The sequence below is a fragment of the Cygnus olor genome, chromosome Z (genome assembly GCF_009769625.2).
Source record: "Cygnus olor isolate bCygOlo1 chromosome Z, bCygOlo1.pri.v2, whole genome shotgun sequence".
In the NCBI taxonomy this organism is placed as follows: domain Eukaryota; kingdom Metazoa; phylum Chordata; class Aves; order Anseriformes; family Anatidae; genus Cygnus; species Cygnus olor.
This window is the reverse complement of record NC_049198.1, coordinates 76,598,490-76,742,668: the sequence shown is the minus strand read 5'-3', so window position 1 is coordinate 76,742,668 and position 144,179 is coordinate 76,598,490. Positions and strand designations below refer to the sequence as shown.

At 38.7% G+C, this 144,179-nt stretch overlaps 2 protein-coding genes across 3 annotated transcripts; one reads left to right on the top strand and one right to left on the bottom strand.

Moving 5' to 3' along the window:
• The first annotated feature begins 48,112 nt into the window (after positions 1-48,112).
• On the top strand, positions 48,113-58,929 carry CCNH (cyclin H). 2 transcript variants are annotated; one of them, XM_040540624.1, is made up of 9 exons: positions 48,113-48,302; positions 48,417-48,539; positions 49,759-49,832; positions 50,096-50,306; positions 50,574-50,737; positions 52,663-52,733; positions 54,436-54,547; positions 55,099-55,159; positions 58,743-58,929. In XM_040540624.1, the coding sequence occupies exons 1-9, from the start codon at positions 48,186-48,188 to the stop codon at positions 58,779-58,781; spliced, it is 972 nt and encodes a 323-aa protein (XP_040396558.1). In that variant the 5' UTR covers positions 48,113-48,185; the 3' UTR covers positions 58,782-58,929. The 2 variants fall into 2 exon arrangements, with proteins under 2 accessions (XP_040396558.1, XP_040396559.1); XM_040540625.1 differs by lacking the exons at positions 48,113-48,302; positions 48,417-48,539 and adding an exon at positions 48,572-49,538.
• Positions 58,930-60,361: 1,432 nt separating this feature from the next.
• On the bottom strand, positions 60,362-123,815 carry RASA1 (RAS p21 protein activator 1). Its single transcript, XM_040540623.1, has 25 exons — positions 123,309-123,815; positions 107,642-107,791; positions 103,747-103,882; positions 102,850-102,920; positions 100,056-100,173; positions 99,004-99,035; positions 97,219-97,271; positions 96,370-96,520; positions 88,486-88,564; positions 85,639-85,759; positions 83,793-83,949; positions 81,254-81,341; positions 80,360-80,437; positions 78,470-78,627; positions 78,092-78,168; positions 74,190-74,362; positions 73,842-74,001; positions 73,528-73,670; positions 72,619-72,734; positions 71,286-71,372; positions 68,396-68,463; positions 65,570-65,659; positions 64,282-64,358; positions 63,224-63,358; positions 60,362-61,228 (listed from the first exon to the last, which is right to left on the bottom strand). Exons 1-25 carry the CDS (start codon positions 123,677-123,679, stop codon positions 61,145-61,147), a joined length of 2,973 nt encoding a protein of 990 aa, XP_040396557.1. The 5' UTR covers positions 123,680-123,815; the 3' UTR covers positions 60,362-61,144.
• Positions 123,816-144,179: the final 20,364 nt, after the last annotated feature.

The following is a 144,179-nucleotide window of genomic DNA, read 5'->3' as shown; positions in this document are numbered from 1 at the left end:
TTACCTTTGATTTTGTAGTAGTTGGGATTATGATTCAGCCTATGTATGGGGTGCAAGGTATCATTTCCATTCAGCTGGTTATTCAGGTTAATTCTATCGGACTCAGCCTCAAAGTGGCCCATGCAACTTCCCTTTCCATCCAGTGCTGAGCAACCTGCATTATTGAGTGAAAATTAATGAACCTTCACCTGGGAAAAAAAGTCCTTGTTCCTTGATAAGGAAGAAGAGAGTTTTACACCCAGAAACTTGTCTTTATGATTCTTCATGAAGAAAGTTTGCCTTCTTAAAACCAATAAGTTTTTGGTTATCCCCCTATTGTTGCTCAAAGTAATTAAATACATAAGTATAGAGGTGTAATATTTGTATTGTGTAATGAGCAACCAGTGTATTGGTCATACATATAAACATATATTCCCAGTGTTAAAAAACAAAACAAAACAAAACAAACAAAACCACACATTTATCTCTATTTATCTCTGCCTAAACTGACTGCACACTGAAGGGGAGATGTGCACAGGTCACTGTGGTCCTGGCAGGCCCTTAGATCAGAGCAAAGGCTGAAAACACAGGCAGATGAGACCTCATTGCATGACTATGACTGGGAACAAAATGAGATTTGTTCCATCCAGCTGCTGAAATGGAGTTATGGAGGAGGAGAAGAGGAGACGAGGACATGGAGTCTGCCAGGTGCCTGGGGCATCCTTCCTGGCCAAAATCAGTGTTGGATAGCCTAGCAAAACTGAGGGCGTACAGCTGAGGACAATTCTGTCCAAGCAGCAAGCCTCATAAAATTATTTGTTTTACCTTGCTGCTGTTATTAGTTACACTGTGCCAGCAGCAATAATCGCAGTGACAGACCTAGGCCCTTCTGTGCTGAAAAAAGTACCTCCCACCCCAATTCCCTTCCTCCAAAGAGTGTATGGTAAGTCAGTGCAAGTTAGAGGTACCACCTGATCAAGGAAAAACAAAATTTACTTATGCATGGCCACATTTTCTGTAGATACCTCCAGGGTCATCTCAGGAGGCTTTAATTTCAGCGTTGGTCCCATCTACATCTCCCCCTCTCACAGGGGGAGCAGCAGGTGTACCAGGCAAGATGCTGCTGAGATGAATTGCCACTGACGGACACAAGCCTCTAGACTTTATCCCTTTGCTAATTTCCACTCCACCTCTAGCCTGTCAGTTAACATTTCAGCTGACAAGACTACCTCTCCCCACCCTTCATCTTTCCACTAGTTTAATAACTTCACCACCTGTAACAGTTTCAGGTGTCCCATTAGCTCCTTACTTTTACTTAAACAGCTACCTTCATGTGCCATCCTTCAAAAAGTCCTCACTTTGCATTTGCTTATTACTAATATTACTTGCGCTATTCCCTGCAAAATAATTTGTGTTGTCCATCTCTTTGGTCTGCAAGCTCTTCACACTTTCTTGAATAACATGGAGCATAAGGAGGTTGTTGTGCCTGCTAAGAACTTCAAACTTTATTGCAGTAGCTAAATAAAATATCAGTCTAGCTCTTTTCAGTTATTTGAAGTGGGTTTTTTTTGTTTTGTTTTGTTTGTTGTTTTTTGTTGTTGTTTGTTTGTTCGTTTTTCATTCTTCAACTTTCATATTATAAAACTAGTCAGAACCAGCACTGATTTGGTGACATTCTTGTAGCTTCAGCAATTTGTTCAGTTTTATTGCATGAACAAAACAAACAACTGAACAATATCGTTCAGTTCATGTGCTGTAAGCCAGCTGTGATTTTGGAATGGCCAAAAGCAATATTTAAATTGGACAGCTAAATATCTTATCTCGAACTCTGCTCTTTCTGCTTATTCTCACTAGTGAAGCTTGAGTGTTAAAATGTTAATGTTATGAAAAGATGAAAGAACACAGAGCAGAAATAAATCAAGGCTGACTTTCAAAGTCAAGCAAATATTTTTGAAACAGTTTTCTGCCATTTGTTCATTTTCATTAGCTGGTCAGTGATCAGGGACTTAAATCCTGAAAATGTCCTTTTATCCCTTGGCTGTCATTCAGACCTGAGTATAAGGCACCTCTACAATTTTATATTACTTCTGTGTTGTGGCCAGGGTGAGATGCCTTGGCTTTTTGGAAAGCTTTCAAGTCCTTCACAGTAGAACTAGCTTCCTTCTCCCACTTCACATTGGTCACAATGCTCAGCATCCTCAGATTTATGGAGACAGTAAAACGCTGATGCAAATTTCATCTTCTGCTCTAATCTTTTGACTACCTCTTCTATTTTATTTTTTCTCCTATGGACTCCTGCTTTATCTCTCCTTTTCAAATGCTTGTTTTACTTCCCACTTTTGAAGCCCTGCACAGACTTGGGAAGTTGGCTGCAGCTCTCGGTCAGTTCACAAAACCACCTCCCTGTGTACCAGCCAAACAAACTCCCTTGGGTTCTCGCCCCCATCAGTCCTCACTCTTGCAAGGACCTCCCAGCAGGACTTACGTCCCCACATTTAACTGTGAGGTGGGTGATGGAAGTGGAACCCCTTGTATGTGGGTGCCATTTAAAACAGTTGGAGCTCCCCAGGCTGTTAGTCATTCTCATTTTATGAAAAGGAAAGCAACAGGTTCTGTAACTCTGCAGCCTTTTAACAAAGAAGTGCAACAGAACCATCTGAAGACAGGAGATACCAGAAGAGACCAAGGTTGTCAGTAGATTTCCCTGGCTTACCGAAACTAACCTGTTCGTTTCATGTTCTGCTTGATGATTGAGGTCCTCTTCCATTCTGCAGATGGTCATCTTGTCTGAAAAAGGGAGATGGATGTACTTCCTTATCTAAATAAATCTATACCTGTTTGGTTCAGGGCTGTCAGGGTAAGAGTCAAAGAATCATTAGGGATTGATAAGACCACACATACTCATTATAACTCCTTAAGAGTAGACATCTGATACTACGGCCACTTAACACTAAGGCATGCAATTTAGCTCTGACAGCTATTAACCTTGGCGGTGGTATATCTTCTAACTAGGTTGAGTGCTTCTGAAATCCCAGGTCTGCACCTTGTAGGCATCTAAACTCCTTTGACAGTCTGGCTCTGAGTTTAGCCAGCTCAGCTGTAGGAGGAGCATTTGACACCTGCATCTTATATTTTACTGCTTTTTACACATTGAAGAGCAGAATAATTACTGCCAAGTAGTTATTTATTCTTTTTTAACAAGACGGCTCTTGCATCACAGGGCAGGATTAATCCTTCTGTCTCTTACCCCTCCGACTTCACTTTATTATCTGCAATTGAAAAGTCCAGCAAGTAGCCAGACCTTGCTGTGGGAAAAGAACAACAAAAAAAGGAAAAGTGGTGTTAAAGTACGAGTGTTAAAAGAGGGCAAATAAAATTGCAAGGATAATTACCTTGAACTATTTTAACCCACTTTAAAAAGTAATAAATAGGGCTATTCACAGGTGTCCCCAAGGACAGTGTTCTTCTGTAATGATGAAGGGTAAGCATAAACCAGTGTTGCTAATGTTGTTATGATAATCCTATGTACTTCAGCACCCAATTCCACTTAACTGTTTGTGGCATAAAACACTTTCTGTAATCAGGCTCATAGATAGAACTTTCTTCCAAGATTTTATATATATATTTTTTCATTTAAGGCACAACTAGTCCTTTCCATATATGAACTGTGTCAACGTACATCCACATTACAATTCTGCCCCAAAACCTTTCCCACACGAAAGTGCTGCACACCCATTGCCTCCACAAGGCGTCCCATTAACCCAGGCTTCTGTTTCTCAGAATCCAGAGATCAAAGTCCCAACACGCAGTTTCTGGTGTCTCCCTGTGCAAATTGCCTGTGGCCATGATTTGAGTTAATGCCCAGGACCCTTTGGGTACTGTAATGTTGCTTGTGTTCGGTGATCCTGCAGTTATCTTTGTCTAATTTTTGGTTTGCCGACTGAGCTGACAGGGTTTTATCACGCAGCAGCTCTGAAGCATGACACACTATTAATCTCACTGATGTGCCAGCATCACTCAGCCCATTTTCCTAGCAAGTATTGTTATAATATAACCCCACAATGTGTTTTATCCTACTCTTACCCGTAAAACGGACTGGGCATTTTCCTCTCTGGGACTGCAACATTGCACGTTACTGTGGCACGGCACAGACCAGCTCTCCATCCCACTTTCTGTCCTACTAAATCAGCTAAAAAAGTGCCCAAGTGCAACACTTTTCCAAGCCGTCAGAGGAACAGTGTGGTTCCTCAAATAATATTTGGTGTTTGGAGCCAGGGTTGACACAGTAAATAATGTACATAAAGTATGAGGGGTGTATATAATGGAAATATTCAGATATTTGTTGTGACATTTGACATCTTTCAGTGAAAAGCAACAAGAAGTGGACAAGCAACTTACACTGAAATGAAACAAACACGAGACAAACCTAAGAACAGGAAAAGCAGTGAGTCGTGGCTCAAAAGGCTGTTCACAGGGATGAAACACACAGAAAGCAGGGTGAGAATAAATGAGATGCATATTAAATTATTGTTACAATTACAATGTTAATAATGATGCATAGAGACAGTCATCGAATATCTGTCTAAATTTATCCTGTGGGCAAAAGTATGCTTTCTCTCACTACACAAATGTAGACTAATTAGTGATACAAATGCTTGATTTTCATTTCTCACATAGTCATATGTAAATCAAGAGTGACTTCCTATAAATAACCAGTTATGTTAATGCAAGCTGATAAAAGAACAGAAATAAGATCTAGAAACCCTTTTTTTTTTTTTTTTTTTTAAAGATATTTCTATGTTATTTTTGTCCTTGTATTGCTTATTACAAATAAATAGGACAAAACACAGACAAGAGTTCCTGATTTTTCTGCTCAAAAGAAGAACAAAAGACAAACCTGTGCATGCAAAAGGTACGCAGCAGTGAAAGAGGTCAGAGACTGGCCAGGAGTAATGCAACAACTGCACTTAAGTCTAAAATAATACCAGTGCTCTTTTCAGATTGCCCTCTGCTCTTCCGCTGTTCTTCTAATTTGTCTACAAAGAATTCAACATGAACTGGAGCCTGCAACACCATGCATTCCCAAGCCCACCCATACTTAAGCGATGCGTACTGGCTAAAATGAGATAAAACATCTGCATTTCTTGCCTAGAGAGCCAGTGCTGAGAGAGGTTGCTAAAGGAGGGCTCATTGCTCCCTCATTAAACCTGTCACCCTTTCCCTTCCTTTCCAGAAGGCCATCCCAGATGCTCCTCGCAATGCCACACCAGCTGCTGGCACTGCTGTCCAGGAGGAATGGCACCCAGAATTACAGATGTGATTGGGAAGTCAAGGCTCTTCAGCTCCAAACCTCTCCGCTCTTCAAGGTCAGCTTTTTCCAGGGCTCCGTACTTTCTAAATCTGAGGTTCCCTGAGTGATGGCTTGGGGAGTTATTTTGAGATGAGTAATTTTGAAAATGCTGCCTGGAGCACACAACTATGAATGTGCTGAATGCCTTCTGTGCCTACAAATGAGAGGTGTTTCTTAATTAAAGAACTCGGATTATTAGACAAGGATTCCCATGTTTCCTGTGTTGCTCTCTCTCTTTTTTAACCCTTTCTCTAAGTGAAACTTAGAAGATATTTTCCATAAAAATTGTCATAATCACTTGTGCTCAATAGCTACTATTATGTATAATTAGAATAAAGCTGGTTGATAATCACATCAGCCATAGTCAATTCACCCCAAGATGCAGCTGTGCGGTATCTGAAGAGGTTGGTAAATTGGTGCTGAAGAAAATAAATGTTAAAGATATAATTAAAGAGTTCACACCCATTCATTCATGCCCCATTTGAGTGGCCAAGAAGTGTCTATTCATTTGATGAGTTACTCTAGCTGTATTTCACAATAACGTTTATTACAATTTATTTATTTATTTTTATTTTTTAATGAAATAGAAATATCTGGCTGTGCAAGTCTACCCATAAATGATAGTCTGACATGGAAGACTCCTTAGCAGAAGTTTCCCTCAGGCTGTTTTGCACCTGGCTACCTGCATGGTCTTAGCCCCATTAAAACAGGTCCGACACTTCAGCACAAAATAAATTGTGCCTGAAATGGGGAATGTTAAAATTCTATGGTGCCATCAGGAAATTCACAGTGGTGATACCAAATACCTGTAAAGAGCACAAAGTAAAAACACCTGCAATGTGAGGCTCCATTCCCAGTGGTTTAGCTAACATTTTTAAGCTCCAATAATCTGGTTCCTTTTCCTTTGTCAGGTTAAAATTTACCAGCCAAGGTTGGGACATACTTGCAGCATTTCTTAGAAAACATAATTTTCCAGTGGCAAATATTGTCCTATTCTTTTTCAACCTTAAGGGCATTTACAAAACAATTTAGCAACATCAAAGGTAGTAAGAAAATCCCATTCTTCAAAACTTCCTCTCAGTTTGTTAGAAGCAATCTACAACAGTCAGGCATTTTCCAACACAGATTTCATGTCAGTCACTGCTCTGAAGCAGGGAGAATATTCCTACCCTTTCTTCTGGTAATAACGCAAAGAGAAATGTCATGTCATTGCAGAGTCTCAAGGAAGGGAAGGGAAGGGAAGGGAAGGGAAGGGAAGGGAAGGGAAGGGAAGGGAAGGGAAGGGAAGGGAAGGGAAGGGAAGGGAAGGGAAGGGAAGGGAAGGGAAGGGAAGGGAAGGGAAGGGAAGGGAAGGGAAGGGAAGGGAAGGGAAGGGAAGGGAAGGGAAGGGAAGGGAAGGGAAGGGAAGGGAAGGGAAGGGAAGGGAAGGGAAGGGAAGGGAAGGGAAGGGAAGGGAAGGGAAGGGAAGGGAAGGGAAGGGAAGGGAAGGGAAGGGAAGGGAAGGGAAGGGAAGGGAAGGAGAGGAAAGGAAAGAAAGGAGAGGAAAGGAAAGAAAGGAGAGGAAAGGAAAGAAAGGAGAGGAGAGGAGAGGAGAGGAGAGGAGAGGAGAGGAGAGGAGAGGAGAGGAGAGGAGAGGAGAGGAGAGGAGAGGAGAGGAGAGGAGAGGAGAGGAGAGGAGAGGAGAGGAGAGGAGAGGAGAGGAGAGGAGAGGAGAGGAGAGGAGAGGAGAGGAGAGGAGAGGAGAGGAGAGGAAAGAGAGGAAAGGAGAGGAGAGGAGAGGAAAGGAAAGATTGTCGCTTTCTGCCTTCCTAAATGATCCTTCTCTCACTACACCTCAGTGTGCCATTTTTAATATTAATGTTCCCTAATAAGAATGCATTCCCTTCAAATTTCATGTGATTCACAGTCCGGTGCAGACATCCTTCATAACACATCCCCCTCAAAGATGCACACACATCTGTCTTTTCAAAAAAGCTCAGCACATCACAATTGAGCCTAAACTTTCAAAAAGATTCAGTTCCCATTTAATTCCCCTGAAGGAGTGCCAGGATTTCAGAAGAGCTCAGTACCCTACAGCTCAGCTCCCGTTGTCATATGCGCAGCCCAGATTTTGATTCAAGAGACTTCAAAATGTGCTGATCTTTTCTGTAAATGTGGTTACTAATTTTGGTTCCTCACTGGAAAAAGTTCTCTCAACAGTTCATTCCCACCTGTTGTTGCCAAGGTTTTTTTCGTTTGGTTGGTTGGTTGGTTGTTTTTTTGTTAGTTTTTTTCTTTGTTTTTCCATGAAAATATAGCCTTTTGTTATTAAGCGGATATTCACAACATAAAACCAAGAATAATAAATAAATAAAGGATTAAAATTCTTCCTAATGGGGAAACAAAGTTCCATTAACACTCCATTTCTGAAGTAATTTTCATTCAGAAAGATTCTTATGAAAAGAAAGAGACAGGCTTTGCTCAGTATCTAGGAACATTTATTTGGGTTATGGGAATGCCAGCTCCCTGACTGAAATGATATCCTGTTTTCTGGTCAGCTTTGTTTATGGGCTTCCTGCAGCAGCTAAGGAGAAAACGTGCAATTTAATTTGATAGGTTTTACCTTCCCAATCCCAGACAGAATGTCATGCAAGTCAGGAGGGAATTGAAGTTTGTAATAGCCATTTTAAGCCAATAATATTTTTTAAAATCTCCTTCCTTCTGTTGATATAAACCTAAAAATTTTGAAAAAGCAGGCAGCGTTACCTAGCAGAAAATTAACTGGTGCTCTTTTCCCAGATTTGAAGTTCCACTTCTGTCATTGGCCTTTTAAATTATCTTGAAGACATAACGTCTGATTACTCCATTTTCTACATATAAAAAACCTGCAATGGTGGTGGCCTTTGTGAAGACCTTTGAGTTATTTTTATTATTATTTATTGTTTTCAAATTACTGTCTAGGAGCTGGGTACTTTTTTGTTATAGTTAGCTGTGTAAATCATAACACAGAGATATGATACAACTAGAATGCAGACTACTGAAGTACTTCAAGGATAATATATCTATATAGTATACTGTATACAGACAACATATTGCATACAGAAATAGTTCACAGATAAGATTTCATGTGCTTAATTAGAGTTTCAAATATCTATTCAAACTTGAAGAGAAAATTTACAATGACTCTCGTGGGCATACACTACTATTTTCAGTTTTCTTTTGGCTCAAAAAAATGAAAACACCGATATGGCACATTTCAGACTTAAGATCTATGGTCTTAGGAATTGCTCTCCTTGGCCACACAAACTGTCATTGTTGGCCAGCAAGACCTGACCAGGTACTAGCACATCGTGCTGAGTCAGAAATTGGAAGTGGCAGGGAGGATTGTCTGGGTAACATGTAATTAATCATCCTTCCCAGCAGCTACTGCTACATGGAGCTCTGGAGAGCTGCATTTTAAGCAGACAGTTAAGATGGGAGAAGAGAAGTGGACAGGCCATATGTACTTGAAAAGTAAATTGCACTTTTTACAACAAAACACGATCCTTTTGTTGTCACATTCTGGAAAACGGAGTCTTTGTACTAAAGAAATATTTCAATGATATATTTTAGATATTACAACTCTGATCTGCACTTAATATAGAAAACATTTTCCAAATCTTAAATAAAATAGAATAAATAAAATAAAATAAAATAAAATAAATAAAATAAAAAATATAAGACAAAATAAAATAAAATTTCTGCATGCCATAATTGCATATGTAGATTGCTATTTTTGTTACTTACATTTTGCGTGTTTCTAAATCTAACATAGCTAACACATAAGTGCATACAGTGATATGTGCATACACACACAAACATGAACAGGACACATAAGTGTGCCATGCAGAATTCACACAACCACTTCTACCATGTCAGTGTGTCTTAATTCCCTGCCACACAGCCCTGAATTAATATATCACAAAGGTTTTTCCCTATATTGCAAAATTTATTAATGTCATGTTCAGCAACCATCACAACTCTGAACTCCTGAAATATGCAGAGAAGTATATGATGGCTGATGTTTTTTCACACCTGTACTCTAATAAACTTACTGCCCAAATACAAAAGTGGCAATATTCCAATTGCTAGAAGGAGTTGACTTTGTAATGAAGGTTTTCTAATCTATATTTGTAACCATATATAATTTAGAGTAAAACAAAGTCATTTAATGTGTGTACATACATTTAACTCCTGCAGATGTGCATCAGAAAAAGAAAAAAAAAATGGAGTTGAAACAATTTCTGTTCAATTATTCTTTTTAAGCTTAAAGAATTAAAAGTAATTAGGTTATTTTAAGTAAGGAACAAGGAGAAAGGCATGTTTTTCACTAGGTTATACAGTTAATTCAACAGCAATACCCATAAAATGTTATGGCTTTCAAATTTAATGTAATTTGATGTTGCTCAAGCGTATCTACTTTGCCCTATCTGTTTCCTTTAAAAGTCCACCATTTCAAGCAGAACAATGTTTATATAGCTTAATTTTATATTATGTATAAAAATCAATGTTAATAGAGGCATACATTTTAAGCTTTAACAGATCTATTGTGATAACCAAATCTGACCTCCTCTGTATCACAGGGCACATGAACTCAACAATCAATTTCTACATTGATGCATTTCTTCTAGAAGAATGATAGCATATACTTTAGAAATATATGCTTTCATTATTTCCCATGATGGACAACTCACTTCATCCATACAGAAGTCGTTTCATTGACCAACAAGTAATAAATATTTTTGCCTTATTTTTAATTGAAGGTTTTTTTGTGTTTTTTTGTTTTGTTTTGTTTTGTTTTGTTTTTATCTTCAGCTTCTGGCCATTGCATTTTGCTGGCACAGTGTAATTAATTTGTATGCAGTGAATAACCATACTTACTTCCAGGAGCAATTAGATATTTGTAGCTGAAAACATTGCTTCTAGGTTCAGTTTATGGTACATACTATTGTTTTTCTCAAATATTTTTGAATAAAGCCTTCTCCAATTATTTTAATAACAAAGTAGACAGATCAGAGATCCCACAAAATTTATGTTTCCAATCTCTCTTTTTCACAGGTTGAAAAGGGTCATGTCCCAGTTGAATATTGCCTGATATTCCTGATATTCCTGAAATATGTTGTTAAAATCAGAACTAAAATTTTCTACTTGAATGTAAATTAAAATGATCTGATGGCATCCTTTATATCTTCTCATGTTACAATAGAAGACAAAGTCCCCTCCTTTATTAGGAAATTAACCATATTAACATGAAATTTAGGAGTTACATTTTCTAAGAGGATGCTAAAATAATTTTGTTGTTCCCCTAGACATAGGCCATCACTTAATGTTGTGACAGATCTTGGGTAAACTGTACAGGGGAAACCTGACCAGTGTCAAATCTGCAGCTAACCAACACATTTTCCTCAGTTCATTTTCTATCCTGACCTAATTTTCTAGAGGCGACAAACTTGGAAAGGGTTTAATTTGAAGTATTGGTTAGAGACGAACTCTCTGCGTCTGCAATTTCCCTGGTTTATTAGGGTGTCCAAGAGGGCTCCCAGATGAGCCCTCACCTCTCCTCTCCTGCCCATACAACTCCTACAGCCCCTGAGAACTTCCTCCATGGATATTCCGCAGCCTCCGCACTAGCGTCCATCTAAACAAACTTTTTTTTTCCCCCAGCTTCTCTCCCAGACTCTTTCCTTTGCCGTTTAGGCACACTTTTCCTATCCAGTTTTGGCATTGAGAACTCTTCATTTCTCCCAGACAGACACCTTTCATCAGTTTCAGCACTGTGGTTCCCTCTCCCTGCACTCTACTCACACCACCAGTAATACAAAGACAGTTTTGTTTCTCATAACTATTCACAGATTATCAAATACTTCTCCCCACACTTTTTTTTTTTTTTTTTTTGGTCTCACTTTTCTAGCTTGTTAGTAACAGGTAATAAATTACACTAACCTCCCTATGCTGAGTCTGTTTTGCCCATGATAGTAACTGGTAAATGATCTCCCTGTCTTTATCTCAACCCATGAGAATTTTTTACCATATTTTCTCCTCATTTTTTTAGGAAAGGGAGAGAGCGGTGTGGTGGTGCTGAGCTACCTACTGCTGTTAAACCACCACAACTGCTTGGGGATGGTCTGCAGGGTATATTAAAAGTGTGGCTTAATTTTCTTAATATGTTTACAGATATACTAGTAAAGCAAATTTTCCCCTGCATTAAAGCTTGTTCAACTTTTAACCTGGAGTGGATTTTGATATTGTGTCTTCAGATAATAAGTTCCCTGTTTTTGCTAGACAAAACATCACTGGGAATAACTCAAATATTCTCTGAGAAAATACTGTCATAACATCAAAATATTCTCTCTTCAAGAACTTCATATTTTAAGTCATGCTATTCTTGACCTAATCTGAGAGGCTGTAGAGCCTGATCCAAACCTAGTGAGCTGTACATTTCCATATCCATACATTTGCATTTGGGTGTTCATGAACTATAATATTACAGAAAAACAAACAAACAAACAAACAAACAAACACATCAAAACAATTTATATTATGAAATGGAATTTGATTAAAACAATCACTCCGAATCCCTGAAAAATCACCTGAGAGTGAGTAAGATTCAGGAACAAGTGCAATCAGTCTTCAGTTTCATCAGGATATATTTGTAGGTGTTTGTTTGCTTGTTTGTTTGTTTGTTTGTTTTTTCATTAGATCTCAGTTCTTTTCCCCTAAGAATAAAGTGAATACAGGCTTGCATTTCATGCTTTTAAACTCTGCTGGAATAAGGATGAATGAGTTGCTGAAAAGAATGGGAGCTATGTAATTAAAAACATATTTCATAATTCTAACAGAAAAAAAAAAAACTCTCATAAAGGTGTCTTTCTAAAGCAGAGCTTCTGAGAAATAGAGAAAAATACTAATAGCATTTCAAAGAAATTAAATTTTGAAAATTTAAATCATTTTTTCTCATTGCTCTTGGAACATATTCATAGTACTGATGGATGACAAATTTATATTTAGCTTTACTATCACATAGCTTTAAAAGAGACTTAGAAATATTTATGAAAGTCTAAAAGCTGCCATGCAGTAAGTCCATGGAGGTATAGTAGAAATGATTCCGAATTGCTATGTTTATTTAAGTATACAATAAATGTAAGTCTTGTACCTTTTTCATAATGTTAGTAAGGAGTGAGCGTAATTGTTTCAGTCATTTGGACCATGTTTTCAGACAGACTCACAGAATGGTATGGGTTGGAAGGCACCTTAAAGACCATCTAAATCCAACCCCCTGCCATGGGCAGGGGCACCTCCCACCAGCCCAGGCTGCCCCTAGCCCCATCCAGCCTGGCCTTGGGGACTGCCAGGGATGGGGCAGCCACAGCTCTTCTGGGCAGCCTGGGCCTGAGCCTCACCACCCTCTGAGTGAAGAATTTCCTCCTCACATCTGATCTAAACCTCCCCTCTTTTAGTTCAAAGCCATTCCCCCTTGGCCTAACCCTGCACCCCTTGACACAGAGTCCCACCCCAGGCTTCCTGCAGCCCCCTTTAGGAACTGGCAGGCCGCTGTGAGGTCTCCACTGTGAGGTTCTCCAGGCCTAACAACCCCAACTCCCTCAGCCTGTCTTCACAGGAGAGGTGCTCCAGCCCTCTGGTAATCCTCGTGGCCTCCCCTGGACCCCCTCTAATAGGTCCCTGTCCTCCCTGTGTTGGGGCCCCCAGAGCTGAGCGTGGGACTCCAGGTGGAGCCTCACGAGAGCAGAGCAGAGGGGGACAATCCCCTCCCCCGCCCTGCTGCCCATGCTGCTGTTGCTGCAGTCCAGGGTATGGGTGGCTTTCTGGACTGCAAGTACACATTGCTGGCTCATGTCGAGCTTCTCGTCAACCACCACCCCCAGGTCCTTCTCCTGAGGGCTGCTCTCAATCCATTCTCCCCCCAGCCTCTATTTGGGCTTGGGATTGCCCCAGTGCAGATGCAGGACCTTTCACGTGGCCTTGTTGAACTCCATGAGGTTCACACAGGCCCACCTCTCAGGCCTGCCCAGGTCGCTCTGGATGGCTTCCCTTCCCTGCAGTGTGTAAACCACACCACACAGCTCAGTGTCATCAGCAAACTTGCTGAGGGTGCACTCAGTCCCAGTGTTCATGTCACCAGTAAAGACAGTGACACGAACAACACTGGTCCCAGTAACAACCCATTAGGAACTCCACTCATAACTGGTCTTGACATGGACATTGAGCTGCTGACTGCAACTCTTTGAGTGCAAATAGCGAGACAATTCCTTATCCACCATGTAATCCACCCATCATATCCATGTGTCTTCAATTTAGAGACAAGGATATCATGCAGGACAGTATCAAATGTTTTGCACAAGTACAGGTAGATGACATCTGTTCCATTATCTGTCTTTGCATTTCAAAACCTCTTTTAATGCATAGAATCAGGTCTATGATCTCCCTAAGAGAAAAGGTTGCAAAAAGGCATGCATGAAAAACACAGCAAACTGTGCCCTCTTAAAGCAAGAATGCTTAAAAAACAAACAAACAAACAAATTATATAATTTTTTAAGAAAGAAAAATTTTTGGAATTCAAAAGCAGATTTTCTTCTGCTCCCTGAATACATTGAGAAAAATAAATTAATAATAATAATAATAATAATAATAATAATAATAATAATAATAATAAAACCACCTCTGATGGCATATGACAGTAATCTTGCATGGTTTTGGCCACGAATGGCTTTGCTATTCGTGTGGTATATGCCTAGGTCTATGTGTCTGAATGTACACTCTGGAAGAAATGCTGAAGCTTACTTGACTTTCTGGGAGGGAGATCAAAGTCAAAAAAATCCCTGCGAGACAGTAGGACAAAGCCCCTGGATGTGTGCTCTTTCCTTTCTTAGTTACCCTAGTAATAACACATTCCACAAAAGGCTGTTGTTAGCAATATATCTGTAAAGTGCCTTATTTCATTCTCCTCTAGTTATTATTTTCTGCATTATTTTTTGTCTATGCTCATTCTATAATAACAGTCATCATAGCATGAACTGCTGATGTTAGAGAGGTTCTCTTGCTCCCTTGCTATTACTACAGGCTGAGGGCCTAAATTTCTAGTCAACTTGATTGATATAAATCAGAAGAAGTTCCTGCACAATGAGTGGAATAGTATGGATGTAAATCCAGCTCAGATGTGAGGAAGAGCAAGCTGTACTGCCAGAAATGCATTTAGAGCTATGTGGAAAATACATGATGGATAAAGTCACACAAAGGATCAAAAATGAGTTACCAGGTGCTGATTGAACTGCCATCACTAATCAGGTGTGTACTTTTTGGCCATTCCAATCAAGAGGTAATTGAGTTAATCCTCAGTGCAAAAGATTTTGTTCAACTGTGTTCAATGTGCATCCTAACACCTTTTTAATGAACAAACCCTATTCTCAGAAAGTAGTCCAAAGAAAAGCATTTTATACAAAGTGATGAATTTAAGCCTTTTTCCCACCTTGCACTTCATCACGTTGAGTCTGAAATTGTTGCCCTCTTACTGTGTAATGGGCATGACATTAACGTTCTCACAAGCATGTTGGAATGGGTAGCACAGCTAAACCAAAGGTGGGTACAGGTGGCTGAAAAAATGTACTCAGCAGATGACTATCTGTGTATTCCTGCCAAATGAGGAAGACAAAGCCAGTGACACCCTGCAAGGTGGGCCTGGTAGCATTTGATTTTTAGTTTTCATTAAGAACCTGATTGACAGAATACAAGGTAAGCCTAATAAATCCTCAGACAGCAACAACAGGGACTGCCAGTTGTTTGGAGACAGGTTTAGAATCAAAATGACCTTAACAAATTGGACATGAGGTATGAAAGTATAGCATGTTCTTCAACACTGGCAAGTGCAGGGTGTTGTCCTTGGGAGGAAGTAGCCAGGTGCCGGATGCAGCAAAGAAGACCAGATGAAGGACCCAGTACCTTCACAGGGTTGAAGGTGTCTCAGTCTTTTACATTGACAGTGTTGCTACAGCAGGACCTCCTGGGTTTTGTTCCCTGGTCATAGTGATGGCTCCTTTCTTCTCCCTTTCCCTGACTTTTGGCTATAGCTTTATGTTAGGGCATGTAGTATGTGCATGGAGAAAGCTCAATGGCAAGTCAGCACACAACACCCACCCACTCATCATCAACACATGCTCCAATCTGCACTAATAGCAACACCAGCAGGAAAATAGCCACTGGGGAGTTAGAGCAGGACCTGATGCAAACTATATCATTACCATGGGAAAAGAGAGGATAGCTGGAGAGGAATCACCAGTAGCATGATGGAGGAAACCAAAGGTACGGCACTCATCTGGAGACCCCTGTTGCTTCTCTTCCTGGCTAGCCACCACAGAGTTTTCCCTTTTCCACTTCTCTCCATCTTCTTTTGATGTCTTTGTTTGTTGTTTTTCTTCATCTGTTTCCCCCCCCAAAATAAATTCCACTATTAGTGAACATACACTGTATTTTGGTGTGGATCCTTCTAATTAATCTTGATGTGTGTGAACTTGAAACCCTTCATGTAACATGGCATGTGGCTACTGCACACTATCTCATTTAGCACGGTAGTGACTCCCTGGTCAGTTCAAGCTGAAATAATTCACTGCTGCTGCCAGAAGGGGTAAAACTGCTTTTGCTCCTTGCTCTGTTCCCTCAGTTCTGGCATCAGAGCTTGCATGGGTCTTCAGGCTACCAGACCTAGCTGCATTTCATTCTTCAAGCTTAGTTTTTTGATTAAAACACCTCCCAAATCCTGAATTTGAGAGACAGTAGAGAGTTGTGTGTTTTGGTGGTGGGAAGCTGGAGACCACCCATGTCAGCATGACAGCAGACTAGATCATGCTCAACCACTTATGTGTCTCATCCTGAGAAAAGACAGTTAAGTGGAATGTGGTAAGAGCCTTCAGATAAATAAAAGCTGCTAAAGAAGGTCCAGGGACAGTATCTCCATGTCTCAGAAAAGGTGATTCACCATCAGCAAAAGCTCTCAAACAGTAAGGGTGATGAAACACTGAAACAAATTGCTTGGGGTGTTGTGGAGTCTCCAGCATCAGAGACCTTTACAAAAGGTTGAGAGGAGCTTGTATCACAATTGGCGTAAGTGCTGTCTTTCTGGTCTTTGGGAAAGGGGCAGGCTTTTGGTAGTGTTTTACAGCCTTTGGTTTTGCAGCTGAATGGAGATGAACTGGGATGAATTTCTCAATGTACGTGGCTCCTCCTGCCATTGATCATGAGTGTCCAAATGCCTCCTCTCCACCATCTAACCTGTTACACCGTATTTTACAACTTCCCGTCAAGGTAAATTGTGAGGTCTTAAAAACGTAGTCCCTGTACCCAAACTAACTACTCACTGTACATCCACAGAAAGAGGAAAAACACCCTCTACCCCTTCTTTCACACTGCCATTCCCAAGACATACAAAAGTCAGTACATCTGACAGCAGTCAGCCGTTCTGTAAAAGTATGCTTGAAAGGATTTTTGCTCAGCATAGTACCAGTGAGACATCTGCCCCCTGCTGAGACAGTATACATGGGCCATTTTAACAGCATTTCTCTGAGGAGCAGGCAATAATACGTGTGAAACAGGCAGTGAAGAATCTCTTTCATTGATCTCTTTTTAAAGAAAATACTAGTGGTATTAGATTCTTTCATTTATTTATTTATTATTATTATTATTTTTAACATTCATAGTCCACTGCCACCTGGAACAGAGTATCACATCTATATCTATGCATCACCCTTTACACTGAGCAGCATACAAATACTGTCTGATCCCATATACACCCCCAGTATGTACTCACCTGTAACAGCATTAGAAGTGCTTGCCTCTCTTTCCTATTCCACTGGAAAGAGTACTACAGAAGCTCAAGAAGCTCAATGAAGTACTATGATGCACAGCAGGCAAAAAGGGGGCGCTGGTTAAATCAGAAGGCAATGAGATGGGGATTGACACTAATAAATGCACTATACAATAAGTGCACTATATACTGGGCATAAATTGGTCATTTCCTGCTGCTCACTCATATACATAATTACTTGATTAAATGTAAAGAGAAGACTTCATAAGTTAATGATAAGGCAACAAGTAATTCCTGGAGGCTTGAGGGTTCTTGCCTGATTGTCCTTTCCTGTACTTACCTAGGTCAATCATTTTAGTGGAGTTAGGTTCATTGATAAACTTAAAAAAAATGTTGAAACACCAGTAAAAAGTGGTCTTAAGTAACTTGGTGAAATGTGGATACAGATGGATCAGAGATTTAAGCTCAGATGAATGTTTCCTGTTCTCATAGGAGGGAAGGGAAATGAGACATCCAAAGATGCTGGCTATTCCTAATTAACTCACAAAAGGAATAATGATGAAAATATAACTTCACTGTACATTTTGCAAAGTACTGCTATCAAAGCAAAGCATATGCACAAAATCATGGGAATTACTGGCCTTAGCTTTTACTGCTGAAAGACAAAGACAAAAAGAACAGTCTTCCATTTAATTTGAGGAAGATCTACATTCTTTCTAATTTTTATGATATTGACATATGTTCCAAATGCAGAAAATTCGCCTGGCAAACAAGCCTGACCTTTTTTTAAAGGTCATAGAAGTGATTAAACTTACAAGCCTGGGTAAGACTGATTAAAGCTAATAATGAATTTTGAAGTGTGGATTTAACCATTCTCTGTCAAACTTATGGGGTCTTCCAGAGTGATGACTGGCTTCTGGCATTCCTTTCAGGCTGACAGTCCTAAATCCACCTGAAAAAAAAGCCTACCCTTTGTGTGCACAATTTTTGTCTGTTATATAAAGCTGGCCATGCTATAGATAACTAGCCACTGAAAGGAGCAGCAGTGACAAACATATCAGGGCCATGGGCTGGAGATCACCTCATTCTTCAGCTATTCATCCTCATGCTCCTCACCAAGCTCTCCAGACTGGACATGCTGTGATGGTGAGGAAAAGAAATTGCTCACTGAACTAAGCACTGAGCAGAAAGTGAGTAAATAAACTGAGAAAGACTGTTTTCCTAAGGACACGTGCCCTGCATCTCCTAATTTTTCCTGCTGCTTGCCCACCTCCTTCTCCTACCCCCTGCTTGCCATGCTTGACGGCATATGCCACGACGGTGTGTGTGCTGATGGATCAGCCAGCGTGGGCATGCTGATTGACCAGCTGGCTGCTCCCTCTTAGGAAGGCCAGGGATCTCCATTATAGCAGCCTTTACCTCAGCGGAGGGTACCAACCTGGGCTTGCATTTCCACCCTGCCCTCATCTTGCTGGCTACCGCAGGCTGGCAGAGGATGGCCAAGTTCTTCCCCTCTCTGCTTTTGTCATGGCTGGATTCGGGTCACTTTCCATAACTAGTTGCCAATTTCCTACAGCATTCATAAGAAATAAATATCTTTGAGCCCTCTGTCTGGCTGTCAAAACTGGCCACAAAATTTATGTGAAAATTAACAGGTAGGTAATGTGGTCAAATATGTATCATGTTCCTCAAATTTGGGCTGATTGTACAACTGTTTATATGCAAAATTAATACTCGAAATACCAGATAAACATGAGTTTGAGTGACTTCATACATTACCATCTGTCAAATGAGTCACAAAAACCACCTGGGGGCACAGAGTCACCCTGTCCCAACTGTGAAAATACAGCTTTTTAGCCAAAACCTCAATATGGCTCTGTGAACCTGTACCTTTGCAAGTTTGAGTCGTTTGAGTTCTACAACAACCTTCTTCAAGCACTTAGTATTTTTATCTTTATTTTTCCATTTTGAGATGCAGATTTATTCAACCAAAACATTTTTGACAAAAGCTTAGCTTCAGGAGTGCCACCATATAATTTTACACTCCTGAATTGATTTTTTTCAATGTGGCACAGTGATGCTGCTTCACAAGACACTGTATGGTTTTAGCTAAAAGAAATGACAAATTCCAAATATGGCCTTGATGGACAAAAGAAATGCAATATGTATGTTAATTTTATTAAAGGGTTGCTCTGAAAGCCTTATTCTTCCCCCCACTTCCAACAACCAATTCATTTAACTACAGGTCTCCTAGCATTAGACCATTTTATCTTTTGGAACCTTTGCCAACACTAACTCCTCTGGACTGTTAATAGCATGGGAGCACACAACAACAACAAGATCTGAAGTAGACAAATACTGCAGGCTAGCAAAAGTACAGTAACAAGGACAGAAAGTAGATTTTAATATGCATCATGACATGTAGCCAAGCTCCTGGGCTGGCAGTTTTGTGCCCATAAAGTTAATCAGAAACTTTGAAGCCTAGAAAACCTCTAATAGTACTTTAATTCCCATTATGTTTGAGATGTTTGAGGTAGAATATGTTGCTTTCATTGCACCTAAGCCTGAATGCTTCTCTACTTTGCACCTTACCTGATCACTTCAGTGTGATAATGGAGCAGATTGACAGTTTTCCTCCATCATATGGTCTGCACAGCTGGAAATGATTACACAAGATGCTCAGAAGTACTGGGCTGTCTGTTTCTCAGATATCTCTTCTTTCTTGTTCCTCAGGCCCCATTCACTAATTTGATGCCCATCATTGCTCCAGTACTGTCAAATTCCACCAAACAGAAGACTGAATGAAGTATGGTGCTTCTTCAGTCACTACTCAGCAGCAGCTGTGACCTCCCACTGCCTTGCAAACCATGCTCATCACTTGGCTGATCTGAACCTCTACCTGGTTTTAGCACTCCACCACAAAGCTGGTGTTTCTGGAATGCCAGGTGACCAAGTCATGGCAGCAAAAGCCCTACCAGTGCCATCACCCTACTGGCCAGAAATGACAGATATAATGTCTTAAGCAGGACACTGGTATAAAATGGAAGAGACCTTTCATAGGCTTAGGTAATAAGCTTTGGTTTTTGTTAGGATATCTTTACTTGCAATGCTATGCCAAAAAATAAAAATAAAAAAATGCTAGTTCGCAGAAATCACTGTTGTTCTATCTTCTGAAGTTTTTAATAGCTGTCTTCTTGAAATCTTGCCCATCTCATACCCACTGAGGAAAGAAATATGTGCTTGCATTTTTGTAAGAGACTAGAGTCAGTAACAAGGTGGAAATGCTTTTCAGAAAGGGAGGGTTGGCAGTCAATATAGTACAGCTGTTGGCAAAGCAGGCTGTGCTCCCAGGAAATGTCCCAGTCTCTCTGACCTGCATACGACAACTCCTCACTCCAGGAACGTACCTGGAAAATGCAGCTCTCTTCTGATAACATTTTATGTGCAATGCAAAAATCCTCCATGGCTGTATTTGCAATATCATTTAAGCAACAGACAAGTAGCCAGCAGCAAAGTGTCCTGGCAGCCTGTCCCAAACAGAGGGTCAGGAGAAACACGTGCTTTTTCAGCCCTAGTCCTCTTTCTCTTCATTTACACACATATAGACCAGAGGAAAGATGCAGAAAAACAAGCAAGTGAAAAAAGGCAATGCTAGCAAGGGCAGGCAGGGAAACATATTTACTTAAAAAAAAAAAAAATGGGGCTAAATTCACAGGCAGGCTGTTGAGATTTAAGGAGAAGTAGAGTCTGTGAATAAAGGACAGTTTAAAGTATTTGGCCGTACAAGGAGAAGTTTCAGTGAAGGACAACTCCTTGGTCTGGTCTAATGAACACCAAGAATGGTGCCTGGGACACCTGCCACAAAAAGATAAAGTGGAAAGAAAATGCATTTCTCTTCCCCTTCTTGCCCAGAGTGGGGAAATAAGATACAGGTATTGGAAAGCACAGTACAGGCCAGCAGAGAGACTTGATTTAACATATAATCTTTCAGCTTTCTGCTTGGATGATGCTATTAAAGGCCTTCATAATCAACGAGTTTCACCTCTGGTGAGGAAAAGAAGGAGCCTGAACACTTCAGCAGTTTCTAAAGAATGTGCAAACAGCAAACAAATCAGTGGTTCATTAAGCAGGGGAACCTGATATTTTAAAGAGGTTCTTCCCATGTTGTGCTAGCTGTCTGCCTGAGGAGTCAGCATCACTGTGGCACTCACCATGAGAGTCTCTGCTTTGCATTTTTCAGCAGGATCAGGTGTAGCCAAAGTTCTTGTGTTACACTGGACATGACCTGCAGCAGCACAGCAGGTGACAAGCCTCCCGCATCTTCATCCCCCTTCATGCTCTATGCTAATCTCTGGTTGGAGACTCTGGGCTGTCAGATATATCTGCTGAGGTTTCCAGGGACCTGCAGCCACAAAACTTTTCTTCAAATTCTCGCTACCTTTGCTGCAGATTAGGTGCTGTGTTTTGTTTGCTCGTTACTTTGGTTTTGGTTTGGTTTGGTTAAACATGCCAAATCTGACTCTGTTTTTGTGTAATGAGACTCCTTTTCCCTGCAGCAGTCCCAGCCAACAAGGGCACCACCTGAAAACTCAATGATAAAGTGAAGTGGCTGCAGCTTTCTGCTTATCGCATGAATAGAAACAGCACTGGTCACAGGAGGCAGGGCCTTAGCAGGAGGACATAAAGGACAAACATTCACATACATCTTTGTGTCAGTGTGCTATAAGCTGTGCAGGGGCAGAATGTGAGTAATTGCACCAGATGTGTCAAAACAACAGCAAGTATGGGAACGGTGTGGATTACTCAGATTTTCTCAGCCTCACCTCCCAAGCAGATAGGGAGAACATGCTTGTTGATCTTTGATAGGTGATCTTTTGATCTTTTATCGGTGAATAGATTTTGAAACCAGAAGAAACTCCCTTACAATCATCTCCTTTTTGTGGGAGATTGCATTCAGATAAAGAAGAGGTATGTGCAGCAAAATGCATCCAGAGCCAGCAGACACAGAGCTGGCTGTTAGTGTGACAATAACTGAGCATCTGACATACAGGTATCATTCGATATTTGGGCATCCCAATTAAAATAAATAATTCCTCAGATAAACAAAGTCACAAACTTACATTCACATGCTGGGGATACTGGAAGGGAGAACAGTGTTTGAAGTTTGGATCTCTGTTTCCTGGATGGCAAGTATTATTGGTATACTCTTCAGATCTGAATGCCAACTCAAAAACTAGATGAAAGAGAGAAAAATTATAACTCCCTGGACATATGGGTTCTGGGATTGTTTTGTTAAGTTTTACACTTCTGAGGATCTTTCTTTCACCCTCACCTCCATCTCAGTCATTTATTCCTCAGGGTAATTCATCACCAAGGATTACATTTGTTAACTACTTTCCTGATAAGCTTCACCAGTATATAAAGGGGGCCTTACAGGAAAGCTGGGGAGGGACTCTGTGTCAGGAGGTGTAGGGATAGGGCAAGGGGGAATGGCTTTAAACAAAACAAAACAAAACAAAAAAAAGGGGGGGGGTAGGTTCAGATCAGAAGCTAAGAATAGGCTTTTTGCACAAGGGGCAGTGAGGCCCAGGCCCAGGCTGCCCAGAGGAGCTGTGGCTGCCCCATCCCTGGCAGTCCCCAAGGCCAGGCTGGATGGGGCTGGGGGCAGCCTGGGCTGGTGGGAAGTGTCCCGGCCCATGGCAGGGGGTTGGATTTAGATGGTCTTTAAGGTGCCTTCCAACCCATACCATTCTGTGAGTCTGTCTGAAAACGTGGTCCAAATGACTGAAACAATTACGCTCACTCCTTACTAACATTATGAAAAAGGTACAAGACTTACATTTATTGTATACTTAAATAAACATAGCAATTCAGTGGGATTAGATGGTCTTTAGGGTCTCTTCCAACCCAAACCACCTTGTGATTCTATGGTTCTATGATTCTCAATCTAATGTGTGCAACTCTGATCCTAATAAATTTTTTTAGGGATTTGATAATTCATCCATAACTTCTTTCTAAAGCAGCAGTGGCAAATGCCAGGACATCCTTGATATTTGATTGAAAATACTTCATCATCTGCCACTGGGCATACACATGGCAATGATGCGCCAACAAAGAAATAGAGGCTCTTAGAGCGGGGCTCTGAAATGATTTATAAAGTAGAGTTTATCCACAGAGACACATTCAAGGAATGATTCCCAGGAATGCCAGCTTTTTCCACTAAGGGCTGCAGGACAGCTAGCCAAGATATCTGAAAATCTGTGAGAGAAAGGGAAGAGTTGGAACAGGAGAAAGCTGAGGTAACTGGGGTTTAACAGAAGCGATTTGGGAATTTTAATTGGATGTGGAATGGATTAACCCATAAGAATAGTCTCTCTTGGTTGCAGACATAACTCCTTATCTGTTTAAGTTTTGGTTAACAAGAGAAGAGAGCACAGAGGTCCTAAAAGCCTCGGGGGGGGGGGGAGAGAGAGAAAATGAGGAGAGGGGTGTTGAAGATATGACCTCATTCCATATTAATGTAACAGTGAATCAGTAGAAAATTTCTGTTTTCTGTGATAAATCTAGGGTACTATAATCATCAGAGGTGAAAAGCATACAGGTTCATTAAAGTCAATTCCACCAAACAGATTCATAGCAGCTAAAAATCCATCTCTTAACATTGAAAAACAGCTATAAAATTTGTCTGCTAATAGACTGTACCACAATGCTATATAATACTATACTATACTTTTCCAGAAGGAAAGAAATACATATTTCCCAATAGTGGAGGAGAACAAATAGTAGAGCTGATGTTGGCAATTACTGCCATGCCATCTCTACAGATCAGGAAAATCTCTTCATCAGACAAATGCCTTCAGTGAGAGTTTTGACAGACTAAAGATTGAACAAGGACTTAAGGACTCAACCCTGGAAGACTGAAATATGAATTAATAGGAACCATTTTCAAAATATGAAAATTTTACTTCACTTCCAGTAGGGAAACGAGTCCACTAGAGATAATAATAATCAAGATGCCAGTTCTGCTCAAGCCGCAGGAGAGGAAAAGACTCAGATGGCCACAGTAACTATTGCTCTATGACTAAACTGTGTTTTTCCCCTGGTGCTTACCTCAAAAATAAGAAGTACAAGGAGAAAAAGGTGGATAAATAGATTAAGGGAGCATCAAGGTGACCCAGCGGCTTGATTTGCTCAGACATCTCAGGATCTTTCATTAAGATTTACATCACGATGCTGACCTAGGTGGCAAAGCAATTTTTTCATTGTGGGAGAGAGAAGCTGGTGCTCTCCAGCTGGGTCAGGCAACCTTTCTCGTGCTCACAGCCGGTGATGTGAGTGGGACGGTCCGAAGTGGAGCAAGTTTCCCAGGATCGCTGTGTGGCTGTTTACAGCTGGACAAGCAGCACCTTGATTTTACCCGACGTCCTTCACGAGACAGGCCAGGCACAAAGCAACACGATTTAAAAACGCTGCTCACACCAACATCGATGCTTTCAAACATCAAAAGCTTCAGAAGGCATCCCAAGAGTTGTAATATAGCTCCCAGTAAAGAACAACTTAGCCTGCAATTAAAAATGATAATATTGGACAGTTCCTGGGGCACAGCCTCAGATCAGGATTTCTGGAATATTGGCTTTTCTGAATTTCAACCAGATAACTGTTTGGCTTGATGCCAGGTGCTCAGAAAGGCACGTGTGCATGCACAATAAAGGGTATGCCATCAGTTCTGCTAACCCTGAAATTTCACAGGACAGACAGGAGGAAACTCAGGAACGAAGAACACCGCAACGTAGAGGTCAAGGGGTTTCAGTGTTAATGTGGACCAACATTTTTAATTTATTTTTTTTTCTATATTTCCTGAACTATTTCCTTTAGCTGCCTGAGCAAAGTATCTAGTTTATGCAGTGTAAAATCCCCTCTCCACATCCCTCCTCTTCCCAGCTGGTGAAGGCTGACATGAACTGCCAGCAGCATCCATTGAGGGCTCCAGGGAATTCCTCACACCCTCACTAGCACTCGTGGAAAAAACATACTGAAGGTGAGGGTCTTATTTTAGTGAATAATTTCTAATTTTCTGTCTGCATTAGTGCAAATGGAGCTTTGCTGTGTGGGGTTGGGAGAGGTCTGCTCATGAGAACGTGTTTCTGAGCAGGATGCTCTGCAGCAGCACGCGTTTCAAGGGTGGTTGTTAGCTTGTTCTGGAACTGAAGCACTGAAACAGCTCCCACCTGCAATCCCAGTCCTGAATCCCAACCCGACAAAACAAAAGGCTGCTCAGCGTTCAGATCTGCCCCAGAGCCAGTTCCTGTGTCCCCATTCTCAGCATGAAAGTTAATGGTGAGAAAACACTTTGACACCAGAGCAATGCACTGATGATGGGAATAATTGCACAGCTGCTGAAATAACACATGCTGAATAGTCTACTCAGAATGGAAAAGACCCCAGGAATCAGAATCCTCATTATTATACAAAAAGAGGAAAAGCAGTTTTGGGTACTCAACATTGGAATGAGATGTTTTTTTTTCTTTATGTTTGGTGACTGGTGTGTATCTTGACAGGATGGAGATGAAGCATGACAGATCAGTATGAAAAGTACAAACAGTAGATGTGGTAGGATGATGTTATCACCCACTTCTGTTGGGAGCAAAAGGTTTTGTAGGATGCTGAGCACTTCTTGAGTCATTAGGACTTGAAAGTCTTTGGCACATCATAGTTGTTGAATGTTAGCCAAGAAAAGGTGGTTTTGTTTAAAGGAAAACTGTTTTGTGAAGATGGTTTACTGCACACCTTGGGTACCAGGAAAGGGATCTCACGGCCATACCGATGACCTGACCTGGCCCAACCAAAGCCACCTGTAACCACATTACAGATACAGACCCAGCAGTGGGGCTGTACCTGAACCAGGCACATGGGTTTCCAGCTTTGGGAAGCACGGCCGCAGCCTTGAGAGCCTCTCAGCCATCTGATGGGCACTCTATCTTCCCAAGGAAATTATTATTCAGGCAACGTCTTTGGTTAATCAAGTATTCTTCTTAATGGAGACAAAGGGCCATCTGCCAGGGCATCTTGATTAGGATTCCACTGTATTAAATTTACAGTGGTTAAGGAAGATCAGAGCAGAGTGAACCAAAACAGGTTTTTTTCCTTCCATCTTTTTGTTTAGAATCATTCTTCTTGTCACTGTCATTTGCCTTCCCTTGCTGCTCACAACTTTCTGTCTTTCAGCCCAGTTTAATCACAAAACAATCTCATCAAGAGCTGGTTTAGTCCAAGGTTTGTTAGGAGGGACTGAGTTTGTGAACATAAAAGAAAAATGATCTGGATGTTTTGTTTGTAATGAGACATGCGACCTCGCAGCCTCACTGGCCCAGAATTTCTTTTCGGGCATGTCTCTGGAATAACGCTTCTGTTTGGTGGTGATTAGCAACATGAAGGGTGTTTTGCATGTTAGCATCTGGCTAAGAAGCTGCTACAGACATTTGTGCATGTTTTTATGGCAGAACTGAGAGTATCACAGTATCCAAACAGAACCATGCACACTAGGATTTTGCAAGGAAAACGAAAGAAGCGCTTCCTTCTAAATATTTTTAACCATTTATTAGCAACATGCCAGAATTTGTTTTCAAAATAGTAAAACGCACATGCAGCAAACACTTGTTGCAGCCAGAGCCTGGCTTGCAGACTTTCTCACCTCCTGCAGGGGAAGTGCTCCCCACCCTTCCTATGAGGGGCAGCGCCGCGCCCTTCTGTGCATTATGGAAACCTCAGCATTTCTTTATTTATTTGTTTGTTCATTTATTATTCAGGTCTGGAGTATGAAAAGAAAAGCTCAGGTAACCTGTCAGCAACAGGACTTGGGATACTGACTGCCTGACAAAGTTCTGCCATTGTTAAAAGAAAAGAGGGAAAAACAGACAAAGTTTTAGCATTGTGTTGTGTGTGCTTAGATGTGATGTGCTATGGGTAGCTAATTTTCTGAATGATTAATGTAAGCAGCAGATGGTGAAACGACAGTATCCTCAGCTATTAAAAATATTAATCAAAGCTAACAGTGAGCACTTGTATACGACCTAAACATCTACAGGGACAGTTAAACACTGTGTGAAACTGTTTGCTATAGTAACCTCAGATACTTCCACATAATATATGCAGAAATCAGAAAAAGTTTTTCTCAAGTCATTTATTTATTTAAAATTTTCTAAAACAAACCTTTACTTATGTATCTGGATGACACTGGAGGATAATAACAGGTGCACAATCAGGCTGGCAGACTGACCTTCATTTTATTTCACAAGAAATAGCCTTAATTTCCAACAGCATGCTTGAAAAACTTGGAAAAATACTGGTCAAAACACAATCGTGAGCCGCATCAATTTTTAGGATCTCAACGTTTTTAATAAGCGATGTGTTTTTTGTTTGTTTTGTTTTGTTTTTGTTTTTTGGTGGGGAGAGGAGTATAACGAATTTTTCTTTCTGCATAAACATAATGACATAACTAAGGCATTGCTGAGATATAAGTGGACCCTTTGTGCAACTTGCTTAATTAATGCAACATCTTTGTTTTCTATTAAAAATCCATTTGACTGTTTAAGGTAATGGTAACCTTTATGCTCTAACAACACCAATGACCCAGATGCAACAGATGAATGTGTATTGTAGAAGCCTTTTCATTTTTCTTGGGGAAAAAAAAAAAAATATATATATATATATATATTAAAAACTAACAACTTTATACTTTAATTTATTTTAATTTTTTTATGTTAAGATATTTCAGCTTCATCTTCAGATGTTCTTTAGGATTACCTTGTTACCTTAATTGATAGACCTCAAGAAATCTGATGGTTCTTTATTTTTTTGCTTGTGCTCATGTTTATGCAAATGAATAAATCCAGCAATATCCTTGTAAAATAACAATAATAATCACAGATCTGACTGAATCTTCAAAAGAACAATCACAGACCTTTTAACGCATTCTTCTCAGGGAAAAAAAATAAAATAAAATAAAAAATCAAGGAACAATAATTGTATTGCAAAACTTTGCAATACAATTGCCTTGAAAAGGCTACAAATATTTCTCACAAAATAAATATTGTTCATTTCTGTCAGCCTTTTCAATCTCTTTTGTGTTCCCAGAAATTGCAAGTAATGAAAACAGAGCAGGGCCAATCAAATTGTTGTGTACACTACTGTATGGTGGGAGCTGGAAGCCCTGCATTTAAAATAAGTCTTATGCATTATTCATGGCTGTGTATGTTTATGTAAATCACCAAAGGCAGAAGTGTGTACTAAAGCAGAATGAGAGGTAAAATGGTGATATTAAAAATCCCCTAATTAAACTGTACCTTAGCAGGTGAGATACATGCCCTTTCTACACCTGCTAATTAAAAGAAAAAGAAAAAAAAAAAAAAGTGTGCATCACATGCTTCATCCTATATGGAAATCAAATATACTTTCTGGTTTCTAGGAAAGACACATTTTTCAATATTTATATTGGAACAAGTGTACTAATATAAATCAAAGCATGTGAGCTGTTTAGCCATTCAGAAATGAAGTGGGGAGATTTGGTTGTGCCACTGTCAGGGAAGTTTAAAATTATGGGATAGATATTTGTCAGAATAGAAACATGAAAACTTACTAAAATAAAGAAAGGATGACGAGCTTGCAAAGGAGAAAAAAAAATCCAACAAAACCTAGACATTTCTAGGTTAAGGATATTCTTTCTACACATCTATAACATTTATTATCAAGGACAGATACCATCTGCAAGGAAGAATTTTGGAGGAGATCATATTCATTATTCATTGACACATAGGGAAGGGTTAAAATGCTAATTCCATTCAGACATTATGAGTGACAAGAGGAGGAGGAGCATTTATGGAAAAAGAGCTTTCTACCTCATGGTTGACTCTGCAGCCCTCTGCAGTTTAGTATTGCACATAGCGCAGACACATTTACTGTTCCTGGATTCATATATTTGCGTAGAAAAAATAGAAACTTCATTCTAATTTGTTTATATTTTGGTATACTATTTTGAAATTATATATCTGATATAATACATGCTGTACAAAACATGGTATATTACACGACTATTACATTAGGTGAAATCGTTTTACAGTTTTCATGCTTTACATAAAAACTGTTACTTGGCCTAAGCTCAGAGCATAATTTACTGAGTGACTGTGTAATTACATAGCTGCATAATTACATACTTAGTCTGAGCTGGAAATCGCTTTCCCGATCTTTGTTGTAATTTTCCTGGAATGCACTAAAACAACACCAACACCTTTTGAAATATTTCAGATTTACATCTTGCACCACAAAGGATCCGTGTTCCTTTAAAAATATGGGTATTTTGAGTAAGTTATGAGGTACCCCACACAAAAACAGAGGAAACTCAGATGTAATCTGGCTGATAGGAAAGAATGGTTTTGAAAGGCATTTTCCCACTCTATTGCGGCACGGATTTTTGAACAGTTAACACCATGACTGTAGATGAATGCATCATTAAGGTGCTCAGAGGGTGTTCAAAATTCTGTGGGAGGACTTGGACCCTACAGTGACAAACACAGAATTAGCAACTGACTCCAGACACTAGATATCTCCCAGCCAGAACATGCATACATAACATGTCTTTCCTATGCATATTTATAGATCAAGTGTCTCTCCATCACTGCCTTTCTACGCGTGTAGTACAGAGATCACTCTAGAATGCCCATGATGGGAAGTGTAGGCAAGGGCTTGGATTGTTGTATCTCAGCAACACTGCTGATAATGTCAGATCCCTCGTGGCAAGGAGCTGCGGACCTATATTACTTTGTCAGTTCTCATCTCACAGTGCTTCCACATTGTGAAGATTGAGAATAAAGCACTGCAATGAGTTTATTTTGTTAACTTGATGACAACAAGAATACACTCAAAGACTTTTCCAGAGAAGATTATCCTTCATTCAGGCCCGTCTGAAAACGCTTTCCATCTTTGAGAAATATCTTGTACCAAACAAGTCTGGCAGCCTCAGGCACCAGCTGTTTTATGCAGGCACCTTATGACATTTCACTGATACAGTACTCATCATCTTTGATATCATGCAGTGGAACAGTTGGCTACAGACTTTGCCTAATATTTCCTGTAGATATCTGTATGTGTGTGAGTGTATATATATATATATATATGTATAAATGTGTATATATATATATTTCAGATCTATACATAGTTTACATAGAGAGATAGATCAAAAAGATAAGTCACATATATAGAGATCAGATATGTAAAGATCAGATATATGCATATCAGAAAGATAACATTTAACTTCCCAATAATATTGTGACTGTGAAAGGATGGAGCGAGATACTGTTAAGTCTGGAGATCTAAGAACATTACACAGTTTTAGGAAGCAACTTCAATATTTAGCTCCCTGCTGAGGCTGAACAAAGGGAACAGAAATGTAGTAAGGGTTTTGTTTTGACTGCAGTGCATGTAGACTTTTTTGAGAGAAATTACCAGTGTAACCCTTGGCAGGCTTAAAATCCAGGCTGATATTCTAGAGTGTGAGTCCCAGCATGTGGTTTTTTTGTGGCACAGGATGCTGGATGATATTTGTTGTTCCATGTTTGAAAGCAAACACCAAGCCAGAGAAGTGTTAGCATGACTTCTTGTTAGCATTGGCCTATACAGCTGAGACTAAGAAGATCACTGATTTTGCTTCTAGCAGCAGTCAAAGAGGATGGGAGAACAATGAAATAAATTTTAAAATTGCCTCCAGATTTTGCCAATGCCAAGTCTTCCTAGCTTTCCAAGTAAATGAAACAGTTCCTCACAGTTGCTAAATGTTCACAGTCCCATAACATATCAACACGCACAAAAGCAGTAAGGATGAAGTGAGAAGATTGCCTGTGGTCCATTGAGAAGCAAAGACCATGGCACCCATGGTCAAGCCCTTCTAGCTGCTGCCACCTTTGCCATTGCTGCTGCAGAAGATAAGATTTAGACAGTGTGGTGAAGTAGGACCACAGGAAGAATTAGGGAACATAGTTGTTTTCAGCCTGAGGGTCCCAACAGCACCAAGGGGACACATGCCTTCATCTCCAGGATAAGGTCAGCATACCTATGATGATTAAAATGTATTCCTTCTGGATTATCGAGAATGATACCAGTTTTGGCAGTGAGCCTTACCAGTTTCGCATTTTAGGGGCTAATTTGAACACAGATATCCAAAATTGCTGCTTTGGCATCTATCACAATCTCCATCAAAGACTGTTACTCCTTGCAATATCTCCTGAATATTGCAAACTGATTAACAAGCACATAACTCTGCATTGAGGAAGGATGAGCAATGACATTGGAGCCCTGCCTTTCAACCGGTAAAGATACTAAAGCACAAATACCCCTGTGCTTTTATTTGGGATAAGTTTGTTTTAATTTCTTAGAATAAAAATGAGTAGCTACAATAAAAAAACAGCCTCTCATGTAATAAACACAATTCAAACAATGTCAATTCTGCCCAAGGGGAAATAAGGTCTTCCTCTTTTGTGTTTTACAGATTTTGAGGGATATTTTGCTTGTTTATTTTTTAAACGGTCTTGTCGGAGAGATGTGACATTGACTAATGGTATCAATATTGCTGACTGCAATCACACCAAATTCAAAAGTCAATCTACAGCAAGATCAGCAGAGGTTTAGAAGTTTTGACATACCTTTTCCAAATGGAGGAGCTTTTAATGCTTGCATTATTAACTATTACTATTGCTATTGCTATTACTATTACTATGTTACTATTACTATTGCTATTACTAGAACACTTATATCAGAAGTTATATCAGTCACTTAAAAATATAGATTAATAGCATGACAGCAGAAAACACAGCTTTCAGTTGATTTGAAGCAGATTTGTATCAGGGTTAGTTTTGTTATACAGACTTTAAATTTCATTATATTATGCTCAGAGAACCAGAGAAATAACTGCAAATTACATGGCAAAAACCCTTGCAAAATGCAGCTTTTAAAAATCTTCCATGTGAAAGATACCTACCTGTAAGAAACAGACTGTCCCTTGCCCATTTTTCTTGTGAAATGAGATCATAAAAAGAACAGAAGGAATTTTAATCAAATGAGAAAGAGTTAAGGGACTTTTTATGAAACACATTTTGTAAGGTAACTGTCTGCCCCCAAACACTGCTAATTATGACTTTTGATAACACACAGCTGCTGAAAGCTACTTGGGTGTCCAGCAGCTCAGCAGGCATTAACAGTCCACAGACCTCTCTGCAGTGAGTGTGTCCTGCAGATAGTAGGGTCGCCATAATCAGTAAGAGGTACCAAAGCCTTTTAAATCCTTATGAAAACTACTTTTCAGAAGACAGGGTGTGACTACAATGAAATCCCATTTGGCTTCCAGGTCCTTGCAACTGTGTACAGGTACTTTTCCTACAAAAACAAAAGAAACTGCCTGGGAAGAAAGGTAACAGTTTCTTTAAGTAAGAAACTTTGACGTTCAACAAAATTGTTTTAAAGCATTCTACTGTATCCTCCTCTTCTTAACTTTCTTTGTGCTCTCAGTCTCTCTGTGTCCTGAATGAGGTTTTCCGGAGGAGGATCACAGTTTACAGATGGAGGTTCCTAAGATATGAGTAACGAGTGCCACCTATCCACAGACCTCACCACATCACCTTCTCTCTGTTCAAAGGCAAAAAATACTAGCTGCTGCATTTTTTTTTCTTTCTTTTTTTTTTTTTTCCTGCCTGAGCTGCAGACTGTACAATAGAGATCAGTTGTGAAACATTCGATAAAGTGAAAAGATAAAAAAAAAAAAAATCTGTGGAAGTTCCAAGGTTGCAAACAGCTATATATTACGTACTGGCATTAACCTTCATAGAGTAAAGCTGTCTCCTGTTCTTTCAAGGGGAAAACAGGAAGAAATTCCTCACTCAGATGGTGAGGCCCTGGCACAGACTGCTCAGAGAAGCTGTAGATGCCCACGTCCCTCATAGTAAAAAGGGGGAGTGCCTCATCACCCTTATAGGAAAGAATTTCCTCCTTATAGGTAAGGTAATTCCACCCTCTTTTGGTTTAAAACCATTACTGCTTGTGTTATCACTACATGTCCTTGCAACAAGTTTCTCACCATCTTTCTTATAAGTCCCCTCGAAATATTGAAAGGCTGCAGTGAGGTCCCCTCAGATATTAGACTATTCCCAACAAAAGCCGAGCAACCCCATCTCTCTCAGCCTTAATTTAAGAGGTTCTCTAAAAAGCATACATAAAAACATACAGTTTTAGAAAGACATTACTCCACAAGTTTTTCTTTTATTGGGGAAATAAAGCAGATCTTGACAGCCTAGATCTCACTAGTAGCATGACCTCATATAGATGCATATGCACCCCTGTTCACGGTCCCCCAAAATTCTTAAGATTTCTGCATTCTACATGAAAGTAAAAACAAGCTTGAAATTGGAAAAAGATGGAAGGCTGTTGAAGTATGGCAGAAAAAAATCTAAACAAATCTTGATTTTTCAGTAAGACTGATATGGTGTAGCATGAGAACAAAGACAAGAAGGCAGTTTCTATGTACAGTGTAGAAGTAAAACAAATAATTCTATGCGCTAAAATATGCATGCATTTCCATCCCAGATGAACTGGTATATAAAACTTAAATTCCTTTCTGACACCCTTTTGTTATTAATCTATTGCTAATTCACTATCTTGTTTTTAATCCTCATCCTTTCCATGTTAAGTTCTCATTGAACATATTGAATGTTTCACTGAATAAGATATTCTTCACAGGAATCCATACTGACATAAGAACTACTGTTATTATCTGCTCTGGGTAGCCAGTTGTTAAAGAAAGAGTTTACTTCACTGTAATATATAGTAGATAATCTCACTTACCTTTCTGCTTTAAATTTTGAGTGAGGATATAATACATGAAGATTTATTTTCATAAGTATTTTTTTCTAGCCTTCCTTTCCTCTTGCCAGGAACTCTCAAGTTTCTGTCCTTGTCTCCATAGATTCATTCAAAGAAATCTTTGCAACTGAATTTTATTAGTAGACTTTGTTGGGACTAATCTGGTATTTCCACTGCTGACTTTGACATAATGAATAAAAATAAATAAATAAATATAATCCGAATATGTCAAATGCATTTCCTAAGGACACGGGTTTAAAGTGTGAAGAGGAATATTTGCTTCATTCCGTATAACAATCACAATGATTGAACATCCCTCCATAGACAATGGAGGGAATCAAAAGGGATTTTTAAAAAGATGGTACAGAGGGAGGTTTCACTTTATATATTCAGAAACATCTCCTAGAGAGAGATTTCTAGAAACATGATTTCTCTGAGAAAATCAAGCTTCTAGAACAATCATCTAGGTTGGATGACGTTGCATTGTTGAGGTTGAAGAGGGTCAGAATATCATACAGGAATAACAAGATGACATTGGGAGAGGGAGTAAGAAAGAAGATAGTGTGTTGATGAATACAGACTCATGTGTTCAGACACTAAGCAGAATTTCTACCAGGAATTTTGAGTCCACGCTGAAACCGATGAAGCAAAAGCAAAATCCAAAACCAACATTTGAGGACTTTCGTGTTCCTAAGAAGACTGTGATCTTAGGAAGACATGACAAAAAAAAAAAAAAAAAAAAAAAAAAAAAAAACTAAGAATAATCTAATTACATATCAGGAGCACTTCTTCCAGCACTGTCAGGGAAATATTATCTACAGCAATGATGTTTCTCTGGGCCTCACATACAGTTCTGATCAAAGAAAAATCAAACTGGACTTTTTCAAACAGAAAGTACATTTGCATGATGGGAGAAATGGAAAGTCTAAGGGTAAGGGAGAAGACCTGCTTAAACTAAAGAACTATGCTTGTACAAAACCCAATACACTTAAGGTGCCTATAAATAAAAGTAGGTTAAAAAGTAGGTTTCTTACTTTTAGGACAATATATTCTATGGCAACCTTCCACTCAGAGTACCAGGTCTGAACAAACAACCAAGTTCAGGATGGAGAAACTTATGAATGAGCTTTATAAGTGGCAACTATAAAGCTCTCAGGATATGGTGCAGGGCTGTGATGGAACCACAAAAAAAAATTAGAGAGGCATTCTGAAATCATCAAATAGAAGGTGATACATAGTGTGTAAAGAACTGTTTATAATTAAGTATAGCTACTTTTTCATTATTTAAAAATAGCATCAAAGCAAACAACCACACAACACTTTAAGCATTGATATTAAGATGATGAAAATGAACACAGAATGACACCATAAGAATCAGAATCGCGGAATGGATCCACGTGGGCAGTAGAAGTCAGATAGCCAGAAAATTTAGGTAGTATCTGTAGTGATATTCCATAGGATCTACATTACAGAAGTCTTATTTCTTTGACTTCTATAAAAAGCACGGGCAGATGCTTGCCAGGCTACAGTTAGACATTGTGTTATTGGGTGCTTTCAGTATGCAGTGCACACCAAGTTCTGTATTTCAGCTAATAAAATAACTGTTCCTAATGACATCTTATGTGCTCTAAATGACAGTTATGGACAGAGAAGATGCTCCCAGCACTCAGAGACTAAGTATTTTTGTGGTATAATTTTATAGCCACCCCTGGTAACAAGCACTGATACTGTTCTGCTTTCTGATGTTCTGTTTTACTTATGTGCAGTGCCTGAGCAGCATTTAAAAAGAACTATTAGGCTTCAGGAACAAAACTAGTTAGGGTCCCTGCCTGTTTGCCTCTCTTTATCCATATAATCTGTTCACACTATGGTCACTTAGAAAATATCTATACAGCTAAACTACTCTAACTTGGCTGGTTTGTATCGTTAACAGAATGGCCCACTTTTTTGTCATAATCTTGACTTTACAGACTTAAATTGGGAGAATGCGAGGGGAAGAAAATCAGTTAGTTGCCATTCTTCTGCTTTAATTATTGAATTCACTATTTGATGAGAGGAAAAGTAAACTTTGAAATATATGTCTGGATACACCTTAGAATAGCAATGCCTTTCTGCTTAAAATAAGAGGAACTTCAAGAGGGTTAATTTGGAGACTTCTATTTGCTCTGTGCTTATGATTTCCGGTAGAGTCAACAACTTAAAGCCGGTTTAATTGAAACACAGTACCTAATAAGCTGAAAAATATTTCAGAATATGAATCTTGAAGTTAACAACCAAAAGCATTTGAGGAATAATGGGCTCAGAGGGGCTTCTATGAGCATAAATTCATCTTCAAATCTTTTCTTGAATTTGATAACACTACTCACCTCTCAAAAGTATTTATTACTTTAGAAGTACTACAGAGCAAGAATAAACTCAATAGTGTTTTATATTTTAATTTATTGAAAATAATATAGCTAGCAGCAGATTGAAAAATGATGGAATCTTGTGCATGTTTTTCTTCAGAGAAAAGAACAACCTATTAGTGTGAGAATAAAAAGGTTTTCAACAGTGTGAGTTCTCTGTCATCAACATTTTTCCTTTTACTGCTTTGCGCTCGTACCACGGTGGTTTACAGTAGTAACAATAAGACTGTCAAGATGTTGTAAATCTACAAAAAAAAAAAAACCTGCCATTTCTAGCCTTTGATTCAGAAACATGACTTTCCATTTTATTTTATTTTATTTCAAATAAAAATGAGGACTGGTTCTGACCCACAACTGAGATGAAGTACAACTTGCTCTGCCAATTATGTTCTCTCATATAAAGAATGGGTCATATTCTTTACAGTTTTGGGGGTGACTTCTGTATGATGCCTGCAATATTTTCTCCCCAAGAACCGTTTTTATGATCTCTTTCCTGTCACTTTCCTGTGAGTCCACTGACCTCACAATTTGAAACATAACCGTAGCATTCTGATAAATGAGGCTCTGCAGACACAAGAATTGTGTCCTACCAGATGTGATAACTCACACCCAGAACTTACTGATCAGATCTGGTATTATTTTTGAAGTAACAGAAGAAAGCTGCTTTTATTGGCCTGACACTTATTTTTATTGGGAAATGCTTTTATGTAGGTGATACTTTTCCTCCCGTAAATAGGTAACTATATAATACATGCTTAGAGTTAATATGTGACTGTCAGCTATTACTGGGAGAATCTGTCAGCCCATTTTCTACCAAGTGTTTTGAACCACAGACATGCAAGTGACATCCTGTGTATTCCATCAATATCTCCCATGACATTTTAAAGGAATATTGTACCCAACTTCAACTTGTTTATCTACAGGAAACAGTACCGTGTTTTATTTTTTTCCCACAGGTAAACTTTGAAACAGGAAATCCTCTCGTGCCCAGAACACAGTAAAAGTTTCCTTAGATCCATCCTTCCCCTTTGGCATACACATAAAAGAACTCTGATTTTTAACATGGTATGTATATTGTGAGCTTCAAGATCAATTACGTTTAATACATGCTCGCTTCTAAATTTCTGAATAAGATATATTTTGATGATGTTTCTAGATGCATCACTTCAAAATTAGTTCAGAATTTTGGGAATATGACAGAAGTAAATCATGACCCTTGAATTACAATCTCACATAATCCAAGCTTGAATTATGTTTGAAAATGTATCATTAAGCATCCCAGAACACTCAGAGCCTGAGGTATAACACAAAATTAAATGACTGTGATTGTCACCATCAAGAGAAAAGTAGACTATACCTATGAATGAAATGTATAATATATTCCAATGATGTAAGGTATCTCGTTTCATAACTTGAAAAAATTACTAGAATAAAATCAAGAATATTGCATTCATACAGCACATGCTTGGATGCAAAGTAAGAATAAAAACATTTCTAAACTCTAATTTTAGTAAAAATTATCTTTCTACTGTATACACAATGTACTAGCATTTGACTTCAGTTTGCATGGCAAGTAGTATGACCACAGCACTATGGGACTGAAAAAAAATTTTAGAGTTCATAACATACCCCACTGGCCAAGTAACAATCACCTCTTATCTGTGGTATTTCTGACAGGCACCCAGTGAGGAAACATCTCTTCTACAGCAAGCCTACGTTTCTACTAACACCTGAACTGTGTCCTCCTTTCCTGTTTCAGCCTATTCTCCTGTCCTCCAAAGACATGGAAGGCTTTCTGACTGGGCATTTTCCTGCCCAGACTTCTATTCTCTTTAATTCAGATAACTCCCATCTTTGCAACACTATCTGAATTTTCACTTTTTTTTTTTTTTCTTTTAGACTCTTAAAGTAGACCATGTTTTTCTTTGGTTTGGTTTCGTTTCGTTTCGTTTCGTTTGGTTCGGGTTGGGTTGGGTTGGGTTGGATTGGTTTGGGTTGGGTTGGGTTGGATTGGTTTGGAAAAGCCCCAGACTGTGAACTGCTCCAGCCTTACATGCATTGGGCAGAAAAATATAATAATATTCAGAATGCCACATCCATTTGCAGCAGCATGACATTGGTTCATATTCAGGTCTTCCAAGGGATAACTGCCTAGCAAGGAATAACTACCTTTCCAGATGCTTTGCATCTTTTATGTGTACAGTTGACTCTGTATTTTGCACTTTAACACGTTTTTTCTTAAAATTCCTTTAAAACAACTCCTCTTTTGCAATGTACTTGCAGAGCACCCCAAGCTGCAGTTTCATGGGAATGTAATATTTTTACACATACTACATTGTCCAGGTGAAGAAGGACAATGCAGAAGATGCATCTAGATGCAGAAGAGACTGTTATGGAAGCTTACTCAAACCCATTGATAGATTATTCACCTTTTTCATCATAAATCATTATTGCACTAATTAAAATAATCTTATTGTTCCTGCTTTAAAAATAAATCAGGAATGAACACACTCAACTCCAGGTTCTGAACTGGCTTTCCAGAACTCAAGAAGCATTCCTATCCCACTTTGTAGGGCATATGTCCAAGGAAAAATGGGACAACAAATTTGACACTGACATTTCAGAACTTATGAAACATAATAGAATTTTTTTGTAGAAAGAAGTCCAGAACTGTTAATTACTTAATGTCAAGGAGACAAAACACATACAAGAATAATGTCCATGATAATTGGAATATCCTACTAGCAATTCAAGGCCATTTAGACTTACAGAGCCACAGCCAACTTATTTATTTTTTTGTTCTGCAGGGAAAAGAGAAAATTGTATATCCACTTGTGAACAACTTATACTTCTAATAATATTTCCTAAGATAAGGATTTCCTATGAAAAGCCTAGTTTAAGAAGAATCTATTCCAAAATATCCATTGCAACTCAAGTGTTATTAATGCATGTCAGGGGGCAGACAGTCAAAGCCCTCTGCTCTGTTTTCTCCCCATATATCTCATAAGGCAGCATAGTGAAATTTCAATGTTTGCAAAGCCAATTGCAGATGACAAGTACCTTACCTCTACAGCTTAAGCCCTTTTTCAGCCTGGAAGTTGCTTTTGTGTAGCAACAAGGAAGATCTATAACATTTCTTGCAACCTTCTACATTTTCATGTCAGTGATTATGAAATCAGGAAATCTCATATGTGCTGTTAGTAGTTCTTTAGCCCTCAGAAACTTACCCCCTAATGGACTTAAGTTGATAGCATATTTTGGCTAACGGGTCAGAACAGTACTTTGTACATGAAGTTTTGTATCATCTGATTTGCCTGACAATTTTGACGCATGTATTTCTCAAATCCCTCGTTCATTTTCTTTATATCTTTGCAATGAAGCTCTAAAAACATTTGCCAGCCTCCATCAGCTTCCTTTATGTTACAGTTATTTCAGGTACTTTAGCTTCACTGGGATCCAGTTATTTCATTTTAACTTATCCTACAGACTAGAAAGAAGAAAATGTTTTCTTGCCAAATCTAATGCAATAAAGAAGTGAGATGGAAGAGAAAATACACCTAAAGCCACTTACACAATGCTGAACTCAGTGAAGAATTACCTCCATAAGTCCAGCAAAGAACAACTTTCAGAACAGCATAGGTCACGCCGAGCTGAATGGCAATAGAGATGACATGAGGCAGTGGCATGCAGGACTCTTTGCTGCTCAGAACAGCATTCTCTCCTAAGGCCCTGTGAGCAAGCCAGGCAGGGAGGGTATCCCAGCACTAATGGCAAAGTTGGAGAACAGGAGGAATGAGTTGATCCCTGGTAGCTGAAAGGCCAGGAGCTGCTGCAAGTGAAACAATTCTTTCTTCTGAATTTCATAAACATTCCTTTATTTTCTATTCCTCTTTCTTCTTCTTTAGGGAAAAAAAAAAAAAAAAAAAAAAAAAAAAAAAAAAAAAGGTAAATGGTTGATATGTGCCCTATTTCTAAAGAAAGAGTGGTGTGGAAAAAGTCATTTCTCTCCGTTCTTACTCAGGGAAGCATCTGTTCTTTAACAAAGACGAGGCAAAAGGGGGAAGGAGAAGGTAGCAAGACAAATAAGCAAGTAACACCACTCATTTCTAAGGTAGCAGAAGAAAATTACTGCAGTTGTTGGAAATGGGCATCCTGACCAGGACACATCAAGAATAGTCTTTCAGTAAAGGATGTTGGGTAAGGTGAGATAAAAAGCACAAATATGAGAAAAGATTTTAATTTCAAAGTTTGTTTCCTGTTATGAGCTCAGCTGTGGATGGACATTATGAGATTCTCACATAACATACAGATTATATATTTTATAAAAAACGCAGTAAAATGAGTAAATATCACAAAATATGGAAGTATTATCTGCTGACAGCTTTAACTGCATGCATTTGAGAAAAAAGTTTAGATTCTCTTGAGCTTGTCCACTGTCAGCTTTGAAAGGTTTCTCATTTCTCCACATGGTTTAATTTCATTTATTCAAAGATATAAAGAATTGCTTTCCTTCATGATAATTTATAAAATACTTCTGGTCATGTCCCTGTCATGATCACGGAATCATGGAATCATCTCAGTTGGAAAGACCTTCAACATCATCAAGTCAACCACCAACCTGACCCACCAAATCCACTAAAATCCACTAAACCACGTCCCTTAGTGCCATAGATACCCAGAAGAGGTTATAAATTCTCAGTCCTGTCTCTCAATCCACTTTGTCTCAAACATATAGCAAAAGCAGCACTCCTTCAAGGGAAAAAGAGAATTTTTCCAAGCAGCCTTATTAATATATTACAGTCTCAAACTCATTTGCCAATTTTCAAGTGTTTCTAGCTCTTCTGGTTTGCTGTAATTCTGGAAAGTGCTAAAGGTTCACAGCCAGATGCAGGGCATCCAACTCCTTTATCTGTGGCATTTACACCAGAGGGTAAAAGCTCACAGTGAGTACAGAATTAGTTTTGTCTGCTTTCACGTGGTCATTGCTGCTAGGTTAATCACCTCTTCAATTATCCCTGTGTGCAGCACTTCCAGCTCACCTTCTGCTGCCACTGGTTTGTGGGGAGACAACACTGCACCATGTCATAAGCATGGGAAAAAGGAGGAAACTGGCATACTGCACCTTCATACATGAGGTGCTCAAATACAGAGGTTACTTAGTAAGCCATAACAAGAAGCATATCAAGTAATCACATAAAGTAACTTTAATTTTCAGTGTTTTCATGCCTTAGGACAGGAAAGAAAGCTTTTGGATCTCTGCAGGCTGTACCCACAGGGTCAACAAAGTCTACACAAATACTACAAATGTCAGATTTATGGTAAAAGCTGCCTGTCTTTATCCTTTCCAGTCACATCCTAGAACATTGTGCAATCATATAACAATTTGAAATAAGATCTCAGAAGGAACTTCAGAAACAAATATCCCTGAAATTTAGGGTAGTTTGCATCAAATCTTACCTTTGCAACAGAACTTTTTCATCTGTATTAAAATGAACTAAAACCCCAGCTCTGAATACTACATTCTAGCAAAATTCAGGTCCAGAACTGAATCTGGTGTTGTAGCTCAGATATACCCACAAAAGTGGTATCTGCCTGTGCTAAACAAACACAGAATTACTGATCCACATTCAATCTTGGCTGTCCATGATAACAAACCTTAAAGAAAATATTTGAAAAGTTGGAAAAAAAAAAAAAAAAGTGGTGTCCAACACATCCTCTAGGCTGGAAGTGGCCTACTTGTCCTGTTGATGTGGTCTTCAGGAGATTTTCTTATTCTGCAGTGCCTAAGAGCTCTCATTTTTAAACCACATTTCAAGCACACTTGGTTCCTAATAAATCTTTGCAAACAGACCGTAATGGTGCTTTCTGAATATGAAGGCAGTTGCAGTGAATGACTCAGAGGTCTGTGTCCTCAGTTCCTTCTTAATTTCAGTTCAGAAATCCAGTGATGATTTTTCAGCATCAATAATTTAATTATAGGCATCTGAGATGATATACTTGGAGTGAACTGAGTGGGAGGAAAGGAACTGTGAAGAAATTGAAAAGAAAGGTCAAGAATGCCCAGGCAAGGTCAGGAAGGGTAACAGAGAGAAAGCAACAGCAAAGCAAGAAACAAGGGATGGAAGCAGCAGTACTCACTCAATCAATGATTCAGGGCACGTCAGTGAAGAAAAGCAAAAAATACTAACTACTCTCCTACATAAAAGCCAGCTTCAGCTTTTGGTCCTTAGGCAAATCTTCCACTGACTTCAACAGATGTTCTCTGCTGTATCAAAGGCAGTATGTAATTCTGATTGCCCGGAAGGGATTCAGTTCTCACTACTGAATGAATGTGATGCCTTTAATTTAAGAATAAACAAACACTTCTACCTTAGCACATTTAATTTTTGCTCTCATGATTTCTGATTTCTTTGAGGCCACACACTTAGTGTGCACTTCAGGCTGTACAGTATTAAATGCAAAAGGCTTTCTTTGAGATTTAAAAAATGTGAAGGTCAGGAATTCCCAGATGCCATTTCTGGTCCCTTTTTCCTTGTTTAAAGTTTGAAGTTTTGCTAAGACTTCTAATCTTTATGTAGGGCATACCCAAACTAAATGACTTATAGCCGTGTGCAACACAGTTTTTTGCACTGGTTTGAATGACCAGTACATCTTACTAACACAGACTAGCACTCCTTCTACAAAAAAAAAAATCTCACAGATATCAATAAGACCATACAGAAAGTAAAATACTACCTAGCAAAAGCAAGAAAGGTGAGAATATGGTTCTAACTAGTATTTCAGTGTTAGGACCATTGATAATCAGTCATTGTAAAGTCAAATAGAAGTCAGTCTGATATTGTATTCATATATACAGCAGACTAAGGACTAAAACATGGCATTTCAAACACTAAATTTAGGACTACTGAAAAATTCTCAGCAGTATTAAATATGGCTAATATTAAAATCATATGGAGCTAATATTAAAATCATATGGTAACAAAGCGATGTGCTTTTCCCCCTCTTAGGCTTTTTAATGCTCTCCCAGAACATCAGCAAGGTTAACTCTTTATTTCTGTGGATGTATTGCCACCATCTTTTAGGCTAAATAAAAAAAAAGCTATCTTAGTTTAGACTTAATAGGAAATCAATTATCCTTAGACTCAGCTGAATTAAGGGAAAAAATAATTTTCTCTCACTGAAATTACGAGGAGTTGGGCTACTGATTTGAATGGCAACAGAATTAGCTTCTTGGATTCAAATCTGCTAGGGACCTATAGCGAACATGAAATGAGGAAAATACAATCACCAACAACAGTCTGAAAATATTTCTGTCTGAAAACAATTTTCCTTGGCAGTGGCTTCACAAAATTCCAGTTCTTTGACCTTAGTAATATTTAGATAGAGTGTTTTTTAAAGACTAGGCAAATAATTTTATCATTATATCATAGACCTGCTCTGTTTTTTTACCATTCACATAATCCCAGGTACATTTTCCTCCATCATTTGGTGAAATGCAGCTCCGTTGAGCTCCTCCATAGTTCTAGAATACACGTGACATTGACTTGACTGCATGTTTCCTATCTTTACTGTAAAAACATTGCATGCTAAATTCAGCATATATCTCCTTTAGAGTATCAGCACGGTTCTTTAACACTCAGAGGCCACTGTACAGCACTTTTAATTTACAGTTGCTAAAAAAAATAAATAAATACAAGGTTAATTAGCAGCAGCCTTAACAGGAATATGGGAAAACTGAAGATAAATGACATGTCCTGTGTAAGATGGTGAGTCAGAAAAAGAGGTCCTGGTTCCAAATTCCAAATCAATTTGATTGTACCACAGGAAACTTTATTTTTTCCTTCATGGAAGCTGACAGAAACATAATTCTCAACGATTTTTCAGGTTTATGTTCCACCTCTTCCAGATGTGGTGTTATGCTTCGTTACAGTTTGAACAAAGAAACAACATCCCCTGTCTGGATGGTTTTTTCCTACATCACTGTAGGACCACCCTTAGAACCACTTCAGAAATCTCACTATAATGATTTTACGTGAAGTGAGCACATGGTGATGCATTCTGTAAAAAAAATGAATAGGGTGCTCTCCCTATGCCCACAGCTACTGAACATATTTTTCAGTAGATCCACACCTGCATTTCTTGTAGTGATTTTCATACATGTAATTTGTAAATGAAGCTTACAATTCAACTGGCTGCTGTATGCTTATGTTAACTATTCCCCCCCATTTTTTTTTGTCCTCACACATTTCTGGAAAAAAATGCTCCTGTTCAGGCCATATCTATGTCGACAACAGTACCAACCATAGTTACATGTGAATCCATGTAATGAAGGCTTGAAAAACATACACAGGCAGTTTTCAAGATCTTAAGACCTTGGTGTTACAAAGGATTATAAAGAGACAGTAAGAACCTCAGCTGGCTCACACTGAAGGCAATAGAAATTTTATTCTAAATTTAAGTAGTATGTTACTCACTTACCTCTAGCTTATAGGAGGGACAGAACATTTTCAGGATCTTGGAAAGTTACCAGCTATTTTCATACGAGAGTCCCATGCCACAGGTCCATCTCACCCAAACTCCCTTGAGGCAAAGGATGCAACAAACAGAAAATCCAGGCAGACTTGTCTTGTGACTGGGGAATGGGTGACGCAGGGAGTCACAGCAAGAGCACTTAGAAGAAGACTTCATACATGCAAATATGACTGAAATCAACCCTCTGCTGTTTGGAAGGGCAGATAAAATAAAAATAAATAAATAAATAATAATAATAAATAATAATAATAATAATAATAATAGTAATAATAATAAGGAAGCAAAAAGCAAGAAGAAAAAAAAAAAAGAAAAAAAAAAAAAGAGAATTGCAAAGTTGTATAAAGCCAGAGAAAGAAAGAAGAAGAAATGCTATTCAAAGGATGCCAGTGTGCCTCAGTTTGACCTGAGGATTACCATTTGTCTCTCAGCAATTCTCCATGCATTATAACTGAGTTCTGGAAGCCTTGCAGAAGATTGTCCTTCAAAGAAGAAAGCACAAGACATACAGTTCACCATACACTTACACTCTATACCAAATACAGGTTTTAGCTCAGCAAGTGGTATCCACATTTGTGCACCCGCCCTATCATTAAATCACCCTACACTCCTGTGCAAGCATCAAACCCTTTACCTCCCCTCATTCACTTCTTATCAGAATTGTTCTCAAGAAAATGCTACATTTCAATGCATAGATATGGAAGAAACTTTTTCCTTAAAGAGCACTGTGGCTCTGCTCAGATATGACATTAGGAGGGATAACTCCGTGGTATGTGTTGATAACAAGCAGATAAATTGAGCTCTGTTTCCAGCCAAGTATTCTAGCTCAAGTTCAGAAATGGATTCCTGAACCAAAACAACATTTAGCCGTAGGTGGGGGACCTTATTTATGCTTCAAGGTAATTTTTCTGAGAAATTGCTGAGCACATTTTCAAATGACTGAGCAATTGGATAAGTTTCATTATCCCACAAGTTTTGCTCTGCTACTTCACAATTTGCATAACTCTGAACAAATAGTCCTGTGCACGTGATGCTTAAAATCAGAATAACAGATACACTGCAAGCTTTTACACTTGAGGAGGTAGAGTAATGGATTAATAACTCATACAGTTACTTATGAAAATTCACTGAATTTCTCTTTCCATAACTGGAAACTAGAAAAAATAAAATAAAATGGGCTACTTTGTCCAACATATTTCCACATTTCATAATTAAGTTGCTCTGTTTTAAAACATTACATTTCAGTTTCTGAAACAAATTTCTGTTGTTGTTATCTTTCTGATTTTAATAACAAACTATTTATGCCTACTCTGCACTTTATTAGTGTATTTTAAACAACTCTCCATAGATTTGGTTACTTGTGCAAGGAATTGGACTACAGCATTTCTATTTTTATTAAGTTTTTGCATTAAGAGATAACACATTAAAATTTTATGCACATTAAAACATAATACATTAAAATTTTAAAATAACACATTAAAACTTTCTTCATAGCAGCCTGTATGGTGCTATGATTTGAATTTGTGGGTAAAATCTTGTTGATTACACAGCAGCGTTTTGGATAATGCTGAACAGTGCCTGAACAGTGCTGAGGCTTCTTCTCTTTCTCTCTCAGCCCTGTCCTCCTCCTCAACTCAGTTCTGCATCTCAATGTGAATGGCTCAACAATGAATAGCTTAATAAAATAGCTATTTTAATATGCCAAAATGAAAAAAAAATATACAGATAGTGTCCCTTCAGGTGCTGGGGACCCCATATTCATGTAGCATTGAGTAGACCCTAGATGGATTTTCCCAGGGCATGCTGCGCCAATCTGCTGTGTGGAGAGGTTCCTCCCCCCTCATGCACCTGGCTGCCTTCTATTTTGCGTAACAAATGAAACCACACATCTCCTCCTGATGGACTGGGATATCCTTTTTGAGACCACTCATGCTAACATAAGGGCTTTTGAAGCCTCATGTACAAAGCCCCAGCAGAGCAAACATGGCTATCCAAAACCACTAACTGCCATACATCTTCTGCAAGGCTCCCAGTACACCTTCAGCAGAGCAGTAGAAAGGAAGCAAGTTCTGGTAAGCAGGTATGTGCTATCTAGAAAAAAAAGACCAAATAGAAACTTAAGTAACCAAATGTCAGTGTCATTGGCTTGCCTATGTACACCAAGCCACATAATTATCTAAAATGAAAGCACCAACAGGGAAAATATACAAAGTTCTGGAAAGAACCATGTGATGGGTGAAATGATGGGACCAGCTAACACAGCGTGTTGTTAAGTCACCTTCACTGAGACACTCATGAAGACTATACATCAACTTACAGGATACAGTTTAGCAATTATGAAATCAATCCTGACTTTACATAGGAGAAAAGACTAGAAGAACCACTAGAGGACCCTTTGTTTTCAAATGTTTCACTGAAAACTCATGGAGATTGATTTCAATTGGCATAACATATATTATTCCCTGTTTTTGTTTGTTTGTTTGTTTTGTTTTCCCTGAATGTATTATTATTTGATATTGATGGATTATATGGTTTTATAGGTACATGGATGAAAACAAAACAGTGAAATGCATTGGAACAAGGAGAGTTTATTTTTTGATGTCAGCGCACTTCACAATTTTTTGAGAAGCTTGAGAAAAAACAGGAATTTGCATTTTATAGCTATGCATTACTGTAACGAAAAATGTAAATGTAAGGCTGACCACCGCAAGAGGCAGGGCAGCAAGTCCTCTTGCTACATTATCACAAGAAAAAAGGGATTCTTCGTTTTCAGGGTTTCCTGTACCAGCAGGTATTTCATGCCATGCTGACTCTGGCCCAGACCACAGTTCCCTTCCTTGTCAAAGTTCACATTTCATTATGTGAAAAGACCCAGGAAAAGACTAATGACTGTGGTTAGTTTTGTATTATCGTAGAGGTGTAGGCTGTGTTGGCAGCCACACACCCGAACATGGCCTGTTTTCTCTCTTTCCACACATATTCCTCTGGTTAACTTTAACTACTTTTTGTGAGGTTTTATTTCACTTCTTTCCGTGGCCGTGTCTAGAACACCAGCGGGTCGGCGCATTTTCCGCTGACTGAGCTCACCCACGTCCATCTTCCCGCCCCGCCCCGCCCCGCGGCCGCCATCTTCCCTCCCCGCCCCAAAGGGCCCAGCCGCGAAGGTGATGGTTGGCGGCTGGTCGACGCGGCCATGTTCCACAGCAGCACGCAGCGGCGGCACTGGACCTTCGGCAGCGAGGAGGAGCTGGCTCGGAGCCGCGCCGAGGCCAACCGCAAGTTCCGCAGCAGGGTGGTGGCGAACGGGAAGGTGCGGGGCAGGCTGGAGGGGGGAAGGTGGCGGCGGGGCCCCGGGCTGTGAGGGGAGAGGGGCACCCCCCCCCCCCCCCAGCCCCTTGTCCCATCCGGCCGTGTCCCCTCACAGGTGCCGCCGAGCGAGCCGTGCCTGCTGGAGCCCCACGAGGAGCTGGCGATCTGCAAGTACTACGAGAAGCGGCTGCTGGATTTCTGCGCCGTCTTTAAGCCCGCTATGCCGCGGTCGGTGGTGGTAAGCAGGCGCCGTGACCCCGTGCTTTGTGGTCCCCGACGCGTTTCGTGTGCCTTGGCATTGCTCGTCTGACTCCTGGGAGCACGAATATCCCTTTATTTTCCACCTCGCCGGTGCTGCACATCGCGTTTCAGGCTGCTTTCTCTCTCCCTTTGTTTTCTGGATAGTGCACCAGTCTTAGAAACAGTAATTTCTCAGCTTCGTTTGTTTCCTGTGGCTGTAATGCTTGCATTGGGTAACATTTTCCTTTCCCCTTCCATCATCAAGGAATAGAAACAAATCTAGAGCTTTTCAATGATACAGTTCATGATACAAATGTTTCAATTCATTGAAATTGATTTCAGTGAGTTAGTGAGACAATAAAACAGCCTCGATGCTGCAGGGGGAGCTGGAGAGGTCCCAAAGCTGAGGTGTAGTTTTTTTTCCGGCACTGGTGTGCATCTGAGCAAAGTGTGCTAGTTCAGGCACCTGTACTAGCTTGGAACAAAGGACCTCTGAGGTGACTTACCTTGAAGGCAGAAGAGTGCAGTAAGGGGGAGGGAGCTGAAGCAGGGACTTAAACCGTGCTCCTTCTGCCAGCTAGTCATTCAGAAGTATCCCCATCAGTCATCTCCCTTTCTGGCCACTGTGGTGAATAACGAAAATAGTATCTTGCTTAAAAATGCATTTACTATGCATCATTAGGCTGCCACTATATGCTGTATGAAACCTGGCCTTATATTTGAGAATTGGCTGCCTTAAGTCAGTGTGCTGAGTCAGACTTCCCAAGTAACAGGTTTGAAGTACCTGATTTCATGCTGGTGGGTTTCAGATCAGTGGGAAATTCAGTGTTGACAGGCTGAGGTACTTACAGACACCCAGAGAAGTGTCACTTTTAAACACGCGGGAAAATTGACCTTCACTGTCTTTTAAATTTCATGTCAATGTCAGATTCTCATGAAGATGCCATCAACTTTTTGCACAGTCTTCTTACATGTATGTCTAAAAATGGCAGAAAAGATAACCAAACCACAATCTTGTAAGCTTATTACACCCGCAAATGTACTAGATATGAGAATGTTTAATGGCATGGCGTTTGTGCCTGTATTGTGTCCTGTATGCCTGTGGTATATATTCACACTTGTTACTGTTGTGTGATTTTATTTTAATTTTTCTCAATCTATTTTTGCTTCTATACTTTTCCCTCCCTCCCTTTTCTTTTTTTTTTTTTTTAATGAAGGGAACAGCTTGCATGTATTTCAAACGCTTTTACCTCAACAACTCAGTGATGGAGTATCATCCTCGGATAATAATGTGAGTTATCAACACACCTTGACTTACCGTATTGATTAGAACATTAGAAGTATACTTGGCATTTGTTAAGATATTTAAAAAAAAAAATAAAAGATTAAATGTATGTGAAGACCTAGTCTGGTCACCTTCTGTTTCTACTTGGAAAAGTTTGTGTTCTAAACATGGTACTTTGAAGATTAAAAAAATAATTCTGCACAGAAGTTCTCATGAAAACATGGATGCTGCAGACATGATTTTTTTTTTTTCCTTTTAACCTCCTCAAGGCTAACATGTGCGTTTTTGGCCTGTAAAGTAGATGAATTTAATGTGTCCAGTGCACAGTTTGTTGGTAACCTTCGGGAAAGCCCTCTTGGACAAGAAAAAGCTCTTGAACAGATACTGGAATATGAACTGCTACTTATTCAGCAGCTGAACTTCCATCTTATCGTGCACAATCCATACAGGCCGTTTGAGGGATTTCTAATTGATTTGAAGGTAATAACATTTTATGTGCTGCATACTTCATATGCTAATGTTAGACAAATGTCATGGCTTGTTAGAAAAATTAAGTGTGCTCTTAATGATGTTGATTGTAGAATGATAGGTGTTTGAAAGGAGTTTTGTTGTGCTCTTTACACGTTATTTATTTTGAATAAAATGGCCAGCTACTCTTTTGCTTTACAGTACATTATTGAGTTTGGCATTCTGAGCTGACGAGTGGAAGATCAGGAACAGCTACTTACTTTCCTGTTTATTTTCTAGACTCGTTATCCAATGCTGGAGAATCCTGAAGTGTTGAGGAAAACGGCTGATGACTTTCTCAATCGAGTGGCTCTGACAGATGCATATCTACTCTTTACTCCCTCACAGATAGCTCTCACTGCTATCCTATCTAGTGCTTCAAGAGCGGGAATTAATATGGAGAGGTAGTGTTTTCATTTCTTTGGAGGGATTTATTTGGTACTTGTATAAAACTTTACTGTAGATGTTCTTGACTAGTAGAAGTATGCATTTACTTGGTAGTTAACAGTCTGCTGCATTAAGTGTGTTTCAAAACTAAAGCTGTAGTGATTTTTTTTTCTACTTTTGAAAAGCCCGAGCTATGCAGTTAGTTGGTGTCTGTTTATTATATTCCTTTGAAATGTTTTTTTGCTTCTTCCAAAGTGACAGCTTTGCCCTAATTAGAACAGAATAGGATTTTCAGACTGATAGTGAAGATCAGAGTGAAGAGACTGGAAGTGCAGTAGAAAGTGAGGGTATGAAACACCTAAAGAATCACTGAAACAAAAAAGTAAGATTGTTAAGAATTTAAGATACCTAAGATTTTGGAGTTAAATAGTATTTCTCTGAACTGATGGCTACTAGCCGTGCAGAAACAGTAAGTGCTGCACTTGGTTGGTACAACCATTAGTGTGCACAGAAATGTACTAATAATAAAGTGCTCTTTAAGTAACTCCATTTCTTTTCTGTGGCCCATCCACTTCTGTTTCTAAAGGCATCATGAAAGGCTTTGATATCAATGTGGAAAGACAATTTATTAAAGCCATTCTGTTTAAAGAATCTTCCGCAGCATGGGAGGATGCTCTTCAGGATTCACTGTCTTCTCAAAAGAGTGTGCCAGTGTTCAAGTGCTTATTACAACTTGTCGATCTCATTCCTGAACTTATTTTCTGTACTCCATACATCAAAACTCAGAAAGCTTGGATATAAAAGGAACTAGAATAGTTTGTAGGTAGCATGTGATTCAAGTTATGTGAGCTTTGTCTACTCATAAAAAAACAAATTCTTTGTCATCCATCAGCACCTACAGTTGCTACAACCTTGTCAGTCACTCTTTCACATCAGCTTCAGCTGCTGCATGTGACAGAAGCTGCAGCACAGGTCTTGAGGGCCTGTGAGTAGGGGTCCCTGCATTGGCAGGACAGAGCTGGGTTAGAACACAGAGGCTTGAAAATCTGTTGGTCCCAGATGTCATTGTGTATAAATCAGTCTTCAGGAAGTTACAGTTTCAGGAAAAACAACAGCAACCAGTCTCTGGCAAATAATGGCTACTAGTTAGTCTCCAGTTACAGTGTCAGCAAAGCGCTCTTAAGGTTGTATGAGCAGTGGCACAAAGTGAGCAGCTGCTAGCTTGTAGCAATTAACGGTGGCTGGGGCCTCAGACTGTGAGCTGCAACTGACACAGCTGAGTATATCTATCTTATAAATAAGTTTTCTGTTCACACAGACTGATAATATCACACTTTAAGAGTCCTTGGATTTTACATGCAAGTTCTCTTCCCAGCAAGGGATAAAGTATTTTTTTTTTTGTAGATCTTGACAAGGATTGTTGCTTATGTATCTTGTGGTTTTAACCTGCTGGTGTGTGCATTTTTTTTTCCTTTTTTTTTGTTTGTTTTAAGATTTGGAAGCATAAATGAGAAAGCAAGTGCTGAAGCTGAAAGTGAGATTAGTCTCTAAACTTTTCATATTCTTACTCAGAGGTCTTGTACCATGTGTTCAATATTCTGTTTAATAGATTAAGTTTTCATCTAAATTCACTTAAATCTTAAGTTCCTTTTTTTTTTTAAACACTGGAATGTGATAAATACCTGTGTAATGGTGTTCCTCGGGTGTGCTGTGTTTATGTTGTTACTAAAAGGAACTTTGAATCTGAGAAACAGAAGAATGCTGGAAGTGAAGGACTTGCTTTTCTGTCACTTTATAGCACTTCTGCAACAGAAGTGTTCTTACTAAGTCTAATCATAACACTTTAGCAGATGGAAATAGGTGTTTTATTAACTAATGATAGCTGTCACAAGTAATTATGGCACTTTATTTTAGGAAATTATTCTTTCATTTCTCTTTACAGTTACTTATCAGAAAGCCTTATGCTGAAAGAAAACAGAAAATTCTTGGCCAAGTTACTAGATAGCATGAAATGTAAGTAAACATTGGAAAAAAATATTAAAAACTGTCTCTCTGGAGGAAAAAAAAAAGTTTTTTCAACAACAAAAGTTTTAAGCAGAAAAGTGTGCTTCCGATGGTTTTCTTCACCTCAGGGCTTGCATAGGGTACGTAAAATGTTGGCAGTACAATGAACTACTGACTAGGTATATGCAGGGGGGAGAAAACACTCAGACTTACCTTTGTTATTAAATCAAAATGGTAATGAGCCTGATGCTTTACGGATGATATATGTTGTACTGATTTTTTTAGTAACTGATTTGTATTCAAAAGTGAGAAATCTGTTTTGGGCACTAGCTAACGTTTTTGTGTGAGTTTGGATGAGTAACTTTTCAGTCACTATGACTTGAGAGTACAGCTTCTGACAAAAACTGCACATAACTACTTCTACCGCCAGAGGGTGACTTTTGTAAGCTAAATAAGTGATCTGCCAGCATTTGTACCTCACTTTTACTTTGCAGCTATAAAGGTCTTTCAAAAGATGTTTAGGTTTGCTAGTACAAAACAACTACATATATAAGAAACAAAACAAAACACGAATGCTAGCATGGTTTAGCTGTGACTGTGGGGAGTACAGTACGCTGATCATTACAGTAAATGACGGTCGAGGTATGGAATTTTAAGAAGGCATTCTGTTCTTTAATATTCTAAGCTAGTGCATGCATTTAAAATGGAGAGTGCTAGCATCGAAAAGAAAAAATCCAGTCTGTTGACTAAGCAGACTTCGGTGGTGATTATATCATACGAGTCAGCAGGGTCTACAAATTCAATTTAAATTGAATTTATAAAGTTTGAGGTACTCTTACCTCTCTCTTATCCTAACAAACCTAGTCGTCAGGTTTCTCTTAGTGAAATGCAGAAGGAGCTCTGGGATCACATATTCACTTGCAGTTTTGTGGAAGATAGCATTACCCTAAAGGCAGCTTTTCATAAATGTGGCTGGCAGAAAATTTTGAAGCCGCTGAGGTGCTAAATCTGTAAATGGTTTGTTTTGCATAGAATTGGTGGTAAAGAAGGTCTTCTTTCTTGTAGGGTACTTGTAAATTTAATTTGCATTCATACAAGACAGAAACCAATTTTTTAAGACCAAGGAACAATGCTGAATACAAAAAATACCCATCTATTTTGAAAGTTGCTGGCAGAGTAATGTGAACTCTGTAATTTGCGTTGATGAAAACCAAAAAATGTGGTGCTGGCAACTTATTTCAGTGTAGTTCTTTGTGCTGAACTTCTGCTGTTCATTGATGCTATTTAGAATTAATCCTCTGTTTTTAAGATGATAGTCAAGCCTCGTGTATGTAATCTTGGATGCTCCAAAGTTAGTGTGCTGCATGTGATGGGAAGTTTTGTAAGCAAATGGTTTGGGAGTTGGAGAAGGTCAGAACTTGTAACATCTAATGGTTTGACAAATAAAAGTAAGGATTTTAGTTATGAAGTTTTCTGTTAAGTTGGTAAAACTTGCCTTGCAGTGTCTTGAAGTCTGTTTGGAAAATAGATGTGATATTTTCGAAACCTAGCAGAGATGTGAGGGAAAGGAGATGGACTGTTGGCTCAAACTTAAATAAAAGGGATAAGCAGTAACAGGAGCCATACTACTGATTGATACTGACCTTGTGTAATTCACAGGGTGGAGCAGAAATTACTTAGTTTGCTTAGAGCTGTGTTGTTGCCACTGTAGGCATGAAAAATCTTATAAAGAAATATGAACTGCCAAGGCCTGAAGAGGTTGCTGCTCTAAAACAGAAATTAGAGAAGTGTCACAGTCCGGAGTTTTCACTTAATACCAACCTGTAAGTAGATACTACTCTGTAATTTGTTAAATTTCAATCTTTTTTAATGCTATGGAAACACTGACTGATCTGTGAGTGAATGAAAATGAAAACGTCAATGCAAACATAAAGGTGTCTGTTCGAAGTCTTGGTTCTCAAGTTCACCCAGTTCTTCTGTAACACCTAGATGTTGTTCCTCTATGCTGATTTGTACAGCAGGCCCCAACAATGGTTATTTTGTAACATGGAAGTAGAATCCTGAGTGGCTTCTAAATCTAACCACTTGATCTCATCTCATGAGACTCATGGGCTTTGAAAAATGTGATTAAAGCAAATTGTGTAAAGGGTTAATGCTTTCTTAAGAATTGTGTGAGTGGTGAAGGACTTGCTAATTCTTTCTGCCCTTTCAATTTAGTACGTATTGTGAACTTGTAGTAAGCTGTCAGCTGGGACTCGGTGCTTTTTATATGACACGTTTTCTCATGATATAATCTTAAATACTGTAGTCAAATAAGGAGACTGAGTCTGGAAAAAAATAACTAAACCTACTTTTTTTCCTGGATGGTGGTTAGGAAGAAGAGGAAAGGTTGTGAAGATGGTGACTATAATGCAAAAAAGCCTAAAATGGATGAGGTTGGTAAATGTATGGTACAAATACTTGTTTTTCCACTCTTAATGGTTGATGAAAATGACACAGCCACTGACAAACTTCTGCCTCTGATATTCTTCCACATATTGCTCAGAGTGTTTTCAACTCATTTTTAATAATGAGCCAGAGTTACTACAGACCTGCATTTGGGAGTGTTTTTAAATACTCATATTTTCTGTGGGGAGTGGGAAGAACGTGCAGACCATCCTTCCTGCTCTTCCTTGTGCTTTTGGAAGTCTCTTGACAAACTATAGTACCACATGAAGCTTAGTACTTCAACTCCACTGTCTGAAACTCTGTGATATCACTGAGGGAAAACAGCTGTTAAACTGACTTGGAATACCGTGATGAAAGTCCTGGTTTTAGAAGGCCAGGAACTGAAATCCTAACTGTACAGGTAGAAATTCACTGCTCAGGATTCGGCGAAAGGAATATGATGAAAAATGCATCAGGCTGGCATATCCACGTAAGCTTTAGGTAGTGTTTTTCAGCCGGCCAGTGTTTGTGAAATTGTTTTCATTTACTTTTCGCTTCTTGAACAAGGCAGAAGTAGCTGGTTTGCTAGCAAGAATTGCAAACAGTGCAGATGAGTAGCTTGTACCTCAGGTTGTGAGCCCAAGTATAAATACCATGGGGACGGTAACTTAACAAATGAAAACAGGAGTAGAGTAGTCCTTCAGGATCTAATCTGAACACCTTTCATAACTTTCAGTTGTAATATTGTCTGAAAATTGTAGACAGTACTGCTACATTCAGGTGGAGGAATAGCTTTGTAAGGAGCCCTTTTTAATGGAACTTTTATTGATACTGAAGACCTTGTACATACAGAGAGTGATCTGTCAATCTTACCATAAAGTGCAGGGTTTTTTTTGTGTTTTTTTTTTTTTTTTTTTTTTAATAGCAAGACTACTTGAATTGGGTTGGCAGTGTGTCCTCTGTGCAAAGAAAGCTAACAGTATTCTTGGCTGCAGTAGACAAAGTATCACCAGCAGGTCAGGAGAGGTGATTCTTCCCCTCCAGTCTGCAGCACTCATGGGACTGGCTGTACCTGGAGTCGTGTGTCCAGCTCAGGGTCCACCATTACACGAGGACATGCTGGAAGAAGCCCAACAGCGGGACACTGAGATGATCAAGGGACAGGAGGAGAGGCTGAGAGAGCTGGGACTGCTCGGCCTGGAGAAGGGGAGGCTCAGGGGGATCTCATCAGTGTCCATAAATACCTGAAGGGAGGGTGCTGGGAAGACATTGCCAGGACTAAAGGCAATGGGCACAAACTGGAACACGTGTGGCTCCTCCTGAGCACCAGGCAGCACTTTTGTGCTGTGCGGGTGTCTGAGCACTGGCACAGGCTGCCCAGAGGCTGTGTGGTCTCCTCCTGGGGGATCTTCAAAAATCACCTGGACACGGGCCTGGGCACCCTGCTCTGGGTGGCCCTGCTGGGGCAGGGGTGGGACCAGATGAGCTCCTGAGGGCCCTGCCAGCCTCAACCATTCTGTGATTCTGTGAATTACATAAATTATCACAGTGGATTCTAGTTAGTCATTACAGCACCAACATGAAAAACAATCTTACTATGGTAAAACCGTAAAATCGTAGAATGGTTTCAGTTGGAAGGGCCCTTAAAGATCATATAGTTTTACCTTACTTGACCAGTGAAATGTGGAACCTCAAGCACATTTTATGGTAACTCTTTAATGCTGTAAAACTTTATGTCCACTAGCTGATAGTCTTTAAGGAACATACAGTAACTGGCAACTCTGTTAAATTGTCATTTTCATGACTTTTTCACGTTCTTGCAAAGTGACTTACAAGATAGTTCCAAATAAGCTGTGAAGACTTACTCCCCACTTACTCCCCAGTTTAATTTGAAGGGATCTTACTTTAGCTTACTTTAGTTATGCTGATTACCTGTGTTTTGAGGCAGTTCTGATTTGTGGGGTTTCTTATGGAGTAATTTATATTTACAGTACTTTTTCCAAATGAATATACTTGATTGGATAAATTGGCATAGTGTGCAGCATTTCATGATCCCTTCTTAAACAACCCTAACAGCTCTTGAAACTTTAAATACTGATGTATCTGAACTGCCAAGGGTTTGTACTTCTTCATTTGTGAGTAATTACCACGCGCAGGCACATACTTGAAATAGCCAGGACACAAAGGAAAAAGTAATCTTTTCAAAGTCTCTTGTATGTGCATACTTTTCAAATCTTGAGGTTTCAGTAATGTGCAGCCAGCTGATATTGTATTTATAGCTGTGAGCAATTAGGCTATAATAGACAAATGCACATTCCATAAAGATTTTTTCCCCTCAATTATTAGTTTGTAACTGAAGTTAATACCAATACTGAAGCCATGAGTGGTATGGTGAGCCCATCAATTTGCAATGACAGAAGAAATACACAGGCTACTGATTGACTGCTGATGACTCAACTGCAAAAGTAATGAAGCCATAAAGAGGGCACCTTATTAGTAAAAGGCTGCAGGATGAGCTCCCATGGAGATCTCTGAAAAGGTGCTTGTAATAAACAAGGATGAGCTAAACCTCAAATAGGCAGTGAAAATGGGCTGCTGAAATGACCTTCATGACTCTGAGGCTGGGAATGGTTAACTAGGTTTAACGTTAAACGGCTTAGTCACCACTAGTTAACATATTTCTTAGTCTGTAGTCTGTTAGTCTGTTCATGTAACGGTGCTGTTATGTGCTAAATCCTGGTCATAAAAAATCTAAGGGTTTTTGTTTTTCTCCTTCTTTGATAAGCATTAGAGCATGCTTACAGAAACAAGTTGAGGTCTATCTCTTGAGGCTTTCAGTTGTGTTTTCTGGGATAAGGCAGCACTAGCTGAAAACAAAATCTTTCCTCTGATGTCTTTATGTGACTGAGTTATCTCTGGTTTCAGCATCCCTGCAGAAGATAGCACAGTGGGTGGGTGTAAAGGGAAAGTGACAATAGTTTTAATGAACTCAGGAATCACAGTTTAAATGGAGTCTTACAATAAAATAAGGGAAACATCTTAAACTGTTCTCACACTTAGCACCATGGGAAGTTTGAGCAGAAATCTGAGATCATTGGGAGTTGTCAGGAAATAAAATATCCTTTCATCTTTTTCACCAACTGTTATCTATAGTCTTAGGTCAAGCACATCATGACAATCTGGGAGGGAGCCTAATGAATGTGCTTCTGTGTAGGACTTGCATGAATTTGTATTCAGCTTTTACATGTTGACTGACATTCTTACTGGTTGTCAGAAGTAGAACAGTCCCTGGCTTGTGTATTTTCTTCCACCAGTCCTGGCAGAAATACATGGATTTCAAGTAAGGTGGACAGACAAACTAAGTTTTAAAATCACTTTTTAAAGTTACTGTTTACATCTTTTACTGATAGTAGGCACTGTCTAAGAGATCAAAGTGAAGTTATTTGTATTACCTGAACTCTCTTCAGCTGGCCTATCTATGTAAAGGATGTTAGCCTGATACCATGTGCAGCAGTACCAGCTGGTCCATGTTCCTGCAAAGCTTACCCTCCGGCCGTGCTGCTGAAGGCATTGCTTTTTTCCTTCCCTTAGGAAGAATGGACGGATGATGAGCTTGTGGATTTGATGTAACCCTGAGGATGGAATCCTACCACTGCAGTATCCACTGTCCTGTGATGTGTAAACCTGTCTGCCAAAGGTTTATGAAGCCTGTAGCATGAGGTATTTGTTCTGTTGCTATTTAATATCTTTGCAATAAAGCATTTTATACTGTTCAATTTTAATTAATTGTAGCTCTGTTATAAAACCCTCATTCATTTAAGGTCAAACATCAGTAAGAAATGCTCACTTAGAGAAATCTGTCAGGCACAGAAGCGTGACAAAGTGACGTTAAGAAATGCGTTGCAGCATGGCAGTAGCTGAAGTCAAACCTGGTATTTAGCAAAGTGGTTAAATATAAGCAGAAAGCAAATCTGATAATAGATCCTTTTAAGTGCTTTAGAGCAAAACATGCATGCCCTCTTCCCAAGTTTGTCACTGACACTGTTGAAAGAATATAACCTTGCCCCTAACATTTTCTATATTTGAGACGAGTTTCTCAAATGTACTGAGAGGCTGCAGCAACCGCTTTACAGTACGGAAAGTAATATTCACAATTTTGTGACTTACTTGTTACTGTATTTCCTGTTCCTGCAGGCATGATTTCAGATTAGTGGCTGTGATAAACCTACCCGAGGGCATCAGAGGAGAACAATTTAAAATCTACCTAACTACTTACACAGCTTCTAAATGTAGGGCAAGCTCTATTTCCTTTTCATACATTGTTTTAGAACACACGCAATTTTAGTATATGTTCACCTAAAATGCAGCTTTAGGAACTTTTACTAGGCTGTATTAAGAGCATCTGTTCTACCTACTAAGTTCCCTTACTAGTATAATATAAATATACTACTTGTGGCACTTGAGAGCTCTTTTTACAGCAGAAGGTTCAGCACTGGGCACCTACCTTCCAGAAATAACTGGCCCAACTGGAGTGCAATGGCAAGCCTAAAGACATGTAAGGAAGGATGTACTAGAGTACATCAAAGACCCAAAGATAAAGTCCATACAAATTAGAGTGAAAGTAAATGCAAAATGCAGTCGAATAGACAGGAGATACTGCATGATGTTGTAACAGCTCTGTTCATGTCGCACAAGACTTATTTATGTGGAATCTCATACATCTTGCCAGTGAATCTCAGCATCCTTTCATTCTTTACCAGATCACTCCCAAGAATTGTCATGAATGGGGATGCAGAACCTCCCCCCCCAAATCAACTGCATATTTTAAGTTAAAATTCTGATACTGTTAACAGCCATTTCCTTGGCTCATGAGAGAGCAGCACAAATTAAGTTTTTTTTCCTCCCCTCTCCTTCTTATTCAACCTCTTAGCTCCGGCCTGTTAGACTGCATTTAGACATGGTAATGCTATTCTGGGGACTTATGCTTAAAACCGAAGTGACACTGCACGAACACTTCAAAGGACATCATTCATATATGCAGACACTAGGAAAAAATCTCCACAGCAACCAAAGTTAGCAAGTTTCCATAATGTTGAGCTGTAGCTTGATTTATTTTAAAAACTTAACTTTTTATTTTAAAAACTTAACTTTCCATGTATAAAAATAAGATTCATGGTAGACTTACAGTACACAAAAGACCAACCAATACCTATTTTATAAAATGGTTTAATGAATGCATGCATGTCTGATACAATGATCAATAAATTTACTTAATTCAAATTATTTACTGTTGTAAACATTTTACAAAAGCATTGTGATTTATCTGGATATACAGTCCTTGATGGAAGAACTATTCAGACTGAATCAGTGACACATCAAAAAATAAAGCTGACAATACCCATTCTGCATATTCTCTTTCAACATGATTCCAGCAAGAGAAACAGCATGGTATAAAAGTGTACAGTAAAGATTGTTCCTACCATAACATCAAATTCTGAAAACTGTAAATACAAGTTAAAGTGGATGAAACAGTCAGAAGTCATAATTATTGTAACCAGTCAGAAATTACAGTAAGAAATGTTATCCAGTTATATGTAGCTGTCAAAACAACACATTTCTTTCTTTGTCAGTTGATAATTCCTTTCCAACAAGACAGCAAAACTTTGGCAATTAGAGGTGCTGAAAATAATTTTAAAGTTCAAGACACAGTCACAGCATTTTCTTTGTGGAAGGTGAACTGTACACCAAGGCTCAGAGGTTGTGAAAACTGTTTCCACATGGAAAAAAGTGCAAATGTCCTGCACAGATAGCTTAAAAAGCTGCTGGTACAATCATTCACCAACAGAATCTTTGTTTTTCTTTTTGCATAGTTCACACATTACTGGGAATGTGACAGGGTGTGCTATTTTTGGCAAGAGCAAGAAGAAAGTGATACTGGTGTGAATTGCCATGTTGGGCATGCTGGATCCATGCAGAATTCAGGTAGAGGGCTGCTACCTGATGTTGTTGGACACTGAATACTGATTTTGTTTTTGCTGAAGGAGTTCTGTAATAGCCAACAGCTTCTTAAGAACATGCTGTAGAAAAAAGAGTCAGTACAACCATAGGTTAGCAACTAGTAAAAAACAAAGAAGTTTTACTTGAGATACATTTTCAACATTACTCTAGCAGACTTACAGTTATGTAGTTTAGACTATAAAGAAAAGAGGGAGGGGAACACGACACAACAGCTCTGATTTCCTAGTCAGTAGGACACTACTTGAAAAGGGAACTCTAAAACAACATTGTGAAATTTGCTACTGCACCCATGGATCTTCTTGTTTCTTGCTTCTTTAGCACAGGTAGGCTAAGAAAGTATACTGCTAACACACGGCTGGGAGTTCAATCATTTCTGTCATTATGGAAGTACAGTTCTAATTAAAATAGGTGATCCTGAACTATTAGGGCATAATTAGGAAGAAAAGGTGAAAAAAATACAAGAGAATTTTGTCCTTAGAAACCTATACTGAGAATCTCTCCTGTGACATACAAAGTTAAGTATATCAAGGAAACAGAATCACATCCCTCATCATTATCTGTATCAGGATTTTCTAAAGATGCACTTTTTTTTTTTTTTTTAAAGAGAGAAGAAAACCATAACCCATTTGTTCGAGCGCACGTATTTAATACTGAAAGCTTCTGTCCTGCCTTGCCAGTCTGGCCACTGCTTGTGGTGTTTGTCATGACTATCAGCCACAATGACTCAATTATGAACTCAAACGTGCCTTTTTTCTCTCATGCCAATGAAGAGGTAGATTGCTGTTATTAAGCTGGATTAGATTTCAGGTGCTGTACCAAAAAACACCTATTTTATTTTCAATTCCTTGAGCTTTTTTCTTCCAAAGTTAAGTGAGTTAAATACAAATGTATTTCCTTGTTCTATTAAACCATCTCTAGTTTGGAAAAAAAATAGTGCTGAAATATGCATTATTCAAGTAAACGGGCACTTGCTCTTCTGCTGCCAAAGGACCTGCCATACAGATTTATGGTCTACCTGGGATTAAGTTAAGGCCTTATAAATAGAATAATAAAAGTGATTATGAGAGGTATTTGAAAACAGTAAAATTAACTATCAATAAATATCCAAAACTTAACCTCTTTGAAAGTGAGTCATTCCAAAACAAAACCAACTCCCCCAGAAAGCCCCACAACCAAAACAACCAAGGGTAAGCCTCAATAACCAAAATCTAAACGAAACAAAAAACAACTCAGAAAATCCTCTGTGGGAGTCCCCTACTGGTTTCACTGAACATGTATCAATGGTTTCAGCTGATACTAATCAAATTTAAGAAAGACTGTTGCTAATAAAAGGTTTTTTAAGTGCAACTGTCCCTGCCCTGGAAGCAGTAGCATCAAACGGTAGCTTACTCAAATCGCTATTGCCTGCACAGCACAATACACAGAAATGTTACTGTGCAGTAAGTTTAATTCCTTCTTGAGGTTCACTATTATTAGCAGACCAAAAGGAGGTATATTACTTCTATAGAACTTCGAGGTAACGTGTTAAGTAATTTGAAGTTGTTCCTTTTTAAGTTTTTATAAAGCCATTTGGAAGTTTAATAGAATGGAGTAATCATTTACAGTTGGCTGCTTAACAGCTGGAACAAACTAATCACTTACAGTGGGTTTGCTAGAAAAGCTTGCCATGTTTGTTTATAAATGTACTACAAAATTAGGAAGCAGAAATAAGATAGCAATAGAAAGCTAGGGGAAGTAAATTTAGTACAGCTGAAAAAAAACAGATCCTTAAAATACTGACCAAGAGAAACTGTCAGTAGTTTCACAGATTGAGGCTTCCTCTAGAAACTAAAGTCTTACTCTCTAAACCTGAAAAATCTTGGTTTTATTGTACAAATCTTGCAACTATGGACTAAGTATTTACAACTAACAGCCTTCTTGTGATATGCACATTTTAAGTTTTTTTAATCAAACATAATGCTAGCCAGAAATACTTAAAAGAATCCTGGCATGATGGATTCACTCAAGACATACTATCTGCACCTGTGATTTGATGGTTAATCTTTGTAGTTTACCTGCATTACACCTCGCTCATTACTGAGTGTCCGAAGTTCATCTGAATGTGCCACACAAATCTCGTGCAAGGCTGCCAGATCACGGGATAGGTCAGTTCTAGAGTGCTCTGTAGTGTCTGGAAGCTCAGGAACATTCTTGAACAAAAATGATGAGAGCAGATTTACGGACAGTGAGTACCCAGGTAAACCCTGTACAGCTAAAGTTACAGCTCTAAGTAACTCATTAAACTACTTATAAAAACCAATACTGTGATTAAAACAGATTAATCCATTATTTTCAGGACAATGGTTTTCAGAGACCTTGTATAAAATTTCTCATTTCAAGAAAACTGATGCGTCATCATCATATACAGAAATTGCAGTTCAGCCAGAAGAGGTGACCTACCTGGATGCCACACGAAAATACTCGTTTCTGTATCTTATCAAAATATTCTGAGATGTCTTTTAGGTCACTTTAAAGAATCAACTGAGGAAGCTAGGCTCATTTTTCCTTTATCTTCATTTTTAATACAAATTCTTGGGATAAATACACACATACATGAGCTCCTAACTTCTGTTACAGCTACCATACGCAAAACAGTAAGAGTTTAAATATAATAAAGCAATTGTTCAATTTCAAACTACAGTATGTACAACACATTTGGGATATTCTGGGGAATGCGGGCTGAAATCTATTTTTTAAAACAATGTCAATGTCTGGTCAAAGCTATATGAAATTATACATAGGATTTTTTCATTTCAGAATATATTTTTAAAGACTTTTTTGGCCAAGATTTCTAATTCTCATGCAGATTAGGTATATTTTAGCTTCTCACATCTACAGAGTTGCTAAATGAACAAAATGTATGATGTTTGATGGTTTCAGTTTTGTGTGACAGGCCAGACAGCAATCTGCATTTTTTAAAGATGCAAGAGAAAAATTTATTCAGTAACAAGCATTCAAAATCATGTGGAAGCTGATGCATTTTTAAGCTAGTCAATAAAAAGTGTAAAGAATTTTCATTTACAATATTGCATATTTGCATTTAATTTCTAGAAAAGAATTTTTAATCACTTACCCCAAGTTCATCTAAAAACATGATCATGCGATGTTTGTTGCTCTTGATGAATGGATTTACCCCTTCCATATATGGCTCCTAGTAATTTTAAGAAGTATTCATTTTAAAAAGTGTTCATTAAAACAAATCAATACCAAGTGAATTGTCATATCTGATGTGAATGCAATGCTGTCAGACAAATGAGATTACAAAAGTGGCTTTACTTTCTCAAGTGTATTTCTGAGCACCTGAATAATGTACACAGGTCAAAAGACTTCACTTCTTGTTTCCCAGGTGGATTCAAAAATAGTTTCTTATAGGCATACTAGCATGAAATTTAAAATTTCTCAAATATTTCGGCTGATTTCCCCCACACATACTAGCTTTAGTAAACAAACGCTGTACAACTTTCAAAAGGGATTATCAGAGGCGGGCACCCTTTTCTTTCATTAACACTTGCACTACAAGTAGTGTGTGTCAGAAGTCACTTTCATGATGCTGAAGTCCATGTGTACTTTTCAACCATGTTGCTTGCTGCTTGGGAACTGAGACAGACCACTTGTTGCTTGCCTCTCTTAGTGACACAGCAGAAACTTCATTAAAAGCTAGAGCTTTTTAGTGCAAATTGTCAAGCTGATTTACAACATTCACTAAGTCTAACAACAGGAAAATGAATTCAAATAGAAGAGGTGTTTGGAAGCTCTACAAGAGAAAACACTAGTGTAAGGAGCAAGTAAACGCAAGGTAAACCAGCAGGTGGCGAGAGTCACTAAAAGAGGTTAGTGGTTCTTCATTTGTTTCAGTATTGGATACTCTATATCCGGCTCTGAGTTGAAGTCTGATTGCTCTCAGTTTGAACGTGAATTATTATATACAGATAGATGCCTGCTGAGTTTATCTGTGTTCTCATAGCATCAATACATAGTGGCATCACATTCTGTAATGCCTACTGTAATGCCATTCATTCATCAATTGTTTTAACAGCCCCTTGCTGATACTACCAGGTTCAAAATCTTCATGGGATGCACCAAGTCAGCTTTCTAGATCAATTTGTCCCGAAACAGTGGGCCTCCTCTTCACAGTTTGGCCAGACTGCTATTGCTCTGGTTCAGATCAACACCCTGTTTAGTTCCAAATGAAGAAGACACAAAAAGTGCAGGAACAAAGCCTCTACGCTGATGATGACAAACATGTCAGGTTTCAGACTTTGCATAAGAAAACAAAAACAGATTTTTGCCGGTATTCAACAGGAACATTGAAACGTATCAGAAAAACAATTCCAGGCTGTTCTGTGCACATATAATATTTACCTTAGCTCCAAATTCAACCAAATTTGCTAAATTCTGCACAGACTTGGCGACCAGCGTCAGCGTTCTTGCAGCAGTAGGGGAAGGAGAATCTGACAGGAATACAAAGTAGAGTTATTGGCCATTGCATTTAAGACTACCAGCAGTCACATGAAAGTAAACTCTTCTCCAATTTGTATTTGCGGATTTAAATGCTTTCAATGTTATAACAGATGAGCATGCGGAAAATATCACTTGGTGAAGTAATTACTAAAGCAATGTACATTTTATGTCCAAAAAAATAAGAATATCTGATTTTGCTACTAGCTGTACACAGAAGTAGGCAAAATTAAGTGTTGTTTAATAAGAATTATGTGAAGTAGCGAGAACCATTTTCACAAATATTAAACAGTTCTGGTGAAAGGAAGATTACTTGCAAAAGTAAAATACTAAAAAAGGTTTACCTTTCTCCATATTTGTTTATACCCACCTAAGTGGGCTCTTAAGTGTTTTAACCAGTTATACTTTGAGTTACTAGCACCAGGAATATAGAATAACCATGACATGCAATCCTGGCTTGTATTTCCATAGAAATATAGTCACTTCCTGTGCTTAACACTGCGCTTAGCACTTTACATTAACCTCACAGTCAGTTAAAACTTCCTTTTCCAACAAGTGACAGTAGCAGGACTGTTAATTTCCCCCAAATTACAGTAAATGGCCTGGTCAAAAGCCAGTTTTGAATTTTTCCAAAATTGACATAGTTACTAGATAGACTATAAATTTTATAGTACTTTGTAAGAATGCTCTATACTGTTTATTGTCTATCTGCGCCTTTTGTTCTCTGTCCTCCCCCTAACCCCTGCAATCCACTGAAACCCAGTTCTAGACCAGCAGAACTGGTCAAAAGAAGTGTTTTATTTCACGCAACTCAAATATGTTTGAAACAAAGGAGTTGAATTTTGAAACAAATTTTTTTTGAGCAGTTACTGAGGTAACATGATTTCTGCTGAAATTGAACCATGCCCAATACACACAGCCTTCAGGATATTTTTTTCTCATTATGGGAAAAATGGAAGCCTTGCTCCAAAAGGAGTGTCAACCTTTCTATTATTATTTTCTGAACAGCACTAAAAGCCCTACACAGGGTCTGTGAATTTACCTTGGCAATAATCAAGAATATTAGCAGAACTTATGCACAGGACTGTAGCAAGGTGAGCTTAATTGGGATTGCATAAATTGAAAGATAACTTTTTACACATATAGACGCAGTGGTCTCATTATAGTCCAGGTCAGGAGGGACCTAACTTGCAAATTATCTTAAGATAATAAAATACCAAGGATCACTGTGTGTGAAAACAGGCCACGTTTTGTAAATGCTTTCTCCAAAGCACATGTGGAAATGATTACAGAGTGAGAAAGGAACTTTCAGTTTGACACAGACCTTCTCATTTAGTATAAAACAGGAAACATGCTACATGGTCTGAAAAACTGTTTACAAAAGAAAAAAAGGAGTTTTTCTGAATCAGACTTCCGATTTTGTGTTTCCAAATCAGCATTTTAGTAGTAAAATCAGGAAACTGTTAAGGAGGGAAGGAGGAAGAGCAATGGCTAGTGCTAACCAAGTAACCTCTAGTTTGGTGTGATCTTTGGCAAAAAATTATGGGTAACAAAGATGGGGTATATCATACTTGAACTTTTAAAAACTATACAAGTCAGACGTCTGAATTTAAATTTTAATAATAGTGTTTTCCCTTTAGTAGTTTATGCCTTTCCTTTCTTCCTCCCACACAAGAAGTATAGTAAAACTTCAATCTTTAGTTCCCCTCAACATACCCTTTTGTCGAAAAGATACACACACTTGCTGTTCCATCTTTAAGTTAAAAATGCCCACAAGCATGCCTTGGTGCTTAAGGCAACTGGCATGGAACAGTCCATACTCTCAGCAGTGAGGCTTCACGACAGGAAAGCCCCATGCCACCAGCTGTGTCAGATGTGATTCCTGATGGGTGCCAGTATCCCCTGAGAGACGTCTGGAAGAACGCTATCGGTACTGAGCAGCACTGTGCCACAGACCAGTTCTGCAAACAGGAATGTTCCCCGTCACTGCTTTTGTTACTGCTATAAACGCACTCTACCAAAAGTGCAGCAAAAAAAAAAACAGTTAACTACACAGGGAGAACATTCACTTGGGCACATCCATGGGAACCCTTACACGTGGCCTTTATGTCAAACAAGATTACTGTCTCGAGTCCACACCAACCCACCCTTTATAAATGTTACCCCTCTCTCTCATGTTTAAAATTCCTGATTTGAGATTACTTTGACTCGTTAAGTACAGTCAAAGACTTGTACAACGTCTGGAAGCTATCTAAGCAGCAGGTTCAAACGGGTTATTCAAGAACGATTTTCTAGTTGCCTAAATATATTCCAGGCTCTGCAGACACACTTTCAACTCTACAGATCTTATTCATTGAAGAGATACCACGGAAGTTCAGACATAAACTTTGACATTGCATTCAAAACGAGATGTGAAGATCACATGCTTGGCTTTTCCACACTCATAAAATACATTGCACACTGCTAGACTATAACTCTACACTGTATCATTGAATACAACAGCACACATTCTGGAGTTTTCTCACAAAAAAAAATCACAAAAAAAACTTTTTCTTCACAAGCACCTTGTAACCTTCGAGGGTGAAAGGCTCACTGTTAGGGAGAACTCATAAATGATGTGGATAACACAAGTTTGGACACTGTTCAAAAAGCTTCATTTTCTACATTAGACACTAAACTCATGCCTACTACTATACAAGGTATGAATTTCATCTGAAGCATATAGTCACCTGAGATGATATTAAACATCCTTGGGTTCAGGATAGCAGGACAAATCAGTCGAAGAAAAACAAAGCCACTGAAATGGGAAGAAAAATTTATTTTGTTCAATAATAAAATTAGAGAAGTAATGTAAAACTGTGTAGTCTTTAAGGATTCAAGTTAGTGTGAAAATCTTCTTAAGACAGACAACAACCAACTAGCCTGCACTCTGTGAACGTGTTTGTTAGTTAGGAACCTTGATATGACTTCAACTATGATAAAAACCGAAAGAACAGGCATATTGATTTCCCAATTAAGGTGAACGGTTGAAACTGCCTGGGAAGAACTTAACTGCAAAGTCATACTGAAGCTGGTCGAAGTCCACGCTGACTTCAGAAAGGAAAGGCCCCTGCTCTCCTACCTTCCGGAGGTTTTCTGCTGTGCATTACAGAGGGCGTTCATCCTGCAGCCGCCCACTACGCCAACCAATGTAAAGAGTGCAGGGCTGCGTGGGCGGAAGGGAACCTCTCTTTTGGCAGCAACACAGCCTTAGATCAGCTTAGGCCAACCCATATCCTGATGACAGCATGTTGCAGCAGCAGAATAAATAGTAAGCGATCTACCTTCCTTCCAGAAGTAATTGCTGCCATCTAGAAAGCTGGAAAAAGCATTCTGTTTGCAGAGCTAGGAACTCATTCAACAGAAGGTCAAAACAACCTTCAGTAGCATGACAAAAATCTAACTTTCTTAATAGCAGAAGTAGGAAACACCCAGCTCATGGCAACCTCAATCCTGCCTAACTGCTGTACAAGGAAGAGACATACAGACCAGCTAAGACAGTCTAAGCCATCCTTCATTTTGTTTGGACTGCTTAGACATTACCACCAGACTGTTCTTCACTACAGCAGTAACAAAGCCTTAACTTACAAAGGAAGGAATGGGATGTTGCACTGCTTTGCTTATTGTTAAGTCCACAGTGACTGTAATATTCGTATTACTTGGGTGTATGCATGTAGCATCACCTGTTACATACACCGATAAAGAAGCTTCTTTCTTCTCCAAGAACAACAAATTATGGATTGATAAAACACTAATCTTGACCCTTCATGACAAAATAAGATTCTATCACGTGAATTTAAACCTATTAAGAAGTACATAATTTTGAAGTCATGGCATACACACCGACCTTTTTTTTTTTTTTTTTTTTTTGTAAAACTGTCTGAAGCTGAAGACCACTGAGGTACAATCAGAAAGGATGGACCTTGCTGATCCAAAAGATTTGGTGCTTCTTACCTTGCCTAAATTAATGAGTCAGTATCTATATGTGATTTTTACAATCAGAGAGAAATGACAGCAGTGTCTGAGTAACAGGGAAGCTACCCAGACATCTAAAAACTGTCCACGTGTCTCTGAATACTCCAAGCATTTGTTCACCATAATTAGTGCAATAAAACATGACAGTCTTCACCAAAAGCTGCAAAACTGTAGTGATAAGTCACAAGTACCACTTGTAAAGACTAAGGTCACACCAGAAAGTGACCCGATATTTATAGCACTGGGTGGAGACCTCTAGAAAACTCTAAATGTGAGCTGTGTCCACATAAGGAAAGCCACATGTTTCTCTGGAGCTGGGCTGGAACAAAAAGATGTTATATATCCACTGCTGAGCTCTACAGCCCTGCATTACAGCCTGCAATGTGTTAGCCCCTCAAAAGAAGAGGGGCTCATAATATGGGCAGCCTTAATTTCAAGGGTAAGATCCAGCACGGCACCCTGGATGACATAAACTGTGGCTTTTAATGTTGAAATGATAAACAAGGCCCAAAGACAAATCCTCTGAAAATCTCCCACTGGAGGGAATCTAACCTCAGCAACTGGTACAACTGCCAGATGTTGGGAGGAAATAAATAAATAAATAGATGTGTCTGATAACCTCAAGCCTGTAACATTTAGAAAAACATTGTCAAGATCACATCTTTGTCAGGCATTTTTGTTGGACCGGCACTGGCAATGGAAGGTGTTTGAGGAAGAACTTGAATATTGCTTTGGATTATAAATGTAGATTGGAGTTTTTGTGCACAGTGTGAGATCAGAGGAGCCAGGTTGAGCGTCCTCTTGCATCATTTTTACAGGAGCTTGGGAATGTTCCAACATGGCCGGATGGGAGCAGAGAAATGGACATAAACTGTCACAATATAGAATTATTTGTTTTCAGAAAACAACATAGAGTGTTGATAAGAGTGATTAGCACTAGCAACACAGCACTAGCAACTGGGAGCCTTCTCTGATGCAGAGAACTATATATTCCAGACTGTACTTCACTGAAATCTAATGACAGTTCAATGGGCTTTATGAGAAGGTGTTAGATTCCTTACCATGTTGGGTCTGCATTTTAAGGAGTATTTATCTTAACCTGTGTAAGATTTCTCCAGCAATCAACACACACTATGTAAGAATTAGGCAGTAAAGCATGGTCTTCCCAGATGGCATGAGACCAGAATGCAATCTTCAGAGGTCACTGCTCTCTACAGGTATTTGTGAGTTATCCTCACAAAAGTCAACTACTGCTTTAAGAGAAGTTTTTCTTTCACAGAAAGAAAAAGGGAATCATTATTTTAGTTGTAAAGCTTAACAAAATGCAAGTAAGTTTGAAGTTAAAACTATTAAGTAAAGCTATCCTGGCCTCTGTACTACATCATCTTACTCTGGCAAAGTTCTATGAACATGATTAAGAATCTAGCAAGCTCTTAATCCTTAATTGGGATATCATGCCTCAGTATCATAAATTACATAGATAGCAATATTTAAAGTAGTATTATAAAGTTTTGTCACTGAAAGAAAAATAGATAAGCACACTGAAGCATATCATTAACAAGACTTTAGAAGATTACTTTCAACATAGAGCGTCAAGTAACTTACCTAACAACTCTGGTTCTCATGGTGGTATTAGCTGGCCACTTGCTTTGAACAGACTTCTGCAAGCACCCATAAATATATCTCAATGTCCTGCAAAAATAATAGCTAATTACTCATTCCATTAAACACAGAAAATCAAAAAAGTTGCTGAGAAAGGATATAATCCAACCTCCTACTTGACGCAGAGTTATTATCAGCTCTAATTTTATAATTTAGATATAAGTTTTAAATTTAAGGGTTAACTTATAAGTTCATACATTTGTAAAAAGTCCATTTGTAATTGTATGTTGAAAAGGCTTACAAATCAGGGAAAGGCCTTCATTAATATATAATTCCATTCATGCAGATAAGATTCTGGGATAATTTAGATGAGCATTAAACATTTTATAACCATTTATGACCTGTTGTTTAAGCAGGTATTTAAAATCTTTAGTATCTTTTAAAAAGACCAAATTTGATGGTTTGATTTTTTATTTTTAAAACTTTGCTCTTTTTAACTGAGTAACAACTTTTCTTTCCATAAATAAGGGTTAGGTTTTTAGAAGTGTCTAAGCAACCACAGCAATACTCCTCTTCCATCAAAAACTCGGAAAACTGTGTCATTTTTCACCAGTGTTGGGAGCCGCACAATATAATTAAAAGGAGTGCAACTTTTAACCTTGTCAGCGCTACCACAAACTAAACACTTCTGTGCTACTCTGCCAGCTCAAATTCAAGGATTTTGTTTACTTTAAAAGCTAATGATACAGTGAAAGAAAACAGTAATATCCACTCTTTATTAGATGGTTCAAGTCTAAAATATGAGCACAAGTTATTTTAGCATTTTGAAAAAGAGAAATAAAATTAATCTCTCCATATCCCTGTTAGACAGAAGTAATCATAACAGGTATCACTCTACTACTACCCACTTGTATTTTGAGTATGGTGTAAATAGTTGCATTTTTCTTTCCCAGCGGAAGAGGACTAGGAAGAATTTGTAATCAACAACATACAACTGTCTCCTAACTTGTACTGTCTTCTACCTCTTTGAGGAAATATGATACTGATTATTTTTATTCTTCTTCTTTCCCTGTCCTCTTGGATCTAGTAGCTTCTCCGTCAAAGAAGAGCACATACGTGTTAGCCAAAGGCTTTTGCTAAAAAAAGTACTATTTATTTCAGAAAGGGTTATTTTTTAATTCATCTATATTCCTCTGTACATACAACAACCCTAAAGACATTAGTCTCGTGACTGATCGGCAGAAGAGGAACCAGTAAGAAAACAATTTTAATGTGCAACATAAATCACCAAACAGGAATTTTCAAATGCAAATCTGAACAGAAAACTGCAACTTACGGAGGCAGTATCTCTGCAGCCATGAATATTTTCTCCACCAATTCTGAAAGTATGCTGAGTAAATGTGCCAGATTAGTGTTTACATCTTCATTTTTTTCTAGTTTTGAAGGATTTAACTAAAACCAAAAAAGAAAAAGATTAAGCTTCCTCTCCTAACTAGAGCTACCTATATAAGTTTTATAATATTACACTTAATACTACCTCAAAATAAATTAAATATTCTGCTGCTGTACAAATGTCAAGACTCCTACAGAACTCAAAAATCTGATTCAATGGCTAGCAAGCACATGAGAAGAAGCAATAATTCTACTATGCTATGCTTTTAATAGCTCATTCAACACTATCCATCTACATGACCTTTTGCATCTTTTAATTCAAATTACTGAGGACTCCCATCCTTTCCCACAATTCAGCTAGAGTAAAACACAGAACTTAGGAGAGTCATTTAAAAAAAAAACTGTAAGATCAGTAACAAGCTGTTAACATCAGGGAGTTGAAAGTCATAATAGAATCACAGAATGTTAGGGATTGGAAGGGACCTTGAAAGATCGTCTAGTTCAATCCCGCAAGTTCTGACTTCTACAACATCTTGAGCTTACTAGAAGTTATTTAGGACAGGCCATTGAGTAACTGCTGCAGAACAACCTACATTTTTGTTCTGTAGAAAATGTAACTTAAATAAATGTGAATTAAAAAACTTAAAAATTAGTACTATGAATATTGCTCAAGCTAACATCTAGAAAAACTTAATGAATTCAGTCCCTGTGTTAATCATGTAAATTAAATTTAGTTTGGAGAGATCGATAAATGTCTCTAAAGCTAATATTTAATGCAAACATAATGTCTAACAGTCCGTAGATAATTGTGTCAATAAAACAAGATGTTTAAAAACATAGTTCAAGGTATCACCTCACAGGACTGCTTGCTCTCCATTATCTTTAATATAGAGTCTTTCAGTGCATGGTGAACGAAACGTGTTGCTGTGGCTTTCATGTACTGCTCCATAAGTGTACTTGCTAAAGTGGTGGCACGAAACAAGGTAGTAGCTTCATCTGAAAGAAAAAAAAAGTGAAATGCTGAGAAAAGGAGATAAAGAACGGTGAAAATAATTGGTGTTTACATTTCTGTGTGTTGTAAATAAAGAAGAAAAAAGAAGGCACCAGAGCCCTTCCCTCCCTACCCGCCCACAGTTTCAGTAAACTTTAGTGTAATAAGTACAATACCTTCCATGCTTATTTCCCTGTCATTTAGTGTTCGTAACAACAAGGACTCAAGCTTTTCATGAAGAAAAATCTTCAATAAAATGCCAGCCAACAGTGTTCTGTCCTGTCCACAAACATGTGATAAGGCATAGACTACATGAAGCTCTTTCTGGAGTATAAGCTGAAAGAAAAACAGAATTTTATAATATTCATAAACTTCTAACAGTTTTGGAGAAATTGGCATCATATATCTATAGCGAAATAGATGTCACTATAAATATAATGATGTCAGCCCGTGTTACTGAAATCTGTCTTAAATAACAAAGTGAGTTTTGACTGGTGGTCTAAGGAAAGTTAAACAATTTATACCTCTTTAAACTCACTGTACTCCTCCTCTGGCATGATCTTCTCCATAGAATACCGTGCTCGAACACGTAAAGATCCTGGCTCAATACCCTTTAATGGTACATGGGAACTGAGTTGAAACCACTCATCTGTTGCATGTCCTTTTTGCAATCGGCTTAGCTGGCAACGCATAAACACTTAAGGAAAAAAGCATTTTTCAGTTAAGTTATCACCAGCAAAAAAGTGTTAGTATAGAATAAAAAACAGTATTTTTGTCACATGCCATCTCATTTCAGCAAGAGTATTAATAATAGTAACCAAGGCTTTTGCCATCAATACATTAGCAAGTTCTCTCTATTCATTGGTTTAAAAGATTCCTGCAAACTGAAGTGGAAGTAATACAAGGCGTTCTGTAAGTAATGTATAAATATACAATCAAAAATGACACTCAGATATTGACATAATTTTCTTTTTTAACACCCATGTAGAGGGTAAAGAAAGTGCTACCCTGTAATTCCTGGTAGCAGTCTCAAAATAAAAGCTTATAAAGTGTTCAGAATTTACTGTGTTGTTGTTGTTTTTCCAGCTTTGGGCCGGTATCACCATCAGGCCTGCTCCCTGACCACTCTGTTACTTTTTGTTATTTATTATTATAGTGACACTACTTAAGTTCCTCGCATTAAAATACCGCCAAGCAAACAGTCTTTGATTTTTCACATTTCTGCAAAGCCTATACACAACATGGCCTTGCAGGAATTGTCAACAATTCCAGCAGACTTTCTACTACCTCAGTGTTGCAACAGGTGCAAGCAGGTTATCATTTGATACTGGATCAGAATAACATCATATTTATAATGCTGAATTCAGGACATTCCAGTTGCCTATTTCACATTCTTTGGAGCTGATAAACTGATATAAGATAATGCATTCAGGTCAGTTGAGCAGTGTCAAAAACAATTCATCATCTGTCACTTATCACCAGTGTGGATGGGACCACAATCATATCAATCAACTTTCCTAGAATATTTCTTCCCAGCAAAGCTCCTATACACCCACAAATAAGCAATGTGTTTTCTTGCTTGGCTCACAAATGTATGGCACGAACTTCTCACCGATGGGGACAGTAAAATACAAGATTTAGAATAATCTGATTGTTTCTTTCTATCCTGTTACTATAGTAGCATTCATAACTGTAATATTGCCTGGAAATTAGGGAGGGAAGGCAGCAAATCTCTAGCCAGCATTAGTAGGCTGACTTCCCAGTGCCACAGAACTGACAAGTGTGCACCACAGTGACTCTTTTTCTTCTGCCAGTTGCACAATCTGAACTACTAGCTTCAAAAACAATCTGTGGCACTACTGCAAATAAAAACTCTGCCTGAAAGGAAAAACATAAGCTAATATTTTGCTCTACAGATTCGCCTGCCTGTGTTGACCCCCTCCATTACAAAAATGTTTCTTTTTCACCATTAACTAATTTGAAATGAACCAACTACCTAATACAAACACCAAACCAGAGCTCTCACTCCAGTTCAATCCTATGTGGAGCCCTGAGAGTCTGCTTCAGCTTTCTAATCAAACCCAAGCATTCCAGTTCTCAGTAGCAGCAGATGGAGTCCACTAATGCAGTCTATGGCTTTGTTGTGTTTTCTCTTTTTCTTTTTTAAGACATTTATATGTATTCACTTGAACAAATCCTTATGCAAATTACCATTTTCTCTTTCTTAAGAGAAATAAAGCGAAAATGAACAGAATTAATAATAAATTGCTTAGTATCATTCCTGTATGCTTGAAATAATTTTTAAAAGCAAAAATACTAAAATAATTATGGATTATTTGTAACAGATAAACATCAAAGTCAAAGACTTGAGAGCTCAGGAATCATTTTAAAGTACTGAAGAAATAGCCTTCGTGCTCTTATTTTAGTATTTATTTCTGTGCGTTATGATGGAAGAAATAAAGTAGTGAGACCCATACCAGATTTTCAGGACTTCAATCTGCTTTATATGGCAGAAGCAGCAAGCAGAAAAGCTGACTTAAACAAATACTGGGGAAGATTACAGTACCAGCCTCACATGACTCCCATTTCAAAGCAATCCACATTTAGTAACTGGTTGAAAAGCTGAATGTTCATGAAAGCAACTAGTTATCTTGCTGTTGGAAAGTTCAGGAGTTATTCAGGCAAGATATCTAGGTCTGTTAGGTGAGGTCTGTTTTAGCTTATTTTTTCCCTCCATTTATTTCAAATATTTAATAAGGCTGAGATACATGTTAATTCAACTTGAGTTGAATTTTTCCTTTTTCCTCAAAATGAAATTACGGTTGAGTTATGCACTAAGAGTGCACCTAAGAGCAGTCAAGCGACTCTGTCAATAAGGCACCCATCACCTCCCTGGCAGCTGGATGCATACAAAGTCAACACAATCTTCCCAATCTGGACTGAGAGAAGCAAACTCCAAAAACAGTTTAAAAAAAATTACTTAAGTATTCCATTCACAAACTACCCTTATAAAGGTTCTTGTTTTACTAACCAAATCATTCAGGTAGCTAGATAATTTCTTTTCTAGCTCAAATGAATACAGTAACAGTGCAAGCACATGCTCAAAACTGCAACTAAAACCCTTTTGCCTGTCAGAAGAAAGAAATGTATCTTTTTCCTCCAGGTATGCAAGAATTTTTAGCATCAAAGGAAGGGCAAAGTTTTGGAATTGAATGAGGTTCTGCAAGAGCATTCAATCTGAGTAGTAATTCTCCTACTTTGGTCACAGCTACAATCTCTTCTCTACAAATCTCTTCTCTGAAAAAATCACAAAATTAACACCAAGGCATAAATAACAGGCCAGTAACACAATGTACTTAAACTGAAAACAATTGCAATAGACTACAAATACTCTGCCAGGCTTTCAGACAGACAGGTCTGAACACAGTGGAAAGGAAAAATTCTTGAAACAGGCTGAGGATGTGTGAACATCGAGGAGGAGGTGGGGGCTGATGCTGCTACAGAATGAGTACATCAGCAAACAAGATACTTTGAATGGAAGAAAAAGCCTAAAACACACTGTGGGAAGGGAACTAAACTTGAACTATATATATATATATTTTTTTTTATATATATTTATATATATATATAGAAGAGCTCAGAATACATATTCTTCAGATTGAGCCCTTTCTTTTCTGGGCTTACCAGCTTCCTATTAAATTGCTGGAATAGAAACAAAACAACTGCTGAAAAAGCAGCTGTCTAGGTAACAGAAAAAAAGGAGTAAATTCTTGTGAACTCCTGCAGAAGGTGGAAGAAAATATAAATTCTTTCCCATTCAAAGTGATACAGAGTTAACTTCAGGTTTAAGCCCAGGGGCGGTACAATGAAAGTATGTAGATAAGGTAAAACAAAGAATACAAAGCAAATTTTATTCCAGAGACTCTGAAGGTGGTGATTTTTTTTAAAATTATTATTCCTTTTTAATTGATCAAAGTACCATTCTTCCTCCGTTTCTTTTTTCATTAGAAGCAAACAAAAAAAAAAAAGTAAAATGAGAAAGAATTCCGTACACTCATACTTCAAACAGATCACAGAAATTAACTCAGTGAAACAGTACTTAAAAAGCAGACTTTTTCCTATTGCTTTTTGGTAGGCACAGTCATCGTGTAACACAATAGCTATTCTAGACAAGAACTATGAAAGCCACAAAATACATAGGATTGGATTACTGTGCATTTTATTACTAAAAACATGGGAGTTTTCGCTGTAAAAAACATTAATGCAAACCCAGTAACAGACATCCAAAACATACAAATACAGTCATGTGATGTGGTTAAGTGTAAAAATGTACGTAATTCTCTTGTGACAATTACAAGAGTAATGAAAACTGCACAAAGAATCCATTGCTGCAATACATATGCAACTTTTACAGAAAAATACTTACATATATCTGGATCTTTACTTTTCTTTGTTTTGTTACTAAGACTTATCTCAAATCTATTAATATCAGATGAAAGATCACTAGGAGAAAAGACAGAAAGCCTCAATTAATACTATACTTCGCTGGCATTTAATCTTATTCTAAACTCATTCCAATCCTGAATTCTCTTTTACAGCCAAAGACACACACTTACATTAACAAAGATATTTAGATGCCTACACAAAATTCTGTCCATGCATTTATGGCTAAAATCTCACAGTTGTATAACCACACATACAGCTTTTTTAAGAAGCATACACAATAGAAGATAGAGTGTTAAGAATCTTAAATGCAATGCAACTTACAAGTGAAATTCAGTAATTCAAGAAGAGTGAGACTTACTCAAAAACAAATTCTTCCGACCACACAGGGTTCTGCCCTTCCCTGATGTGTGTTTTTGCTACCTGGACACTGTTCAGGTAGATGTTGCAATATGGATTAGTAAAATGCTTTACTGGGAGGGTATGAGCTTCTTCTACATGCAAAATAAGACTGCTGACCTAAAGAAAATACAAAGGATTTACTTATTTTTGCTAAAACAGAAATACGTAACAAATGAATATAAATTTTCTTCCTCCATGGGGAAGCGTAACATTAATGTATAAATACTGAATACAAACTATAATTTCCTGACAGAGAGCAAAGAACATATGTAGTGGAACAACATTTTGAGAGGTACCAGTGACAAAGTAACAGTAACATCAAATAATTACTGAAAACGAATCTCTGGCACCATATGTTTTAACACATCCCACAAGACATTAGGATTTGCAAATACTAGCTGTTGTATGCAGAGAAAATTTTACTGAAATCAAGAACCGGCACTTTGAGTAACAGCCATGGATGGATGATTCCAAACACAATAGCATATTTGGTGCTTTCCTAACAGATTATGTAAAATTACTTTGAAGAATATTTTGAACTGCCTCCTACCATACAAACTTCTGAAACAGATGTAATTCATATCTGACTCAAACAACTACTGATATCAGCTGATGTCAAATAAATATAATAAATACAGGAATCACCATATTTGATCAGGTCAACATTCTACGTAAATTCAAATATTCAGCACCACAAACTTCAAATGACAGTACAAGAAAATTATGTAACAATTCACGTTAGTTTCTTTACATTCTCTTAGAAGACAGCTTACACCATAAAAGTCACCAGCAGGCTTTTATTTTCCATTACACTCTGCAGAACATGCAGATACAAACTAATTGATCTGTTTTCTCTTCACATTTTTAAGTTTAAGTTCCCTGACATGATTTCTCTAGGATAGAAATAGAAGTGTGTGATTTTTTTATCTTTCATCTTGATTTCTCTAGGATAGAAATAGAAGTGTGTGATTTTTTATCTTTCATCTTCATGACTCACGCATATTTTTACCTATTTCCTATTCTATTCCTGTATGGAGACAAACATTTTGTTTTTTGAAGAACAGAATTAGTTCAGATTGCCACTCTTTGTTTGGCTTTTGCAAACTGCAAAAACTAAAAACTAAACAAGCCCCCAGTTTTCACCTGCCAGTTCATCTGTGAACTCAATTAGTTCTTTACTTCAGAAACATTTAATCTTCCTTAATGTTAACTACAGAGTAATTCTGTGTGTGCTGAAAAACATTGTATTCTAATTCTTTTTCCACGGCCTGCTAAAATAATTACTTTTGGTGTTTCTAGCATTCAAAACTATCAGGCATTCTTGAATTATTTTCCTGTTATTCTCCAATCGTTACAGACTTAGTCATTTATGACTATTTGTCATCTACATCTGTAAGAAATTCTGGCCATGACAGCACTTTCATGTCAGATACTAAGCCACAAGAACAGATCAGCATGCATTTGCTACTAAAAATGAATAGTTAAACAAGCATTTTGTTTATACGTGACGTAAGTCTGCCAATTTCTTGTAAGCTCCTCGAATGCGGAGAATCTAAAGAATTAAGGTGATATGAATGCTGACTTCTTTACACTTTTACTCAAATGAGGTCAGACAGTAATACTTAGCATAGCATCTGCAGATTCCTTAAAAACACTTTGTCTTTACATATACATGTATTATAGCAAAGTTGAAATGATTATGGTTCTGCATAACTCCAAAAAGAAAAGCAAGTACATGCAGAATTTGTCAAAAGGAAAATTCTCAGATTTATCAGTTTCGTTTCACAAGGAGACAAAACACTCCCCCTCCCTTTTCCCTAAAAACCCCATAGTATCTATACAGCTTCACCTGACGTAGACGTTTATTTGATGTTCCTGGACTGGTTTTTCTTAAACTGCAAAACATCTGCAGAGCTTTCATCCAGTCCTAAGAGAGAAGGATGTAGAATAGTGTAATGAAACAAAGTCAGACAGAGATTCTTGCAATGGACTAGACATCTAAAAAGATATGTTGAATATCTTAAGTATTCCCCTAGCTTAACGTTTTACGTAATTCCAAAGTATTCAAATTTGTTAAAGCAAAATTCTTATCTTTAAAGAGCAAATCCAAAAAGAATTTGCAAATCTAAACCATTTTGTCTTTTGGAAATATCAAGCATTGCTAATGAGATGTATACAGCGTGACTTTTACAAATTTTCCAGGCTAGTAGTATTACATTAGATTACAAAGGGCATATAAAATGAAGCAAAACTTGTTTGCTTCAGAGAAAATAACAGTTAACAAGACAAATAGTTCTGATATTTCTCTCCAGTATTTCTGTATTCCAGTCATAGCACTTGTATACTTCAACCAAAAACTACAAAAGCATTAAACAACAAGAAGTATACCATACATATTTTTCTGTACTGAATTATACCAGAAGAAATGTTCTCCAAAAAACATTAAACAACATAATGGAAGTTCAGTCCATGGCACCTGAACCCGTACGAACTAAAAACAAACAAACAAAAAAACAAAACAAAACAAACAAACAAACAAAAAAAAAAACAGGCAGGTGCTGGATTCTAAGCAGTAGTTTCCTTCATGTATCTCCTACTACTGCATTGTAACACCTGCTAATATAGACTTAACCACTATCTATTTGTGGTATACTTGCTTCCTACTACAGAAGGGTGGTATCATTGAACACTGCAAGGCAAACAAATCACTTTTAAAATTGTATTTACCAACAAAAGCTCTCACCTGTGCTTGTTCTGGAGTTTCGCCTGCAAAGTAAAAGATGTAATGCTCTTCACTAAAGTGCTGAACTACTATCTGAAAACAGTTTGGCCTTAAAGATAAACAAAACAAAAAATGTTTTATTAATCTTCATAATATTGACAGACACCTTATTAATCTCAGACTGGACATCGGAAGCATTTCTTTACACTGAGGGTGGCCAGACACCGCAACAGGCTTCCTAGCGAAGTGCTGGGTGCCCCGAGCCTGTCGGTGTCCAAGAGGCATTTGGACAATGCCCTCAGTACTGTGCTTTAGCTTCTGGTCAGCCCTGAACTGGTCAGGCAGATGGATTGGATGATCTCTGAAGGTCCCTTCCAGCTGACCCATTCTAATATACCAAAATTACATTTACACTGGACTAATATTTTTCTGCTGATTGTCTGAAAGGAGCATTGAACATGGCATCAATTCGGGGGCGGGGGCACAACTCTAGCAACAGCACCCATGGAGGCAGGATGGACTGCAACAACAAAACTTCTCCCATGTTTCAAAACTGCATTTTGGTTTGAACACATCATGTCATTTTAAGAAAATCATGTTTCAGTACAGCTAGTTTGGTTTTGAGCATTAAGAAATTTCTAAAATGTTTCATATTGAATATGCATGTCTACTGACTTTTAGTCTAGGCAAAAAACAAGCATCTGGGAACTATCTGGGATGAGGACTATTCCCACAGGCTTTTTAAAACAAGCAGAAGTTCAGCATTAGTTCCCACAATTAATGACAAGTTCAGGATTTGTTCTTTTGGGAGTTCAGAAAACAATACTAACATAAGGAATCCTCTATATCCTGTGTCCCACAGGTCTCAAAACTAATAAAATGTGTATTGGATCACACACTACTCATCTGATGTACGTGATACAAACCTCTAAAGCCTTAAATAATCATGGTTTCTCTTCTGCTTTTTATACCTCCATTAATTTGTCAAAAATCTTTTATGTTGTTAAATTATAAGCTATTTCAAGCGCACGCTTCATTTACAACCTTCCACGTTATGTTCAAACAAATTTAGCTGTCCATAAACACGGCATTACGGGAGGATCTTACTTCATTTGCAATGGAATGTCAGTCTTCAGTTCCTCCATCCACTTCAGTGCCTGGAGAAATGCCGACATGGCATTTTGTCTCCATGCCACAGAAGGATGGGGGAGAGCAGGAAGTAACCAGACCTAGGGCTACTTAACTCACTGTCCCCAAAGAAACAAACAAAACTACAGACTTCAGTGTACTTCTGAGAAAATGATAAAAGAAGGGTTTGTATTATTTTTCTTCTTTTATTTTTTTCCTTCTCCTAATACCAGCTACTTAAAGTATAGGAGGAACTTTATCTCAGCTACAGTTCCTTATTATCAGCTTCCTGAGGTGATGCAACCATGCATCTTCTTCTACCCACATTTAGTACCACTGACTCTCCAACTTCATTTTAAAACAGCACAAGGCTTTTTGCAAGCTGCTTAAGAAAAGGTCATCATTAAACAAACTTCCCTTTCTTTAAAATGTACAACAAAGCTTCCTTCGTAATTGCCAACTCGCATGAGGAACATTTCAGTAGTAGTGTTTTTTTGTTTTGTTTTGTTTTTTTAATGTCTATTCTGGTACACTTCATAAATATCTATGCTCCTCATTCCATTAGTTTCATGGGTTTTTAGAATTTAAGAGTGAAAAAGTCTGGTGGAGCAAAATCTTTGCAGCTTAAGAAACACCACTAATTTTAAACATATATGTTCAAGGGTGTTTTTTTTGTTGTTGTTGTTTTTGCAAAAAATCACATTAAATTGGCTACAAATCACTTTGATTAAATAGTAACACAAGGGTTTACCAGAATTTCTATTTATTTATTTTTAATCTGACACTTCTAGGAGTAAGCGTTCATGCTTCTTGTATATAGCTCTAAATAGAGGTCAGTGGACTTATATCTAAGTATTACAGTAAATAAGACTTGATGTGAAAATTATCTCTGAGGATAATTTTTTGAAAAAATAATTTATAAGGATGTTGACTTATATGAAGTAACTTACTTTCAGAGTTGGTCTGATCTAACAGAAGTACTCATTCTCAAATACAAAATCACTTACAAACTCTACTTAACCAAGTTAGCTTTTGACTGCCTATCAAAGAAATGTAGATCTTTTGGAATTGACAAAAATTCTTGACCTTGTCAATTCTTGGTTCAAAAGGATTAAAACCCTAAGCATTCACTCACAATTTCTAATGCACAGAAGATGAAACACTGAGCAATTATTACACTCAATATTCAATAATGCAAAAGCTTGAATCATTATCACACCTCATTTCACAATACAGCTTTAATACTTAATACTGAAGTTTTAACTACAAGTTGTTTATAAACTCTTGCTAGCAACTGAGTATGAACCAAAAGTCACAAGGCAAGCCAGAGCGATCTGCTCCCTGGCAACATATTGCACATACATTGTACATGCTTCAAATGAGCAGTCATTTCTCCTGCTGCACATACAAGAACCAAAAGCCAGCATCCCACCTGCCAAACAAACTGTCATGTACTCCATAGACAGAACACACACTAAGGTCTATTAGTCCTTTGGGTTTCGTGGCTCGCTTTTCACTTTCAAAATAAATAAGCTGGGCATCGTTTCCCTCTAATATAAAGTACAAGTTTTTCCATCTTTTTCCTTTACCTGTAGAAAAGTAAAGCAAAAAGTTAATATAGTATTCTAAAGAAAATGGAAATTTTGTAAATTAAGATAATGGAACAGCGTGGTAAGCTTTTGTCAAACTCCAAACAGAATAACAATATATAGCTAATCACACCAGGTATATTATCAGTATATATACTCAATTTTATGCAACATGTAGCTAAATCTAGACCCCTGTCATAATTCAGGTGCAATTGCAAAAGGGTCTCTAAACATTTTCACTGGTTTCAACAGGATTAAGGAAGTGCATATGAGCTGCCTGGACAATGGGTTTGTATCAGCAGGAAAGTCTGTATGTATATAGCTTACAAATAATATCCTGATGCTGTGATCTCATTTATTACAACAATTTTAATTAAGAAACAGACTCTTGACATGAGAAAATTATTCATGAACTTTGACCAATTTGTAATAGTATCTTAACACACCTATCTGCAATAATTTGGCTAGTTCCCCTTGTTTCAAAGAAAACATTCTCTGAACTTCAATAGATAAGAACTTTCTGGAACTAATTCTTATGAGTCACACATAAGTTTGTGTTTTACCAAAAATATTCAGCTTTAACATTATGCTTTGATCATCACAAATCCACCACAGGCTTTGATGAATGAGTACTAGTATTGTGTTTGAAAAGATGACTAACATCCAGTTACCACACACTGTCTGCTGGATGAAGAGTGATTTCATTACATTTGTTCTACACCTGCTCAGTAATCCTGTTTGCACTTTTAAAGTGTATCATTATCCCATTTAACTAAACTTCTTCTCTTCATTCCCATCCAATTCCTCACTCTGCCACATCCCTGTATAGCTTCCCTCAGAATTAAACTTCTCAATAGATGTTTTCCTTGTTCTGTTTTTAAGATTTATGATTTTGTGCTTTTTTCTTTTATTTGGCAATATTTAACTTCATACTTTTTTCTCACTTTTTGCTTGCTATCTACATTACTATCTATAAATTATCCTTTTAGCTACAGTCTCCATCATCTGCAAAAATTTTTGTTACTGTTTTTTTTGTTTCCATTACAGTTGATTAAAAAAAAAAAAAGTAGAAATAAACACTTTGCAAGGTAGTAGCTGCTCCAGAACTTTGAAGACTTGCCCAGCGGCAATTCCTCAGGCATATAAAATAACATGAATCAGTCTACTTCTAATCCTTTAATTGTACATTATGGTGGTGGTATCACTGTTGGATACCCAAAAATGTTGCTATATATCTTGTAAGTTTAAAATATTTTTTTTTAATTTAAAATATATAACCTAACTCGGAATAACGGAACAGCTGTAGAATTGAATTGATTTGTACTATTCTAGCTCTTATGTCTGCAAGAATTTTTTGAGCTCTGTATAAAATATGAATATTTTTCATGAAAATGCATCTTATTTAACAAGTCTGAAAGCTAACTTTGACAAAGGTGCCTAGTTTTAGTACTGTATTCTGATATTTTTTTTTTACAACAAAAAACTCCCAATCAATATTTTCACACTGCCTATAGTTTTGTGTATTATCTATTTCCATGCATATGCAAGTCAAGGAAAGAAACTTTAACACTGTTTACACGCATTCTACAACATTTTGCCCACTTCAATTTTCTTTCTAGCACCAGTATTATATACTAAATTCTAATGTGTACCCAGGTCTGTTTAAAAAAAAAAGTATACAGAACTCACTTTTTTTCAAAAGATAGCCTTTTTTGACAATATTTTTATAAAAAGCATCCTTTGTTTTGCGACGAATTGTGTTGTAGATTTCTTTTCCATCCACCGTATCATTAAGCACTTGCTCTTGATGCTAGTAAACAAGGAAGAAAATATTTTAGGCTCAGAATCAACCATTAAAAAAAAATCACATACTGAGGCTGCAACCAATATCGTCTTATTACCAAATCTTTAATACTGTTCTCTACATTGCTTTATTAAAATGCATTAATTTTTAATAATATACCCTTGCTGGAAATGTGATACAACTATTTTCTGTGGAATTATTAGACCAGAGTCATGATAAAAGTTATCAATACAGACCAGCTTTTATAAGGTAACATCTGTGTATATTTCCCATTAAGTAGAAAGCAGCATGTTTCACAGTGATTTCTGTAAAATTTATGGAAGTCGTAAGAGATTTATCTAGCACCTGTCTTCTATCAAGGCTTTTTAGACAGAGTAATCAGGGACAAACTCTGAAGCAACATCTCAGTTAAAACTGACATGCCCACAGAGTTGCACAGAGCCTCATTTACCTCATTTACCTCATTAAAATTCACGTGTTCTAACTGGATAGAACTCTAATAGAATACAACAGAAGAAAGCAGAAACATGAGACAGAAAAAGGATAAATCACACTGAAAATTGTAAGATCTGGAAAAGTTAACAAATGGGAATGGCCAAAAGCCAAGCTAAGTTTGACCTTACCTAGTAAGCTGATCAGCAAAAAGCCTTGCACCATAAGAAAATATGAAAAACAAGACTGTCAAGCAGTGAGAACAGCGTTGAGATAAAAAGCGATAAATGAACTGGCTCGATATTGAATTTCTACTTTTCTTCCTGCCTATCTGTAAAATTATGGTTCTGAACAGCATAACAAAGGCAAGATGAAAAATATTTTGGTAATACTAACAGGAATTACAGGACCTGTAATGGAAACAACATCCAGATGCTTATGAACAAGATAGTCTCTGTAACATAACTATTCAAGGAACAGAGCACAAAACAGATCTAGTGACCAAGGCTTTTTAGAGACCTCCGTATTGAGGAAGTCCCATGAGATTCACACTAACAGTAATCAAAACTTCCCAACTTTTTTTCTTCAAAAACACAGAGCACGGCAGCATGTGGAAGGGAGGTAATACATGGCCGAACCTAAAAATTAACTACCAGTCACTAAATTTTTAAACAAAGAAAACTCACAAACATTACTTTATGTTATTTTAAATTATTCAGAAGTCTTACGCAGAAGATTAGTCAGAGCAGAGAAAATTATTAGTAAAGGAACTCTAAGTGCATATGCAAAAAACTAAAATGAATACAATTACTACCATGGTCCAAAAGGAGTTATGGAGCATGAGGAAAGTTACTAGCAAAGCCTTCAAGGATCAGTCTCCAAATTCACATTTGCATTGGGGAGTATCAGTGACACAAGACAATCAGCAACACAGGGAAGATGGAAATAATAAGATGTAAGGCTACTAATGCAACATAAAAGTTGCATTTGTTGATACTTACCACTAGAAGATGAGAAATAGATGAGAAATCTGAATGCCTGAGTCATTTACAGGATGACTGAGCTATAAACAGAACGTAGCTATGACAATGTATTGGCTTTGGTGGGGACAGTTCTTTATTTTCATAGCAGTTCATATGGTACAGTTTTGCATTTGTGGCTAAAACAGCTCTGATGATGCACCAGTGTTTTGTCTATTGCTAAGCAGTGTTTGCACAGCACCAAGGACTTCTCTGTTTTTCACTCTGCTCAAGCAGCAAACAGACTGGGAAACAGCACGAAGCTGGGAGTGGGCATAGCTAGAACAGAACGCCTCAGCTAACCAAAGGGACGCTGCATGCCATATAATAAAGATTTAAGTCGCATTAAAACTAGGGTGGTTTGTCTTCCAGGGTGACCAGTGCTCAGATACTGCAAGCAATTGCCTTTACACTGCAGTTACTGTTTTTTGTTTGGTTTTGGTTTTGTTTTGTTTGTTTTCCCACCTTGTTCCTTCATTAATAAGTTCTCTCAACCCAGGAGGGTTTTTTTTTTGTCTGTGTACTTTCTAGTTGTGTCTTCCTAGTCTTTTCCCCCATCTCGTAGGAGAGAAAGTGAATAACAGCACTGAGGGTGCTTATCTGCACCCCAGAGCCAATCTACCACAGCAAATGATACATAATATTCAATGATATTTCTGTTAAGTACTTCTCACAGAAAAAGGGCATTTCTAATGACATGGCTGTTCTGGCCCATCACATTCAAGAAAGATAATCTTGCACCAGAATTAGTAACAGCAGGGCAACTATGAGAATGAATGGTATGAGACAATATTGGCTTTGATATGCTTGGCTTAGTGAGAATACAGGAAAGGATGAACTTCTGTGATGGGGCAAGAGTGTTCCAGAATAAACCCTGCAACTCAAGATTTTCTGCACATACAAGTTTCTTCCAGCAGAAGAAAAACCCCAGGCACAAAAGACTGGAGAGTGCTGTGGTTTCCTCCTAACACAAGGGGTTAAAGCACAGCACTGCTCAGCCAGGAACCAGAGCTGGGGCACAAAGCAGAGGATGAACACCTTGGAGCACTGATGGATCCTACTATTACTCTCTGCTGACTGCAAGCCTGCCTTTGATAAGTGAATGCACATGAGGAAAAAAACAAAAGAAACATACCAGCTGAAAAAAACAAAATCAGAGATGATGCTGTTTAAATATCATTGATATCTCTGCTTTAATTCAGTTCCTGTATTATAAACAGACTTGATGATGAGGAGGAGGAGGTCAGTATCTTCACCAAATGCTCAGAAACGAAATCTTACCTGCATTGGAACAGGATCTTTAAGGTAATATCCTTCAACAATCTGTTCTTTTCTGTAGTGCTCAATGATGTCAGCAATACTGTTCCAGAAAGAAAAACAGCATTTAAATGTTAAACTGGTTAGTTTTTCCTGTCTGAGAACTGCTTTTCCATACAAATCACAGCAATTCATCAACATTTTTTAATAAAATCAAGTGCTAAACATCAAAATCTCATTTGCAGCAATGAGAATTTGCTAACATTGAGGAAAAAAATCACAAAATTGAATTCATAATGTCTTAAGTATAAACTCTGCAGATTTGTTTAGTTGCTTAAAATGCCAAACAAGGATATTTTTTTCCATACTCAAATAGCACATGTGCTTTACTAGCTCTCCAACTAAGCTGAAAATTGCTAGTTCATTGATAATAGCTTTCAAAGTCCTAGAGTAAACAGGCAAGGGGGAATGGTTGATAATATACTCTGTAAAGCAATTTCTTCCTAGGAAGGGAAGAACAGAAAATAGAAAAGGGTTGTAACAGATCATGCAGATTATATTTGGAAATCACTAAGTTTTCATGTTAAATTAAATACACAATCAGTAGCACTCCTCTACAGGGAAGCCTGCATCTTAATTATTAGGTTCAGATTACATTTTGGAAGGCTCAGGAGACAAACTGACATACACAAGCTGAAATTCGAGGTAAATGAGTTGCTTAAACTTATTTTTAAATTAACTGAAATTTACACTGTAATAAAGAACAGTAACATGAACACCAATACAAATGAATCATTCATACACAAAATATCAACCTGAAAAAAAAAACTAAGTAGAAATAAACTGAATGTGATTTCTCACTTCATAGTTTGCAATTTGTGCAAATATAACCAAAGCACAGTGAAGAGATTTTTGACCTATTACAATTGGATACAGCTATGTCCAAAACAGAAAAGATATGATACAGTATAAATAAACTCAAAAACATTTAAATAAAACAGTAAGACATCTTAACGCACCTTCCTTTCTTCTAAAGCAATGAATTAGTGCACACTTGATAAAATAATGAATTGTTCCACACAAAATTTTAGTTTTCAGCCTTGCAAAATGACTTCAATTTCTCTGAGTATTATTCAAATGAAATAATTGTAATTTTTATTGAGATACAACTGGTGTATCATTTTCTCCATAAAAATTTAAAGTTTACCACACTGCATAAAATGATTTGGTATCTGTCATGTAAAATAGCTGCTGCCAACATCTTGGTATAAATAAAACAGCATTCAATATTTTTTCTTATTCATCAGATCAAGAATACCTTGACTATCAATGTCTTCTCTCCTTCCTTGGTTAAAAATGCTGCCAGGAGTTCCTCAACATAGAAAGCAAGTGCCTAATTTCTTCCAATTTCATAAAATGGGCTGAAGAATAAATTCAGCTGTATTTGAGAACTCATTCTGTAGTTAGTGTGCCATATACACTAGTATTTTATGCCTTAATGGAGTGATTAAGGACTTCATTCCTAGCCCTCTGCTCCCTGGAGTGAACTCAATTCAGGTGGTCATCAGTATATTGCTTCAACACTAGTGCAGCTCAAACGGCTGAACATACTGAACACTGCAAACACACAAAGATACCAGGTATCTCCAGGCAAGACTAGAAGCATGACTTAACAAATGATCAGAGCTATCTAATGTGTGAGAAGTCAAGCTTGAAATCAGACTGACCACAAAACTAATCTAAGGGACAGGAAAAAAGGAATCATAACCCTTCTCAATGTCTAAGAGCAACAAAAACCTTACACAAAACACATGAAGGAAGGTATAAATAAGCAAGGATTAAAAAATATCCTTAAACTTGGTTTAATATACAGAAATAAAGATGATTTCAATAATACATTACAGTTACTTTAGTGATTTTTAGAACACAGAGCATAGGGCTTGTCAGGTTCCTCAGATCTTGGCTACCTGGATAATTTTAAAAGCATCTGACCACCATGAGCAATATCTTATTTATTTATTTATTTAAAGGGTGAATTGACTCAAGATTTTCCAACCACAGACATTTCAAATAATAAAGAATCCAGAAAGCAGAAGCAACAGCATTCTACACATTGTTAAATTATAAAGAAAAAGAATGAACATGTTAGAGCCATATTGTTTAGCCTATCAAAATGCAGATTTAATTCCTCAATTGGAAACAAAAACGTCTTCCAATCAGCTATTAAATTTTCAAATAATCTTGTCTGTTATATTAAAGATAACTTGAAAACTAAATTCCCTCTATAAACTGCTGGGTTAACACTTCTTTGCAGTACAATCACTAGAAACAAACAAAACCTTAGTATCACTTTTTTTTTTTATTTGTCTGCCTTTGAAAGCTGTTATGTAGGCTGAATTTAGCAAAGAAGGCAGATGGAGAGGACAGAAGAAATGGCCTGGTATGCATCTCCTACCACAGGTTCTAAAATCAGAACTGAAACATCAGTGTCTTTTAAAACAAACAAACCCACAAAAACTGTGAGGCATATGCAAGTTTTCCACAGAATTGCTGCACACAGAAGGCACTTCTGGAGATCACCCAGTTGAACCCCCCTAGATCACAGCAGGGTCAATTACGGCAGGTTGCTCTGGACCTTGGGTAGCATCTCCAAGAGTGCAGACTCCACAACTTTCTGGGCAACATGTCCCTGTGTTCAATCACCCTTGCAGTAAAAGAACCTCTTCATACATTTAAACAGAATTTCCTGTATTTCCTTTTGTGCCCACTGCCTCTTGTCCTGTCACCAGGCATTTCTAAGAAGTGCCTGGCTCTGCCTTCTTAGCTCCCTCCCCAGCTACTTTTGCACTCAGGTAAGATGCTTTCTCTTCTCAAGGTTAAAGTAAGCCCAAGCTTCCTCAGTTTCTCCTGATACACATCAGATGCTCCAGCCCCCTGGACCTCTGATGGCAGGCTACAGTACCTGCACACAGTATTCCCCCCAAGGTCTCCAACCCCAAGAAACAACTGACCTGCCTCTGCCCAGCTTCTGAGGTAAGATCAGGCAAATTCAGGACGGCGTTGCTGTATGCCGATAATTGCAGATTTTACAGTTGAGAGCTCACGACACTCAGTAAGATCACCACTGTGCTAGGTCTGGCTGGGACAGATTCACTTTTTTCTTCACTGCAGCCTGAACGGTGTGGTGTTTCGGATTTGCGACTATAAAGCCATGGTGATAACAAAACAATGTTTTGGCTATTGCTGACCAATAGCTGCCGTGTTGAGGTTTTACTTGTTTCCAACTCTACCCACCCCCTCACCAAGTGGGCCGGGGCGGTCGAGAAGCTGGGAGAGGACACAGCCAGGACAGCTGACCCAAATGGACCAGAAGGATATTCCGCACCATCTGATGTTGTGCTCAGCAAGAAAAACTCAAGAGGAGGAAGAGAGGGATGCTAAAAGGACTGTGGAGGGCTGAACACAGCCAGCAGCTAGACACCAAACAGTACCTGCTCATTCCCTGCCCTCCACAGGACAGCAGAGAATGTGAGAAACATGAAATGCAAACTTTAGAAAACTTGTGGGTCGATACAAAGAGATTTTATTAAGTGAAAAGGTGGAGAGGGAAGGGGCAGGTGGAGGGAAAGGCGCAATGATGCAAGGGCCATCACTCACCACCTTTCACAAAGCAGGCAGATGCCCACACAGACTCTGACCAACAGCCACCATGGAAGAGCAAACACCCCTTCCAGTTTTTATTGCTGAGCATCTCTTTGATCAATTTGTGTCTCTGGGAAACAGAGAAAGCCTCAATGCAGTGCAAGCACCACCCAGCAAAAGCCTAAATGGTGGTGGTCTTACCGACACGGTTTTAATTACAAATCCCAATCACAGCACCATACTGGCTCCTGTGAAGAAAATTAACTTCATCCCAGCCAAACTCAGTACAGGCACAAAGAATTGTCTTTGCCAGTTTTTCCATCAAAATGTAAAAAGGTGACTAACAGAGAAACTTGGTATCCATGGAATAAACATGAAGATCACAAATGCTACATTGTTTCCTAAGTTCATGGGAAAATATGATTTCATTATATAGTCAAAATAATTCCTCCAATACAAACACCATACATATGCTATATATTTTGAGCCTCAAGTGGCCAGGTAAAAGACTCCAGATTGGCTATTACGTAGAGCTGACATTAAGATAATGAAATAATGAAAGCCACCTCTTCACAACAGACTGCAACTACAGGCTATTAATCATATTAACTTATAAAAAATCTGAGAAATTTACCTACAGAGTAGTGGGAGCACATGGAAAAGAATAAGGTTAATGGAAGAAACAGTCTACCTATGCAGCACAGTACTAGATTACTGAGATGCACACAGCACCATTTTCCCCACGATCACCCAGAACAACTTTGTCTCGCATCTGAAATACAAGGAGAAATACTATTGCATGTGGAGGGCATCAGACTTCCAGTCCCATGTCTGGACATTTAAACTACCTGAGAAATAAAACTTACTTTGTTTTAAGTTTCCTTAGTATTCTTTAGACCATATCTTTTGTACGAAAAATCTTGGACTATAATTTGAGAACTGAAGTGTAAACAATCCTGTGCAAATTAACAGCAGATTGGTTTTATTCTACCTAATTTTTTCACGCTGGTTACAATTACCAAAACTGCAAGAGAATAATATTTAAAAACAACTTTACTGCCAAGGATTTTTTTTTAAAGATGTAGTGTAATAGTAGCATCAGAATTTAAAAGAGATACCTTGCAAACACCTAATGAAACAGCTTAATATAGAAAAGGTTCGACTACTGGAACCAAACATGCATTTAAACAAAGAACAGCACTTCCTTAAGCCAAAATTTTCAACTTGAGGACAAACACCAAATTTTTAGATAAGCCACAAAAGATATTCTGGGGGAAAGAATCCTCCTTTGATAAATGTATTTTATATACACACTTTAAGTGAATTCAGCATTGGGAAATTAATTTTCTGAAGTAATAACTTAATGCTGTAAAACTTTCTGAAGGTGTACTATCTAATGCTGCAAAACCATTTGAGACTAATTTGACTTCCACTAATTTGCGAACTAGTTTTACATCACCAATGGCAAGGGCTTCTGGCCTACCATCATCCTAATAAGCCATGTAACTAGAGAATGGGCAGAAGCATTTACCTTCATGAAAAGCTGACACTGCAACTAGCTCGGTTTTCAATGAGAACGTCTGGAGGCCAGACTGATTAATGTAGAAGGTACTCAAGCAGTCTGGGTGTGGGATATGCATAGATTCATAGGTTCCAATTGCTTAGCCTCACACCTCTGTCCATTACAAGATGTGAAAAGAGTCCACAGTACTTAGTTAGGAGACCTCGACATTTTCCTCACACCAGCTGCTGGACCTCTACCCACTCAGAAACAAAGCTGGAAGTGGGAGAAATTCTCCAGTGGGATGAAGAATGCCCTGGTTCTAGGTGAACAAGACTAGAAAAGTTCTGATTGTGTGAAAAGATGGAGGTGAGCTCTTACTACTGAGAATTTTTGTATCTACAAAAACTCTAAAAATATGATTATCATGGATGGAGCTGCACGGCCAGGATAGCTTTTCCCATAAAAATGGGAAGTATCTCTTGTCGTTTATTCTTCTTTTTGTGGAGATTACTGTATTGTTGTACTACTGGCAAAACAAACACATTCTTCGCCTCGGTCTTTAACAGCAAGACCACTTGATCTCTAAATAACCAGTACCCTAAGCTGGTGGAAGGGGATGGGGAGCAGAATGTGGCCCTCACAATCCAAGAGGAAATGGCTGCCGACTTGCTACAGCACTTAGATGTACGCAAGTCGATGGGGCCGGATGGGCCCGAGGGTGCTGAGAGACCTGGCAGCCAAGGTCTCTCAAGGTCTCTCTGGCTGGCCAAGCCGCTTTCCATCATTTATCAGCAGTCCTGGCTATCAGGGGAGGGCCCAGTCGACTGGCGGCTAGCAAACGTGATGCCCATCTACAAGAAGGGCCAGAAGGTAGACCCGGGGAACTATAGGCCTGTTAGTTTGACCTCGCTGCCAGGGAAGCTCATGGAGCAGATTATCTGGAGTGTCACTACGCAGCACTTGCAGGGCAACCAGGCGATCAGGCCCAGTCAGCATGGGTTTATGAAAGGCAGGTCCTGCTTGACGAACCTGATCTCCTCCTGTGACAAAGTGACACACTTAGCGGATGAGGGAAAGGCTGTGGACGTGGTCTGTCTTGATTTCAGTAAGGCTTTTGACACCAATTCCAACAGCATTCTCCTCAAGAAACTGGCTGCTCTTGGCTTGGACTGGTGTACGCTTCGTTGGGTTAGAAACTGACTGGATAGCCAGGCCCAAAGACTTGTGGTGAATGGAGTTATATCCAGTTGGAGGCCGGTCACTAGCAGAGTCCCCCAGGACTCAGTATTATGGCCAGTTCTCTTTAACATCTTTATTGATGATCTGGACGAGGGGATCGAGTGCACCCTCAGTAAGTTTGCAGATGACACCAAGGTAGGTGCCTGTGTTGATCTGCCCGAGGGAAGGAAGGCTCTGCAGGAGGATCTGGATAGGCTGGACCGATTGGCTGAGGCCAACTGTATGAAGTTCAACAAGGCCAAGTGCCGGGTCCTGCACCTGGGCGCAACAACCCCAAGCAGCGCTACAGGCTGGGAGATGAGTGGCTGGAAAGCTGCCTGGCAGAGAAGGACCTGGGAATACTGGTTGATAGTCAGCTGAATAATGAGCCAGCAGTGTGCTCAGGTGGCCAAGAAGGCCAACAGCATCCTGGCTTGTAGAAGAAACAGTGTGGCCAGCAGGTCTAGGTAGGTGATTGTCCCCCTGTACTTGGCTCTGGTGAGGCCGCACCTTGAGTACTGTGTTCAGTTTTGGGCCCCTCGCTACAAGAAGGACATGGAGGTGCTCGAGAGAGTCCAGAGAAAGGCAATGAAGCTGGTGAGGGGTCTGGAGACCAAGTCTTATGAGGAGCGGCTGAGGGAGCTGGGATTGTTCAGCCTGGAGAAGAGGAGGCTCAGGGGCGACCTCATCGCTCTCTACAGGTACCTTAAAGGAGGCTGTAGCGAGGTGGGGGTTGGTCTGTTTTCCCACGTGCCTGGTGACAGGACAAGGGGGAAGGGGCTAAAGTTGCGCCAGGGGAGGTTTAGGTTGGATATTAGGAAGAACTTCTTTACTGAAAGGGTTGTTAGGCATTGGAATAGGCTGCCCAGGGAAGTGGTTCAGTCACCATCCCTGGAGGTTTTTAAAAGATGTTTAGATGTAGAGGTTAGTGATATGCTTTAGTGGAGGACTTGTTAGTGTTAGGTCAGAGGTTGGACTACGTGATCTGGGAGGTCTCTTCCAATCTAGATATCTAGTAAGTTTAGTTTGATTTAGTAAGTTTATTCTCTCTAAATGAAGTCATCCGCAATTCTTACCAAAGTATCACTCAGACATTATAATACAATTTAATATTTTCTTCCAACAATTAAGGTATTTTTTTCCCTTACTGGCAAATATCCTTTTCTATTACTTACACTTTGAAATCTCTGCTGAATGTTTCATACAAAACTAACATTTTTATTTTCCTCTTTCAAATGGAGAAGAATCAACATTACAAATAGGAGCTTCCAAGACAATACAATATTTTCTTAATTACACCTCCACATATGATCCACAACTTAGCATGAAGGAACTCATTTGCAGAAGAACAATTCAAAAAAAACCACTAAGGTTTCAAGAACTTTCTCAGTTACAAGTAACTGTTAAGCAAGTTAGGTGAAATGCTTAGCATGCTATAGAGAAAACTGAAGTCTTATACCAGTAAGTAAGTATCAGGAACAAATTATGCAATTCTTTTACACAAGCATAAAGTACACACACATCATCTTACCACTAAAACTTACCTATTATAATATCTGCCTCCCATCATAAACTGATTGTTTGCAGTTGGACATATTTTAAATCGCTGAATATTTTCACTGGTCCGAAAATAAAGTGAATAATCACCAGGTGTATTGTCTGAAGGTCTCACAAGAAAACTGCACACTTGACCGACTGAAAAGATACCATAATCGTGTTATTTACTGCTACTTTTCTTACAGTATTATTTATGAGCCCTCATCAAATCTCTTTCTGCATAAAGTAGCAAGAAGTGCACACTTAAAGGAGAGAGACAAAGCTTATGAGGTAAGTTCCAACACTGATTCCAAATCAGACGAAGTAATACTAAACTGCCAGAGTTAATGCAAATTGATTTAGCTGCAGCTGGCAACCTACTGACACAAGAACATTAAAAAATTGAGATGTTTTCAACAATTAATGGTGTTTGTTCTTATATTTTAAGTATTCTGTTTAACAGTATGGGTCAAAAATTTTCATGTTTTCATTTAAAAAAGTACTTCCTCTATGAAGACATTTTTAGAAAGTCTGTAGTATATTTTCCTTTAGGTCTATAACAGTATTTTTTTCTTGGGAAAGCCCATAATATTTTTAGTACATGTATTAATCAAAAAGTATTTCACTATTTCACTCAAAATTATTAAATAAACTGTACTTGAGAATTTAAATACACTTGATACTCATAGTCGTAAGTTTTATTTCGATGTAGTATTCTATTGCAATAACAACCAGAGTCTGGTTGACACAGTCTTGAGAGTGTAAGACACTCCTACGTTCAAACATAAAAGCAAATTTTGCCAGCAATAGGATTGCTTTGTGCTATCTGACTACCACTATATCAGAAGTACGAGTACCTGTCATCAGCAAATTGTAAGCCTCTTGTTTGGAGATCTTCCCATGGAACCATCTTAACAAAGATGAAGAGAAAAATTAGAAAGCAAGACTACCAGCTCTCTTTTTTCGGTTGTGATGGCATCCAAGGCTCTGGCACCTATGAACTGATCTTTCTTTAAAAAGACCTAATACATAGATAGGTAAGACTATGCTACTTAATGCTGCTGTTCTACCAACAGCATGAAGAAGCTAAGATTAACAGACATATAAACAAATTTCAATAAAAATATCCAACATGTAGAGTTCACATTCAAACTCAACTGTGTTTAGCGATGAAAAACATTTAAGTGTTAGGTAACTTGACAGGCATTATTTAAAGTCAATCTCATAGAGCTATTTCCTTGAATCATGAAATCCAAAGCTAAAACAAAATTAAATACAGTAAAGAAAAAAAATCAAACCAATTTTGGCAGAAGCAGTGGGAATAAAACTTAGTTCTGATGAACACAAACTGCTTTAATCTCACACCTTTTATGTTCTGCAGAGCCCTGTGTCAGAGGAATGCCCTAAGGAAGTTCAGCAGCCTCCGTGAGTCTCAGCCTGACGCTTGTGATTGTACAGTACTGACATTACAGGGCTGTTCAGTTTACATGTGGCACACCACATGCTACAACTTAAGAGCTCATTCTGTCCTTTAACGGAAACCTAAAAAATATGGCCTGAACTTCATTACATTTCATGTCGAGTAGGGGGAAAAAATGCAGAAGCCCATCTTATGCATCTAAAATGAGCTCTATTTCTAACTTTTTTTCTGTACTACATTTAGAAGGTCATTTCTGGCTACCAAACATTGAAGGATTTGTTGTCTCCCTGGAATTCTTCGGAGTAGCAGACTGTGGACACTGTAGCATAACTGTGGACAAAGCATCGAAACTCCAAATATCTGCTACAAACTGCTTTGTAAATTAAAAAAAGTAATCCTATATTTGAAAGAATTCTTACTGCTAAACTGACCAGCAGAATATTAGGGAACAGTGAGAAAACAACCCAGCAGTGATGTTTCTTCTCCCGTTAAGATAATAAGAAATGTCTTCTTCAGCCATCAGCCTTTTGGAGAAAGCAAACAAGGCAACAGCTGCAGGAAGCAGCAGCTGCCATTATCGCAAGCAAATGCAGGACAGACAAAATAATCAAGCTACTTGCGGTTTTCTGAACCTTATTTTGGCCACTCTTCTGTACTACTCAAAGCAATGTAACTATCAACAGTTTGCCATATCAATACATTGTTAAACCTGAAATGTATTCACTCTTGAAAATTTTTCAAGTATTCCAAGCAAATACAACAGCCACCACATGGCCCTCTGTCTTTCATCTTCAAAGTTTAAGTGTGGTTACACGAAACTAATGGAGAGAAAGTGTAATTATTACACTGTCATTCTTGTAATGGTACTTTGCTCTCTCCAGCATTTACAGTTAAGCAGATCTGAAAAAGGTTACCTCTAAAGTAAACACAATCCTAATGAAATACTCCAATGTGCATATTTTGGCTGAAAGTGATTATACAGGGATTCATTGATGATTTTAACAGTGAAAAATCCCTGAATTATAGGCTTTTGAGACTTACAAGACTTTCATGTCAATTATCTGTGCACCTTTAGCAGCTAATATAGAAATATTCTTTTGTCCTAAGTCAAAAAATCATTATCTTCTGTTCATCTTCCCAAAAGTCAGGAAACCTCATAGCTGAAGTTTACAATCAGTTATTTTATGATTTGTTATTAATTAAAAAAATAAAAAATCCTTACATTTTGCCTTCATGTGGATCTTCTTCTCTTCCCTAATGAGAAAATTAACACAGTAAGTGCATGAAAACAGTAGAAGTTAACCTATGAATTTTATTTTCTGAACTAAGACCTTCTGTAGAAAAAAACAAGTAGCCTAAGATATTTTGAACTAAAGGGCTTATTGCAACTCAATGAAAAGTTTTCCTCTTCATTCACTAAGTGAATATTCAGCCAAAATACAATATTTCAAATGATTTTATTTGTCATGTTTCAAACCTTTCTTTAGAGATGGTACATTTTAAAACTCAGCTTTCCTAAGGTTAACTTCACCACTGATATAGAAGTCTCCCGTTTAACATTCTAGTACTACCAGTTCAATTTAGCCATTCACATCGTCACTTGGATCTGTGAGAAGCAGCTGCAAGTAATTCCACTAATAGCAAAATACATATGCCGCACAGGAAAACATCCAAAGCAATGCTGAGCTTTAAGAAAAAATAAAATAAAAACCTCCTGTTTAGTAAGTCCTTTAAACCATCTCTTCTCTTGCAGTAAACTCTGTTACCTGCAGGTCATCTGGTTAACTTCTCGAGTTAGCATACTAGGTACAACTAGTAGCATTCCAGGTACAACTAATTCACTAACACTTTTTATGTATTGACCTTAAAAGAAAGGCCTGCCACAACGTAAAACTATACCCTGCACAGTTTGCCACGAAACTTTCACAAATGTAAATCACAAATGCAATTATATGACCAGCAGATTCTTTACAAAGACAGATGAGTTTATGGAACTGCTTAGCAAATTGGCAGTACCATTCATTTGTAGTTCTTTGGACAACATGTGCGTTAAGTGCTTTTTTGATACTGAATTGGGCTTAAATGTTTTTCATACTTTTTTTAAAACCAAACTTTTTTAGATCCAATTACTAGGCTGAGAAAAAAAATCACGTAATTGAAAATGAGGCAGTTAAGTGTCACTGATTTTGGTTTATTTCAGTATTTTACACGTATTTATTTATATGCACACACAAAAAGATATATACAAAAAGATTTGAATATAAAATTACTTACCACTTCTTCTACCAGGTCTTCTACAATAAGACCTTGTTCATCTGTACGTAGGTTTGTAACCCACATCCAGCCATCTTCCAATTCATTATGGACAATAAACATGTCTCCTTTAAGGAAACTAAAGAAAATTACAGTAATAACAAAGTTAGAAATACAATCACAATACAAGCTTTAATGAACACAATGAATTCTTCAGCAGAATTTCAGCAAAACATTTGAGATAATCTGCTTATGAAAATACATTGATATTCCAAGCATACCATGTGTATTTTTCTCACGGTTTAAGTGGCTATCATATATGAATATTTATATTTCTTTAATTTACATTCAAAATGTAATACATATTTCAATTCTGTCAACTTTGAAGTGTACTAAAAATGCATAAAACAGAAATAACACGACAGTATTAGAAGATAGTAATACTTTTCTTTTTTCAAGATGGATCAAATATAAAACACCAGTAAAGCAATCAAAATGCCATTAATAGTCTGGAGGAAAATAATACTCCTTTCATTGAAATCTAATCTGGTGTAACAGAAGCCCGTGAAACATCTGTTATTTATGTTCTCACATAGGAAAACATGTGCTACAAAGAGAGTACAGAATAGTTACTGGAAAAGCCATGCAATCAGCTACAAGAAAAGCATAAATAAGAAGCATTAACATGCCTAATGAAGCTTCATTACTTGAAGGTTTGGGTAAGTTATTCCTTAAGTTATCCCAAACTCAGGTCACATGTAAGCCTTTCACTGTAGCATAGCAGGACTTCTCAATCAAGTTAGATGATGCATCAAGGGTACAGGAAGTATCTATAAGACACTGAAGCTCATTAACTACAAATCCAGTCCAAAATTACACAGCAAATTTCAAAGAACATTTCTCTCATTTGAGATGGCTAACAAAAAAGGCATTAAAATCATGCATAAAGCCAACAGCAAAAATAAAAAAAGCCTAATGGAACATGGAATTAACTCATCTGCTAATGAACCTAAACTGTAAGAATGGGTGGCAGCCAGCAAGAGCACCCTACATCAGCTCTATTATGAAGAACTACACAATAAGTTGCTGCATGGATGACATGCTGAAATTAATCCTGCAATACTATTAACTTTAATATCCTCATCAGTATTTACAAAGTTTTCACTCAAGATTCACTGAATCACAGAGTATATTCATTTAACCCAGAACAAACTGAGAACTTTGTTCCGGGCAATGCCAGGAAAAGAATTATTTTAACCATGATCTCATAAGCCTATCTCAAAGCTCTGCATTTCAGCTGTATCCTGGAACAGAGAGAAAAGGTATCATTTGCTATCACAATAAAAATTGTAGAAAAGTAACAAAATGTTTTTCTCCTGTAAGTTAAGTGCAGTAAGCACGTACTGGACTTGATTGATATTTTTATTCTTATGCATAGTAAGAAGTCTTACTTGAAATGTGTAATTAGAGTTCCCTCCTTGCCTTACCACCCTTTCTTCTACCCTGCTTAGAAAGTCATCACCTCAATGATAACTATCATCACATCATTCCTTAAAGAGGTCAGACTGGATTAGGCTGCAAGCTATGGGATGAATTTCCATTCTAATGAGGATAGAAGGCTCTCATATCTTTTTCTGTATTGCTGGAAATTAGAATAGTTCAGTTGAAAAGGACCTACAAAGACCATCGAGCCCAGATGTATCTTAGATCAATACTCCTAAAAGCAAGCCAATTCCCAATTCACTTGGAATGTTAAATCAACTTGTGAAACCAAGACGGTCTCATTAGACTAAAAATCATTGCAAACCTCTTTGAAACCCTCTTTTCCATTTGAAAAAAAATATCTGGTATCTCAGGAAAGCATTTTCACTCCAAGTAACTAGCATATGATGTTCTATTGGAGATGGGACTGTTGGATTTGTTTCCTTCCCACATATGCAGATCATCATGAAAATTCAAGAGAAGCACAACACACAGAGAATCCTTAAGAAATTCTTGAGGCATCAATGTTAGAAAGGAAATGAGTAACAGCGTAACAAAGTTATGATAAACCAGCATACTTCAGTAACCTTTTAAAATCTTAAATTACTGGAGATTACACATTGAAATAACATTCGTTCAATACAGACTTTTTGAAAGGAGGAGGGGATGAGAAGGGAAGCAAGAATCATTCTTGCTTTATTTGAAGAATAGACAAGCAATGAGAACTTCAAGTAACGGTCACAGCAAATGAAAGTTTCTAAGCACAGACAACAAAATACATACTAGAACGTCAGAAGCCTTTTTGAAATAGCATAGCAAGTGCCTTTTTTTGAACTAAGAAAAAAGGAGCAACATTAAAAAAACAAAATTTTTAGGCAGTCAATGCTCACATTCTCTTTCTGGTGGGCAGGATTAGTTTGCCTTGAACTATTTATCTGCTACTAGCTACTCCCTATAGGCAATTAAGGGAAAAAAGCCTAAAACATTTATTTCAAATATTTGTGAGACACTTTTGCACAGAATTTTTTCATATACAAATTTATCCTCTTTAAGAAAAATATAGGCCTTTATAAAACTTACCTGAGAAACGTAATTAATTTTAGTTCTAACAATCTAATGCAACTTCCCGTACAACACAAAGTAGTATACAGAGGGAAAAAAGTGTTATTGTTATGCCCCACAACGACAAAAACAGAAGCATCATCCTTTAAGCTAACAATATTCTACTGGAAAAAGATGTTCATATTGCACATGAATGCATACTTAAATCCTTATTAGTACCTATACGTACTCTGAGAATCTCAGAACTGCTACTACCTATATTAAAACGTACCTTATTTCATCAGTTTCTGGCACTTTGGTGTAAGGCAGAATTGCTCGAACTCTCCTTCTGTCCTCCACAGGCTACAATTTAAAAGAAGAGAGCAAAAATAACACTTCTCACTTGCTTGTGAGTGCAGAACTCCTCTCCCCAACACTGTGCTATTCTGAAGAAAAGGATTTGTAATAGTCACCTATATCCCTCTTGACAGCATTAGATTTTCCAAGCTTAAAACCACTAAAAATACAATTCACACACTTAAGAGTTACGGAGATCTCACTTTGTTTCTTTTTGTAGCATGACAGATAGCTTATGTTCTCATCTTGAAAATACATTACTAATAAGCTAATTCTCATGGAAGTATACTTCTGAAATGTCTTTCAATTACAATGGAAATTTAAAGAATTTTAACTATCAGGAACATTTTTAGGTTTTGTTTGCATGGTTTTAGCAATGAGAAATTGAAAGATGCCCCATTTTCAGAAACCTTGATTATCCACAGTATGAATATTTGGAAATCTTTGTTAGATACACAAATATCACAAAACAATAAAGGTTGTCTATACTACAGTGGTAGTCTTTACTAGCCAAGAACTGCATATTTTCTTGTTTATGTCTGTTCACTTGCAATGCTATTGCTACTTTTGGAGGTAACAGCAATACCCAGTACCTAGCTTTCATTAAAAAAAAATCATTAAACAGCAATTTTTTTCATTATTTTCCATCAGTAAGAATGCATTTTTAATATATTCCTTATACCTCATGATATGCTGAGCCTATGTAGGATGCTGGGGAGCTTTTTGCAGTGATTTTTCTTCTCTACAGAAAACTATGAGTACTGATTAATGATACCAATATATTTAAGTAAATGGCTCTTAGAAATATTACTGTAAAAATGTTACTACTTGCCTCTGGAGGTGCTACTGGAAATAATAGCTTTTCCCCCTTCAACAAACAAGACACATGACTGTAATAACCAATTAAGTCTGAGAGTGAAGCAAAGCGACGTCCACCAATATAATAGTCTCCACACATGGCAATAATCCTGTTAATAAAAAAAAAGGAAGCTTGAGATAGGGAATTTTTTCTACAGATAGTTCTTTTTACCTTTTTTTTAATGCAAAAGGAAATTAGATAATTTCAAGTTTTAAAGCAGAGTGTCTACATTCAATAAAATACAGTATTACAAGCTCTGCACATAGATGTGCAAACCTTAACTAGTGGATATTTCACCTAAAATTACTGATGTCTGTAAAGGAAGAGGAAAAAAGCCATAAAATTTGCTAGAACTAAATGAAATAAACTGAACAGAAAAATGTAATCAGTGTCCTGGAAAACTGACAGAGTGCTCTAGTAGATGCAACAATGCTACCATGTGTATCATGCAGGACATACATGTATGTATTTAATAAAGTATCATATTATTTTAACAATAAAAAACTGCACTTGATTATAGAATGCAGAAAACTAAAACATCTTCAAAAATAGTCACTTTCTTGCAGTTAGCTTGGTATCCATATTAAAAATTAAGAAATTATTTGGAATAATTAAAATATCTCCTTTTACTTCAAATTTAAAAAAACAGCAGTATTTGCTAATTGACAGGGAAAAGCTTACGGAACATTTTCAGTATTTTAATACAACAAAGAATTCTTACAAAACTGTTTTATTATTTCAAGGACGTGTTTTTCTTAAAATACAGATTCATGAAAACACTGTCATAAAAAATTGAAGGTACCACATCTGTTCTCACTGCTATTCAATACAAATTCTAAAAGCAGTCAGAAATAATTGATCTAGGCAAAAGGATTAACAGTATTAAAAGCATTCCTGCTATAATCAAGAATCATTTGCAAATGTAAAGAAGTACTTAATTTGAAACAACTAGCACTTTTGACCAGACAATCCAAAGAAACAACAGGAAGTATGTAAATTGGTGGCATCAAGTGGACCTGAGTTTTTCCAGCAATACAGATGTGACAGCAGCCCTTTGTAACAGCTCACATTCTTAAAGGGTTATCTGGAAAGCAGCTGGGAGCAGGGAGTAGATGCTGGCACAGGGACTGAACTGCTTATTTAGTTACACAAAGTGAAAAGGTGAAGAGACGCTCATCTGTACAAAAATTATTATTTCTGGTACAACCATAAAACATCATCATCTGTTTTCAGAAAACCTGCAGCTGCAGTTTCCAATAAGTTGTGTCATAAATAGAAAAGTCCTCCTATTTTTCTCCGGAATTCTTGTTGCAGTGTTGGAATCATTTTAAAAACATCTGATGGTGCACCTTTACAAACGGAAGTCTAAGTGTATATATACTGCTTTTGATCAGTTGAGAAAATATATGCAATAAAGTATAAGAAATAGAGAAACAGATTATCAACAAACTAAGCATATTTTGCTTATTAAGGAAAAACTTAAAATCTAAGAACTCATGTTAATTCTCTCTCCAGTCTCCAGAAGAGAGAAAAATTATCTCAAGGATATTTCAAAATAAATAATACTACAAAGAATAAACATATCTGAATCTTCTCAGCATTCCACTGCTTAATCCCTTTATAATGATTGGGCACAATTCAGAAACAAAAGGAAAAAAATTCAACTGCCACGAAACTTATCTCTCATCCAAAATGAGCATACTACTTATCTGCAGCTGCTTTCTTCTGTTTTTACTCCCATTTTCTTTAACAGGTCAGTAATCTCATACGTTAAAATTATTTCTTCTCAGGCTGTTCTTTGAACTGAATTATTTCTCCAAAACAACAGTGTAAAATCTAAATAAAGGTGTTATTTTCAGAGATGAAATCTGAAGTTTATGCATATAGCATTGGAAGGGGAGTCAACAATGTAACTTTAAGGATTTACACTAGATCTTTTGGCATATTTTCGGCAAGATCCTTCATGAATTACTCAATAGAGATTAGGTTCTAATTGAAATATAGTGTTTCAGATTATTATTTCAAGCTTAAACAAAAACTTCCTTGGAACACAGAGCCAATATATATAAAAAGACTTTTGTAATCCCAGACAATCCTGAAGGGCAAGATTAGAAGATAAATATTTTCCTTTACAATAATTGGTATCATGCAGTAACTCACTAAAAAAATGTATCACTTCTGTGAAAATAGATTGTTTTAATAGATCCATATGCTAGCCATCAATCAAATGGTACACAAGCATTTTTACCCAAAATGCTGGAATTTTTAAGGAAATAACTGGGGAAATAATACTTTTCGGAAACAAAATATGAGGAAGATTGTTTAGCAATGACAGTTTCACCCATTTCTGGTAGACTGCGAATGGCAAAGATCAAGCTCTGGCAGAGAGAGCACTTTTACCCTGTGGGACACAGGAGATCGATTCCTGTATTTGTTTGAAATTACCTTGACTAACATTGTTAAGTTTGAAAATATTCTTGAGCGTAGGACTTGCCTTTTTATTAAGAAAGAAAAATACATGTTCAGCAAATGAGATTAAAATTTGTCCAATCTCTGAAGAACAGTATCAACAAAACACAAATTGATTTCCTTGGTGCATTTTATGGATCTTGGAATGCAAGATTATTTAAGGTTGGGAAATATAGTAAGGGCCCTTTCCTTAAGGAATTGGAAACTGTTGGAGAACATTTTCTACCTGAGATGCCAGCAACACTTCTGTGGTGGGCATGAACCAATATTCAAGTGCCCTGAGGTTGGCTTCAAGAACCTAAAATTATTAAAAGATAATGCAAGACTGTAGAGCAGTACTAGAAAGAAACCATAAATATAGTTTAATTTTCTGCTACTGCTAGACCGGTACCAGTTCCCAAGTGAGTATCAATACAGCTGAAAAGTTGAAATTGTTAGCTCAGATGGCAAGATGCAAACATGAGATACTATTTGTGTGCTACATTGCCTGCATTTAGTGGAATTAGGAGCTCATGTCAATGCTAGATCAGGACCTCTGAACTACATTTAATCTCACAGCAGATGAATCCAAAAACTCCCTATATTTGTAAACCACCCACATAGTGGCTCACCTGTTGGTATCCTGGATAATTCCTGCTTTCAGAAGTTGAAGAGTTTAGTTTGTATTTGTTTCTATCAAGACCACTGAGAAAGGTTTCTTCTACTGACAAAGAATCTTGCCTTCCTATTTTGCCTATATTTTTCCTACTTGCTCTCCTATTTGGTGAAGGTGAACATTACACTGCAACACAATACTTACTAACTAACATTCATACTTTTCTCAGAATGCATCTCATTTACACTAATGAATAAACGAACTTACTAATTTACACAGCTTGCCAATGGTGAAATAATCCTAGTTACAGTTTTGTATAAAGGGCTATTTGTATTTAGAACAATTAATTCTAACATGTACTGAAAGCTGTTTCAAGCAAACCCTTTGATTATTAAATACATAATCTCTTAATTTCTTCTCGCTATTTTCTTAAAAATAAGGAAGCGATCATATTTGATGGCACTTTAACATTGAAGTCTGTCCTGTGAGCTAAAAATCAGTACTGAGAAACAGACCGAAAACAGTCTCTGTGGCTGACTAATGAAACCTGCACGTTACTTTAAGTCTATTAACAACAACTTCAGACGAGCCTCTCTCCTGTGAGGGTTTCCTCATATTTTTGTTCTTTAACCTATAAAGTGATTCTTAAGTAGTGTATTTTAAAACAACTAAGCACAAGTTAAAAGCGGTACCATAAAAGAATAAAAAGCCAAAAATATTATAATAGTGGTTATTGCTGTCTGTACTGTGTTCTAAAAAAAAAAAAACATTACAGGATTTTAAAAGAAAACATTTAATTCTCACCTAAAGTGATTGACATTTGTTTTACTAAGGAATGAAAGCACAAATGAACCTGGTCTCCGATCACTCTCTCGAATAAGGTAACTTCCAGGTTTTCCCGCCTGTCGAAGACGTTCTTCTGCAATTGTTCTGTCAAGTTTTCCATGATACCACCTGAAAAAAAATTACAGTGGGTGTCCTTAGAACTTAACATTTTCATTTATTCTTACAGAATACATCTGTGAGACCAGAGAAAGCTTTCAGTTGGAACTGATATAATTGTTATCTTTTCCTTCAAAGTTACTACATATTTACATGTGCAACCTCCCAGTAAGTGCTTTTAAGACAGCACAGATTTCAGATAACCAAATAACTCACATTTTGAACCATCCCATGGGGCAGAAGCTCTACATATCATCTTTTCCCCCTTCCCCAGTTTGCTTGTTTTAAATAAACAGAACTAGAGGTGACGTCTGACTTGAAGACTGTTGTATTTTAAGCCTGCCTGGGCTTCAGTTCAGGCTGGAGTTTGCTAAAACACAAATTGTAGAAGTGATTTGTAACAGCCTTTCCTCAGCTCACACACACAGATATCCTGGTAGCAAAGCCTGCATCAAACTGGAGTGACAGCAGTCACCAGACCACGATCCAGTCCCAAAAGAGCCCTTCCTAAACACAATTCATACCCTATAAATTAAAAGCAACTACAGATGCGTGGCAAATCACAGACTGCAGAAAATGACAAAAGAGCACTTCCATCTGTAAAGTAAAGGTAAGGCTTAGCAGCGAAGCATTAATTAGCATTACCTCGATTCTTTTATTTACATTGCTTTTGTCAGAATTCTCTTTCGATCCCAAATGATTAAGCATTAGGTTTAGCACTAAAAAGAAAAAAAGAGCAGCAACGGAGACAGTAATTAAAATGCAAAGTCAAGTGGTGTTCTCATCACCTTTTACAAGGAAAAACACCCATGCCATTTACAAAGCTGCAGCACATTCTGGAGCTACATAATGTAATTTATTAGGTCTGCATCTATCAACTCACTATGCTTGGAATTAATCTTTAATCTCCACATTCAAGGAAACATCCATTTTCATACTATCACTGTTTTATAGTATTTACTACTTCAGTCACCTATTGATTCTACCTGTTTGCGTGTATCTCTCATGCTATAAAAAATGCATTTTGGAACAGATATAAAAATTACCTTTTAAAAAAATACAGCTGGGCTGTTGATAAGATCTGGCCAGATACACTTTTTCTATGAAATGGAAGCAAAATCAAAAGTTTTCTTTGAGGGCTTGCCTCAGAACGAAAACCAGATAGGCTGTACAGATAAGCATTACGTGCACCAGCGTAGATACTGTTTACCCTGGCAAAGCTGTATTCTTGCTGGTGTAGCTCTCCTTGCTTCTCTTCCTCATCCTGCTGGAAACAAGCTAAACCAGAAGAAGTGCCGCTTTGTCTGTACAGCCGTACCAGCCAGGTTAGAGAGATGTGTCTCACCACATTCCAGAGCAACACAGCCTCCTCGCTGCTGGCAGAAACAGCCAGCTCGCATACAGTCTGCACTGCCCCATTCGGAGAGTTCAATGGGAAACAAAACAAAAATCAGTAGTCTGTTTTGAACTCTCTAGGATGAAATATCCTGCTTGTCGATGGGCATGTCAGTGGCTTGAACCCAAGGCTGTTCATTATGAGCACACATCACAACTGGGCTTTGGTCTTCTGGACAGACTGGCTTTCTTGAAGCAGAAAAACTCCCCTGAGACTGAAGAAACCTTCCTGATCAAGAAATTCTTTGAAACCAGCATTCCACGGAGCCTATTTTAAACTAACAATAGGCTCACTACGCTTTTATTTGTTCCTATTTATCACCCACTCAAGAAAAATAATCTGGGCTCTGTTGAGCAACACATCATGTTTCAATGCCAGACTTAAAGGCATACCTTCAAAATGGGGAAGGTGGGAGTGCTAATAAGAATGCAAATTACTAATAAAAATATACTAGGAAAACAAAAAAGCAAAATTACTAGAAGAAAAAAAAAGTTCAATGTTTTTGAAGGGGACTGTGATTTCTTACAATTGTAGTCAGTAATACACTACAAACCTGGATGTCAAAATTTTAAGACCTGAAGCTCTAAATAAAGAGAACACCCTCCCTGCTGGTGACACAGATGTTGGTGTATCAAACACAGTGGAGATTACTTCCCCTAAAGTAAAACACAACATACTTACTCTCTCCCATTCAACAGTTTTGTACCAAGCATAACTGAAGATATACATTATTAGTTAAGGGATAAGCAAGGCTCAACAATGTTTGTCCCCTTATCTCAGAAGAGGGTTGTTTTCTAAAATAAAACTGTCTGTTCAATGCCACTGAGCACATACTTGAAATACTTGCAGCTGACACAAAGTATGTTGTATTCTGCAGTTCACTATGCATTAGTGTAATGAATAAACTACTCTACACCACGAGCTACAAAAACACGTGTTAACCCTGAACTTCACTAGCAGCTGATGGGAAGGTGAGATACAAATGTCAGTAGAGCAGAGTCAATACTCAGCAACGATAGCAGAAAACAGCTCAAGTGATATCCTCAGGAAGCCTCTGTAGATAGCACACATCTTTAGAAAACAGGATACACACTGAAGTACAAGCTTTCAAGATACCATTAGAGTAAGCAAAATGCTTGTCGGGAAATAACTGTATTTTTCCAGAGACTCGAGTTTCATCACTAGAGAACCACTTTAGTCAAGCAATACAGTGCAGAAGAGTGCAAGAAGGCTTTATTGTTAAAAGTGTACATCTTATACTTCACCCAGCTCTCACCTGACTTCAGTATTATACGAAGATGTGCTCTGCAAATTTTCAGCTTTACCTTAAAGCAGTTTAACAGTAAATAGCAAATAATAGTTTATAAAATTGCCATACTTTATTGCATTTATAGATATCAAGTGCTCAATGAAGCATTAATTATAAGAATTATCTTTTTCAATACTTGCTAAGACTTTTTTTTTTGATTTGAAATACATCCACAGATCAACTTTTCTTTCAATACTGACCGGGTTACTGATCACAAATTCACACTACTGAAAAATACTAAGATCATTTACAGTGTGTTATCAGTTATAAAGGAATATCCATCCAATAATCAATGCTAGCCAAAAAAGTGCATCAGAAATGACTAAACTACAGAAGCAGTCCTAATCACTGTAAATTCATCAGACAATAAAGAGCACAGAGCGCTCTGAAGGATGGGACCAGTCTGAAACAAACTCCAGATTCTATGCCTTTAGCCCTCAATCAGGCATCTCTGTGAAGCCTGAGTTCAGCGTTTCTGCAAAACATGTAAGTAAAATCTACCTTTTCCTCTTAGAAGGCTCTGCAACATTGTGAGCTCTATAGGTCAAGGTCAACAGCTTCAGCATTTCTGCAGCCAGAACAGCTTCAGGTTTAATGTGTGCGCAATTAAAAGCAACATTTAACATGACGTCTTAACTTTTTATCAAATATAGCCTCCTCACAGAGGTAAAATGGGGTCCTAGCTGCAGAGCACTACATGTATCAAGGTTTGGATAGGAAGGTATCACACCCAACAACCTGCCTAGCTGTTCGTTAAGTAGAAAGTTGCCCCTCTGGCTGTGACTCTTACCATGTGTGCACTCAGAAGAGTAACTCAAAACTACTTACACGTACATCCTTCATCACTGACAATGACAAGATCCCTATCGTTCCTAGGGAGCCACCTCTATTTCCTTGCCTAGTCCCATCTAGGAACACATCTGTATTTCCAACATGCACTTTGCAAAATTTTATATGCTGATAATCCACTATTTTCACAGTGTTGTGGGCAAACATAATTAAATGACATTCTGAACCAAACAGCTAGTGTCCTAACAACACAAGAGCTGTTATGAAAGGTATGAAAAGAGAAAATTGTCACAGAAGGTTATGGAGTGATTCAACTACAAAACGTCTAACTATGAATCACAACTTAGGTTGTTGTTTCCATGACCAGCAGTTTAACCACTGCTGTAACAAGCTCATTATCCATTCGGTGACCTTCATTTTAATTCCAAGAGAATCAATAACAGACTTCCACATTTCACAAACCAACATGATAATGTGCAAGAAAATCCTTCCACCAGTTTAAATCCAAAGCAGCCTATTCAAACCTGTACCATAATCTTAATTACAGCAAACAGAGAGGATGCAAACTCAATGTCATGGCTTACTGTTTCCACAAGCACACGAGCACCACGCAGCCGCACGGGAGGATGCTCCTGGTGACAGAGAGCCCTACAGCAGGTTGTGCACCCCATGGAGTGAGCAGCGGCAGAGCTGCTACCATGGGCCAGCAGAGAAGAGTCCATAGATAGCAGCACCCTGGTCTCACCTGCCTCGTTAGAGCCAGGCAGCACGTCCTCCTGGGAGCAGGAAGGTGGTTAGACCGCACACATCCCTCCAGCGAGCTCACGGTACGCTGCTAACAGGACTCTCTGCCCCCACCAGGGGCACTCCACAAGGTCCACACCAGACACAGGCTGTTGGCAGCAAGGCAGCAGATGGTGGACTTACCATCTGGAAGGAGGCAGCTGCCACTGTGTGGAAGCATGTCACAAGGGTCAAACAAATCCTTTCATATTTATGTTATTTCCTTTTTGCATGGGAGAAAGGCACAGATACGAAGACATGCTGTTCCATCAAACATCTCACCATTTCAGTACCCTGTAACTTTCACTTGGACACACAGCAGGTCAAGGAGAGGGAACACAGAAGAGCAATGAAGGACTGCCTAAGTGTTTTTGAGCAACCTAGCAGAAATGAAGATACTGTTAATAACGGGATACCTAGAACACACGTTACAGTGCAGAGGAGAATTCATCATCAAACGCCTTATCCACTTCACTCAAAGCACCTCTTAGCCATACCCTGCTGCTCCAACAAAACATATCAGAAGAAGCAGAGAACTTCCAGGAGACGTGGTCAGAGCTCCCTCCCTATTAATTCAGCCACTGCCTTTCACAGTACCTCTCACACATTACAGATTCTTGTTATCACTTCCTGAGACTACACGAGCTCTCGTTACTTACCATTCCATAATTAGCAATTTTTTGACAGGGTCTTTGCAGTTCTCAACATCGCTTCCTGCCAGAAAAAACTTCCTGCCAGAAAAAAGCTCTGCAAATACGCGTCATTTGCTGTACTGTACTCACCTGTAAGATACTGAAACAAGCTGAAAATAACCTGAAGCATTGTAGGTGTTCTTTGTCCAGCACGTATGAAATTAGAGACTGTTTCATACTCTTCTTCTAAGTGTGTTCGTGTTTTTTAATCTGTTTTGTATGCATTTTTTTATGCGGAGACAGAGCGCATGTAAACCTAATACAATTATCTTATACCGTTTTTCTGTTCTAAAACCCCTTAAAAACAGCAAGTAGAAAACAGGGCCATGTAGGAAGAGTAGGAAGCAACTGACAGACTTCGGTCCCACAGGGAATCCCACCCTGGTACTTGCTCATGCCTCTGAAAGCCACTAAAATGCTTTCAGCAGAGAATAACACAACCGTGGATTTGAGGAAAAATTAAAAAAAAACATCTCAAACAAAAACCTCAGTACATCTTAAAAAAAGACCAAGCTAGGATGAAAAAAATGAGGTAATCCAAAAGGCAATACATTTAAATAACTTTAAGGAAAGTGAGGTTCTAAACATTTCCATTATTTCAAGGATACGAGGTGTAGTAAACTTTACAAAAGATCTGACAACAGCACAATAGACAACAAAGGAAAGCCAAAGAGTTCTTTCAGTCTTATCTAATATACATTTACTAAAAAGAACACTGACTGCTATCTCCTTTTTGCAAAAGCCACCAATAAACAAGATAAATACAGATAAATAAACCAAAAAACAGCTCTTGAAACTCTCATTTTCTTACTGAAAGGTCAACTTCGGAAGTAAATTCTGGAACTCACTACAGTTCTTAGCAAGACATTTCCCATTTTTAGCAAAAGTTTCCTATTCATGCATGCTTCCTACATGTGCCTTCTGGTGAAAGATAGGCCTTTTCTAATTATGCCAAGAGTGATGAAGAAGCTACAAAAGCGATGTCAACATCGCTATGCAAGTCAGCATATAATCTTTAGCAACAATTAAGGAATTTCTGGGATTTTTAGCTGTCTCGTCTGCCACTAATTTCAGGAAATGTACCAGTGGCTCCTTAACCTTCCTCCTCCATCTGCCTCACCTCCTACTTCCAACCTTCTTGGGCTTTCTCATTGTCCTTTTATCGCTCGACCTGCTACGGTGGCTCTGCTCATCAGAAGCCCCACAGAACTGAGATAGAAACAGAAATTCTCTGCCTCTTCTTCTGCTGAGCCCTTGCCTTCAGCTCCCTGCCAGCAGCACAGCTCTGGGTTACATCCCAAACTAATCAAGCACAGTTTTTTGTTTCATGCTTCACTCTCACCTTGCTCTGCATGCTAGAACGCTTCCCTGCCTCTCACCCATGGAGAACTGCTGCTGTAATGAGAAAAACCTGACAGTTATACAGTATAAATAAAATGAGGAACAGTGCATAAATAAAAGGTGTCCACTGCTTCCCAGATGCAACAGAACAGTGATGGGATGTACCCTATGCTACACAATCCATATACCACTGAATCCAATAGCATGACACAAAAGAACTGTGTGTAGAGCTAAGTAAAATAAAAACTCCTGATCCTATACTTGAATTAAGAGACAATTACTACAGAGGCTTTGTTACATTTTGGTTTTGGAAGACATTTCCCTAGCACCCCTTCGGTTGCCAAACAGTATTAAAAAAAAAAAAAAAACCCTCCCGAGATGCTCAGAAAGCACAAAAAGCCCTCCAAGAAAAAAAATCTAGGGAAAAGGTACAGAGAACCGGCTGTGGCTTGAACAAGACAATGCAAGTAATTCCCAGTCCTCTGAATTCACAAAATATCCAAACATGAATTTTGTAAAGTCTTTGCCACTGCTTACTAATAAATGGAGATACAGAAAAGGAATTAATTGATCAATGGTTGGTTAAGTTTTATATGTAGAAAAGGTTGATGCAATTTATCTATGAAATAACCACACAAAATCCAGTAAGCAAGCCACGGGCAGAATATCCTTTTGTGTGTGTAGAAGTATGGGAGAATATTTGCATACATCTGCATAATTTTACAAAAAACAGGAGGACTGGATAACAGACCAAATGTTTCAGAAAAAAATCATTCACAACTCTACGCAGAAGTACAATATGATTCCTGAGCTGATTAGCAAAGATTGGATAAATGTACATTGTTTCTTGAAACTACTGCAGAAAAGAAAGCTGTGCGCTCTGTAACTGGAAGTCCACAGAAGAAACCCTTGCCCATACATCTGTTAAGTAACTACAAATGAGAAAAATTATATATATGCTCCTGCTTGGGCAATGCCAGTAACCTTTAACAGAAAAGGGTAAAATTTTAAATATTCTCTGTGTAGAGACTACACAGTCAACTTCTTAAAATACATGCAACTGTAACATCTCCACATCAGCATCAATATTCCAACCTAAGGAAAGTATAAACCTATAAAAGCCCAACTACTACTTGAGGATGAACAAGAGTTACTATTTCAGTTCAACAACAAAAGAAAAGGAAACACTAACAAAACATACAAAAATAAATAGGTTATTGAAACTTGAAGATGAGAATCACTTTTCTTAGGGTTTGATCATCTGTGGCTGTTTCACAGTGATGGCAGCTCAGCACTACCACGCTGCTCTCTCATTCCCTCTCCTCAAAAGATCACTGGGAAACAATAGGATGAAAAAGGGCTCGAGGGTTGAAGTAAAGACAGGGAGGATCACTCACCAGCTACCATCACACGCAAAACAGACTCAGCACAGGGAAATTAATGTAATTTATTACCTATCACTAGAAGACTAAGAAACTAAAAGCAAACTAAAACCATCTTCTCAGCACCCACTCTCTTCCACTTTCTCCCCCCAAAGCAAGTGGGGACTGGCAGCTGCTGTCAGTCCCTGACGCTTTGTCTCCACCGCTCCTTTACGGTCCCTCTCTGCCCCTGCTCCACGCGGGGTCCCTCCCACGGGATGCCGTCCTTCCCAAACTGAGCGTGCGGGGGCTGTCCACAGGCAGCAGCTCTTCAGGATCTCCAGCGGCGGGTCCCTTTTGGAGCAGCTGGAGCTGGCTCCTCTCTGACATGGGGCAGCTGCTGGGCTCTGACCACAGAGGCCACCCTTGCAGCCCCCTGCTACCAAAACCTTGCCACAAAAACCCTGTACCATCATCAGAAGAATCAGGCCTTTAACTGAGCAGAACCCTGTCTGGGTACATTGAGTGTCCTTCTTCCCTCAAATGGGCCTGTAGCTTTCAAGTTTACTTAGCAGCACTGGTTTGTATACAATTATTAACATATACAAATTAATGTAATAGAGAGATAACTTCAAAAGGAAAGTGTACACGTTGCGAGCAAACTGATTAAATATTTAAGCAGCACTATTAGATATGCTAGAATTTTTAAAAGGCAAGTTCTTGAGCTTTTGCTACAGAAATTAGGAGATCTGCCTACATGGAAAGTAGTGAAATATTCTATTTTACCCACTTAAGGATTTCTTGTGCTTTCCTTTAAAACCTTTGCTATTAGCTACTGCCACTGATGTGACTCCATAGTACTTCAAGTAACAATTTTCAGCAAGTCCCATAACACTCACCCTCAACTATACCATCAGCATATTTACACACATACAGAATCATTTTTGTTGGAAATGACCATGGGGTTTGTAGCTGCCATGCCCCCCAGTGCTCCTCAAGCAGGGTCAGCTACAGCAGGCTGCTCCCAGCCACATGCAGCTGGGTTACAAGTACCTGCAAGGATGGGGACTCCACAATCTCTCAGGGCAATCTGTTACAGTGTGTCCTGGTTTCTGTTAGGACAGAGTTAATTTTCCTCCTAGTAGCTGGCAGGGTGCTATGTTTTGGATTAGGATGAGAAGAGCGCTGATAACATGCTGATGTTTTAATTGTTGCAGAGCAGTGCTTACACCAAGCCAAGGACTTTTCAGCTTCTCACTCTGTCCTGCCAGCGGGCAGGCTGGGGGTGCAGCAGGAGCTGGGAGGGGACAGACCCAGGACAGCTGACCCAAACTGGCCAAAGGGGTATTCCATACCATCTGACGTCATGCTGAACAATGTATAGGGGTGGCTAGCCAGGGTGGGGGGGGCCGGCTGCTCGGGGATAGGCTGGGCATCGGTCAGCAGGTGGTGAGCAATTGCATTGTGCTTCACTTGTTTCGTACACATTATTATTAGTAATACTATTATCATTGTTATTATTATTTTCCTGTCTTAATAAACTGTCTTCATCTCAACTCACAGGCTTCACTTTCCCATTTCTCTCCCCCATCCCAGAGAGGGAGGGGGAGGGTGAGCAAACAGCTGTGTGGTATTTAGCTGCCAGCCGGGTTAAACCACAACACAGTGTTTGACTACCCTCACAACTAAAAAAAAAAGTGTTTTTTTTTTTCTGTATTTAAATGGATTTTCAAGTTTTTTCATTCATTCCCACTGAGTCTTGTCCTGTGAGTGGGCAGCGCTGAGGAGAGCCTTGCTCCCCCATCCTCATCCCTTCCCCATCAGGTACTCATACACATGGATAAGATCCCTCTGAGCCTCCTCTTCTCCAGCCCAACCCATCACCTTGGTGTCCCTGGACTGGCCTCACTGCTCTAAGCCCAAGTCTCTCCCACTGGGAGCCCAGCACTACACGCAGCACCTTAGATGTGTCTGAGCAGCACTGAGCAGAGGAAGAAATCACCTCCGATGCGCCTCACAGTGCCACCCAGGACACTGCTGTTCACCTGTTTTGCTGCCAACATGCACTTCTTGCTCCTGGTCAGCTCGCTGTCCGTCAGGCCCACTCGGTCCCAGTGTGGCTCTGCAGAGCTGCTTGCCAGGCAGTCAGCCCCCAGCATGTAACGATGTCAGTCAGTCCTCTACGGGGCTAGTAGCTTTGTGCTGCCTCTGCTGAACTTCAAGAGGTCCCATGGAGCCCAGTTCTCCAGCCTGTCCAGGTCTCTCCAAATGGCAGCCCACCCACCTGGTGCATCAGACATCTCTCCGGGTCCGTATCGGTTGGGAACTTGCTGATGAGGGCTCACCCTGTCCCATCACTGAGGTTGTGTGTGTTCAAATGCTACAGGCCCTGGGAATCACCACCAGTGCCTGGCCTCCAACCCAACCCATCACCACCACCCTCTGGGCCCAGCCTCCCAGCTGGTTTCCAACCCACCGCACTGCCCCTGTAGCTAACTCGCACACCACCAGCTTGTCTGCAATGATGTTACGTGAGACAGCGTGAAAAAGTCACATTAAAGATGAGATAAACAATATTCACTCATCTTCCCCCGTCACCATGCCAGGGACCTCACTATAAAAGGCCACCAGTATAATCTCCCCCTCAGCAATCAGCGCTGACCTCTCCCCATCACCTTCAATACAAAACATAATACAAAGACAGATTCAGCTTAAAAAAAAAAAAAAAAAAAAACTTTTCTTCCATTCCAGAACAACAGAGCAGGTATTTTAGATAACAAATAAAGACTACTGAAGACTGTCTGCAAGTATACAGAACAGTATTAGGACCCTGACAAGCATCTGAGTGACAGTAACATCTTACTGGTGCTGAGCGTACTCTGGCAGAAGGCAGAGGAATGCAGAATTGTTCCACAGGGATACTTCTACAAAGCACAAGGGCCACATTAAAACACCTTCTCCTCCCTCCAGCTGCACCCTCCAGTGAGATACATACCAAGACTTCACTGTTTTTATTAAATGAGAAAGGAAGATACAGGCAAAGTGGAAAACTACTGTATGAGCCCTAAGAATTTATGGCTGAACCTACAGATGGGGCCCATCGCCGAAGAGACCCATGCCCCACTGGTAAGTTGGTGTTTCCCCCCACTGCCACCAGACATTAAAACAAAAGGTGAGGAGAACATGGTGCAATACTGTGCTCCTCAAAAGGGCAGGACAGTAGATGGAGCGCACAAGTCCCACACTGGTATTCTCGGAGTCAGTATGTGACAAACAAAAACTAGATAAAGTGCTGGTCAAGAAAGCATTCACTCCTTAGATGAAAGGACAGCATCCGATGTTAGCTAGAAGTACTGAAAATCCCTCCTCAGACTTTCACTAGCACCAAATGCTTTCCCACTTCTGTTTTTCTTCATCTGAAGATTCCTTCAATATACGTACCTATCATGTCAGTGCACTTACTGCTTTGCTTCCTATATATGGTTAGGTGCAATTTTGTTCTGCTGCTCTTCACCGTGTATTTCTAACGCCACATACTCAGCCAGAGATAAAGCCAGACTTCTCTTCAAGTCTATTTTGTAAGCGACCCAATCAGTACGCTAACCAGCTTCTTTATGTAATTAATTTCTTTATCGACTTCTGCTCCCTGTGGAAGGGGAACACCTTGTTTTCTGAGAGAGGAAAAGTTTACCTGCTAACAGCATTAACTGCTAAACAGAAAAGAACTTCATATGCTAAAATCAAGTTTCATCCCATTTCATTTTTTATTGCTTATATAGAACCTAACTGCATATGCCAATGTTATTTCCCCTCAGCTCTCACTGCAATAGACTTATTCACTGGAATGGAAAATGATCCTCAACCATTATTCAGGGAAAGAAAAAATCTTTTCTTATTAGTTACTCAAATAAACAAATATTGCACAACTCTGGGCTTGCCACCTTTGACAGACTTACCTCAAGAAACTATAATTCACACCACGTTCAGACAAAAATATTCTTTCATGCAGTCTTTGCTTGCAATGCTATTTCTCTACCCATCTCTCTGTTTGCAGCTTTTTCTCCCTAATATATTGCCTCAACAGATACCACGAGCTACTCTAAGAATACATCTGCTTTGGGTAAGATTTTGTTTTAACCAGACAGTATTTTGACAGCCTGTTTCATTTTGTTAGGTTGATGGCTTTCAATTTCAACTTGTTTCCATTTAAAACTGCTAATCGCTGCTTTAAAAACACCATATGAAAATGTGAATTTTGTTGAAACATCCAAGAACTGCTTCTGCTACCTTAATGGAACACTAAGATCCCAAATAATCCTGCCGACTAAATATTCAGTCAAATGCCTGAATAACTATAAAGTATTTCACATACTTGTGGTTTTTTTTTTTACTAAATTAAGCAGCATTCACTCATTAGTTTTGAAGGCCATTTCCTTGCACCATTTCAGATCGCCATCAGTCTGTCGGTGAGCTTTGCAGATGGGGAAGAAAGCGCAGAAAAAAAAAAAAGAACAAAAACACAGAATTGCCCATTTTATTCCCTAGCATCCTGTGCTTCCCACCCAGCATTAAACTACAATATAAACACGCGACTGCCATACTCCAGAAAAATGAACACCCCCCCACACACACACACACTGAACAGACAAGTCTCGAATCAACTCCAATCGGGATCAAAGAAGATAAATATCAACCCTACTTGGGAATTTTGAGCTTCTGAATACAGTGAACCTGTTACGTGCTGACAATCTCCTCCCAGTGCTAGAAAATTAAGGAAAACACATTAAGAGAAGACATATTCCCCTTCTCCTTAGGTATGTGGAAGAGAAAAGAGGAAATTAAGTGTATTAGGTGCTTGCTAGCAAAGACGAACACATCCTGACTGCTCTGAACAAACTATATTTACAGCATCCTGATGGGAAGTGCAGAACTTGCATCTGCTTCATTTCCCATCTCTTCAGGTTAGCTACTGTAAAAACCAGCATGACAAGTATACGGTGTTTAAAAACCTAATCTACAAAAAATATCTGGTCTGTAACAACTTTATGGCCTAAAACTTGCAAACTGGGAATTCACTCAGATTTTTTTTTTTTTAATTTGCTAAACAAATTAGGAGATAATGTTATAAAGTTCTGTGTAAGTTCACACAAAAAGCTTCATTTCATTTTATGCATGAAGACCCAATTTCAGACCAGAGTACAAACTAGGAAACACTAGAAGCGACTTTTACCAGATTTTTTTGTTTCGAGTCAGTAACCAACAATTCAGTAAATCCTGAAATGTGATGCATGTCCAAGGGAGGGCAAAGCGGACTAGTTAGTGGTTATTGTTGTGAAATAAAAAGAAAATGTCTTTTTGTTCTTGTACAGGAGATAATGCTACACAATGCAAAGCTAGGACTGAAGAGCACTCCCCATTTTCTGATGTACACACATTATCCTGTAAGCAAACAGGACAAAGAAACAAAATTGTTTGACAGAATCACAGAATCATCCATCAGGCCAACCATGTATGCCTCCCATAAAAGCTGAATGAATTAGGAGGAAGTGGGAAAGGGTGGAGCTGGTAGTCGTATTTAAACAAATGGAACAGCAGCTTTGCAATCGTATCCAACTGGAGAAATTTAATCTACGTTACAAATTCGATCGTTGTTCTTAAAAATTTGTACTGGACTTTTCCTTACATAAGATTGTAGATAATGCTGAGCTCTGTTTTGGTAATACACTAAGTGTTCAACTCCACAGAAGCAAACAGTCTGGCTACAAACACAGGGCCCTTCCAAAATAAAACAGCACTGAGAGGATGCATTTTACTAGCAACATATTGCCAATGTAAATGGCTTACCAAAGAGTGGTAAAAACTAACAACTGCAGACAAGATGAATGAAAAAGGCCAACTATATTAAATCAACCCACTTCAGATTTTGTTTACTGAGAAGTCACATACCAAAGATAAAGTTACAAAGAAAAAAACAGTTTATTACAGCAGTAAGTGCTTCCAATTAATCTTTAAGTACTTTATTTCTTAGATTTCCTCTCTGTTAAGGATTCTCCTAGGGCAGAACGCTCAGCTACTGAATGCCTGGCGCTGCAGAGATTTCAGTGCCCCTTTTGTGTCAGCAAGGTAAGCAGTGCTGTTAACGAAAACAAAATCAGGGTCTCTGCAGTCCTCCCCGAGCATGCACTTGTCAGAATGCTAACATCCTCTTTTACACAAGTTCACCATCACACCAGCACGTGAGTCACACGGCAATATTCCGACAGCAAAACCTGCTCAAATTTGTCCAGGTCATAGCAGCTATTCAGCATCAAACGGGTGATTACTTATAAATAATTACCCCACTCTCTAAAGTTACTTCCAAAATAGCCTGCTTTCTCTCTGGAACACAGACGGGTCAAACAGTAGCAGCAGCCTGATCTTTCAGAGAGAAAACCAGAAGCGCAGAATTCTGTCTCTCGCTGACTTGATAGACAAAGTAACTTCACTTTTATGCGCTTCTATTTCCCTCCTTACCCTTTGTCAAAACTGCCTAATCGTATTCTAGCCCATTAGTGAGGCCCGCAAGTTAAAGACTATTCAAACACTGTCTTCACAAAACAAGGCCTTACGTTTGCAAACTTCCATAAAAAAATGAAGGAATTAAAAGAACAAAGGAAGTCTGTCAAGGTTAGAGAAAGAAATTTAAAAGGAATCCTTTAATATTACATTTTATGCCCTCCTCACGACTGCAACGGCTCCTGAAATCTCGGAAATACCCGAAAGTACAAAAGTTAACTCCCTGATAGTGGGGTCACAAGAGAAGGTAAAAAAAGAACCCAAATTCACATTGGTTTTCAGATTACCCTTCTGACCTGTATCCTGAATCCATCTGCCAGCCACCACCTTGCAATCCTAAATCGTCTGCTACAGTTACTGAAACTTCAGGAATAATATATTTCTAGGCACCACTGAATGCTTTTAAGCTTCCAAAGCAATTTCATTTTTTAAATAACAAGATACCTGCTAAGAGGACCATTTTCTGTTCGAACACAGGGCTTGCAGTGCTTTACAAAAACTTGCAGACTTCCTACACTTAAAGCCAGAGGTTGTGCTTAGAATACTCACTAATTACATGAGCTCTACATAACATTATCGAATCCTGTATTTCACACAGTATAAACACAGAACCGCTCTAAGTGCGAAATTCCCTGTGTTACTGCTCTGCAGGATCCTGGTTAGCCCTAATGGAAGGATGAGGGTAATGAAACCTAACCAGAGATTTACCTGATTTTCTTCTTAACCTGCCTCTCCTCTCCGAACACAACCTTACTAGGAACAACTTCGAGTTGGCTGAGCAGCAAAGTAAGCTGGGTTTATAGAAACACACGGTCCAGTAGTACTTTAAAACAGTGGAAGGCTCATTTCAAAAACATGTTTCGACGGTGAATTTACACCCCTCCAGAGGAAGGACAAAAAAGGCTAACACGTGCACACCACTTTGGAGGTGCTTGTGTATGAGGGGGGAAAGCTGGATGTTAGGAACTGTGCTTTAGGGGGGGGGGGGGGGGGGGGGGGGGGGGGGGGAGAGGGATATGGCATGCTAAATGATTACAGGGTGGAAGAATTACTTCGCACCACGTGTTGAGATTTGGTTTAAAGAAAAAAAAAAAAAGTATTGGTTGATGGTGTTCTGAGGAAGATCGCCGTGCTCTCTGCCTGGAAAAACAAAGGTGTTGCTGCTGGATGCTGTCCTGGGGGAGCCCTTAGAGCCCGGCCGGGGGCCCCGCGCCCTCGGAGGGACAGAAAAAGGGGCCGGGGGGGCGCAGAACCGGGCCGGGCCGCCGTGGGGGCGGCTTTCCGCCGGGTCGCAGCTACTCACTGGTTGGTGGGGGGCGCGTTGAGCGGGATGGCCACCTCCTCCTCCTCGTACTCCGGGCCGTCCAGCGAGTCGCCTTCGTCCACCGCCCCCAGAGCCCCGGCCAGGGGCGGCGGCGGCAGCGGGGGGAAGGCGGCGGCGGCTGCGGCACCGGGCTCGGCCGGCTCCGTGCCGGGTGCGGGCGCTGCCGGAGGGGCGGCAGGCCCCGAGCCCACCGCCATCAGCCCCAGCGCCGAGCACAGAGGGGGCACGGCGCCCGGGAAGGGGCCCTGCGGGCACGGACCCTTGGCCCGGCACGGCCCCGCTTCGGCGGCGGCGGCAGCGGCCGAGGAAACCGAACCGCCCTCCTCAGCCCCGGCCTCGGCCGCCATCATCGTGAGCCTCGCCCCCCTCCGGCCGGGGGGAGGCGGCGACAAAAGGGGCCCCGCAGCCGGGACCAGCCCCGCCCCGGCGGGGCGAGGCGAGCCGAAACTTCCCCGGCGGAGCCGAGCCGGGAGCAGGAGCGGGGATGGGGCAGGCAGGCAGGGAGGGCTGCTCAGGGAAGCTCCCCAGAGCTGCGCCACCGCCGCCGCTTCATTCCCCCCAACAGCCCCAGCTCCCTCCCCTTCCACAAGCCCTCACCCCGCCCCCCCCCCCCCCCGACGGACGGACGGACGGACGGACGGACGGACAGCGAGAGCGAGCGCGGGGCGGGGGAGGGAAGGAGGGAGGCGGGCATGGGCATGGGCGCGGTGCGCATGCGCCCCCCTCCCTCAGCGAGCGCGTGCGCGGGGTGTGCGTGTGTGTGTGTGTGTGAGGGACGCTTCGCACAACAATAAAAATCCTCCGAAACGGCTGAAATTAATAAATTATAAAATAAAAATATTATGTAGTTATTATTTTTTTGGGAGGGGGAAAGGTAGGTTCTGCTGCTGACCGGGTTGGAGCGGCCCGACCCGCCCCTCCGCGCCGTGAGGAGGCGGCGGGTAGGCGCTGAGGGCGGCCCGCCGGGGAGGGGGTGAAAGAGGCGGAAAACAATAAAGGATTTAACCGAAATGATAAAAAAAAAAAATAAAGGGCCCGACCGCGGGGAGGGGGCGGCAGGTAGTGCTGGGGAGCTGGGGTCCGCCGTGAGGGGCGGCGGGGTGAGTGGGGGGCTGCCCGCCGGGGGGCCTGCTCGCAGAGGTTGGTTTTCACAGAAAAGAAAAAAAAAATCCTCTTGGATCCTCTACAGAGATCGGGATTTCCAGCAATACGAACAAAAAGTGCTTAGTAGAGTCTGCAAGGCACTGCACACGTTGTAGGAGTTGCAGCACCGTTGATACTAAAAGGTATTTACTCAGCACTTTCCTGAAGTTATACTTTATTTATTTTTTTTCCTTGCCACCCAAGCCCACAGCCTCTCACACCCACAAGCCTATCTATCTTCGTCATTAATGGTGCTGCTAACTGCGGTGGGCTTACTTGGCGCTTCAGATTCACAGCACAGGAAAGTACCTCTGTGATCAAGAGGACGTTGTGCGACAAACATTACCAGGCACTGTAATGTGTAGATATCTTTTGATTTTTTTTTCTTTGATTTTTTTTTTCTCCCCAGTAATAGAAGAGCTGACAAATAGCAGCACGTTGACACTTGTATGTCTCTCAAGAGTTCTCAGAAGGCATCTAAACATTCAGGTTTTCAAAGCTTTGCGTTACCCAAAAGTATTAAGTGAATTTCTCCTGAGGCCACTAAAACAAACTACTGCTCCCACTTTCACAGCTCTCCCGCCAACCTCTTTTTATCTGCTGAAATGAAGTTTTGTATCTTGCCTTCTAAAGGCAAAATTTGCTTCCAGTTAGACCACTAATATCAGTGGAATTATGCTGGGTTTGTGCCCAGTGTCAGCACAGGAGCTGGCTCTAGCCCTCATTTTACAGAATTGTAGCACATTTATACCCTGCTGTTTCCCTGTTTAAGAAATTGCAGTTTCAACACCAATCTCTTACAATTTTGATTTTTGCATTGCAGCGTTTCACTATTGTGTATGTAATTCCAAATAGTCTTGAAGCCTACTGTCTCTGCGGGCTTCCATTCTGTTTGCTTTCCCTCGCAGATCTTTAAATAAAATGATTTTAGCACAGTCTTGTTGCTGTTGTGAAGTGATATTCCTAAATATAGAACTGCAGTGTAAATATTTATAAGATTGCCTTAATGAGGCTGGCTTTTCTGGGTGCCATAAAGGGCAACAGCATGTGTGCATGGGTGTGTGGGGACTAGGACAGCTGTCCTAGGAATTTCCTGCAGGAGGGGGTAATCTAACTGTAGCACTCCTTCAAGAGATTTATTTTGGGGAGAGCAGTTTTGAACTTGGCAAGGATTCCACAGAAGGAGAACTTCATGTAAGATCAGCCGAGTTGTTGCATCTCTGCCGCTGACAAACTGCTGCTTTTCACTTCGCAGGCGAGGTTGTCTGTCCCAGGTCGCTTGGTGCTGCAGTAACACACACAGCTTCCTGCATTTGCTTGTAAGGAAAGTTGATTTCCAGGCTTTGGTGCGGCGTTATTTAAATATATTTGGGTGAGGGAATGAGTGTAATAGTATTTTTCCTAATGCTTCTTGTGCATTTACAAACCTGTTGTTCTGAAGCTCTGGTATAAATGATGCTAGGATGGTTACTTCTTCCTGCTGAGAACGGTGTCAGGCTGGATTCTCTGAGTAGTGTATTTGCATACACCCTAGAGTCAGTTTGTAAGATGGCAAATCTGGAAATACACACAATTTTTTTTCTCTGCTGGTTGTTGGGTCTGGTATCCCTTAACCCTGGTCTAGTCTTGAAGTAGCAGAGCACAGGTCTATTAGGGCTTTTCTGGTCTAAAGACCAGTATGTAGAAAGGCCAAAACTGACACATAGCAAAATGCATTGCTGCACACATGTTGATGCTGCCATTCATTATTGGGGATGCTCCCCGGTAGTACTCCCTCTCCCTGTTCACTTACTTTTTTGTTTACAGTAGATAAAATTATTAGCAGAGGATCCTGCCTGTGAAGAACATACACAGTGTCTGCCTGTGCTCCTAAATAAAACAGAGTATTGCCGAGTGCTGAGATGAGATGTCTGTACAGCGTAGCCTCCTCTTCTGTCACACCTCCAAGCATGCCACTAGGCAGTCCCAGGAGCTGGTCAGCATCCGAGGTGCTGCAGGGACCTTTCCCAGCTGGCAGCTTGCATGCAGCCCCCCTGGCATTGAGACCAAGAAAGTTCCTCTGCAGCATCAGTGGCATGCCACCCTGTGCCAGCTGGCTTGAGAGCCCACGAATGTGCGCAGAGCCACTTAATTTGCTAGCGTTGTGTAGATACAGACATACATTGCTGTTTTTTTATTCATGGTAAGAGGTGCTCAAAGTCTTTCATAGATCCAGTTTATACTGCAAAGATTGTGGGATACAAAGCCCTATCTTCAGATGCAGTAACAGATGAATTCCAGTGGCATCAAGGACCTCCTTTGAATTATGTTACCTAATCTGCATCCCATGTTTATAAAAGCTGCTTGTGCACTACCACGCATACACAAGTGTGGCTTGTTGTGGTAACACGTACACAGGAGTAGTGGCAATGGTGTCACGTTGTGGTCAGCTGAACACATGGTTAAATCCTCAAGAGTTTTCAGGCTGGATTTGTTGCTGATCTAAATGCACGGCCCTGTAATGTGTACAAGGTTACACTTTCTTCGTCAGTAAAGAGAGAAGTCATCTCACAGATGTGTCAGAGGATTAACTTATTTGTTGGTGGTGGTGGGTTTTTTTTCAACATTTGAAAAATAATGAGAATTAACACTTATTAAGATGAAAAGTCACATAAAGTAAATGACCCAGTATTTCAGTCACATTATTTATAGAGATGTTACTTGGATCATTGATATAAGCAAGCACTTTGTAACTTTCACCTTTACTCCTTACTCCAGCACAAAACCTGCTCCTGTCCTCTACCAGAGCACAAATTATTTCCACTTTTACAAAGATATTATCCTGTCTCAGAAATTAATATCAACAGGAGAACCTTCAATTTTTCTGTTCAATGATGCAGTGATAAGGAAACAGCCTCACCATAAAGAACCCAGAACGCTCCAGCTGTTCCAGATCTTCCCCTCGTACTCCTACAGAGAAATAATACACAGTCAAAGAGTCGGTGCTGGCTCTTCCAACCTACGTAGCTGTTACAACTCCATAGGAGGCCGTATATGTTGCTGGGGAGTTGGAAAGGAGGGCAGAATCTGGAATAAAACAACCTGAATACTGATATTTTTATGTCCTGTGACTTAAATACTTTTCTTTCATGTTTACATTTTCTTTTATTTCTATCAGATAAAGCCGACTGTATTCCCAGAATAATTGTCATAAGGTTATCATTGAGCTGTCGTCATCACTATCTGCATATTTAATTTTGGGGTTTGTCAGCTCTTCCATTTTCATGGTACAAATCAGAAGCTTCTGTTTGCATTGAATATTTAATTTGTATTGAATCTCTGAGTAGATTACTAACGATAAGCTTATTTTAAAATTCTTTCCCTTCACTTTAAAAGCGCAACTATCCTTAAATGTTATTTTTGTTTGATGACTTCCAGATTATTATTGATTTGTGCAAGAATATTTTTGTCACATGGGAAATGATCTCTTTCAAAGTCCAAACTCTTCCATAACCTTTCGTCCCTCCTCACTTTGTTCTTGTATAGTTTGATGTGCTTTCAAAAAAGTGTTTAAGCTGGAGTTCAGATGCACTAAGCCGAAATAAAAACTATAATCAGAGCAGTAGAAATTGCATCCTATTTTAAGAGTCAGTACCTATTAGAACTGATTAGAACCTTATCAGAACTGATAAAGAAATTACTACTTGATCAGTACCTTTTTTTTGTCTCTTAAGCGAAGGCAAAAAGACATGAACAGCTATATATTGAGGTAATAATTTTTATTAGTACTTGATACTTTTTTTTTTGTGTCTTTCAAAATGTCTTTAAAAGGTATAGTTGTCTGTAATTTTTCACTTTCTCTTTTCCATTTTAGAACAGCACCATAGGGGACATAGGTTTTTTCTTGTCTCACTTCACTTCATGCTGCATCTGGAAGAGAAGTATTTTCTTTTTTTCCTTCTAACTTTGCATATTTCATGGTTTTGATGTTGTAAGTAGGAGTGTGGTATTTCAGTCCCTTTTTTATGAGCCCTCAGTGCATGCAGCAAATCTTTTTCCTTTTAGAAACAAACTGATATCACAGTTTGATACTCAGCCTCAGCACAACATGTTTTTGAGCCTTAAACCTTATGTTAATTAGAACACTGAGGCTCACAGTCTTCCTGTCAAATCTTGTTCCTTGCTGTACTGTGTGGCAGTACTTCTACTCAATTGTCCCAGTCATGAACATTGATACTTTTGCTATGTTTTATTATTTGCACATCCTGACAGATTTTCTCAGAACATGTGTTGTGGGTTTTTTTTTGAGAATTAGCTTTGGAAAACATAAAATTTCTGTGCTGTACTATTTAAATGTTGTACAGAACTTAATAATTTAATCAAAGAGTTATTTTGCTGTTAACTTCTTTAAATCAATTTATTTTGTTTGAGTATGGTGTGAGTATGTTTGAGTATGGTGCCACTACATATATTTTTACCCTAATTATTCCTATATTATCAATGAATTTTCAAAACAACATGTATTTGTACTGTATTTTTCTGTTTCTTAGATTTCTAGTTTTGGAGCACTTGCTGTCTTCCTAATATGTAAAATGGTTGTTTGTGACATGCTTGTGGAAACATACACAATTCATCTTGGGTGATATAGAGTACCAGCAACTGAATTATTCAAAACCAACCATTTTAAGCAAGAGTTATACTGTTAGTAGCACTCTGGAGGCATTTCACAGCCTCCTGGGCACACCTTGGCCTGCACTAACAGTCTGAAGCTCTTACTTCAGTAAGTCACTGCCCAACTTTTTGCTCTTTCAGACCTTCTACAGCAACGAACCAGATGATATTTTTTTCTCCCTGAATCCTAACAAAGTGCTGTGATCATAAGAACTGTAAAGGCTATAACTTTTTTAGTATACGTCGCATAAGAGAGTGGGGAAAAAATCAGGTTGTGTAAAATAAAAACAGTAAAGTAGTATATCAGACTACTCAAATTGTCCTAATTTCAGCCTTTTCCTGTGGCCAAATACTTTACTGCACTTTCCTCTGCATCTGAGAAAATACATATTCACTGATGTTCCTTGCTACAGTTTTTTAGCACTTTGCAGGATTTTACTTTCAGAAAAGCCACCATGGTTTGACTTGAAGGTGCGTTTTGACTGCTAAGTTTAGATTGATATGCTAGCACTTCACATATACCTCCTGCAGTAGGTGCTTTAAAAATATGCACAGATAATGAAAACTTCCCTGGTTCTTATTGTATCTCCAAGATGCAATTGTTAATCCTCGATAACTGTTAGCTTGCATCTGGCAAAATGTTTTGACAAAAGCAGTATGTTTGAGAGATCAGGCTCATCAGTTCAAGACAGAGCACAGTCAAATACAATTACACCTGCACTGGCTTGTTCTCAGAGCATTGTACTGTGTTTTCCACAGTCTCGTGTCAGTACAAATTTTGAATTCTGAGTTTTGTGTTTTAATTTACTGACATCTGAAAATATATGAGCTACTCTAGAGATTGAAACTGATCGGTAAGGAGAACGTGAATGGCAGGCCACATATCTGACATTAACAAGGTAGGCATTTGCTACCTATAAACTTTAAGTGTGTTAGAAGTGGAAAAAATGATTAAAAAATGATTAAAAACGAGGTTAAATTTCAGTCACAGAGGTGGTGGCATGTTATCTTTGCACACCGGAGGCAGCAGGGAGTGTACTTTTCGTATAATAGCATGACTGTTGCCTCTTTCTATCTGAAAGAGATCGGCAGCTGCAAGGGTGTAAGTGGACATGGGGCTGGGAAAACAGACCAGCCATGCAAATAGTCTATTTTTCCAAAGGAAATGTTGTTGCAAGAGTCAAATCACAGTAACAAACTACAAAACAAATAAAAAACTTAAGAACATCTATTTTATTTGCTCTGAAGAACTGCTTGTGATTTTCTGTGTTATTTTTCATGTCTTTTTCCTCATCAAGATGCTATCTGATATATTGTCTTTTATAGTGTAAAATAGTTATGCAGAACCAGTATTGTTCCCCTTTCTGAGGGCTAAAGTTTATGTCCCTGAAAGAACATGGCAAAATACACTCTTAACTTCAGTAGCACAGGAATGAGCATTACATGAATACTTTGTGTCTTACTTCATGGTTCTTTAATTTTAATTCCATACTGCTGTGCATATTTAAGTGCGAGAGACCTGTGGTTTTTTTACTTGTCTATATTTGTAATTTATGCCTTCACATAAAGACAGTATAGATTCTCTCCTGAGCCAATAGGCATTGAACTACTCAATTTATAGACTTACTGAACAGCTATGCTATTTTTTATGCCACACTAACAGTTGTCTTCATTTTCAGAAGCTGATTTGTTAGTTATTAACTTTTTCCATGAGAAGAGACAAAGACTGAGTTTCAAAGGACAAAAAACGTATTTTTTTTCCATTTTGCATTTGAAAATATTTTGCATGTAATAATTGTCTCTGCTTTGTTAATTACGGTTCACATCCATAACAGTTCTCAGTAATGAATGACCTTGGGTTTATGCAGCATATCTCTGACTGTTGATAGACAAAAATTTACACATTCACAAACATCTTTGTATTTTTGCAGCTGTTTAGGTATCCTTTGGATGTTTGTATAGGTGCTTTTACAGGAGCTGGAGAAAGGAAAAAAGTCTGATAAGAATGAACAAACAGGAAAATGTGATTATACTCATAATACCTACAGAACTTCCTCTCAGACCCATTATGTAACCTGTGCAGGATAATTCCAGCCATTGCGTGGGGGACAGTCTTTCATTTCAAGCTGGGGCAATTTTTCATGCTGTTTACCCTGGAACTGTTAAACAAACATTTAATCACAGTATTGAAGAATGTATCTTTTACATTAATTTCAATAGCTTAACTACTCAGTTTGTGACTGTTGGTTGCAATGACTTAATATAAGATACCTACCTATATATTGTATTTAAATAAAGGATTTTTCTGTCAAATACAGGTAACAGGTATTCATGCAAATTGAATTTTATGTATCTATAAAATCAATAAATATATGTACATATTACTCAGCAAGGCTCATAATCTGTATTTACAATAGGAAAATGTATTCTCACTTAATAGAATAATTCAAGTGTAAAAAGAGTATCTGCTTCTAGATGCAGCTTTAATAAAGACAACAAATAGCTATATTTTGGTCTTTTCAAAGAGTATTTATGTCATAGAACTAATAAAATAACACAACAGTGGAAAGTATTTATCTTCTGTTTCAAATTTTCACTTCAATTTCCAGTTACCAAAAAATTATAATCAACTCTTTTGACCTGATATTTTTAAAAGAATATCTTCATGAACAGTGCTGTTGAAAACTGAAAAAAAAAATCAGGAAAGGAAGTACTATTTCATGCAAGATACATTAATTTAGTCATTATATAGCTAGATCTAATTTCATGGACATCAGATCTGCAGTAATTTTTTTAAAATGGCTGCTCACACAGTGCTAACAAAATGTGTGTATACATTTACTGACTGTATTAAAAACAGTATTTGCATGTAAGGCATATGAAATATATTTGCAAAATGGGTAACGGTGTTTGAGGTCATATTTGCACATCTAAAGTATCCATTCTGTACATGGAGATTTCTTCTTCCTTATGAAATACATGCTGACATGAAACAAGTTTCTTCAAGTATTACACTGGGTTAGTTTAGTTGTACTGTTCATCTGCCTACAGCTTAGTTCATATATGTTCTCCATCCTAGGTTATGTTTTTCAGTTGTGAAATCTTTATAAATTAGAACGAAGAAAAGTTAACATCCACTGTGGTAAAATGAACTTTTAGCTATTTTTCTTGTGGGTTATATGGAGGTAGGTATGCTTAACTAAGACACGCTGTATTAATCACAGAAGTTACTAAGTGAAATTCTATGGCCTGCATTAGGTAGTTGCCCAGCCTGTTAACCTTCCTGACTTTATAATTTATTAATCCACATATATAATTTTTAAATAGTACATTTGTTATTCTTTCTGTTCTACTTATTGCTTATGATAGTATTTGTTTGTATGAAAGCTATTTGTTTAAGTTATCTGCTTGTCTGTTATTGAGTTTGAAATAAGTTCCACAGTCAGAAACTGAAGAACAGGAACATAAATATTCTATCGGTTTACTGTGTATTCTAGAGTACATATAGCCTATACTTATTCCAGAGTATACATAGTATACTGGCATATGCTTATTCCAGAGTATACATAGCCTATACAAATTGCAAGGTATGTATAAGGCTGTAACTCATTCCAGAGTAGCATAAATATAATGACAAAGCATTATTTTTTTTTTCCCCATAGATTTTAACTAGTGGTGGATAAAATGCTAAAAAGTGTTAAAAAGATTTTAATAGCTGTCATCCCACTGTTCTGTTTAATTTTAAGTCAGAGGTATCTGAGAATCTAATGGTAATAGTGAAATCATCAGTGAAGCTAATTACTTTAAAAGGGGCAGAAGTCTAATATACATATGATTCAATATGACATTTTTGATGATTAGGAGGATGGAATGCACAAATAGCATCTGAGGTACCGCATCTGCTACATAAGCACAATTATTTTAGCAGCAGTTAGCAGTTAGTCATAAATAATATTAATTAAAGTTGACATTTAAATGGTAACTTATACACATTGATTATATTTAACCTAAGATTTTGCTAAGATGTGCTGGTATACAGTTAGTTCATCTGCTGCTTTTGCAGTCTCCTCTGAATGTCTTTAAAACTTTCATTGACACAGTGCAGTTTGCAAGGATATCCGTATCCTTGTATTCAGCAATTATAAATTGATTTTTCCATTTGCATATATTTAGAAATGTGAAGGTGCAAATGCTTAGAGAATATGCCAGACAGAGTGTACAACAGGAAGACACAAAGCTTTCGTTATATTCTGAAAATTTTACCTTTGTAAACAGCAGTACATGCATAGCATTTGCATTGCAACAGGAGCAGAGACTTGAACAGTAAGTTAGGGGAGGCTAAATGTTAGAATTCTTATATTCCGACTAATTAGAATTTGCAGTGTACAAAATTAGGAGGAGTTTGTAAAACCAGGACCCTCCTTAACACACTGTGGTGGTTTTACTCAGCTGGGCAGCCAACTTCCACCACAACCGCTCTCTCACTTCCCCTCCTCAAAGGGAAAGGGGAGAAAATACAATGCAAAGGGCTCAAGGGTTGAGATAAGGACAGGGAGATCACTCAACAATTATCACCACGGGCAAAACGGACTCGGCACAGGTCCCCCGCGGGCGGCAGCTCCCCCCAGACCCCCTGCTCCTGCGTGGGCTCCTCTCCACGGGCTGGAGCTCCAGCCTGGGGCCTGCTCCTGCGGGGGCTCTCCATGGGCCGCAGCGTGGAGATCTGCTCCATGTGGGACCCATGGGCTGCAGGGGGACAGTCTGCTCCACCAGGGGCCTCTCCACAGGCTGCAGGGGAACTGCTGCTGCGTGCCTGGAGCACCTCCTGCCCTCCTGCTGCACTCACCTGGAGGCTGCAGGTATGTTTCTCACTCATTTCTGACTCCCCTCTCCCAGCTGCTGTAGCAGAGAAGATTTTTATTTTGCCCTTTCTTCAGTCTGCTCACCCAGAGGCCCAACCATCATCACTTATGGCCCGGCTCTGGCCAGCGGCGGGTCCCTTTTGGAGCTGGCTGGAGCAGGCTCCTGTCTGGCATGGGGCAGCTGCTGGATTCTTCTCACAGAGGCCACCCTTGCAGCCCCACATTACCAAAACCTTGTCATGTAAACCTAATACACACACACAAGGAATCGAGAGCATCAAGAGAGCCTAGAGTGTAGATGATGTAATGACCATAGTCTATAACACCAAGGAAGCAAACAGTTTAACAGTACTTCATAATGAAGAGGAAGCAGATCATCTAAATATAGTCCAGTTAGCTTTTTGAGAGGCTTTGTTTTCTGAGAAAAGAAGATTGCAACTGAAAGAGTGCTATAAGCTAAAAATAACTCTGCATTTGCTGGTTAGAGGGTCAAGAAAACTTGCAGTGGACACTCAGCGTCTCTCTGATATGGAGAGTAATAAATTGGAGATTTTCCTCTGGGTTTTGTGAGACAAGCTGTAGCCTATTCGAAACAGCTGCAGTAAAACAGAAGCTGTTTTCTCTCTAGGGAACAAAGGACTCTGGCTTGTGGCTGAATTCATGCAATATGATACTCATCTCAAAAGGAATAAAGTTAGTTTGGCAAGTTTCATACAAGATTTAAGTTAACTTTCTAATGGAATTAGAGATGGTAGTGAGAGTGGGTCTTTACTAGTGGATATCCATGTAGGATTTTGAGCCTACTGCTCCTCCATTTAAAATCTGTTTTTCCTTGTAGAAAGAAATCTCTTTTTAGTGACAGATTAGGTCATGTTATGCCTGCATGAGAAAACAAAGTTGTCCCTTCTCACTAACAAAGGGTGCTTCTTAATGTTTGTGCTTCTGAGTTGTGTATGAGTAGTGGCATTGTGCACTGCCACATCACCTCCTCCTACTACCTCCTACCCATCATTGTCTTGCCTTTATATGTCTGGCAATTTCATGACTCAAGTTAAAGCATATGCTAATCTAAAAAGTTATGGGCATGTGTGTATGAGAGATTTATAGCATTACACATGATACTGCTCTAATCTGCAATTTAAGTATAGCTCACATTTCTGTAACTAGATTTTCCTCTGGAAGATTTATGCTTGTGGGAATGAAAAGTAATTTGCATTGAAATAAATTTGTTTAGTTGCATCTGTGCCAAACTTTCTAGCAATTCTGCTTTTGACGTCCTGTTCTGCTTTCTCACCCTTCGAAACACTTTACTGTCCTAACCAGCTAATCCACCTATTATTATCAACTCTGTTGCCCAAGAACTAGAACACCTGGACAACACAAATGTCTGACATGATGTCCCTGTCTGTCTGCTGGGGTTTGGCCATATTTTGCCTTTTTCTGTTCCACACTTGGTATCAGCATGGCTAGCAAATACACTATTTTAGATAGACCAGTACCATACATTACCTGAGCTAAGATCATGGATTGTATCAGTCTAGGAAAAAGTGAAAACAAATCCTTGGTGTCAGATACAAAAAATGTGATGCATTTGAGAGTACTGCCACGGCAGTAGATAAGCAAGGTTTCAGCTGAATTGCTATGCAGTGCCCTGGTTAAAATGAGGTGCTGACAAGAAAATTCAAAACAGCCAAGCAGTTCCATAAGCAGCAATTTCTTCTGAATCTCTGCTGTACATTCCTATATCTCCTGCATTTTGCCTCATAGAATCACAGAAAGGTTTGGATTGGAGGGGACCTTAAAACCTATCTAAAACCAGCAGCACCACCACCAACAACAACAACCCCCCACCCCCACGGGCAGGGACACCTCCCACCAGCCCAGGCTGCCCCCAGCCCCATCCAGCCTGGCCTTGGGCACTGCCAGGGATGGGGCAGCCACAGCTCCTCTGGGCAGCCTGGGCCTGGGCCTCACTACCCTCAGAGTAAAGAATTTCTTCCTCACATCTAATCTAAATCTCCCCTCTTTTAAAGCCATCACCCCTTGTCCTATCCCTGCACCCCCTGACACAGAGTCCTTTCCCAGCCCCCTTTAGGCACTGTCAGGCAGCTGTAAGGGCTCCCCGAGGCCTTCTCTTCTCCAGGCTGAACAACCCCAGCTCGCTCAGCCTGGCTCCATAGCAGAGGTGCTCCAGCCCCTTGGTCATCCTTGTGGCCTCCTCTGGGCCCGCTCTAACAGGTCCCTGTCCTCCTTGTGTTGGGGTCCCCAGGGCTGAGCACAGGGCTCCAGGTGGGGTCTCACGAGAGCAGAGCAGAGGGGGACAATCCCCTCCCTTGCCCTGCTGCCCACGCTGCTGTTGGTGCAGCCCAGAGTACGGGTGGCTTTCTGGGCTGCAAGCACACATTGCCGTCTCATGTCGAGCTTCTCATCAACCACCACTGTCAGGTCCTTCTCTTCAGGGCTGCTCTCAATCCGTTCTCCCTCCAGCCTGTATTTGGGCTTGGGATTGTCCCTGTGTGGGTACAGGACCTTTCACATGGCCTTGTTGAACTCCATGTGGTTCATACAGGCCCACCTCTTAGGCCTGTCCTCTGGATGGCATCCCTGCCCTCCAGTGTGTCAACTGCACCACACAGCTTGGTGTCATCGACCCCACTGTTCATGTCACCAACAAAGATGTTAAATGGTGCTGGTCCCAATACTGACCCCTGAGAAACACCACTCACTACAGATCACCTGGACACTGAGCCATTGACTGCAACACTTTGAGTGTGACCATCCTGCCAGTCCATCTGTCATATTCATGTCTCTCCAATTTAGAGACAAGAATATCATGCAGGACAGTGTCAGATACTTAGCATGAGTCCAGGCAGGTGATGTCAGTTGCACTTCCCCTATCCATCAGTGCTGCAGCCCCATCGTAGAAGGCCACCAGATTTGCGAGGCGCAATCTGCCCTTAGTGAAGCCATGTTAGCTGTCACCAATCACCTCCTTATTTCCCATGTGCTTTAGCAGAGTTTCCAAAAGGATCTGCTCCATGATCTTGCCAGGCACAGAGGTGAGACTGACTGGCCTGTAGTTCCCTGGATCTTCCTTTTTTTTCTCTTCATCATCACCGTCTCTTCTTTTCTTCCCTTCCTTAAATACTGCCTGATGAAAATGCAGTATAAGATGTAACTGATTCAAACTACATGTGGATTTTTGGTTGCAAGACATATGCAGAGTAGTGGCAGACCAAGAAAAAAGCTGAACTCAATACCTTTCGCAGTAAGAAGAGGAAGCGGGGAAGTTGCTTTTTGAAGTCTTTCAACTTACCCAAATTGTCCTAAGTCCTGCGGAAAATTAATTACTTCCAAGGCCTGGTAAAAACTGGGTCAACGTTGGGCCATTAGGTTTAAAAACTATTGGAGGAGGCAGACATATTCTCTCTGTCTGTCACATACACAGTGCGATCACATTTTTCTTTGAAAGCAAAGCTGAAAATGACTGCCTTAGTGTAGCAATAATGTTTATTAAGTCTGATGGATACTATCATTTTCTTATGTGGTACGTGCATCTTTTTAATCCTTTAAGAAATTAGTTATTGCTTTATCTTATTAAGAAAATCTCATCAGTCAGTTAGCAAGTTGCCTTTTATTAACATCAAATATAGGCTATTTTGTTCAACAGAAACTCCCATTTGTGTTTCTCAAGTTTACCAAAAAAGTACTGCACCAATATGAAAACTTTATATTGGTAATGTGTCACATGAAATATTTTATAAGTTGGTAATTTCTAAGCTCCTGAATTGCAAAAACTCAGGGAAAACAGCCATAATAGTAGCACATCTTTAAACCTACCACAAAGTGCAAGAAATTACATTTTGGATTTAAAAAAAAGCCATATTTTATCTGTAGGAACTGCAGGTCTCTATTTCCCTTTCTTAATTATGTGAATATGCATGCCTTCCAGCAATCCAGAACATCACCATTCTCATGTGTAATAACAATTCAGGCCAAGACAGACCCAGGCAGGGAAGGCAGGCTTAGGGTTGCTCGTCTGTGTTATGAGGTCCATTAGCATATTGGTCAGTGCCAATGGGATAAAAAGAGTGTAGAGAACTATGGTCCTCTTAATTATATATGAGTATCTTTACTTATATTTCTTTTTTCATGTCTTCTTGAGCCTTCATAAAGAAATATGTGTTTCTTTTGCTCTTCCATTGCATGGATTAGCAAAATCTCCTCCGATATCGAGTCCTTTAGAACAGTGAAGTAAACCAGCCAGGAAAGCTATGCTTACTTTATGCCACACTAGTTATTTTTTTTAATTCAAATACAGACCCCATGACCTATGCTGCCCTTGTGTTTTCCTTATTTGAAATGAAGACCAGCACATACGTAATCAAATGTGTCACGTATAGCAATCAGGCAGTAACCCGATAATGATGGTCTCTCTGAGGTAGGGTGGTTCCATACCATAGTTTTAAACTAGATGGGAGAAGACATAGAAAGGGATGCACCTCCAGGATTTCTAAAAACAAAACAAAATGAAAAACAAAACCAAAAACAAACAGGTTCTGTGAAACAGAATCTGTAGTTACATTTTCCTATTTTTTTATTGCTACGGAAATTTAATATTGCAGACTAAGTCCTTAGCATCCAGAACCTGAAAACCACTGATGCAAACTGCTGCTCAGTCTTACTTTGTTTTTGAAAGGCAAAAGTGTTAAGAGGAAGACTAATAGAACTACTGAAATCTTTTAAGAATGTGGAAAGTTGGGTCAACAATGCAGCATATTTCAGAAAGGGATAGAAACAAAAGGAGAACAAAATGGACATAAAAACAGTAAAGGGAAGCATCACAGTAACTACAGCTATAGCAGAGATGTCATTTTCAGCAACAAAATGGATTACTATAACTGAGATAACCAGACCCAGAGGCAGTTGGAAGAGATTCTAAGCAGGTAAATACTATTCTTGGAGCTGACCATCTGGTCAGCTTCTTCCATTCTTCTCACTGGGCTTCTGCTACTGTCACAATGGTCTGTTTTTTTTTTCAAAGCTGGAGCAGTGACATTCCTATAGGCATGCTACCTGTAAGAAAAGCTTGGTAGAAAATAAATGCCCACATCAGTGTAACTCTGGGAAAACATATGAAATACCATGCTCATTTGTCAAGCTAGGTACACAGACATCCTCCTGGCAGACTAAGAGAGAAGAGCATAAAGCATCTTCTCAGCTCTGCAAAATTTTCTCCTTTGCTTTTCAGAAGTCATGCAGAACTGAGCATTTGCTTGTAATTCAAGGCAGGTATTGCTTGCTGCCTCAAGTCTTCTAATCACCCTTAGTATTTATCTGTCAGTTTCCCAAAAGCATACCTTTCTATTATCATGCATCCCTTTTGTGACAGCTAATTCTTATCTTACTGATAAAACATTTCATCAGATGTACTGCTAAAGGAAAAGCAAAGTTGCCTGGAATAGAAGCAAGATGCCAACACCATTCATATTCAAAGCAAAACTGTCTCTAACCAGTCAGTCTTTTTCCTTTACAATGAACATGTGAGAATTCCTGGAAATTTCTGAATTACTTTTTTTTTTTTTTTTTGCTAACCTGCAATAATACGAATATGAAACATAATAGTGATCAGAATGCATTGAAGTACACCTTAGTAAATATGAACTCTGAGGACAGATTATAAATAGAGCGTGGGTTCTATTAATTGTGTGAATAAAACTGGAGGACAAATAGAAGTTTTTAAAATCCTTGCAACAGAAAACTACCTGTTCGGTAGCTGCAAACAGCTATATGTCAGTCATCACAGAAGTGGATATGCCCATGTCAAATTGGTGAGTACGTCTTAGCAGCAGTCATCAGGGACTTAGTGCTAGCATGTGATAATAGTTTTGAATCTATAAACAACCCACATTGGCTTCTTGTCTCATGTCGCCTAGACTAAAATTTATGCAGGTCTTCAGGAAGATGCTTTTTATAATGTTTTTAGAATTTCACTTGCAATTATAGAACAAATAGAGCACTGACAAGATTAAGCTACATATCCCCCCCATACGTAGTAGAAACAGTCACCATGAGATATATGCTCATGAATATTATATGCACCTCAAAAGAAATCCCCTGCATGCGTAACCAATGACTCTTAGTAAACAGAAGCTGTTTGCTTGAACTGGTCCAGTTAGGATTACATGCTTACATGAAGGCTCATATTTTTAAATACTCTCCCAAGACCATCCATTGAAGAAACAAAAGAAGAGAAAGAAGGCTAAAAAAAAAAAAAAAAAGAGGATTGACATTTTTACTGCATAGAAATACTGTAAGATTTTGCTTCAATTAGTAGCTTAATTGACTATAATGACATATCTGACATCTGCAATTTCTCTCTCATTGTGAGATTGAAAAATAGACGATTAGGGTAATTTCATTCAGCCTGTAATGCAATTGGATAGAGTATTAAGATTTCTTTGTCCTGGAGTATCTGATATAATGCTGAATATATAGGCAGGATTCACACTAATGTTTAAAAATCAACATGATGCTTCAGGTTCATGCACAATACATTCAGTAAAGCTCACTCAATGTACAAAGGAACTGCTTCAAATAATGTACCTGCCTAAATGATTTTTCCAAGGTATTATAAGTACAGAAAACATGTACAAAAACCAATCTCCAGTTATCTTCTCAGGCCACATGCAATTCCATATAACTTTTACAGGGACATAATAAACAATAATTGTCAAAGAACTACAGTGCAATTCTTAGTGTTAGGATAATTTGGTCTTTAGAATTTGATGAGTAAATGACTTAATGATCAAAAGATAATTCATACAATATTATCTATTTCTCAGATGTTAATACAAAGCAAATTGCAGTGCAAGCTTTTTAAACATGAAGCAATACAAAATGAATCTGAGCATAATAATCACTTTAAAAAGTTTTCAAGTTTTATTTTTCAAATACAGTTTGTTTTTTCATTGATAGAACCAATAACATATTTACATGTAGAGAAAAAGGTAGAGTATACAGTTTTGTCTTGCCTAGTAAAGTCAGTTTTGAATATTGCCACAGTTTATGTACACACCATTCAGTGTCAAAGATAGAAGATAAAGCTCATGGTAACAGGTAAAAGAAACTCATATGGGATAATACCAAATCAACTGTGAGAAAACATCTCTCTCAATTTGTATACTTGATGTGGGATTAAACCATAGGTTGACCCATTTAAACAGACTTCTAGACTGCTTCAGCATTTTTAAGATGTAATTTTCTTGGCAAACTTCTTTTAAAATCTCTTTCTAGAACTGTGTATTTCACTGCACTCATAGAAATGGAAGATAAGGGTGATTGAGAGATACAGGTGGGGTATGTAGGGTCGATCCTTAACACCTAGCTATATAAGAAAAGCAACAAATTCTTCTATCAGTGTTTCTGTGCCCATACAATTTAAAAGAGTCATTTCAGTGGAACATCAGAATTAACAAAATGGTGAATACTAAACTACATAAAAAGCTTTTGGAAGCACCTTCACATAGTTATATGCTATAATTGAGGATGAATACTGACTTATACTAGATTTGACTGCTGAATATCCCAGTCCCTTTTGGAAAAAATGTTTTTATTTATTAGAAATAATTTGATTTTGTTTTGATTTCTGCATTGCAGAGCAAATACAATACATTGTCAGAACAAAAGATTTTGATCAGTCACAAACGTTCTTGAATTTTCCTTTGCAGAGAATTTGAAAAAGCCAGCTTTTCATTCTGATTCAGAGTGAAGCAACATGTCAAAACCTCTGCGTATTTTAGGAAACATGTCCAACTTTTGTAGATTTCTATGCAATATTAATAAAAATTGTATTTTAGTCACACCCTTATATAAGCCATCCCAAAATATTCCCTTCAAATGGGTCTGATCATGGTTTTCTGTTTGCTGTAGTGAAAGCCACACATAATTTGGCTTGTAGATAAAGTGAACAATTGTTCATGCCCTCTGAATGTATAATTACGTAGCTGTTTCTTTTGATAATTAAGATCAATGTGCCTATCATTCAAAGAATACAAATTGGTTGGTATTATGCCATGAATATTTCTGCGCACATGTCAAATTGTCTAAAACTTACATAGAAACAAAAGAAAAGGTTGTGAGAACAGGGATTTGAACCATCCAAATTACTGTCTTAAAATAAATAAATAAATAAATTAAATCTGCACTACTTTATCACAGCCTTTTCTTCAAAAAATTGAACTTCAATGCAAATACCTATTTGTGTGTAGTCTGTATAATTAAGATTTTAGTATATTATACAACCATTATGATTGATGGCTCACCTTTCAGAGCGACTGACATGAGATAGACTGAAGAAGTAGGGAATACCTTATCCTTATTACAGATTTAATATTTTCTTTATTTGACAGACAGAACACCTTACATGATCTAATTAACCTGATCTGACAACACTCTTGGGTTATGCGGAGGAACTGTCTGAGGCTAATCAAACACTGTTGGTAGTTGGGATGTCCTGTTCCTTCCTGCTGTTGGAGTTCTTCTGTATGCCACCAGTGGAGACTTCTTCTTAAGACACGGAAGACTTGTTGCCCTCCACCTGAAGGAAGCAGTAAGGTAAGTCAGTGAAAATTAAACGTACACCCTGATGCTTCATTTTCTGGATAGAGGTGTACCTGAACTATCTACCAAAAAAAAAAAAAAAAAAGCATAGAAGCTAGTGTGAAAACACTCAAATCCTATGCACTGAAACACAACAGTAACGTCTATCCAAATATGCATCTACAGGGCAGGTTATATTCCCTATAATCAAAATGTGAAAAGACATGAATAACAATTGGTTTAGATACATCAGAAAAGGAGAGAAAAACAAGAGTCCTGAAATTTTTGGAGAAAATTTTTGGAGAAACTACTTTGAACAATATTTAAATCCTTTTGAGTCTTAGAATCCAATTCAGAAGAAATGAGTTGAGCACCGATTCAGAAGATATTTCATATAATAATGCTAGGAATTCTAAAAGTAGGCTACAAAAATGAATTCATTATTTTGGGATTCCAAATTAGTGGAGAGATGTCTGGAGAGAATAAGAAGTGAGTATATTTCGAGCACAGAGGTTGAGAAAGGATGTAAATAGGAGATAACCAAGAAAGAGAAAGAGAAGATGAGATAAACTGCTTTAAATCTTTACATTCCAATTAGCACACATACACACACAAAAGATTTTATAATATTTTGCCTGATTAATGTAAAAATAATTTTCTAGTCCAAGCAGTTTAAACTTAATTAGATTTTACTAAAGAAATTATTTTTCTTGTTTAATCAATGTGAAAAGTGGGAATAATTTTTTTAATGAGAAGATGTTGTTAAAATTATTTAATAGACAGACAGACACCTGAAATGTATATTTAAGCATGCTCTGTCAGGGAAAATCAGGCTACACCAAAGGAAGAGAACCATTCCATATGTGTTTTCTTTAGATCTTGGCTATACTATAAATTGGTTTCAATATAGCTGCCCCCTTTCTTGGTTGCAAAGTATTTTAATTTTTACAACAGTGAAACTCCGCTGAGGAAAACTAGCTCCCATGCAAAGCAGAAATGCCACATATAGATAACCTGAGTAAGTTCTGAACAACCTGTTTCTGCCTGTGTGGTTCAGCTCAGCACTGTCCAAAACCACAAGCTCAAGTCCTGATGGATACTTAGCTCAGTCCTACCTATGTCCCAGAGGGAATAACCTTATAGAAAAAAAAAAAAAAGAAAAAGGCCAGAATGAATGAGGTACAGGAATCATTCTTGTTTAGAAGAAAGGTTGGCTGATACTAAAAAATGTCAGAGGCCATTAAAAGTATTTGCTTTAAGATATTGTTTCTGCTGACCTACTTGTAGTTTTAGAGGAAGCTGTCACTGAAGCTACTGCAATAGCTCACTCATTTATTTGGTAACTCTCAGTAAAAGCTCAGTGTCTCAAAGATGTTCTACATAGCCCCCATTCACCAGCTATTATAACATTGAACAAAAGTGTTAATTTTCATTGAGAATCCCAGTAATTTATTTTTTGTTATGCTTATCTTTCAGATGAATGCCCCTGTGTCCTAGCTGACAAGAGCATTAATGTACTTGGTATTCATGATATGCTAAAAGTTTTCCTGTCTCATATGTTCAGATGTGTTGTTATTCACGCAGTTTTAAAGGT

Coding starts and splice junctions, on each gene's coding strand:
- RASA1 (XM_040540623.1), bottom strand. CDS start 123,679: ATGATGGCGGCCGAGGCCGGGGCTGAGGAGGGCGGTTCGGTTTCCTCG. Junction 103,883..107,641: donor ACAAATGTCAATCACTTTAG/GTGAGAATTAAA, acceptor TTTTATTAACAG/GATTATTGCCATGTGTGGAG. Junction 96,521..97,218: donor TTACAATTTGCTGATGACAG/GTACTCGTACTT, acceptor GTATCTTTTCAG/TCGGTCAAGTGTGCAGTTTT.
- CCNH (XM_040540624.1), top strand. CDS start 48,186: ATGTTCCACAGCAGCACGCAGCGGCGGCACTGGACCTTCGGCAGCGAG. Junction 48,303..48,416: donor GGGTGGTGGCGAACGGGAAG/GTGCGGGGCAGG, acceptor GTCCCCTCACAG/GTGCCGCCGAGCGAGCCGTG. Junction 50,738..52,662: donor GCGGGAATTAATATGGAGAG/GTAGTGTTTTCA, acceptor TTCTCTTTACAG/TTACTTATCAGAAAGCCTTA.